The sequence below is a fragment of the Pipistrellus hanaki genome (assembly GCF_964339955.1).
Source record: "Pipistrellus hanaki genome assembly, chromosome: 4".
Classification (NCBI taxonomy): domain Eukaryota; kingdom Metazoa; phylum Chordata; class Mammalia; order Chiroptera; family Vespertilionidae; genus Pipistrellus; species Pipistrellus hanaki.
Genome location: NC_140506.1, coordinates 96,220,766 through 96,354,786, shown reverse-complemented (window position 1 = coordinate 96,354,786; position 134,021 = coordinate 96,220,766). Strand labels below are relative to the sequence as shown.

General features: G+C 55.8%; 10 protein-coding genes across 29 annotated transcripts; 4 read left to right on the top strand and 6 right to left on the bottom strand.

Moving 5' to 3' along the window:
- The first annotated feature begins 2,318 nt into the window (after positions 1–2,318).
- Positions 2,319–4,689, top strand: VKORC1 (vitamin K epoxide reductase complex subunit 1). 2 transcript variants are annotated; one of them, XM_084883097.1, is made up of 3 exons: positions 2,355–2,704; positions 3,722–3,831; positions 4,241–4,689. In XM_084883097.1, the coding sequence occupies exons 1-3, from the start codon at positions 2,532–2,534 to the stop codon at positions 4,447–4,449; spliced, it is 492 nt and encodes a 163-aa protein (XP_084739223.1). In that variant the 5' UTR covers positions 2,355–2,531; the 3' UTR covers positions 4,450–4,689. The 2 variants fall into 2 exon arrangements, with proteins under 2 accessions (XP_084739224.1, XP_084739223.1); XM_084883098.1 differs by lacking the exon at positions 3,722–3,831 and having other exon boundaries at positions 2,319–2,704.
- Positions 4,690–4,798: 109 nt separating this feature from the next.
- Positions 4,799–10,850, top strand: PRSS53 (serine protease 53). 3 transcript variants are annotated; one of them, XM_084883036.1, is made up of 11 exons: positions 4,799–6,317; positions 7,172–7,192; positions 7,294–7,456; positions 7,754–8,019; positions 8,175–8,329; positions 8,481–8,700; positions 9,406–9,556; positions 9,632–9,876; positions 9,960–10,105; positions 10,265–10,481; positions 10,740–10,850. In XM_084883036.1, exons 1-11 carry the CDS (start codon positions 6,260–6,262, stop codon positions 10,757–10,759), a joined length of 1,662 nt encoding a protein of 553 aa, XP_084739162.1. In that variant the 5' UTR covers positions 4,799–6,259; the 3' UTR covers positions 10,760–10,850. The 3 variants fall into 3 exon arrangements, with proteins under 3 accessions (XP_084739162.1, XP_084739161.1, XP_084739160.1); XM_084883035.1 differs by having other exon boundaries at positions 8,130–8,329; XM_084883034.1 differs by lacking the exon at positions 10,740–10,850 and having other exon boundaries at positions 10,265–10,620.
- ZNF646 (zinc finger protein 646) lies at positions 10,808–22,320 on the bottom strand. Of its 7 annotated transcripts, none has more exons than XM_084883001.1 (3): positions 22,116–22,320; positions 12,799–18,162; positions 10,808–11,603 (listed from the first exon to the last, which is right to left on the bottom strand). In XM_084883001.1, the coding sequence occupies exons 2-3, from the start codon at positions 18,080–18,082 to the stop codon at positions 11,491–11,493; spliced, it is 5,397 nt and encodes a 1,798-aa protein (XP_084739127.1). In that variant the 5' UTR covers positions 18,083–18,162; positions 22,116–22,320; the 3' UTR covers positions 10,808–11,490. The 7 variants fall into 7 exon arrangements, with proteins under 7 accessions (XP_084739127.1, XP_084739125.1, XP_084739124.1 ...); XM_084882999.1 differs by lacking the exon at positions 22,116–22,320 and adding an exon at positions 20,433–20,519; XM_084882998.1 differs by lacking the exon at positions 22,116–22,320 and adding an exon at positions 19,701–19,722.
- Positions 19,830–32,623, top strand: ZNF668 (zinc finger protein 668). Of its 3 annotated transcripts, none has more exons than XM_084883024.1 (3): positions 19,830–20,363; positions 25,268–25,933; positions 26,476–32,623. In XM_084883024.1, the coding sequence occupies exons 2-3, from the start codon at positions 25,287–25,289 to the stop codon at positions 27,674–27,676; spliced, it is 1,848 nt and encodes a 615-aa protein (XP_084739150.1). In that variant the 5' UTR covers positions 19,830–20,363; positions 25,268–25,286; the 3' UTR covers positions 27,677–32,623. The 3 variants fall into 3 exon arrangements, with proteins under 3 accessions (XP_084739150.1, XP_084739151.1, XP_084739149.1); XM_084883025.1 differs by lacking the exon at positions 19,830–20,363 and adding an exon at positions 20,689–20,794; XM_084883023.1 differs by lacking the exon at positions 19,830–20,363 and adding an exon at positions 24,264–25,107.
- Positions 32,624–41,430: 8,807 nt separating this feature from the next.
- On the bottom strand, positions 41,431–46,605 carry STX4 (syntaxin 4). Of its 2 annotated transcripts, none has more exons than XM_084883090.1 (11): positions 46,256–46,605; positions 45,968–46,069; positions 45,756–45,855; positions 45,562–45,636; positions 44,948–45,018; positions 43,443–43,551; positions 43,296–43,372; positions 42,925–43,062; positions 41,909–42,019; positions 41,745–41,843; positions 41,431–41,656 (listed from the first exon to the last, which is right to left on the bottom strand). In XM_084883090.1, the coding sequence occupies exons 1-10, from the start codon at positions 46,283–46,285 to the stop codon at positions 41,763–41,765; spliced, it is 894 nt and encodes a 297-aa protein (XP_084739216.1). In that variant the 5' UTR covers positions 46,286–46,605; the 3' UTR covers positions 41,431–41,656; positions 41,745–41,762. The 2 variants fall into 2 exon arrangements, with proteins under 2 accessions (XP_084739216.1, XP_084739215.1); XM_084883089.1 differs by having other exon boundaries at positions 45,968–46,072; positions 46,256–46,524.
- Positions 46,606–58,889: 12,284 nt separating this feature from the next.
- Positions 58,890–76,565, top strand: STX1B (syntaxin 1B). Its single transcript, XM_084883077.1, has 10 exons — positions 58,890–59,145; positions 69,578–69,652; positions 69,835–69,934; positions 70,005–70,079; positions 72,352–72,425; positions 72,812–72,920; positions 73,102–73,175; positions 75,559–75,696; positions 75,787–75,897; positions 76,146–76,565. The coding sequence occupies exons 1-10, from the start codon at positions 59,116–59,118 to the stop codon at positions 76,224–76,226; spliced, it is 867 nt and encodes a 288-aa protein (XP_084739203.1). The 5' UTR covers positions 58,890–59,115; the 3' UTR covers positions 76,227–76,565.
- Positions 76,566–79,559: 2,994 nt separating this feature from the next.
- Positions 79,560–82,585, bottom strand: HSD3B7 (hydroxy-delta-5-steroid dehydrogenase, 3 beta- and steroid delta-isomerase 7). Of its 3 annotated transcripts, none has more exons than XM_084883075.1 (7): positions 82,482–82,585; positions 81,967–82,150; positions 81,601–81,756; positions 81,215–81,323; positions 81,043–81,142; positions 80,751–80,913; positions 79,560–80,493 (listed from the first exon to the last, which is right to left on the bottom strand). In XM_084883075.1, the coding sequence occupies exons 2-7, from the start codon at positions 82,130–82,132 to the stop codon at positions 80,078–80,080; spliced, it is 1,110 nt and encodes a 369-aa protein (XP_084739201.1). In that variant the 5' UTR covers positions 82,133–82,150; positions 82,482–82,585; the 3' UTR covers positions 79,560–80,077. The 3 variants fall into 3 exon arrangements, with proteins under 3 accessions (XP_084739201.1, XP_084739202.1, XP_084739200.1); XM_084883076.1 differs by having other exon boundaries at positions 81,967–82,135; positions 82,482–82,582; XM_084883074.1 differs by having other exon boundaries at positions 81,967–82,138; positions 82,482–82,563.
- Positions 82,586–82,843: 258 nt separating this feature from the next.
- On the bottom strand, positions 82,844–103,536 carry SETD1A (SET domain containing 1A, histone lysine methyltransferase). Of its 4 annotated transcripts, none has more exons than XM_084883002.1 (19): positions 103,387–103,536; positions 102,649–102,813; positions 102,345–102,440; positions 100,364–100,634; positions 98,981–99,102; positions 98,522–98,751; positions 97,443–98,280; positions 96,511–97,293; positions 95,859–96,035; positions 95,674–95,761; positions 94,274–94,431; positions 94,062–94,149; positions 91,917–92,249; positions 86,634–87,659; positions 86,060–86,232; positions 85,869–85,979; positions 85,578–85,697; positions 83,986–84,123; positions 82,844–83,907 (listed from the first exon to the last, which is right to left on the bottom strand). In XM_084883002.1, exons 2-19 carry the CDS (start codon positions 102,796–102,798, stop codon positions 83,734–83,736), a joined length of 5,076 nt encoding a protein of 1,691 aa, XP_084739128.1. In that variant the 5' UTR covers positions 102,799–102,813; positions 103,387–103,536; the 3' UTR covers positions 82,844–83,733. The 4 variants fall into 4 exon arrangements, with proteins under 4 accessions (XP_084739128.1, XP_084739130.1, XP_084739129.1 ...); XM_084883004.1 differs by having other exon boundaries at positions 91,917–92,195; XM_084883003.1 differs by having other exon boundaries at positions 94,062–94,146.
- A 2,379-nt stretch (positions 103,537–105,915) lies between these two features.
- ORAI3 (ORAI calcium release-activated calcium modulator 3) lies at positions 105,916–111,509 on the bottom strand. The gene is made up of 2 exons (XM_084883091.1): positions 110,912–111,509; positions 105,916–107,673 (listed from the first exon to the last, which is right to left on the bottom strand). The coding sequence occupies exons 1-2, from the start codon at positions 111,137–111,139 to the stop codon at positions 107,014–107,016; spliced, it is 888 nt and encodes a 295-aa protein (XP_084739217.1). The 5' UTR covers positions 111,140–111,509; the 3' UTR covers positions 105,916–107,013.
- Positions 111,510–111,751: 242 nt separating this feature from the next.
- On the bottom strand, positions 111,752–131,725 carry FBXL19 (F-box and leucine rich repeat protein 19). 3 transcript variants are annotated; one of them, XM_084883020.1, is made up of 11 exons: positions 131,590–131,725; positions 130,181–130,381; positions 128,687–128,830; positions 128,483–128,569; positions 128,179–128,397; positions 127,532–127,693; positions 125,963–126,474; positions 118,468–118,631; positions 118,217–118,378; positions 113,512–113,730; positions 111,752–113,406 (listed from the first exon to the last, which is right to left on the bottom strand). In XM_084883020.1, exons 2-11 carry the CDS (start codon positions 130,355–130,357, stop codon positions 113,228–113,230), a joined length of 2,025 nt encoding a protein of 674 aa, XP_084739146.1. In that variant the 5' UTR covers positions 130,358–130,381; positions 131,590–131,725; the 3' UTR covers positions 111,752–113,227. The 3 variants fall into 3 exon arrangements, with proteins under 3 accessions (XP_084739146.1, XP_084739147.1, XP_084739148.1); XM_084883021.1 differs by having other exon boundaries at positions 127,661–127,693; XM_084883022.1 differs by lacking the exon at positions 127,532–127,693.
- Between the last annotated feature and the right edge of the window lie 2,296 nt (positions 131,726–134,021).

The following is a 134,021-nucleotide window of genomic DNA, read 5'->3' as shown; positions in this document are numbered from 1 at the left end:
GGTTTAAGGTTAAGCCTCAGACTGACCTGCTGGCAAAGCCACAAACAAGTCACAGCTTAGAAGGCACAGCCCTCTTAGCATAAGTAAGCTTGATCTTGTGACTGCTCCCTAGATCTTCCTGGGTAGCTAATGGGCTGTGGGAGGTGCAGCAAATGCTGCCAGAACAAGTGAAACTCACAAGAACATTGTAACTATGGTGACCACTACCTTGTTTACCTCTGACTATAAAATAAAGTCTCAGCCAGGCACAGAAAATCCACCTAGACTCAGCTTATTCTCTTTGTCTTTTCTTCATCCTTCTCCGGCCCTCCCTCAGGCTCCCGGAACCCTTGGCTGTGCTGGCTATTGGCTGAGCCGCAAAATTATTCATTGTGGACCATAGGTGGCCCCAGGGGCTGCAAGTTTGACATGCTTGCTTTACACCATTATTATTATTTTTTAAAATATATTTTATTGATTTTGTACAGAGAGGAAGGGAGAGAGTTAGAGAGTTAGAAACATCGATGAGAGAGAGTCATTGATCAGCTGCCTCTTGCACATCCCCCACTGGGTATATGCCCGCAACCAAGGTACATGCCCTTGACCGGAATAGAACCTGGGACCCTTCAGTCCCCAACCCAACGCTCTATCCATTGAGCCAAACCGGTCTCGGCTACACCATTATTTTTGTAGTGACTTGTTGAACAGCAATAAGTCCTCTGTGGTCCCCTCATCCTGGTATTCATTACACTCTATAGTCTCTTCTCACACTGAGTAGGGCTGACCTGACCCGAGGGGCTAAGGTAGAAATGACAGTGTCACTTTTGAGGCTAAGTGATAAAGACGTTGTGGTTTCCATCTTGCTCCCGCCTGGAGCACTTATCCTGGAGGAAACCAGCCAAAGATGACAGTCCTCTGTACTAGTTTCCTATTGCTGCTGTAACAAGTTACCACAAGCTTGGTGACTTAAAATAGCATGAACTTACTATTTTACAGCTTTAAGTTCAGAAGTCTGACAGGGGTCTCACTGGGCTAAGACCAAGATGTCAAGAGTTCCTTTCTGGAGAATTGAGGGGAGAATTCATTTCTTTGCCATTTCCTGCTTCTGGAAGTCACCCGTATTCCTCAGCCCATTATCCCATTCCTCCATCTTCAAAGCCAGCAGCATTGCATCTCACTGTGCCTTTCTTCCATAGTCACACCTCCCTCTGACTCTTGTTCTGCATCCCTTTTCACTTTAAAGAACCCTTGTGATTACATGGGACCCCAGGATAATCTCTTTGTTTTAAAATCAGCATTTTAGTGACCTTAATTCCATCTTTCACCTTCATTCCCATTTACTATGTAACCTACATATTCACAGGTCCCAGGGATCAGGACATGGGTGTTTGTGGTGGCTGTCCCTCTGCCGACCATGCTGTCTGGAAGCAGAGGCGTGGGCCTGAAGAGCAGCAGCCAGGAAAAGGAGGAGGGCCAGCAGGAGAGGGACATGTCACAGAAGCCAAAGGAAGAGAGCGTTTCCCAGAAGGAGTGCACTACAGTGACTAATGCTGTTGGGAGGTCAAGCCTGAAAGAACTGAAAAAAATTATCCATTGGATTTAGTGTCCTGATGACACCAGCTGGGAGTTGGGGTAGTTCTGGGGTCAAGAGCTAGTTTATGGTGTCCTGGGCAGCAAGGAAGGAGTGAATAAGTCGAGGCTGAGAGTGTAAAATCCTCCCAAAAACTTGATTGTAAAAGAAAATTTGCTGCTGTTTCTAAAATAGGAAAGAGAAGCACAGTTCAGTGCAGATGAGAAGGAAGGAGAGGGATGGCAGCGATGGGTATAAATGCGGCATCTGTGAAGGGGAGTTCCGCTAGCCCACCGACAACCTCGAAAGGAGGGACTGTTGGATTGACCTGAGCTCAGGGTTAGCCAGGCGGGCGTCACTACACCGTAAAACAGAGGTTAGTTTACCTTCAAGGGTGTGGTGAGGTGATAACTGGGAATTTAAGGAGAGAAAAAGAGAGAACCGGCCGGCAGGCGGCGCTGGTGAGGCAGGGAGGGATTGCTGAGCAAACTAAGGATATTACTGTCTTAACAGTATCTGAAATAATTTTAGGGAAAATGCTTGGTTCTTGATCGGATCGCATTACTCGCTGGATTTCCTGGTCCGCTGGTCTCTAGGTCCTGGATGTTCCAATGCTTAGAACAGGGCTTGTCACAGAGTAACCGCTAGAGACCGTTAACTGTAATTGATGTACGTGTGCACTTTTTAAAACTCCAGGACTACATTTCCCTTGAGGCGTTGCGGCCCCTTGGACTACAACTCCTAGAATGCCCGGCGGGCCGTCTAGTCCATAAGGACCTTTCCTCTGGTTTTCCAGTCCCAGCATTCCTTGTGTTTTCCTAACTCGCCAGCAAGCCTATCCGGTCCTTGGAAGATCCAATTGGATCCGGGAGTGCGCGCCCGGCCGGCCCCGCGCGGGCGGGCGGGAGGTGTGGCCGCAGCGCGCCCCGCCCCTGCTCCGTGGCGGTTGTTTTCCGCGGGCGCCGGAGCGGGACCCGGAGACATGGACTCTACCTGGCGCCGCCCCGGGTGGGCGCGGCTGGCGCTCTGCCTCGCGGGCCTGGCGCTCTCCCTCTACGCGCTGCACGTGAAGGCTGCGCGCGCCCGGGACCGGGACTACCGCGCGCTCTGCGACGTGGGCACCGCCATCAGCTGCTCGCGCGTCTTCTCCTCCAGGTGCGCGTGGGAGCCGGAGGCTCGGGGCGCCGGGCTGTTCGTGGGAGCGGTGCATGGGGGCCAGATATGCATGGCGGCCAGGTTGCCAGATGGCTCTGGAGTCTGGGATTGTCGTGCCAGGAAGCAGATGCTTGGGGACCGGCTGCTCCAGGGGACACTGCCCAGCGAATCGGGTGTGTCCGAGATAGGGATGAGGGGCGGGATGGGGGTGGGGAAGGGGGGAGATATTGCTGGGGACTATGGTTATTCCTGGAGTAGTGGATCTGGATCCCAAGGAATAACGGTGACCCGGGAGGAGGGGGAGGTAATGTGTAGGGACCCGTGCTGGTCATGAGGATGGCCGTGGCTGGGGGTAAAGTGGCAGGTCTGGCTATGCTTGAGGACCTGGGGTTAGTGGGATGACCGAATACAGAGGGGACCATGGGCGGCCAGGGCGCTGGAGAATTAGGGTCCAGGCCAGAGAGATCCTATCCCGGATTCCCAGTCTCTGGTAACTCTGTAAAGCAGGTTAACTGTCTATCCCACCATGCCATCTTAAGAACTATTGAAGGTCTAGGATGAAAGAGGGGCCTAAGGGGAACCTAGCCAGGCCTGGCCTGGGAATGGGGGAAGATAGGAGCAAACACGGACTCCTGACGTGGCCTAGGGAAGCTTCCCCAGGAGGTCATCGACCTTTGGCCTCAAGCTGGGAAGGGGGATGGGGACGTAGGGAAAAGAGGACAGCGCAGGTGGCTTCTATTTTTTTTTTTAAGTATATATATTTATTTAAATTAGTTTCGGAGAGGAAGGGATGGAGACAGATACAGAAACATGAACGATGAGAGAGAATCTTGGATCGGCTGCATGCTGGGGGTGAGCTCACAATCTGGGAAGTGCCCAGACCAGGAATCATGGGTCTGAGCTCAGCCACTGAGCCACACCAGCCGGGTCGGTGGCTTCTCGGAAATCACCCCTCCAGGACGGGGCCCAGGGCGCTGGGTTGACGACACTCCTCACCAGGGCCTTCCCCTCCACCAGGTGGGGCCGGGGCTTCGGGCTGGTGGAACAAGTGCTGGGTGCAGACAGCGTCTTCAATCAATCCAACAGCATTTTCGGGTGCATCTTCTACTTGCTCCAGCTGTTGCTAGGTAACCGGCCCTGCCCGTCATGACAGCCCTTCCTGCGACCCCATTCCTTGCCATCTCGGGGGCTCGTAGAGCTGACGGTGGAGGAACTAATAAGAGCCGTTCACTCGGCCTTGGGAGTGTCAGAGCCAGAAGGACCCTTAACCACTTCCTAGGGCACCAGTTTTGTTGGAAAGACGGAGTTCTTTTCGGAGGGAATCTAAGGGCTGTGTGTCTTTCCTCTGTAGGTGAGATTTCAGTAGGACAATTCGCTATTTGTGTCCCAGGGATCACTGAATGGAGAGGAAAACCAAGGGGCCTCTTATTTTAGAGGTTTCCCCAGCAGCCCCTGCTGTCTGGTGGTGCCGAAGTCATGGCAGTTTCTAGAGGCGGCTTGTCCCCGAAGCCCATGTTTGACTTTTCTTCCTTGCAGGTTGCCTCCGGGGCCGCTGGGCATCCCTCCTGCTGTTGCTGAGTTCCCTGTTGTCTCTCGCTGGTTCTGTCTACCTGGCCTGGATCCTGTTCTTTGTGCTCTATGATTTCTGCATTGTTTGCATCACCACCTATGCCATCAACGTGGGCCTGATGGTGCTCAACTTCCGGGAGGTCCAGAGACCCCAGGGCAAGGTCAAGGGGCACTGAGCCCTCACTGACCTCATGCTCTGCTTTGTGCGTCAGCCTTGCCAAAGGGGAGCACGTCTGGGTCCTGGAGGAGTCTGCAGCCCACCTCCACCGTCCTCCCAGCACTGGACATGGACCGAGTGCGCCAAACTCTTCCTCCACCTAGTGCCTCTGGCTCTGCCCCCAGGATTGGTTTCCAAAGCTCCTGCCTTTGCCCAAGGAAGGAGGGTTCTGAGCAATAAAATTTCTTAAATTGGTTAAGTCTGAGCCACCTATCTGCCACGGGCCCTCGTTCTTGCCTCCTCCGGGACCAGGAGGATATGAGTTGGAGGGAGAGAGGAGGGTCTGCTTGGGAAGGGTGGCTAGTTCCTTCTCCAGCTTGTGGAGTCAGCAAGACTCCAAGAAACAGGCTGGTAGCCGCTGCTGCCCTCGGGAGCCAGCGGTCCTCCTGTGAGGGCCGGGCATGCACTTGCGGGAACAAGCTGCCCTCTGGTTCTGTGCATGTGTGCTGGGAAGTCCTTCTCAGTGCAGCCCTAACCCTCTGGCTGCCCTGTCTACCCGCCAAGATAGTCTTGGCAGCTCGGAAGGGCCAGGGCCAGGTGTTTTTGGTTTCTTTTTCCTAGTATCACTGAGCACTTAGCTGCATGCCACCCCCTAAGAACATGACATGTGTTAACTCATTTAATCCTTATAGCAATTTGTATGAGGTAGGTACTAATATTGTCCCAGTCTTGATGAGGAAACTGGATGTACAGAGAAGCTAAGGAATGTGCCTGAGATGGCACAGCCAGTGTCTGGAGGGGGGTGGGAAGCCCTCGGGGTTTTAATCCACCAGGGCCAGCTGGCTGCAGCGTCTGAGTTGGGGTCAGGGTTCCTGAACCGTCTGGGCTGGCAGGAGTTAGATGCAGGAACAGGAAAAGAATGCACCCGAAATGTCCTTCCCTCCTGATGGAGTCTCCGACGCCTGCGAGAACGGTGCGCACGCCCGCCCGCCCTGCCTGCCGGGCCGTGGGGGCCCAGAGGGGTGTGAGATTTGCCAGGTCTCGGCTAGCAAGTAGCAGAGCCCTGGCCCCTGGACTGCCAGCTCCGAACTCACTGTATCCGAAGCAAGATGGGAGAAGGATGAGAAATCCACTTGGAAATGAAAAGTGAGAATGGGGAGGGCCTGTAGTTCCCGGAGAGAGCTTCTGTGCCGGGAGAGGCTGCATCTGTGCCAGGCTTTGGCCTAAGTGGTTTTTTTGTTTTGTTTTTAAAGTATTTTATTATTGGTGTGTTTTTTTTGCATTATTTTTTAATATATTTTATTGATTTTTTTACAGAGAGGAAGAGAAAGGGATAAAGAGTTAGAAACATTGATGAGAGAGAATCATCGATCAGCTGCCTCTTGCACAACCCCCACTGGGGATGTGCCTGCAACTAAGGTACATGCCCCTGACCGGAATCGAACCCGGGACCTTTCAGTCCTCAGGCTGACGCTCTATCCACTGAACCAAACCGGTTTCGGCAGGCCTAAGTGTTTTTAAATGAAAATTTTCTGCGTTTTTCAGACAAGGCACAGACCAGCTAAATGTCAAAGGTCACTCAAGTAGTCAGTGGGGTAACTGGCATTTGAACTCAGCGTGTGAGTTCATGGCCACGGCCCAGAGAGGGGTGGTGAACAGCCCAGGGTCACACAGCCACAGCCCCAGGACCAGGAGCTCCTGGCCTCCTTCCAGCCCAGGAAAGCAGTGACACCTGTCTCCCAGCCAACGGGGCGGAGCAGAGGTGGAGCTAGTGAGACCCAGGTGCTTCTCCGAACTGCAGCACAGACGGCAGAGTAGCCCGGAGCAGCATGAAGCAGAGCTGGGGACCAGGGCTGCTCATCCTGGGAGCCGTGGTCCTCATGGAGGGTGAGCCACCTGTGCTGGAGTGGGTGGGGGAGTGGGGTGTGGGGGCTCAGGGGCCACCCTCTGCCCAGCAGCCCTGCAGCTTGGTGTGTGTGAAGCCTGCCTGTGGGTGACAGTCCGCCTGTGGTGATACACCATGTCTGGCTGTGTGTGGGGACATCTGTGTGGCTGTCTGTGTCCAAACGGTGTGATATTCTTGGGCTGGAGCAGTCTGTCTGCGGGGCTGTCAGCGCCTGTGTGTGCCCCGTGCCCTGCCTGCTCCTCTACTCCCAGCAAAGCCCCTTAGCCTCAGCCCCAGCCTTTCCTCCTGTCCCCTCTCTCCTGGCTCCGATGCGCAGTGGGTGTGTCTGTGTGAGCCCATTATGGGAAGAGGCAGGGCCGGAGCCTCTTTGGTTGAGTCTGGCAGTTCCTGGGAAGGTGGGGGAGTCTGAGTCGACAAAATGGGTGGACAGGACGCAGCCTCTAATCCTTCCTCCTCGGCCTCCGTGGCTAATGCAATTAAGCTAATGCTCTCCACACATACGGCTGCCTCCTGACTCAGTGGCGGGGGCAGGGGCTGGGGAGCTGAAGCGTGGAGGGCTGGCCTGGTCCCAAACTGAACCCCAGGCCCTGCTGCTTAGGCCGGAGTGCTGAGCACAGCTGAAGGAGAGCTAATTACTCAGCAGATGCTCTGAGTAGGTTCTAATAAAAGCTGTTCCCGGACCACATATAAATATTTTCATTCTGGGAGGGGCTGGTGAGGTGGCCACCGAGTCATAGGCAAGGGCCCAGGGCCTACCCCCAACCTGTGCCCTCCACCAAAGCTGGGCCAGGCAGGTAAGGCCCCCCGAGTCTCACCTGTGTCTCTCTCTTCCCAGGTCTCCAAGCAGCTCAGCGTGGTAAGCCTTGGGGACCGGGGGCTTGGGCCTTACCTGGGTCTGGATGGACCTTGGGTGAGGACAGGATTGGGCCTGCTCTCCTGACCCACCTCTCTCCACAGCCTGTGGGCAGCGAGGCCCTGGCCCCCCTGACCCTCAGGAGGGCAACACAGGTCCTGGCGAGTGGCCGTGGCAGGCCAGCGTGAGGAGGCAGGGGGTCCACGTGTGCAGTGGCTCCCTGGTGGCGGACAGCTGGGTCCTCACTGCTGCCCACTGCTTTGAAAAGTGAGTTGTGGCTGGGGTCCACAGGGCTTCTGACTTCGGGGGTGGGTGATGTGTCCCCAGACTCACAGTGCTGATCCCTGCCCTTAGAAAAGCAAAGGACCGTTTACTGAGACTATGCTACGTGCCAGGTACTTAGCACATTGCTCTTAACAGCCTTCATGGAGGAAGCCTTAAAAAAGAGAGTCAGGTTGGGAGAAGGAAAGACCTTGCTTAAAGCCACGATGCTATTTGTCCGTTCACCTACCTTGTTGTCTTCCATGGGCGCTGTGCCCCCTGGGCCTTGTCCTCTCTCTCCAGAGCGGCAGTGACAGAGCTGAGCTCCTGGTCCGTTGTTCTGGGCTCTCTGCAGCGTGAGGGGCTGAGCCCCGGGGCTGAGGAGGTCGGGGTGACGTCTCTGCAGCTTCCCAGGGCCTACAACCACTACAGCCAGGGCTCAGACCTGGCCCTGCTCCGGCTCGCCCACCCCACCGCCCACACACCCCTCTGCCTGCCCGGCCCGGCCCATCGCTTCCCCTTTGGGGCGTCTTGCTGGGCCACAGGCTGGGATCAGGACGTTAATGACGGTAAGTCTACCCCAGGCTGAAGTCCAAAGAGGCAGTCCACTTGCCCAAGGTCACACAGCCTCAGCTGCCAACTGTCTGCTTCTGCTCTTCTGACCCACCTCTCTCCACAGAGCCCAGACTCCAACCCCAACCTCAACTCCAACCCCTTCTTCCAGCTCCCAGGACCCTACGGAACCTGCGCCTGCGTCTAATCAGCCGCCCCACGTGTAACTGTCTCTACAACAGGCTGCACCAGCGGCTGCTGGCCAGCCCAGCCCGGCCTGGGATGCTGTGTGGGGGTGCCCAGCCCGGGGTGCAGGGGCCCTGCCAGGTCTGAAGGGGGTGCGAGGGGAGGAAGCAGAGGGCAGGGGCCTGGCTTTGGGCTGGGTGCTCGATCCGCAGGGAGGAGTGGAAGGGCTGCAGAGGATGTCTGTCCTGGGCTGGGCTCAGGTGTCTGTCCTTGGCCCCATTGCCTGCTTCAGGGAGATTCTGGGGGCCCCGTGCTGTGCCGTGAGCCCGATGGACACTGGGTTCAGGCTGGGATCATCAGCTTCACATCCAGCTGTGCCCAGGAAGACACTCCTGTGCTGCTGACGGACATGGCCGCCCACAGCTCCTGGCTGCAGGCTCACGCCGGGGGTGCAGCCTTCCTGGCCCAGGACCTGGAGGCCCAGCCGATCAGTGACGCGGACAGCTGTGTAGGTATGCGCGGAGGCTGAGTGTGGTGTGGGCACAGCCAGGCCTGCGTGAGGACTCCTGGGCAGCAGGTGGAAGCCACAGCGAGACAAATTTCAGCTCGCAATAGAGAACTGGCTCAGGGCATCCACTAACTGCCATATGCTAATTAGGGGGCTTTTAAGGGGTACCCTGAGTCCCTAGGATGGGAACAGCCCCCTGTAGGGCTGCGATGTTTCAGAATGTTATGGGTTTGGAGTTTAGGTAAGAAGAGGGGCCTGGGGTCCAGCTGAAGGTTTGGGGCCTTGCTGCAAGTTTCCAAGCAAGGACCCAGTGAGATTGGACAGGGCGGGGCTCCCTCTCAGAATTCTGGCTTAAATGATTAACAAGCAAATTGCATGCAAAATAATTCCTGGGAAGGAAGCTATGTCTTAATGGTAAGAGAAGCCCTGGTGAGCCAGGAATTCTGGAGCCAGCCCAAGCCCGGAGGGTGCAGACAGGTGGGGCTGAGGGACCATTAGCAGGCCACTCCCTTGAGGCCAAATCGTTGGTTAGGCCCTGGCTTTGGAATATCCGATCTGCTACTTCCCTGCAGTCACTGAGCTAGAAAGTCACTTCACCTCTTGGGAACTTTGGTTACAGGGGTAACAGAATTCTACCTAAAAGGCTGTTGAGGATTGATGGTATGTGGGGAGCACTTTTCCAGAAGGCAGATGGGAATCCATGTTTCAGCTTGCGGATCCTTGAGGGGAGAAGGCCCCGGGGCAGAGGCCCCCTCCGCATGGCCCTGGGATGCCCGGCTGAAGCACCAGGGGAAGCTGGCCTGTGGCGGAGCCCTGGTGTCGGAGGAAGTGGTGCTGACGGCTGCCCACTGCTTCATTGGGTGAGCCCCGTCTCCCTCCCTCTGTACCCGCTGCCCACCCCGCCGCCCAGTGCTGTCAGTGCCGTCTCTGCACAGGCGGCAGAGCCCAGAGGAGTGGAGCGTAAGGCTGGCAGCCGGACCAGAGGAGCACAGCCTAAAGCAGCTCATCCTGCATGGGGCTTACACCCACCCCGAGGGGGGCTACGATGTGGCCCTCCTGCTGCTGGCCCAGCCTGTGACATTAGGCCCCAGCCTGCGGCCCCTCTGCCTGCCCTACGCGGACCACCGCCTGCCTGAAGGGGGACGCGGCTGGGTCTTGGGGCTGGCCCACCGAGGAGCAGGTATGTAGGATCGGGCCGCCAGCAGCTACCCATCCAGCCTAGAGGCCACTGGGGCAGTCGGGTCTCTCCCTCCCCCACCACAGGCACCAGCTCCCCTCAGACAGTGCCCGTCACCCTCCTGGGGCCTAGGGCCTGCGGCCGGCTGCACAGAGCCCTTGGGAGTGATGGCACCCCCATTCTGCCAGGGATGGTGTGTACCAGTGTTGTGGGTGAGCCGCCCCGCTGTGAGGTAAGCGCGTCCCCTGGCATCCTCAGCCTGTAGCTCCAGTACATGGCCTGCTCTCTCCTCAAGTTCAGCCTTTCTGCCAACTGGCACCCTAACCCCTTCTGCCCCTCACAACTGCTTAGGGGTAAGAGGAAGTCACCCAGTGTCACCTGACCCTGGCAGGGCCTGTCGGGGGCACCACTGGTGTACGAGGTGAGGGGCACATGGTTCCTGGCTGGGCTGCACAGCTTTGGAGATGCCTGCCGAGGCCCTGCTCGGCCTGCAGCCTTCACAGCGCTCCCCACCTACGAGAGCTGGGTCAGCAGTCTGGACTGGCAGGTCTACTTCGCCGAGGAGCCCGAGCCCGAGCCCGAGCCAGAAAGCTGCCCGGCCAACATGAGTATGTGGCCCTGGGGCCTTCTGCCGCCTCTCCCCTCTCGACCCCTCTGTCTAGAAAGATCTGCTCTGAGTCACCCCTAGAGGCCTGAGTGGGTGGAGCAGGACAGACCATCTGGATCAGATTGTCTGTCATCGTGGGCTTGACACAGGCCTCTCAACCTCTTGAACCTGTTCCTCCTCCATCCCGGGGGCTGTCGGCACCTCCCTCCTCCTCCTCCAGGAGATGTGAGGCCTCCACCCACCTCTTCCTCTCCCACAGGCCAACCAGCCGACTGGTGACAGGTGGCTCTGAGATGCTGCACACACATCACTGCCTCTGGCCCCCCCCCCCCCCCCCACACACACACAGTTCCAGGCGCTGGGCAGGCCCAAAAGCCCAGTGGGCTCTGGGAAGGAGCCTGCCTGGATTGGCAGCTGCCCCGCCCCCCTGCATGACAGGGAGATGTCACCTGCAGACGCTCCCCACGCTCGGCTCTGCTCTCCGATGCAGGCATCCGTTTTCCCTCTTCTGCATCCCCTCACAGAGAATCACACCAGCCACATACTTGGAAAATTTTCTTTTTTGGCGGGAAGAGGGGATGGTGATGCATTTTTCCTTTTTTTAAACTTAAATAAATTGTTACAAAATAGACTTTAGAAAATAAGTTACAAATTGTAGCAAAAGCCCTCCCCCACCCCTCCCTCCACAGGCGACATTCTATCCCTGGCTCTCTGAACCTGCCTCCCTGGAGGTGGGTCTGGTTGGTGAGGGTGGCCGGCCCCCGGCAGACCCGTTACCAGGTTTCTTGTAGGGAACTGCATGGTGACAGAGGTGGGGGAAGGAGGCCCTTCAAGGACAGGGACAGAGGAGCACCTCACCCCTGCTCGGGAAAGAAGCCAGAGCTGGGTCTTCTTCGCAGGGGAGAGGAGAAGAGATGGGGGTGCCCAAACTACTCCTGAGTAGAACATGGAGGCCAAACCTTGCCCTGCAACCTCACTCCTGCCCTGTAGTGATCTTTGGAGAGTGAAGCTCAGAGGGAGAAGCTGAGCTCTGCAGGCCACTGGGGTGAAGGGTCCAGAAGTGGGGTCGTGGGGGTGGGTGGAGGGAGCAATGACAGGCCCGCTGCTGGTGCCTCTGACGCTCCTGGGGAGAGAGAAGTTACTGAGGGGGCACACTCCACACAGCTGGCACTCCCCTCCCCAGCCCTGCCCATGGCCCAGGGAACCTGGAGGAGAGCCCTACAGCCTCAGACTCCCATTGAGTTTCCAGACTTGGCTAACTGGCTCCTCACTCATTCCCTAAGGTTACAAGACATCTTTTATCTTGAACGCCATCTCATCATCTCTCTTAGGGGAACCTCAGCCACCATCCCCTCCTTCCCTGACAATTTCTGGTCAGGGGCCCGCCATCCCAGGACACCCACCCTCCTTGGTGGCCACCAAATGGAATGGCTCTGGGAGATCTCTCGAGGTGAAGCGAGCAAGCCCCGCGCTTGCTGAGGGAATAGGCAGTCCCAGCCTCATCTTCCTGCTCGGCTGGGTGTGGGCGACTCTGAGATTCCCCGATAGAGAAGGGTGATAGGGGCTAATGACTGTTGTTGCTACAGCTGGGCCTGGCTTCAAAGAAACCATCACCTGTGACTCAGCTTCCAGTTAGGGTGCTGGCAGTAGGGGGTGTGCAGGCAGAAAGGGTGGTTTGGTTGGATCCTGAATAGGACGTAACAGGTTGAATAAAGAGAAGAGGCATGAGGCAACACTGATAGGAAAGGACCAAAGGTCTAGTTTGCAAGAAAAGCAGAGGGGGAGCAGAGACCAGATGCAGGGAGCTGGGGGCCATGCACTGGCCTAACTTCTCTGGCCGAGTCAGCACAGAAGCCACAACGTCCAGTCTGGGGTGCCTCCCTCAACCCATTCCTCATTCTCCGACTCCCTGCCTACTCCAGGAAAGAGCTGAACCTAGATAACCTTTTCCTCTGGGAGTCATTACTGGCTGGGTCAGGAGGGTTTCCAGATGTCGTAGCCAGATGGTACCCAGCTGCCTTCCCTCCCAAACCAGACTCCTCTTTGGCTCAGGCACAGCAGAGGAGCCCACTCCTTATCCAACCCCATCAGCTATCTGTTTACCTGACCCAGGGGTTCAGATCTAGGCCACACAAAGGTCAGCATCTTCAAACTAGCTTTCTCATTCCATACCCACGCTCCTGGTCACCTCTTGGAACCCAAGGACCCTTTCCTCTCACTCCTTGCTTCCCCACTACCTCGGGGCCAGATTTTGCCCTCCACTGTATGCCCACCCCCTGTGGGATCCTTCACTCCTCTGCCCGTTCATATCCCCGTACCGGAGCTGGCCACTGTCCGCTCCTCCGGGTGCTGCTGCTGGTGCTGCAGAAAGCTGATGCGGCGGCGGAAGTGGCGGGGACAGTGGGGGCAGGAGAAGGGCCCCTCCTGGGGTGCATGGACCCGCCTGTGGCCCTCCAGCCGGGCAGCTGTCCGGAAGGCCTTGCCACAGATGCCGCAGCGGTGGCGTTTGGGGTCCGTGTGGGTCCTGCCATGGTTCTTAAGGGAAAGCAGGTTGGGCAGAAGTTTGGGGCAGAGGGAGCAAGGATAGAGTCCGGTGGTGTGGGCCTTCTGGTGGTTCAACAAGCTGCCAGCATGGCGGTACGAACGCCCACACTGGGCACAGCGGAAGGGCCGTTCCTCATCTCCAGCCACTGTGGACTTGACGCCCTGCCCTGCGTTAGCTCTCTCAGCACTCTCTCCGGGGGCCCTGGGGGCATCTGTTGGGGCCTTCTGGGCTTTGCCTTGACCAGCGAGATCTGCCTCATCCTCCACAGTCCCAGCTTTGGGGCCTCTGGTGGCCTCTCTCAGGGGCGGTACCTGACTAAGGCCCTTGGCATGAGTTTGCAGGTGGCTGGCTAGTTCATGTTGGAACTGAAAGGTTTGGCCGCAGTCGGGGCAGGCAAAGGTCTGGGAAGGTATGTGGTTGTGGCTGTGACTCTCAGTGGCCAAAGGATTCAAGAACTTGGAGCAGAGCAGGCAGTAGTGGCAGTCTGCCTCATGGGTGTGGTGGTTCAAGGGGCCTTCCGACTGGCAGGTCTTACCACAACGGCAGCAGGAAAAGGGGCGGCCCTCTGGCTGGAGCGGAGGGGTGCTGTCTCTATTGTCCCAGCTGTCCACATGACTAGGTCCATTGGGCTGGCTGTTGCCAAGGTGGCAGGAACTTATGGGGACACTGTCTGCTGACTCGTCTTCCGGCCTGGTCAGTACATGACCCCGAGGAACCCAGTCTCCATCATGATTCACCGGTCCCCCGTCTCCTTGCCATCCATCCATTCGCCCCATGCCCCAGGAGACTGGCCCCGTGGCATCTGAACCTGCTGACCTGATGGGGCTATGACTCTGCTCCCCTGGCCTCACGGCTCCAAACTGCCGCTGGGGACCTGACTCAGTGTCACCAGATCTGTCCTCTAGTCCCTCATCATCAGCGAGGTTCCCCTTGCCGCCCTCTGGGCCAGCAGGGCCGCCCTGAGCGCTCTTGGCCGCCGCCTCGTGCTCTCGCAAGTGCCGCTCCAGCAAACCCCGGCCGGGGAAGCCCTGGCCGCAGAGGGCGCAGCGGACCGCTGCCCGCCGGGACCAGCCTGCTCGCCGCCGCCGGCCCTCCGAGTGTAGCTTCTGGTGGTCCTTCAAGGCCACGAGGTTGGAGTAGGTCTTGGGACAGGTGGGGCAGCGGTACTGGCCCGTCTCAGGGCTGCACCGGTGGTTCAGGAGGCTGCTGGCGTGGCGGTAGTTCCGCCCACACTGCCCACACCGGAAGGGCCAATCTTCCCGAGCCAGTTTTCGGGTGCCCCCACCCCCACCCCGCTCGAGGTGGATGCGCTGGTGGTTAGCCAGCTGTTTCCGCAGGCGGAACGCCTTCCCACAGTCCCCACAGCGGAAACGCCGGGGATCTGCATGGATGCGCCGGTGGTTCTTGAGGGACATGAGGTTTGAGAAGCCTTTGGAGCAGGCCTGGCAGCCAAAGTGGCCGGTCTGGTGGCTCTGCCGGTGATTGATGAGGCTGCCGGCGTGCTTGTACGACCGGCCACATATCTCGCAGCTGAAGGGCCGCTCGGAACTGGCCTCGGTCTGGCAGCCCTTCTCCACGGTCTCGAACCTCAGCTCCATCTCCTCCCCCTTCAGAGTGGTCTCCTTCCATGTCTCTTCTTTCACCCTCGCCACCTCCTCTGGGGGCTCTATCTTAAATTCCTCTTGGAGCGTCTCCACTTCTGCCTGCTCCAGCCCCTCCTCGGCCACATTCTGGGGCTCACTGCTGCTTCCGGCCTCGGGGACGGGCCCCACCTGGGGTTCGGAGCCTTTGCAGCGAGGGTGGTTCCGCAGGTGATTGCGGTAGGCAGCCAGGTTGGGGTAGCAGCGGGAGCAGACGGGGCAGGTGTAGTCTCCAGTCTGGTGGATCTTGCGATGGTTCACTAGGCTGCCCCCATGGCGATAGGTTTTGCCACACTGATTGCAGCGGAAGGGGCGGGGCTGATCCTCCTGAGAGCTTTCCCCACCCTGCACGCAGAGGCTGCCTGCAGCCGGGACACCCACTCCCTCTCCAGACTCTGTGTCTCCACCGTCTGCAGGGAGAGAAGCCCCTGTGCCCTCAAAGACACCATCTGCAACAGTTTCCGAGGTGTCACCTGACTCTCCCACGTGGTTGGGAGCCTTGTCTGTGGTGTTCCCAGAATTCTGACTTTGGTGGTGACGCTCCAGGCTCCCCAGGTCATCATAGGTTTGACCACAGCAGCCACAGATGTGCCCATAACCGGCTCCATCCAGTGCCTCCACCTCCCGCTGCAGCTGGTTCAACAGCTCTGTTTCCGAGAGCTGTAGTGGGGTACTGTGGGTGGAGGCTGCCGCTGCGGCTGCTTCGTCTTCCCCCTCCTCCTCCTCCGAGCCCTCAGCCATGCCAGAGGAGTCATGAGCCTGGCGCCGGTGAAGCCTGTAGCCAGCCCGCCCAGGGAAGATCATGCCGCAGAGGCAGCAGAGGAAAGGCTGGGCCGGGGCTGCCTCCCCGGGCCTGTGGTTCTGGAAGTGGCTGCGCAGGGCAGGCAGAGAGTCGAACTCCTTCGGGCAGAGGGAGCACTGATAGATGTCTGGTGGGCGGCAGGGCCTGTGGCTCAGCAGGTCAGCGGCATGGGGGAACACGTGCCCACAGTCAGAACACGTGTGGGAGACCTCAGCCTGCCAGCCAGTGACAGCTTCCACAGAGTGGGGAGAGCTGGGCTGGCCGGGGGCCGGTTTCTGGTCTTCGTCCGCCCCAGGGAGGCCATCGCAGAAGCGCGTCCCGTTGCTTTCCTCCTCACCTGGCATTTCCAAGTTGTCAAGAAAGCAGGCTTCCTTCCTTTCCAGTCCTTCCTCAGGACCTCTGCTGTCTCCATCACCCTGGAAACGGGCCTCATCCCTTCCAGGCCCACTTTTGTCTCTTTCAGCATGGGCCTGCGAAGAGCCCGCAGCACTTGCCAAGCTGCTTTCGGCTCCACCAGGACTCTCCTCTGAAGGGCCCTGGGGACAGTCCAGGCCCTCACTGTCTTCTCCCAACTCCCGGGCCCAGTTCCCACCTGAAGGGAGTTGGGCTTCTCCCCCACCCCCAGCACTGCCAGTCCGCCTCCAGTGCCGCCTGCTCCGCCGCCGACTGTGGCGTCGTAAATGGTTCTTCATGGCAGCCATGGTGTGGAAGTGTTTGGTGCAGGCGCCGCAGCTGAAGTCCCCCGTCTGGTGGGTCTGCCTGTGGTTGATAAGGCTGCCCGAGTGGCGATAGCTCTTTCCACAGTCTCGGCAGGCAAATGCCCGAGGAGGCGACACCCTGGCCTCGGTCTTGCCATTCCCCCCTTCTCCCTGGGTCCCGCTGTGATGCTCAAGGCTCTCAGGATCTTCAAAGAGCGTCCCACACATGTTGTGTGTCTGCGGTGCTGTCGTATCTGCTGCTGGGGGGACCTCAGGGGCCGCCTCTTCGTGTTTGCACCCAGGCTCCTGATCCGTACACGGGGCTGCCTTTGATCCCGCTGAGTCAGACTCCGCCTTGCGGTGGCTGGGGGGACCTTCAGCCCCTGGGCCTGTGCTGCGACGAGCAGACTTGCAATGGACCCGCACGTGGTTGCGCAGGGCCATGAGGTTGGGGTACTTGCGGGGACAGAGCGAGCACTGGTACTCTCCCGTCTGATGGCTGTGGCGGTGGTTCACTAAGCTCCCCCGGTGGCGGTAAGCCCGGCCACATTCATTGCACTTATAGGGGCGGTGGTCCGGGGGGGTGGCGGGAACCTCTCTTTCTTTGAGGGTGGTCTCCGTCAGAGGCAAAGGAGGTGGCAGCTTGGATGGCTGCCCATCCTCTGCAGCTCCTTGCCGGGGCCTGTGATGAGCCCGCACGTGGTTTTTGAGAGCAGCTGCGTTGTACAGCTGCTTGGAGCAGATGGAGCAAGGATAGACACCCGTCTGGTGGCTCTTTCGATGGTTGATAAGGCTCCCAGCGTGGCGGTAAGTACGGCCACAGTCCCCACAGCGGAAAGGTCGGTACTCCTCCGGCCCACTGTCCTCCAGCTCCCCAGAGCCATTCAGCGTCGGTGTACTGGGGAGCTGATCCCAGCTGCTCTCGTCTGTGTGCCCATTGGTGGTGGGCATCCCTTTTTCTTCCCACAGCTGCTTCTGTCTTTCTCCCTCATGAGATTGCTGGTGTTCCAGCAGCTCTTGGGGGAGCCGAAAGGCACGGGGACAGCGGGGACACTGGTGAGGCCGGTATTGGGCATGGAGTCGGGAGTGGTTCTTCAGAGCCATGAGGTTAGAGAACTCCTTAAAGCAAATGGTACAAGGGTAGATGCCCACGGTGTGGCTCTGACGGTGGTTGGTGAGGCTCCCTGCATGCTTGTAGGTCTTGCCGCATTGACTACACTTGTACCGCCGCTCCTCCTCAGCAGGAGAGGACTGGGTGGGCTCCTGACCGCCTGTGAAATTCACCACGGATTCAGCCAAATACTGTTCCAAATTGCTCAGGAGGCTGCTGGCTGGAGTGGAGAGCAGTGGGGCTCTGCCTGAGCTGGTGATGGGTCCCCAGCCCTCTGCACCCTCCTCAGGGTTTGGCTGGCTTTCCCAGTCTTCTCTTTGTCTGATGGGTGGATCTTCCCAGGTGTCCAGAGCTGCCCTGGGGTCAGGCCCAGATTCATGGCCAGGTGTCTCTTCGGCATGTTGTCTCTGATTCCCCCAGCTTTCCCCATGGCCAAACCTCTGGCCCCAAGAGCCAGTAGACACCGTCTCCCTCTGGAGGCGTGGAGTGGCCTCCTTGGGGCTTCCCTCAAGAGCATGAGTCCTCATGTGGCTCTTGAGGGCCATGGGATTGATGAAGTCCTTGCCACAGGTGGTGCAGGGGAAGAGGCCAGTTTCATGGGTACAGTGGTGGTTGACCAAGCTTCCGGGGTGACGGTAGCCCCGCCCACACTGCTGACAGCGGTAGGGCTGAGGGGTGCTATCAGCCTCCTCACTGTCCTGGTTGGAGGATGGATGGAGCAGTTCACGGTGCTTTGACAGTTCCAGGACACTAGAAAAGAGGTGCTGACAGTCACAGCAGCTGAGTGAGGTGGGCACATCCTCCATGGGGCAGTGTGGCAGAAACCGGGAGGTTCAGGAAGAGCAGGCAGGTGGCAGAGGCATCTTCTTCTCGTGGTGCCCAAAGCCTAGGAAGAGAGGGCAGTGGTCAGAAGGAAGGCCTGAATTATCTTTATCTCTTGGCTGTATGAGCAACAAGTTTACCAGAGGTCACAGAGCGGCTCCCCAAGCAGCAATGCTGAGGGCCCTGCTTTCCACTGAATCTAATCTGGAAGCACCATCACTTAAGGCAACTCTGTACACAAGCTCCCCAGGTACGGGAGCTTCCCTGGGCCTAGCTCACCCCTAGAGGTATGGGGAAGGAAAGTCTAGAGGGATGTGACTGACTTCTGATCAGAGACCTGTTAACCTACTCTTCAGACCAAATCCAAAAAGTCTTACTGCCCCTAACCTTCTCTCTATAATTCTGAAACAAACAACGTATCTCCTGTGACATCTTAAAAGGAAACCTGAACCTTTTCTAGGGCTCTGAATAAGAGAGGTCCAGTCCTTACCCCTCAGCTAAGCAGAGTACCCGGAGGCACTGAAAAAGCAGTCTGTCCAGGTGACTGATGATGAGGGCCTGAGAGATGTAGTTAGGGCCGCCCTTCAGAGAAGGGGCTGGCTTGTCCCCCACGTCCCCTATTCCTCTCATGGTCACAACGTCTTCTTCCTAAAAGACTTTCTCGGCCACTTCTTTCACCTACTTCCCCTGAACACAATCTCCCATCATGGAAATTCCACCCCATTTCTGGTTGTTCTTCACCCTCTCTACCTTCTTCTTTCCGACACCTCCTCACTACAGCCTCGCTGCTGCCCTTCTGCTTTTCTTCTACCTCCTCTCAGAATACTGATGACAGCAATGCATGCTAATTGAGCATTACCGCATACCAAACACTGTGCTAAATAAAGAATATTCATTGTGTCACTTAATCCCCACAACACACGGCAATGCCTGTTGTCCCAGTATACACACGAGCAAACCCGCGGATTCAGGCAACCTTCTTTCCAAGGCTCTTGCACGCTCCATTGCAGGAGCCCGTACCTTCTACATCACCTTGGCTTTCCGACGGATTCTCTACTTCCACTGGACCCCGGTACAACTATCCCCGACTAAACCCCCTCACTGAATCTGCGCCCCGAACTCTCACTTCTCAAAGCCCCTTCGCTCAAGAGTGAATCCCCTTTCTTGGCCGTTTGATCTCCTGACCAGACGTGTCCTCTCGCCTCACTGATCTCGGCCGGTTTCCTCTTAAGACCCCTACCTCACACGGGCGGCCCCTTCTCGTTCCCGCCGCGGGTGCGTCCGTTGGGGACCGCGAACGGGAGCGCGCCTGCGCACTGGGACCCTCACCCTAACTGCAGCGTGCGCCCCCAGGGGTGGCTGTGGGGGGCTCTCGCGCTCCCACACACGCACACTCCGCCAGGGATCCCAGGGGTGGGCGGGGAGGGGGAGAGGGAAAGGAGAAGGTGGAGAAGGAAGGAGGTAGAGTAAAAAGGGCGCAGCTGACACGAGCCGGGAGCACCCCCGGCTCCGCGGACACTTCCTATTGTTACTAGGAAACAGGAAGTGTTCTAGCCGCAAAAGCTTCCCCGCGAAACCTCCCCCCGGAGAACACTTCCTGACCCGCCTCCGAGCACCCGGTCTGCGCAGACACACTTCCGGTGCTAAGAGAAAAGTAGCCGAAATGCTCCTCAGGCCCCACCCAGGCAGGTCAAAGCGCGGGTCGTTTCTGTAACCTCCGCCACACTTCCGGCAGGAGCAGCGAGCGTGGGTCTGGTCTATTTTGGCTGAGCGTGGATGAGGGAAAAGGGTTCTGCAGACATAACCTCAGTACTTTGGTGACACTTTGCGAGGGGCTCCCTGAAAAACCCAAGACAGATGGAGGGAGCTTTATGCACTCCTCGCTGTGAAGGGAAATGTTGTAGAATATGAGGACTTGGGCACTACAAGCTTGAACGTGGCCTATCTGTCCTCCCAGCTTATAGTTATTGGTGGTCTGGCTCTGAACTAACAGGGTCCCGGTGTGCATAGTAAGCCTGTCCGGCATCCCCTGTCTTTAACCCCCACAGAGCCCCCCCTGCGATTTATTCCTCTGCCACCCTCCATAAACTGTTGTCTTCCCTGTCGGTGAAGCTCCCTTCCACTTCCGCCCGCCGGTCCCGCCTCTCCGTCCTCCCCCCACCCCCGCTCCGCTGGGTCCTAGCGCCGGCCCCTCCCTGCAGCGTCTGGGCTCCGTTGGTGAGCGGAGCTGTAGCTGACGCCACGGAGCCAGCCCAAGTCCGTCAGGTAGGAAACGTCGGCGGGAAGCCGCGGGGACCCCCTGGCGTCCCCAGCGCGGACAAAATCCGAACGGACCTGTTTCCCTGTGGGTGCCGAGGGCGGATGGGGTTGGCCCGGCGCGAGCGGCGCGGGCGGGGCGGGAGGAGTGCGGCCCCGGGAGGGCGCGGGCGCGCTGCGGGCCCAGCGGGTCCTAGAACCCGCCGGCTGGCCTCGCGGGCCGGCTGTCCTCGCGGGCCGGCTGCTGCGGACGCCCGGGCTCCGCCGGCGCAGCCGCCTGCCTCGCGCGGCGCGGGCCCGGGGGTCCTAGAGCCCGCCACGTTGCGGGCTTTTGTCCCTGGCGCGCAGCCCGCCTAGCGAGAGCCACGGCGCCCGCGGCCCCCTCCCTGGCCGAGGTCCTGGCCACCCCGCCCGCGGTCCTAGAGAACGCCATTTTGCAGGTCTTTGTCCGGCCCCTGCTCTCGGTCCCATTCATTTGTTCATTCTGTCATCCTTTGTCACCCCGGGCCACGTTCTCCAAGGCCACGCTTCCCGGGGCTCATTCCTAGACGAGGCCGCTCAGGGCCGAGGCCGCTCAGGGCCCCGGCCCGCGCGGCGGTCCGGGGGGCGCAGACCCCTAGGCGGTTGCAGGGGTGAGAAGCGCAGCGTTTCTGCAGCTCTCGGCTCCTCGGCGGATCTGCTAGGCCTAACGCTCTTCAAACTCCCGCCTCCTTCAGAGAAAACGGGGGCCTAGGGCCGGGGCGCCCCTACTTCCACCGCCTGTTCCTGAGGGCTCTGGGGCACCGGTATTGATTGGAAGGTTGCAGAAGAGTTTTCCCATGAGAGAAGGCAAACCGAGGCAGAGGGCAAAGTCAGGTGGGGAGGTTTGAAAATTGTGGCCGGAGCTTAGGTTGCTGTAGGGAGGGGCAAACACGCTGAGCCGAGGCTGGGAAAGTGGGTTGGGGTTCGGTTGTGAACTGACCAGATTGGAGGCCTAGGAGATCATTAATTTTCACCTCTGCACGCACTGTTCATACTTACACGTCTGCCATCTCACCGAGGGTGTGAGGCCTGTGGGTGACTATTTGCTTAGATATGAGAGACTGAGGTGCAGAGACTATAAAAAGCGGCTCTTTTCTCGCCTCACCCAGCTCCCAGGGTCCTCGCCCAGACTCCCCGGGAATTAAGTCTCTGCACCCCTTCAGGCAGCAGGACCTCATCCCTCTCCTAAGCCAGTAGAGAAGCCAGACAAGCCTTCCTCACTTCAGCAGTGAAGCCAGTTCGGGAAAGAGGCGCGATGCTGTTTGGACTCGGGAACACGGACGCAGAGACATTCGGTTAATAAGTAGTAGTTGATGGCCAGTCTCACACATGCTGCTGTGGGGAAGGCAGAGGCTAGAGGCCTGGGTCTGAGTTGTGTCTCAGAGGTTGATTCTTTCCGTTTGTTTTGGGGCACTCGTCACCGTTCTAGGTGTAGTGGGTACAGAATAAGGAAGGTTCCCGGCACTTTGCCAGCCTAGATTCTTGTGCTGGAGACAGAATTAACAACTAAGCCATAAAATGTGTAAGTGCTATCAAAGTAATAATCAGGGGACAGAGAGCAAAGTTTGGGAGGCAGGCCTTCTAGCTTTGAATACTGGCTGTGACTATCACTACTTCATTTCCGTGTGCCTCAGTACCCTTGTCTGTGATGTGGGGGACATCACTGTCTCGCTTAGCCTGTTCAGACTGCCAGAGCAAAAAACAGGCTGGGAGCTTAAACAACAGGAATTTGTCTCTCACCATCCGGGAGGCTGGGAAGTCCAAGATCAAGGTGCTGGCCAGCTCCTGGAGGGGACTCTTCCTGGCTTGCAGGCATGCACACGTCCAGTCTGTCACCAACTTCTAGGCAGCTGTGAGACAGCTTGAGTGGGACACATAGAATTCTGAGAATGACACCTGGCCGGTGCTGAGCTTGCGAGAAGGAACGCTCTCCGTGTGAGCACCATAAGGAGATGAAAGTGGGGGGACAGAGGGAGCAGCAGGGGTGCCGGAAGCTGTAAGAAAGATGGTCTGGAAAGCCCTCTGAGAAAGTGACAGGGACCCGAGACCCAACTAAAACCAGAGATGTCCCACAAAGAGCCTTGGGGGCAGTGGTCCTGGCAGAGGGGACTGTGTGCCAAGGCCCTGAGGGAAGAAGGAATCTGGCTCTCTGAGGAAAAGAGAGGAGCCTGTGTGGGTGGAGCTTAGTGAGACCGGAAGAGGAATGGACGTTGAGGTAGGCAGGAGTTAGATGGTTCAAGGCCTCGCTGGCCACGACAGAGAAACTGGTCTTTGTCCTGGGGACAGTGGAAAGCCTTACGATTTGGCTAATAAGCCTCAAGGAAATGAAGACAGCTAGAGAGCGAGCCCAGCCCAGAGACCTAAGGACTTGGGTTTGAGTCAGGGCTCCTTGCCTAGCTGTGTGTTCTTGGCAAGTTTGTCCCTCGTGGGGCTTCATACACATCTGGAAACCAGGGGAAGACCCAAGGATGGGTCTTCGGTTCCTGAATGTTGCGTGTTAACTGGAATGACCCAGAAAGTGTGTTCACGGTGAAGATTTCTGTCCTAACCCCCCCTCCCGGCATGGGCATTCTCGGCCAGGGGTTCCCACTCCTGACGGGGAGACACCACTGCAGGGAGCGGCAGGGGAAGAGGCCTCACTGAGCTGAAGCGAGGAGGTGATTTTAGGCAGAGGCCTCGCCTGGCCTCGCTCTTCATGGCGCTGGGCGCCTGCTGGGACCAACCTGGTGCTCCCCAGCTTGTCCCCTGGGACGTACCTTAGGGGGATTTACCCACCCAGCTCTGGTTTCCGGTTCACCCACAGGAAGACAGGTCCAGCCCTCTGAGAGGGGAGCGGACATACAGGATTCCGGCTCTGGTCTCAGGGCGGTTCTGCAGGGATGGGAGAAGGCAGAGGTGCAGCCTGAGCTCAGAGTCCGGTCTGTGGGGCGGGCCCACGTGGCAGACAAGACTGAGGGCCCAGGTAACCGGGAAAGGACCCAACAACTCAGGCAAGTTGAACAGCCAGGTTCACCTCCCCTCTGCGAGTTACCAGGCGTGGCCATGGGCTAGTTGTTAAGTGCTGGCCGTATTGTTTCTCTGGGCCTCGGTTCTCTTACCTGTGAAAAGGGAATAATAATAGTACTTTCCATAAAAAAATAATAATAATAATAGTACTTTCCTCATGGTGTGGGCAGGAAGTTTAAGTGAGTTAAAACATGTAAAGAGCTTCGGTTACTGCCTATTATTTAGCAAGTGCTTTGTAAATGTGAGCTATCATTTTTTTATTAAAGAGAAACTTGATCCGTCGGGCTGTCCAGAGATGGCCTGGAAAGGAGGGAGTGAGTGCCTCATCCGGAGATAGGGAGAGATCCCCTGGAAAGTTGGTTCTCCAGCCCTTTAGCTCACTTTCCAGCCCCAGAACTTAGTGGGAAAAGTAAAACAGAAACAACAACAACAACAAGGTGCTGGTGGACAGCGTTGTGTGGGATTGGGGCCAAAACCAAAGCGGAGACGCGGGAGCTTCTGGGTGAAGGGCTCGCAGGGAGGGCTGACGGGGCTGGCAGCAGCAGGAAGGACCTGGGAGCTTGCCTGGTGTGGAGGAAGCCATGGAGCGTCGCCTAGTGCTTTAGGGCGGAGACACCAGCTGTGGGAAGCCGTGTTCCGTGGGGCCTGTGTCCACTGGATTGTGTGTGTGGTGGGGGCTGAGGCAGGCTCAGCAGGCAGAAGGGCGCTGGCTCTAAAGATGCAGCCCTTGCCGCTCCCTCTGGGGGCTCCAGTGCCCTCCCTGGACCATCGCTTAGAAGCCACCGAGCCCTGAGGTGAACAGATAGGGGAACAGGCTTAGAAAGGAGCAGAGGAAGAACCCGGCCGCCTACCCCTGGGTTCACCGGGCTCCCTTTCCCATTGCAGGTCCTTACCCACTGGGCCGCCCCAGCAGCTCTGCCGAGCACTCCCTAAGTGGATCTGCCCTAATCCTCTCCCTTATCCCCCGGGAGGATGAGCTGGTGTTAGGGCTAATGCAGCTGCTAATCCTATTCCCGCCAGCCTGAGCCGCAGGAACAGCTGTGCAGACGGCATCTGGCTCTGATGCCGCCCGCCCTCCGGTTTCCGGTTCACAGATGGGAAGACTGAGCAGGAAGGGTCCTCAGCTGGAGTGGGTGCCCAGGAGCCAGATCAGATACATCCGTTACGGCTCAGAGGCTTCTAACCGCCAGCGCTGGTTCACGCTGCCTGGAGAGTGACAGCTTCCTGTGACCAGAGCCAGGGGAGCGGGAGCCACAGCGATTCCAGGGCCGGGGTGGGCCAGGATTCCTGTATGGGGTGGAGTCCCTTAGAGCCCTGCGAGGCCGAGTTCTGTGTGGCCGTTGCTGCCTCTGAAAGCTAACCAGCCAGAGTGGAGAAACGAAATGCATACGCTGGGCCTATCACTTCCAGACAGATCCCAATCACCACAGCGAGCCCACTGGCTTCGCCCGCTCTGGGGCCTCCCTCTGCCCTCCCTGGGCACTCGGAGACCACATCTGGGCAGGCTCTGTGTCTGCAGCCTTGCCTAGGACCTGCGTCCTGGCACAGGCCGTGGACGCCGAGCTGAAGAAGGATGGTGAGGATGGAACCAGGGTGTTCTGGGAAAACTCGCCGGGAATGAAGCGCAGGCAGACATGGGGATGAAGCCAGCCTCCTTCCCTAGTCATCCTGAAGTCCCCAGTCCGACTCCTCTCCTCAGTGAGCAGACCCGAGAGGAAACGGGCAGGTCAGAGCCAGGGATGTTGGGAAGGAAGGATGTGGCTCTCCGGGGGGGAAAGTGCAGATAAGTTGGGTTCCAACTGAGGCCCCATGGGGCTTTGGTGCCGGAGAGGCCTTGGAGAGTGGCAGAGGGCTGTGGCTTCTGTCTGACTTGGCTTCTCTCACAGAGCTCTGCCCGTCGAGGCCATGGAGGGGGAGACGGCGGAGGCCCGGGTCCCGGGCCCCGGCTACAAGCGCTCGGGCCGCCGCTACAAGTGCCTGTCCTGCGCTAAGACGTTTCCAAACGCGCCCCGGGCGGCCCGCCACGCCGCCACCCACGGGCCCGCGGACGGCGCGGAGGAGGCGGCAGAGGCGAGGCTGAAGCCAGAGGCGGAGTCCGCAGCGGAGGACGCCGGCGGGGACAAGGCGGCGGGGGCAGCCGCCAAGCCCCGGCCGTTCGCCTGCCCGCTGTGCCCCAAGGCCTACAAGACGGCGCCCGAGCTGCGCAGCCACGGGCGCAGCCACACGGGCGAGAAGCCCTTCCCGTGCCCCGAGTGCGGCCGCCGCTTCATGCAGCCCGTGTGCCTGCGCGTGCACCTGGCCTCGCACGCCGGCGAGCTGCCCTTCCGCTGCCCGCACTGCCCCAAGGCCTACGGCGCGCTCTCCAAGCTCAAGATCCACCAGCGCGGGCACACGGGCGAGCGGCCCTACACCTGCGCCGACTGCGGCAAGAGCTTCGCCGACCCCTCGGTGTTCCGCAAGCACCGGCGCACGCACGCCGGCCTGCGGCCCTACGGCTGCGAGCGCTGCGGCAAGGCCTACGCCGAGCTCAAGGACCTGCGCAACCACGAGCGGTGAGGCCGGGGGCGCTGGGGGAGCGGGCTGGGGTGGTGGGACAGCGGGGCTGCTCTGGGCCAGAGTGGCCTGGGCCTGGGTCTGGGAGCAGAATGAGCGGTGGGAAGGTGAGTGGGTGGAGCTGTGGGCAATGGTGGGCAGGGGGTGGGGCTAGTGCTCCCGGGTCGGTTAGGTTGGTGGGTGGGTGGACAGGACATGGGGGGCAGGCTGATCTGGGATGGGGCTCTGGAGGAGGCAGGTGGGTCTGATAGGCATGGGTTCCCGGACATCGGGAAAGGGGCCGGGCTTGAAGTTGGGTCTCTGCTAGAGCCCAGGATGGGTGCATGGGGCCTGGAAAGCCTAGGTCTCTGGAGGGCAGAAAGGGGTGTTTTCTGGAATCTAGATACGCGAACTGAAGGTTTCTTACTCTGGGGTACAGCTCTGGATCTTAGGGGGTTGGGCCAAGCTCCCCAGGACAGGAGGGCCTCCCACGTTCACCGTGCAGACGGCAAAGGGTCAGGCGCCGGGCCTGCGCCTTCATCCGCTTCCCCGACTCCCACAGGTCCCACACGGGGGAGCGCCCCTTCCTCTGCTCCGAGTGCGGGAAAAGCTTCTCCCGCTCGTCCTCGCTCACCTGCCACCAGCGCATCCACGCCGCGCAGAAGCCCTATCGCTGCCCCGCCTGCGGCAAGGGCTTCACGCAGCTCAGCTCCTACCAGAGCCACGAGCGCACCCACTCGGGCGAGAAGCCCTTCCTGTGCCCGCGCTGCGGCCGCATGTTCTCCGACCCCTCCAGCTTCCGGCGCCACCAGCGGGCGCACGAGGGCGTGAAGCCCTACCGCTGCGAGAAGTGCGGCAAGGACTTCCGGCAGCCCGCCGACCTGGCCATGCACCGGCGGGTGCACACCGGCGACCGGCCCTTCAAGTGCCCGCAGTGCGACAAGACCTTCGTGGCCTCCTGGGACCTGAAGCGCCACGCGCTGGTGCACTCGGGCCAGCGGCCCTTCCACTGCGAGGAGTGCGGGCGGTCCTTCGCCGAGCGGGCCAGCCTCACCAAGCACAGCCGCGTGCACTCGGGCGAGCGCCCCTTCCACTGCGGCGCCTGCGGCAAGTCCTTCGTGGTGTCCTCCAGCCTGCGGAAGCACGAACGGACGCACCGGAGCAGCGAGGCCCCGGGCGCCGCCCCGCAGCAGGAGCTGGTGGTGGGCCTGGCGCTGCCCGTCAGCGTGGCGGGCGAGGGCTCGGCGGCCCCCGCGGCGGGGCCGGGGCTGGGGGACCCTCCGGCCGGGCTGCTGGGGCTGCCCCCGGAATCGGGCGGCGTGATGGCCACCCAGTGGCAGGTGGTGGGCATGACGGTGGAGCATGTGGAGTGCCAGGATGCCGGGGTCGGGGAGGCGCCTGGTCCCCTGGCGGGGCCGGGCGAGGAGGCGGACGAGAAGCCTCCGCAGTTCGTGTGCCGGGAGTGCAAGGAGACGTTCTCCACGCTGACTCTGCTGCGCAGGCACGAGCGCTCACACCCGGAGCTCCGGCCCTTCCCCTGCACCCAGTGCGGCAAGAGCTTTTCAGACCGGGCCGGGCTGCGCAAGCACAGCCGCACGCACAGCGCGGTGCGCCCCTACGCCTGCCCCCACTGCCCCAAGGCCTTCTTGAGCGCCAGCGACCTGCGCAAGCACGAGCGCACCCACCCGGCGCCCATGGAGACCCCCGCGCCTCTGGAGCCCCTGGTGGCCCTGCTGGGAATGCCTGAGGAGGGGCCGGCCTGAGCCGTGGCCTCCCCGGGGTTCAGCCCCATGGGGTGCCTCCCGAGCCGCCCTTTGCCCAGCTCACTCTCCAGACGCCAGGCCCCTGCCCCCAGGCGGCAGCTCACCTTCCCGGCAAAGAGCCCGGCGCCTGCTCCTGACGGGCTCTGTGAGGAGCAGTAAAGCATTCCCTTGGACCCCGGTTGGCTCCTGTGTTCTAGTTGGGGGTTCGGGAGGGAGTTTGGGCATTAGACAGGGTTCGCTGCAGATTCCTAGGCTGGCAGATTAGAAACTAGAGGGTCTAAAGTGTTTTAGAATGCCTGTGACAAAGGGTTTCATGGTCAAGCAAGTGCAGGAAATTCCCTGTGCCTTTCTTGGGGGTTCTTGATTAAAAGTGTGTTAAAGTCATTCATAAGTCCCGCAATGAACAAATCTATTTAGCTCTGTTTATCCCATACTTATGTAACCATGGAAACCTTTTACTGAGTAGTTTTCCTTCTCTCCTTTTTACAGAGAATAAACTGAAGCCCACAATTAGTATATTCCTTATGCACTGCAGTAACTAATTGGAAGATATACTTGAAAAAGAAGGGGCCCTTTCACAGTTACAAACCCATAAACTACAAAGTAGCATGCAAAACCTATAGGAAGAAAATGCTCTCTCCGGAAGGAGATAAGACATACACCATGTACCTACATGGGAAGACATTAAAAGATGTTGGCCTGCAGAAACCGGTTTGGCTCAATGGGTAGAGCGTCGGCCTGTGGATTGTAGGGTCCCAGGTTTGATTCGGGTCAGGGGCATGTGCCTTGGTTTCAGGCACATCCCCGGGGGGGTGGGGCGGGGCGGTGCAGGAGGCAGCTGATTGATGTTTCTAGCTCTCTATCTCTCTCCCTCTCTGTAAAAAAATTAATGAAATATATTAAAAAAAGAAAAAAAGATGTTGGCCTTGGCCAGTTTGGCTCAGTTTGAGCATCAGCCTGTGGACTAAAGGGTCCCTCGTTCAATTCTGGTTAAGGGCACATACCTCGGTTGCAGGCTCCTTTCTGACTCGGGCCCTGTGTTTCTCTCACATTGATATTTCTCTCTGCTTTTCCCTCTCTTCCACTCTCTCAAAAAGAAAAAAATAATATATATATAAAGATATCTTTGGGTGAGGATTAAAAAAAAAAAAAAGATGTTGGATTCTCCCCAGCTTAATGCTTAAATTCATTGCTACTCAAAAAAGGTTTTAACAAAACTTGAAAATCCGAAGTTCCTATGCAATACATTTTTTAAAAACAGTGGAGGTAATGTGTTTACATACTAGATAATCAAACACCAAAGCACAGGAGTAAAAACAGTATTGGCACAAGAATAAATTAGAGGAGTGGGGGAGAGGGTTCAGAAACAGCCCTAACTATTTCTGGGAATTCAGTTTGTGATAAAAATGATTATTCAAATTGGTGGGGAAAGATAGGCTGTTAATGGCTTTACAGTTATATCTATACGCTGAAAGGTTACACATCTTTCTAAGCAATTTTTCAAAGACCAAAATGAATAAAAATGAGGCTTCACTTTTAGTGTAACTTGGTACAGCCTGTTGGGAAGATGATTTGATTACATTTCTAAAAAAGTTAAATGGATATACCCTTTGGCTTGGCAAGTACACCTAAAGAATTTACACCTTAAATTTCCTTGTCCACTTAAGTGGCAAAATTGAGGGTAATGTTTAATACAGCAGAACTTGTGATACTGGGAACGCCTTAAATGTCCATTAGCAAAGGACTAAGGCCAGCCACTGTAACTACATTGTGCAGCTGTTTAAAAAATAAGACTTATCGATCTGTTTTTAACAATATCAAAAAAATATGTCAAATGAAAAGTGCAAAGCAGCATGGTTAGTATGGGCCAAATTACACATAAGTGCTCATTTCTATAGAATATTTCATAAATTTCAGCCACTAAGGCTTTCCCCATTTGTAAACCAAAACAGATCCTCTTCCATGCTTTTGTCATTTCTAGACTTGGGCCACCGAGTTGGCAACTTCAGGAAATGTGTGCAGTCTAACTCCAGGCCCATGTGCCAGTCAGCAGCTGGCTCCAGCCTAGGACTGGCATGCCAGGTAGCACCAGGAATAGAAGTGGTGGGTAATCCCTCGATGTCAGGGGACAGACAGCATTGCCATGCCCAAGCTTTGGAAAAGGCCCTCATTCCTGTTCTTCATGATGCAGAAAGAATCATTGATCAGCTGCCTACACTGGGCATGTGCCCTTGACGAATCATCCGGGACCCTTCAGTCCACAGGCTGATGCTCTAGCCATTGAGCCAAACCAGCTAGGACCTCATTCCTGTTCTTCATAGCCTAAGAAGGGGGCATGTAGCAACAGCAGGGGCCAAGGTGTCATGACTGCAGAAAGAGGGTACTAGTTTGACCAAGGGCACTCACTGCCCATCCACATCCCAAGCAAGACAAGCACTGACCCCAGATCTCCTGCCTGTTCTGGGGCCAGAGTCTGAAAGAAGGGGTCAAGAAGAAACAAACTAAATGGGGTTGGAACAGGGTGACTTTGGTTACTACTGACGTGATTTGTGACCTTGAGCAAGATGATTTATCCTGGGAGTTGGGGATGCATCTTTTAGAATTTGGTATAAAGACACCATATATTGGGCATTTATCCACAATGAAAAAAAGTGGGTCTGGGCCTAGACACTCACTGACCCCTTGGTTCCCCTCTGACGCTCCAGGCATCCCTTAGCCAGGCCTGCTTCCTGGGGACTTAAACAAGCTGCCGTAAAAAAATTAACAGCTATGTTAAGATGTAATTCATGTGCATACAGTTAACCCATCTGAAGTGTATAATTTGATGGTCTTTAGTACTTTCACAGGGTTATGCAACCATCACAATCTAATTTTAGAATACTTTTATCCCCCTAAAAGGAACTTTATGTCCATTAGCTGTCACTGCCTATTGATCTGTTCTCCCCTCACCCCACACCCACCCGCACCCAATTCCTCAGCCTGAGTCAACCACTAATCTTATGTCTGTCTCTATGGACTTATCTATTGTGGACATTTCATGTAGGGATCATGGAATATTTGGTGTTTTGTTACTGGCTTCTTAGCATAATGTTCTCAAGGTTCTTTCATATGGTTTTTCCTTTTTATTGTCTAATATTCCATTTTATGGATATACCACTTTTATTTATCCATCATCAGTGATTGGCAATGGGCTTCCATTTTTTTCAGTTGTGAATAATGCTGCTCATGAACATTCACAAGTTTTGTGTAGACATGTTTTTCAGTTCTCTGGGTATATAGATAGAAGTGGAATCGCTGGGTCATACAGTTACTGTTGTTTAACCATTTGAGGAACTGTCAGACTGTTTCCTAAAGTGGCTGCACCATTTTACATTCCCACCAACAGGGTATGAATGTTCAAATTTTCCTACATCTTCATCAACAGTGTTATTATCTGTCTTTTTTATTATAGCCATTCTACTGGATGTGAATTTCTGTTTTGATTTGCATTTCCCTAATGGCTAATGATGGTGAACATCTTTTCATGTATTTATTGGTTATTGTATATCACCTTTGGATAATGTCTATTCAAATCCTTTGCCCATTTCTTTGGTTGCTATTGTTAAGCCTCACCTAAGGATATATTTTTTTCCATTGATTTTTCAAAGAGAGAGAAAATGGAAGGGAGGAAGAGAGAGGGGAGAGAAAGAGAAACATCCAACACATTGGTTGGTTGCCTCCTGCACATGTCCCACCCACGTGTGGGAGTGAACCCACAACCCAGGTACATGCTCTTGTCTGGGAATTGAACCTGTGACCCTTTGGTGCCTGAGCCGACGCTCTAACCACAGAGCCACACTGGCAAGGGCCTTTGCCCATTTTTTAATTGGGTTGTTTGACTTGCTATTAGTGTTAAGAGTTCTAGATATAAGTTCCTTATGATTTGCAAAAGTTCTCTCCCATTGTGTGGGTTGTCCTTTTACTTTCTTGTTGGTGTCTTTTGAAGCGCAAGTTTTACATGTTGGTGTCTTTTAAAGCGCAAGTTTTACATTTTGATGTCCAATTTATTTATTTATTTTTTTGTTGCTTGTGCTTTGATAGCCATATATAAGAAATCATTTCCTAATCCCGGTCATGAAGATTTATGCCTGTGTTTTCATCTAAGAGTTTTATAAGTGTTTATAATCCACTTATAAACTTACAAGTTTAAAAATGATAAACTATAAATGTTTTATAGCTAAGAGTGCTTATATTTAGGTCTTTGATCCATTTTTAATTAATTTTTGTATATGATTTGAGGTAGGAAGTCCAACTTCATTCTTTTATATGTGGATATTCAACTATCCCAGAACCAATTATTGAAAAATCTTTTCTTTGTCCATTGAATTATCTTGACACCATTGTTGGAAATAAACTAACTGTAAATATGAGGGTTTATTTCTGAGCTCTCAGTTTTGTTCCCTGAACATGCCTGATATCTTTATTTATGCCAGCACCACACTGTTCTGCTTGCTGTAGCTTTGTAGTACATTTTAAAGTCAGGACCCGCGAGTCCTCCAACCTGTTCTTCTATTTCAAGATTACTTTTGTTTTTCTGGAACCCTGGCATTTCCATATGAATTTTAGAATGAGCTTATCAATATTTGCAAAAAAGAAACAAAAGAGAAAAGGAAAAGAAGATAGCTGGAATTTTTATAGGGATTGCATTGAATCTATAGATCAGTTGGAGTATTGCCATCATAATAATATTAAATATTCTGACCCAGGAGCATGGGATATTTAAAATTTTTAGATGTTTAGTTTCAACAGTGTGTTCTAGTTTTCAGTGTATAAATGTTATAGTTCTTTTGTTAAATATATAATTATTTTATTATTTTTGTTGCTATTATAAATGTAATTGTTTTCTTTGTATCATTTGTGGATTATTCCTTGCTGGTCATGAGAAATACAATAGATTTTTGTACATTATTCTTATATCTGCAACCTTATTGAACTAGTTTATTAGCTTTAATAAACTAGTTTGTGTGTGTGTATTGCTAAGGGATTTCTATTTACCGGGTCATGTCATTGGTAAATAGAGATAATTTGCTTCTTTTCTAGTCTGATACCTTTTATTTCTTTTTCTTGCATATTACCCAGGCTAGAACTTTCAGTACAGCAGTGTTTCCCAAAGTGTGGTATGCATACTCCCAGGGATACGGGAAGAGTTTGGTGGGGGTACGCATTGCACCGGAGTTTGGTGGGGATATGCACTGAACCGTGCTTAGCTGCGCCTAATTCTACGTTCTCATGAGTACGAGGGGTTCTCAGCGTTACGAAAATTATAGAAGGGGTACGTCAAAAGTTTGGGAAACACTGCAGTACAGTATTAAATATAAGGGTGGGAGCAGACATCCTAATTTCAGGGGCAAGACAGCCAATTTTTCACCATTTAAGTATGATGTTAGTAGTGAATTTTTATATATACTTTTTGATCATCGGCAAGTGAAGGATGTTCCCCTTTATTCCTAGTTTCTTAAGCTTTTAAAAATTATTATGAAAGTGTTGGATTTTGTCAAATGTATTTTTTGTTTCTATTGAGATAATCATATTTTTTGTTCTTTAGTCTATTAATACTAGAGGTCTGATGCACAAAATTTATGCAAGGGTAGGCCTTCCTTCCCCCAGCTGCTGACACCAGCTTCCCTCTGGCACCTGGGGCCCAGGCTTCCCTCACAGCCCTGGCTCTGTCTGGAAGGATGTCCAGAAGGACATCTGGCCTAATTAGCATATTACACTTTTATTCTTATAGATTCTGTATTACATTAGTTGATTTTGGATGTCAAACCAACCTTGCATTCCTCAGATAAATCCTACTTGGTCATACTGTATAATCATTTTTATATATTGCTACACTTGGTTTGCTAAGAAAAACAAAATTTTGTTGAGGATCTTCATATCTATATTTATATGAAATATTGATCCATAGTTTTTTATTTTGTTTGATTTTAGAGAGAGAGAGGAGGAAAGAAGAGAGAGAGAAACATTGATTGGCTGTCCACTTATTTATGCATTCATTAGTTGCTTCTTGTATGTGTCCTGGCTGGTGCAATGCTCTAACCAATTGAGCTACCCAGCCAGAGCCTGTAGTGTTTCTTTGCCCAGTTTTGTTATCTGGATAATGCTCAGATAGTCTGACTTCTGACCCTCAGTTTTCTTCTGCTCCAACTTCCTTTACCTCCCTGGCTCTCTACCAGAACTGTCCCAGGTGGTGAATGCATCTTGGGAGTGTGAAACCATAGGCTCTGCTGCTGGCACAATAGCTGGCATCATCCCTCAGTCTGTACTGTGGACTGGAATCTTCATCCTCTCCCCAGCCCAGTGGCTAGATAAACTAAGTTCCTCACAGGAGAATGTCCCAGGATTAAGGCTGAGGCAGAGGTAGGGCAAAGCAGCAGGCCTTGTAGGTTGGGGCAGTTGTTCTGGATTCAAATGGGGAATTTTGGAGACTCATTCTCAACTACTAGTACATACACACAGCCCACTCTCAACAGAAATTCCTGCCCTTACAGCCTGCCTTTCTTACAGTCCCTACCCCAGCTCTGACCTCATCTCTTATCTACTTCTTCCACTCAGCATGCTGGCCTTCTGTTTATTTGTCCCAAGCCTTTGCACTTGCCCTTCCCTGGAGCTGGAGCCCATTGCCCTAAATTTTCCCATGATGCTCATTCTCTTCAGTCAAGTCTCAGCTCAAAGCTTACTGTATTGGGTTCCTATTGCTGCATCTTTAAAAAAATTTTAATTGATTTTTATTTTTAAAAATATATATTTTATTGATTTTTTACAGAGAGGAAGAGAGAGGGATAGAGAGTTAGAAACATCGATGAGAGAGAATCATTGATCAGTTGCCTCTTGCACACCCCCTACTGGGGATGTACCCGCAACCAAGGTATGTGCCCTTGACCGGAATCGAACCTGGGACCCTTCAGTCCGCTCTATCCACTGAGCCAAACCAGTTTCGGCTTTAATTGATTTTTAGAGAGAAATACAAAGGGAGAGAGGAAAAAAAACATCAATTTTTTATTCCACTTATTGATGCATTCACTGGTTGATTTTTAAAAAAATATATTTTATTGATTTTATACAGAGAGGAAGGGAGAGAGATAGAGAGTTAGAAACATTGATGAGAGAGAGTCATCGATCAGCTGCCTCTTGCACACCCCCCACCGGGGATATGCCCGCAACCAAGGCACATGCCCTTGACTGGAACCGAACCCAGGACCATTCAGTCCCCAAGCCGAAGCTCTATCCATTGAGCCAAACCGGTCCCGGCACTGGTTGATTCTTATATGTGCCCTTACCTGGGATCAACCCACAATCTTGGTATATTGGGGTAACACTCAAAAAACTATTTGTTACCTATAAAGGAGGTCCCATAAGGCTGTCACTTATTTTTCATCAGAAACTCTACAGGCCAGAAGGGAATGGATAAATGAAATGGATATAAGAAATTTATCAGCTATTGCCAAAACCGGTTTGGCTCAATGGATAGAGCGTCAGCTTGGGAACTGAAAGGTCCCAGGTTCGATTCCGGTCAAGGGCATGTACCTTGGTTGCGGGCACATCCCCAGTAGGGAATGTGCAAGAGGCAGCTGATCGATGACTCTCTCTCATCGATGTTTCTAACTCTCTATCTCTCTCCCTTCCTTTCTGTACAAAATCAATAAAATATAAAATGGTTCATTTAAAAAAAGAAAAAAGAAATTTATCAGCTATAGAAATCAGAATATTGTTTACAAGAATGCTCAATAGTATGCAAAAAGATACAGAAACTATGAAAAGTGACTGGTCAGAAATGAAAAATGATATACCAAAAATAAATAACACATAGGAATGAATAAGCAGTAAATTAGGGGAAGCTGTAGATTAGATCAGTTAATTATAAGACAGGCTAGAAGAAAAATCACTTGGAGAACCAAAAAGAAAAAAACAATTAGAAAACAGGACAACTGCCCTAACCGGTTTGGCTCAGTGGATAGAGCATTGGCCTGCAGACTAAAGGGTCCCGGGTTCGATTCCTGTCAAGGGCATGTACCCTGGTTGTGGGCACATCCTCAGTAGGGGGTGTGCAGGAGGCAGCTGATCGATGTTTCTCCTCAATGTTTCCAACTCTCTATCCCTCTCCCTTCCTCTCTGTAAAAAATCAATAAAATATATATTTTTTAAAAAAACACAGGACAACTTAAAGGACCTGTGGTACAACATATAATGTAATAATACTCACATAATAGGAGTACCAGAAGGTGAAGAAACTGAGCAAGGGCTAGAAAACCTGTTTGAAGAAATGATGGCAGAAAAGTTACCTAACCTAGTGAAGGAAAAAGTCACCCAAAGTTCAGGAGGCACAGAGAGTCTCGAGCAAGAAGAACCCACACCTAGACACATCATAATTAAAATCCCAAAAATTAACATCAAAGAGAATCTTAAAGGCAGCAAAAAAACAACAAAAACAATTTGTTACCTACAAAGGAGGTTCCATAAGGCTGTCACTTATTTTTCATCAGAAACTTTACAGGCCAGAAGGGAATGGCATGAAGTATTCAAAGAAATGAAAACCAAGAATCTGAAACTAAGACTACAAGGCTATGATTCAAAATAGAAAGGGGAAAAAAAAAAAAAAAAAAAAAAGCTAAAGGAGTTTATCACCACCAAACCAGCATAGCAAGAAATGTTAAAGGGACTGTTGTAACAAGAAAAATTATATATAGAGAAAGATGGGAATAAAGAATTAAAATGCTTGCTTTTGTCACCATGCCCAGCTAGGGGTAGAGCATCAGCCTATTGACTGAAGGGTCCTGGGTTTGATTCTGACCAGGGGCATATGCCCAGGTTGTGGGCTCAAGATTAAATGCTCCAATCAAAAGACATAGGGTGGAAAAAAGACATAGGGTAGGGGATTTAAAATGGTGGCAGAGTAAGTGGATGCTACACACACATGCAACCAGGACCAAACTGGAATTACAATACAACTAAAACACATAAAAAAATAAAAATAAACACACACACACACACACACACACACACACTAAACCCTGAATAATCAATTGAAGACTAACTGGAGAGAATCCTGATCACCAAGGATGGAATGTGGAGACCACATAAAGACTTGTAGAAAGGGCAGAGGTGTGAGAGGGCTGGACAAGCTACCACAAAGAGAAGCTGAACTTCTGAGAGATATCACAATTGTGTGTGGTTGCTACTGAGAACTCTTGTATCTAATACCCAAGGTAGCGGCCCCCCCCCCAACCCCACCAGTAGAGACCACCAGAACTGAGAAAGGTGCCCACATAACATCTGATTGTGAAAAGCAGCAGAGTTGTGGTCTGCCAGGGAAAAACAGCTGGAAAGGGCCAATGCACAAAATTCCATGTGCAGCCACTTGTGCTCTGGCAGAGGGAGGGCAGAGTGAGCAGAGGAGCTGTGTGAGCAGAAGCTAGGATTGGGGGCTTTGGGTGAAAGTTCAGAAGGCAAACACTCTGGTTTCCTCTGCTGAGTTATTCCCTCACTCTCTTTGCTGCAGAGGTTACCTTTCTCAGGCAGACATTTGCTATCCTGGAGGTTTTGCCTGGTGGGAAGACAGTTGACTGACCCTATTGGAAAATACATTGCCCTATAATGTGGGGTTTCTGAGGCCCATTAAGACACTGAGAATAACAATTAGCTTCCAAGCAGAAGCAATTGCCCCACCCTATTGGGAAAACTCTCACCACACTTGTGGACAATTGCCTGAGGGCTACTCAAGACTGAATCCAGCCGGGACCGGTTTGGCTCAATGGATAGAGCGTCGGCTTGGGGACTGAAGGGTCCCGGGTTCGATTCCAGTCAAGGGCATGTACCTTGGTTGTGGGCATATCCCCAGTAGGGGGTGTGCAAGAGGCAGCTGATCGATGACTCTCTCTCATCGATGTTTCTAACTCTGTATCCCTCTTCCTTCCTCTCTGTACAAAATAAAATATATTTAAAAAAAAAAAAAAAAAGACTGAATCCAATCAGTCTGCAGGTAGAGGCAGTCTATGGAGACTTTGAGTCTTTGCCTGATCTAATCAGAAATAACATTTGACACTATCCTGCACTAGAGATTGAGAGGCATAGCAGAACTACCTAATACATACTCACAAACCTAACAGGTACCCAAAATGAGGAGATAAAGAATCAACCCCCAAATGAAAGAACAAGATAATTCTCCAGAAGAAGAGATCAATGAAATGGAGATTAGACATTTATTTGATATAGAGTTCAGAAAGATGCTAAACAGAATGAGAAAAGGTACAGTGACATGAAAAAAATAAGTCAGAAGTAAAGAATGACATAACACAAAAATAACACATTTGATGGAATACACAGCAGATTAGGTGAAGCTGAGGATCAGATCAATGAATTAGAAAATAGGATAGAAAACATCACTCAATCAGAGGACCAAAAGGAAAAAGCAACTAAAAAACAGAAATACAGTTTAAGGGAGCAGTGGGACAACATGAAACATAACAATATTCACATAGTAGGTGTACCAGAAGAGGCAAAAGGGGAGAAAAGGATAGAGGACATGTTTGAAAAAATAATGGCAGAAAACTTTCCTAATCTGGTGAAGGAAAAAATCATACAAGTTCAGGAGGCACAGAGTCCCATGCAAGAAGAACCCAAACAGCCCACACTCAGACACATCATAGTTAAAATGCCCAAAGTTCACAACAAAGAGAGAATCTTAAAGGCAGCAAGAGAAAAACAAACTGTTACCTACAAAGAAGCTCCCATAAGGCTATCACTGATTTTCCATCAGAAACTCTACAGGTTAGAAGGGAATGGCATGAATTACTCAATGTAATGGAAAGCAAGGATCTGAAACCAAGATTACTATATCCAGCAGGGCTATCATTCAACATAGACAGTGAAATAAAGAGCTTCACAGATGAAGAAAAAAAATGGTTAAAGGAGTACATCACCACCAAGCCAACATTACAAGAAATGCTGAAGGACTGCTGTAATGAGAAGAGAAAATAGAGAAACCTCTATTTATAGAATTAAAATGGCAATAAATAAGTACCTATCAATAATAACCTTAAATGCAAATGGATTAAATGCTCCAATCAGAGACATAGAGTAGCTGAATGGATACAAAAACATGATCCAACCATATGCTATCTACAAGAGACCCAGCTCATCTTCATGGTACCTTAATTCTGCAGAGGGAAAAGAGAAGGGAAGCTACTGACTACTCACTGGTGCTTAAAGCTTCATTTATATTTCTAATCACACCCCATTGGCCAAACCAAACCAGAGAGCCACGCCTATAACAAGTGGGGCATGAATGTCAAGTTCTGTAGTGAGGGCCCCACAGGAATGACAGTATGTATCTGGAATAATGCACTCCACCACAGGGTTGAACCAGGCATGTCAGTCATTGAGTTCATCTACTCCTTCTTACACCCTCTGCTATAGCATTTTGTATCACATAGCCTCACATATATCTTAGTCAAGGGTGAAATCTTGATTCATTATAGAAACAAATTATAGGCAGGCCAATGCAGCCTGACCTAGACCATCAGGTTCCTTTGCTTAGGCACTGAACCATAAACACTGAATGAACGAGGCAGTGAGTAGAGAAAGATGCAGCTGGAAGCTCGTGATGAGAGATGGATTTGGAGAAACCACACCTAATAGAGACCCTGGCTTCTGAAAGGTGGGCTGACAGCAGCAGAGCCAGGATTTCAGTGCACACTGCTCTGAGCGTCCCCCAGGGAGGAGGAACACACAGGGAGCCTGTGAAACCTCCAGGCATGTGTCCCTTCGTCTGCTGGGTCTGCTCAGGCTTGCTGCTACCTGTTCCAAACCTCCCATGGGTCCCCTAGCCCCCAGGAGAAGCCCAAGCTAATGAGCCTGGCATCCAAGACCTCAACCTAGCCATCCAGCCACCTCTTCCAGGAGGTGCTAGACAGCCTCCTGATTGAGACCGGTAAGCAGCCTTTTCGGTTGGCGCTGCCCAGCACGGCCAGACAGAAGTCAGATAGCACACGGACATGCGGCTGCACAGATGTGCATAAACTCTGGTGGGCCTGACAGTCTCTAGCAGATCCCAGTCGATGTCCCAGGCAGAGCGTTTTGTCTGAAGGCAGAGCGGTGCGGGAGTAGATGAACAGGACAGGATTCTGCTGAGCATCAGGCTGCCGGGAAGAGATGGAGGATCAGGGAGGCCCAGAGGGGGCACAAGTGGGCAGAAGCGGGCGGCCGGCAGCTTCCCCGTGGGGTGGACGGCGATTGCTTGCACACGCTGAGAACGCGCTCTTTCCCGCGGAGTCTGGGATGTCATCTGCACACAGGGTGCGCCGTCTCAGGCAGGACGAAGGCGTGGGTCCCCTCCGGACTCGTGCAGCTGCGGGCTCAGCAGCCAGGGAGCGGAACCCTCGGGGTCTTCTCCGTGAGTCCCTTCCCTGCCGGTCTCCCCTAAGCTCACCATCTTCTTCCCGCCTCTTTCGCGGGTTTGATCACGCCCCTTGCGCTCTGTGAACCAATCACTTTTGGGTGCTCTGAGGCCCCACCCTATCAACTTTCTCCATCCAAAAAGCTGTTTAATACTGGGGTGCTCGGTCCGCCAGGACGACCTACAGGCCAATCCCATGCTTCTTGGGAACAGCATTTGGGTCCAGTAGCCAATGTTTTCCAGTCGTCGCAGCCACATCTCAGCGTCTGCATACACTCAGGGCCAAGTATCCACACTAGCACCTTGCCCAGGCCACCGCCGCTCCAGGGCCCCCCAAGGCATCACAGCCACGGATGGAGGCAGTGACAGCAGGGTTGTGTATCTGAGGTCCCATCCCACCCTCGGGTCCCTCCCCCAGCCCAGGCCAAAGAGGCCTGGGACCACACCACGGACATCACATCCAGCCTTCCACAACTGGGGTCACCACAGCTTCCACGTGTGTCCCCCACTCCGCGGCAGAAGCAAGAGATAGTGCGGCTGCATGGGGGGCAGGGGGGGGGCGGCAGCCAAGAGCAGCCTGAGGACCCAAAGTGGGTGGGACAGGGCGGCCAAACCCACCCTGAGACCTTGGGTAGTCAGGTGCTGCCTGAGCCCTAAAGCCGGGTGCCACGCCCCGCTCCAGAATGGAGGCACCTGCACTGGGAACAGGTGGGCCTGGAGCTCACCTGCCTCATGAAAACCAGGCTCCTTGCCTCTGCCGCCCACAGAGGCCACATGACCCCTTAGAAATAGCGTGTGCTGGTCCGGAGTGGCCGGCTCTCCAGCTGAACTCTTACGTAAACACAATGCCTTTCTCTGGGCCCGGGTCTGGCCTGTGGGACTGCCTGGCCACCTCCCCCTGAACTGGCTCCTCGTTTAACTCCACACAAACGGCAAAGCTTCTGAGACAGCCCTTCCCGCTCCACTGCATCCCAAGTAACAGCTGCTACTCCCAGTGCCTCTTCTTGTTGCCAGTGCCCACCGGTGGCCTCCCCGCCCGCCGCCCCGCCTGCCCATACATCTCACCTGGGTCCCGGCCTGGTCTGCCCGCTGCTCAGGGTTAGGCACCACACTGGCCTTTCCCCAGCCACAGTACTGAGCCAGATGGGGTGTCAGCCCCTGGCCCACCTGTTCCTGGGGGAGGGGGAGGCAGCCTGCGCAGCCACAGGGCCTGGGACAGCCTGACTGACACCAGCTGGCCTGGCCCGGCAGCACGGCCGGGAGGGGGGAAGCTGGACACGCGGAGGCCCCGGGCCAGCCTTTCCAGGAACACACGTGCACAGGGGAGTCTCAACATTGTTTAATTTCTTACAAAACCACGTGTCCCATCCAAACAGGACAGTGCAGGTCCTCGCCAGCCATTGCGGCCCAAGGCGGGAGGCCCCCAGGAAGGGCCATCTGCCCCCTGCATAGGGCCAGCGTGAGGAGGGGTCCGGCCGCAGGGTCTGTGCTGCCCTGCCCCGGCTGCTGGCAGAGAAGGCACACCGGGTCCCTGGCGCTCTCCGTGCCTGCAGGGACGGAGGGAGAGGAGGGTCTGAGGGGCACAGAGGCTGGGCCCGGGCGGGGCGGGCCAGGGCCAGGCCCACGGCATCTCACCGAGAACGCACGATGCCGTCAGGTCGTCACGGTGACGGCGATGATGATCACCAGGATGAGGACGAAGACGGACAGGCAGATGGCGATCAGCACCTTCTTCTGCGGGAGAGGAAGGGGTCAGGGCCAGGCACCCGGGGGCGGGGGGGCACCCCGAGGGGCCTCACCTTCCGCGCCTTCCTCTGGTTCTCCAGCGCCTTCTTGACGTGCTCCTGCCCGCGCTCCACGTAGTCTGCGGAGCTCAGGATGTTCTTCTCGATCCGGTTGATCATCTCCCCCTGTCCGAGGAGGTGCAGGTCAGCGGGGGGGGGGGGGGGGGGGGGGGGGAGGGGGGGGCCAGGGGGCGGGAGGACCCAGGCAGACCAAAGGGCTTCCCTGCAGAAAGCACCGCACCGACAACGACACGGGGGGACCCCCGGCACAGCTCACATCCGAGGGGGCTGCCAGGCCCCTTCGTCACGTGGTGCCTCCTGCTCTGCCCCCTGACCCACACAGCCCGGGTCCGCTCGGTGTCTACGAGCCAAGGCCTCAAACAGTTCACGGCTTTGCACAGAGCAGGAACTTCTGTCCCCCAAAAACTGGCCATTCTTCCAGGCCTTTCTCCCAACAGCCCTGACGCTCCTGCTGTCCGGCTTCCCCGTGCCTCCCAGCTCCAGGGGCCGCGCTCCTGAGCGGAGCCCCTTCCCCACTCCCAGCAGCAAAGGAGTGGCCGCCGCGCCAGTGGGTCCGTCCTCAGGACGAGGCTGGACGCTCGCCTCACCAGCAACCAGGCCCACAGCAAGAACAGCGCCTCCTGCCCCGACCCCGAACAGATTCTAGGAGACAGGCCCTGGGCGGGGTGTGTGTGTGTGTGTGAGTGTGTGGACACGATGACTTTGGCTCCAGCTCTTAAAGGTAGAAGGGTGTCTTCGATGGGCGGAGGAGCCAGGGCGGGGCCATACTGGGGGGGATGTTATATACAGAAAAGTGGCCGTCTGGGTGGCTGTGGAGGTGGTTGCCACACGGGGGCACAGCTGAGGATGGCGTGAGGGCCAGCCTGGAGGCCACGGCCCAGCGGGAGGGGGACAGAGGCCTGGGGGGGAGAGGCCAAGCGTGGAGTGGGCGGGCGGTTTCGGCGGGAGGTCCGGTGAACATGGCCTCCTCTCCGGGCCCGGGTCAAGCCCAGCGGCTCCGGGCGGCCCACCTGCATCTCCACCTCGGTGGCGAGGAAGGTGAAGATCTCGTGAAGCTCCCGGATGCTGCGCTCCAGCTGCTGGATCTCGCTGTGCCGGGTGGAGATCTCGTTCAGGGCCTGCCGCGTCACCTGCGTGTCCTTCAGGATCTGGGGAGCAGACGGGAGGGAGGGCCAGGTGGCAGGGAAGCCAGCAGCAGGTCCGGAGTTCGTGTTGATGTTTACGGCAGCCCTTGGGTCTAGCACTGGGCCAGGGCCCTGCTGCCTGACTCCAGGCCTGCAAACCCACTCCCTCCTGGGCCTCAGTTTCCCCTCCACCAAAAAGGACCAGAGCTTGGAGAGGGAGGGAGGCCCGCAGAGGGAGGCCGGCTGTGGCCACTCACATTGGACACGAACACCTCGCTCTGCCCGCTATCCAGCATCTGCTCCAGCTCCTCGTCAGACACCATCCCGGCATTTGCTGTGAGGGAGAGGGCAGGGTGAGAGCGGGGTCAGGCGAGCCCTCCCCGGGGGCCAGGCACACCACTCACTGATTTTGAGCTGCCTCCGGATCCGCTCCACGTTCTTCTCCCGGTACTCGGACTGCGTGGAGTTGCACCTGTTGATGAGCTCCACGAATTGCTGGGACAGGACCCCGTGCTACAGGGAGAACACAGGCTGTGCCTCTCGGAGGACCCTGGCCCAGTCTGGGACGCAGGATCCCGCTGGGACAGTGCGCAGACGGCAGGAGCTGCCTTACCAACCTGAAAGGCCCCCCTAGTCCCTCAAAGTACAAGCCAAGGTCCTCACCGGGGCCTGCATGGCCTGCCTCTCCCGTTTCCCCTCTGACCTCACCTCCTCCCACTGTCCCCCCCTTACTTCCTCCAACCACAGCGGGCTCCTTCCTCCTCCCCGAGCAAAGCACACCCCTGCCGTGGCCTGTGCCGTGGCCTGTGCCGTGGCCCCTGCTGTGGCCCCTGCGCTCTGTTCCTGCAGCCTGACCGCTCCTGCCCCGAGAAGGCCTTGAGGTCTTTGCTCCTGTGTTCCTTTCAGAATGCAGTTTTCCCCGACTGACTGAAATGCAACCTACCTCTGCCAGCGCTTTCAATCCCTCTTGTCCTGCACCTTCTTCCTTAATACATAACAATGTTCTAAAGTAACGCACTTCTTTATTAAGGTGATTGTCTGTCCCCACGGAATGTAAGCTCCGTGAGGAGAGGGTTCTTTGGGTGCTGCAGCCCGAACAGCTAGCACTCGGTATACACTTGCTGAACACCGAAAGCCTGGAGTTCAGCCTGTTGCCCAGGTTTACGGGTCCAGCTGGGCCCTCAGCCTCTCACACGATGGCCACCCAGGCTCCCCGTGAAATGCCCTCTCCCCTGTCCATTCCGATGCCTCAGTCCTTGGAGGACCTTCCTTAGAGACACAGCCACGCTCCCGGCCTCAGTGCACCCTTTCAAGATGCCCAAACTGCCCCCCCTTCCATCTCAGCTCTGCTGAGCTCTGGGCCCACTCACGCCAGCTCTGACCTCTAAGAACTCCAAACCACTCCTCACTGGGTACCCAGGAGGGGCCAGTCAGATCCCCTTCCATCTTCCTCAGATGTTAAGTGACCTTCCCTCCAGGGAAGTTCCACTTCCTGAATTCTGCCCACAGAGCAGAGCTGTCCCGGCATCAGGGCAGGAACCCTCCCAGTTGTTTATGACGCCCCTTTTTCTTCCTTAGACAGAGCCCTTAGCTAGCAAGTCCTACATCAGCAATGTCTTCCTCACCTCTTCAAGCTCAACTTCCCATTGTGGCTCCTAGAAAGTGCGTCCCCATAGCTGAGCCCAGGTCATATCTGGGGACTCAGCAGCTTCTCATTGAACGGAGAAAAAGGCAGGGTGTCATAATGAATTGGAAATTACTGATGGTGGGTGAGTCCTTTCTCTCTCTGAGCCTCAGTTTCCCCATTTGGAAAATCATTAGGTTGGACTTGATGATCTCCAGGTCCCTCCCCTCTTACTTCTATAAAACTCTGGCTGGAATGTTCTAGTTCTGGGAATAACAAACCCACCTGCGTTTTCCTCATTCTTGTGTTGACGGAATTATAATTCTCATCAGCTTCTTCCTTCTGGGGCTCGATGGCTGTGGGAAGACACAGGGCATTGTGGGGGCTGGAGGGTGACCTGTGGCTTCTGAAAACTGTTTGGGGATCAGGGCAGGGGGCCAGTGTCACACCCAAGTCACACAGCAGAGAGATGCTTTTCTCCATACGATTTGGGGGGAAATATAGTTTATCATTAAATGACTAATTCTAAGTCTCTGACAGGGGAAAGCATATTTTTTTCTTTGCAATACATCAGCTGATTCCAGAAGGATGCAGAGGCCTCCTAACAAAACCCCAAATGCCTGCCCAAAGAATGCACACTGGGCAGCAAGAATTTCAGGAATAAATGGTTTCATAGGCAGCAAGAATTTCAGGAATAAATGGTTTCATAGTCAATGAAAGAACCCAAGAGGCAGGCGTGTGCTGTGGAAAGTGCTATGGGCTGGAGCACAGAGACGGAGATTCTAGGCTGCTCTGTAACCTGGATAGACCACTGGCCTCTCAGGGCCACAAACGCCCCAGAGAGGTCAGGAGCTGGGCAGGACCAGAGGGCAGGATCTGTCTCAGGTCCCAGAGCTCACCCTTTAGCTGCCCGCGGATCTCCCTCCCCAGCTGTTTGATCTCCTCGCGCAGGTTCTGCAGGTCCTGCTTCATGCCTGAGAAAAGAAAGCAGTTCCTACCTCAACAAATCTCCTTTGCCACCACCTGCGTGGAACTACAATACCCAAAATGCGTCTGGTGGAGCATGCGTTTTTGCCCCCAGGTTTTCACTCACTATCCTCAGGAAGGGGCGTGGCCAGGATGGTGACCTGCTGTTTCTCCAGCTCCCGGACTTTATTCTCCAGTTTGACAATAGTCTGCCGAATTGTCCGGACCTGGGGAGGGAGACCGGGAGGGCTGGAGGAGATACGAAGGTCCTCCAGCCCGCGCTGCTCCCCGAGTCCTCCAGCCCCCTCGTGAACTCAGGCAGGGATCCCAGCCTCATACCTTCTGGAAGAACTCCTCGTCCGGGTTCCCCAGCCGTGCCGTGCCCGTGCCTCCCACCAGCGCGACCCGCTCCCTGTCCTCATCGTCCGAGCTGTCACCCCCCTGCTAGGGCAGAGGGGTCATTGGCATCACTTCCTTGCTTTGGTTCTCTCCCCGCAGGACTCACGGGCTTCCGGGTCTTTCCTTCCCAGCCCTCAGCCACCCCTCCCTGCCCCGAAGACCAGGAATCCTCCATCCCGGCCAGACCCCACCCGTCCCCCGTCCCCACCCTGCTGCCCCACTTCTCACCTGCCTCAGCTCTTGGGTCCTGTCCCGCATGGCGGCCCGAGCTCCCTCTCCCTCCCCGGCACCTGAGCCCTCAGGGCCTCAAGATTCTAAGTTTGGAACTCCCGTACTGCCCTCACACCCTGACACTCCCCTCCGCCCTCACCCTGCGGACCCCCAGCCCCCCACCCGCCGCCAGAGGCTCTGTCCCTGACACCATCCACAGTCAATGGGATGGTGCTCCCCTAGGGGACCTCCAGGGCTCCACAGGTTGGAATTCCCTTTTCTTTCCCCCCCTCCCGCTCCCGCAGCCTAGGCCCCACCCTCTTTTGGATGACTCGGAGCATGCGCACGGGGTTGCGTCTCCTTCCCGTGGGTGGGAAAGGAAGAGGTCGGAAGCTGCAGTGCCCCGACCGGAAGCAGAGTTGCCAGGATGTGAGAGTCCACCCCTTTTACCGGAACGGTCTTCTTGAGGCAATCTTGTTGCCAAAAGGGATGGAAATGCCTCATTTATACGTAATCTGAGCGGCCCTGCATCTCACATCACCCCACGGTGCACCCCCGCGTCACGTGACTGGCCGGGTCCCAGTCTCCCAGACCACAGAACGTGACGTTTTGACTGTCACGTGCCCCGGCTCCTGTCAACCCTTCTCTGGAACACCCATGTCCCCACGACGTCCCTGGGCGCTCGAGCTGCGTCCCTCCAGCTCCCACGAGGCGGGAAGGGGGCGCTAACTAACTCCAGAGACCTTTGGAAGCAGTAGGGCGTAGCACCCTTGATGAATTCGGCTCTATTTCTTTTGGGTCCAGAGGCGTGGGCAGACTGAAGACTTAGACTTTGGAGCTGTCAGCATCATGGGACCTTGAAATTCAGGAAATAATAAGATCCAGCGTCAGGATTGCAGGATTTTGAAGGCAGAGAATCTGGGGGTGGGAAGTGACCTCACCCAAGCAGAAATCTCTTTCCCCCCCCCGCATCGTCCTGGCGCAGCCTCTGGTGACAGGTGGGCGGCTGGCGCCCTGCTTGAGCGCTGCAGTCCCACCGCACCCACCAGCTTGTGAGCAGCCAGACCGTTTCGGGTTGGCTCAGGCTGAGAAAAGTGTCTGTGTTATATTGAGCAGTTTGTCTTGCACCTGGGTTACCCTCCAGAGACCCCACATATAAAAAATCTGCACATATATTCCTCATTGATTACAGTTGACCGTGAGCTCTTGAAATCAGGGTTTGACTGTCTTGTTTTACCTGAGCCCCAGCACCTGGTTCCGTACCTAATGGGCCCTCAGTAAATACCTGTGGGCAGAATTACAGCCTTTCACGTGTTTGAAGATAAAGCTCATATTCCTTGGTTTTCTCTTTTAGGCTTCAGACTCTCACAGTTACACTTCTCTAACCCTGGCCCTCTAGGTGTTCATTCAATAGTTATTTATTGGACTCTGACCCGTTTGGCTCAGTGGATAGAGTGTTGGCCTGCAGACTGAAGAGTCCCAGGTTCGATTCCGGTCAGGGGCATGTTGGAGGTGTGCAAGAGGCAGTGGGGTGATGTTTCTCATCATCGATGTTCCTGACTCTCTTTCCCTCTCCCTTCCTCTCTGTAAAAAAATCAATAAAATATATTTATTATTTTTTTATATTTTAATTGATTTTTTACAGAGAGGAAGAGATAGAGATAGAAACATCAATGAGTCATCGGTCAGCTGCCTCTTGCACGCCCCCTACTGGGGAACTTACTCAATAGGAAGAGTCCTATAGTCTCAGCACACCTGGAATGACTATCAAGTCTGCAGGGCAATGCTCTAACCACTGAGCCTACCAGCGAGGGCTGCTTCTCAGCCTTTAGCCGACTCACCTTCTTGGTCCTCAGCTGTGATTTGGAATTGTTGCTGCCTTTGTTAAATGGCCCAGGATGATGATATTCACCATTTTACTTGTGGTCTCTGGGTAGGATTGGGAGCTTTGGGGTGGTGACTTACGGCCCCAGGAGGCTGGCTCAGAGGCAGGAGGAGTGGTGTGTGGAGGATGGGGAGCAGGGCTGTCTAGAGAGGATGGTTCTGCGGAGGGGGCTTTCCAGAGCTGCCCCTTGCCTTTGTTTCCTGGTCCTTTTCCACTCAGGCCCTTGAGCAGCCTGGAAGTGGGTAGTAAGCACATTGGATCTTGGATGGGTGGGTGTTGTAAGCATATTTTCCTTTCAGTCTGTATACAGGTCAGGCCCTATCCTGACCCCTAAGCTTGGTAGCCTGTCCTGTCCCTTCCCCCTGTAGGTCCATCCTGCAAACACTGGAACTAGATGACCTGGCTTAGAATCCCAACTCGTTCACCTCTGTGTACTTCTATAAGGCAAGGAACTTAACCTTTCTATGCCTCAGTTTACTCATTTGAAAATGGGAACAATAATAGTTCCAACCTCATAGGGCTGCTGTAAGGATTAAATAAAGGGTCATAAGTAAAGTGAATAGAACAGTGCCTGGTACTGTGCTATGTGTTTGCTGCTGTCATATTTTTTCATTTTTTTATTAAGGTATTATATGTGTACATACCTTACCAATCCCCACCACCACTCCCATACATGCCCTCCCTCCCCAGAGTTTTGTATCCATTGGTTATGCTTATATGCATGTATACAAGTCCTTCGGTTGATCTCTTATCTCCCCCATATCTCCCTACCCTTCCCACTGTAATTTGACAGTCTGTTTGTTTCTTTACTGTCTCTGTGTCTATCTTTTTACTCATCAGTTTATAATGTTCCTTATTATCCATAAATGAGTGAGATCATGTGGTGTTTCTCTTTCATTGACTGGCTTATTTCACTCAGCATAATGCTGCTGTTATATGACGGTATGATGATGATAGTTACTCTGAGGGTGTCAGCAGCCCCAGTGTCTTTGCAGCCCCAGGGATCCCACTCTGCTGCTTGTCCAGGGTCCCCCCCTTTCCATCTCCTAAACCCCACTGTGCACCAGGTACTAGGTTAGTGGCCTTGCTAACTCCTGCGAATCTCTCATGCCTCCACTTGGCTCTGACACAACATATATTTGGCTTATTTATTGTTTGTCTGCACCCTCCTCTCCACCTACCAGAATGTAACTCCGTGAGGACAGGAATTCTCACCTGCATTAGTCACTGCCGTGTCCCAAGCACTACACCCAGGCCCGGCACATAGCAGCTGATCAATAACTATTCATAAGTGAATGAGATGGTCCCTTTTAAATGTTTTATTTATTGATTTGAGAGAGAGAAACATTGATTTGTTGTCCCATTTATTTATGCATTCACTGGTTGGTTCTTGTACATGCCCTGCCTAGAGAATGAACCCACAACCTTGGCGTATCAGGATGATGTTCTAAGCAACTAAGCTACCCAGCCAGAGCCAAATTATTTCTTTTACATATAAAATTTATATAGCATTTACTATGTACCAGGCGCCAAATAAGCACTTCATAAATATTTACTTATTTAATCTCATACCAGTCCAGTGAGATAGATAGAAACTGAAGCACAGAGATATTAAGTAACTTGCCCAAAGTGAGAGAGCTCGGGTTTGAACCCAGAGAGGAAGCTCCAGAGTCTATGCTCTTAACTACTAGGATCAAATGGTAAAACCCATCAGAGGTGGCTCCCGGGGCTCCATCCGCCTTTGGGGACTTGCTGCCACCTATTGATGCCCTGCTTTGGATCATCTGGGGTGGGAGGGCAGACTGCCTGTGGGTCTGAGCCTTCTTCCTTCCCACACCTGTGTTGGGGCTGCCAGCTGGGGGAGTTGTGGGTCGCTTTCTCTCTCATGGTTAGCTGTGTCCCAGGAGACAAAGATATTCATGCACGCCGCAGGTTAAAGGGCCTCCGTTCACCCACACATGTCTATGAGGCTGTTTCTGTGCCAAGCCCCAAAGGCCACAGGGAGGAAGCCCCCACAGTCTTTCCTCATGATGTGCTTTGGGCCTGACCTTGGTCACTTCCTAGAGCTTCACTGAGAACCTCTCCTCTTCACACTCTACACCCACTCACACGGCTCCTCCGGCATCTATGTGCTTGCTCCCGAACCCACGTCTCCAACTCAGGATGTTCTCTTGAGTTCCAGACCCTGGAACCTACTGGCCCCCTAGACATTCTAGAAGTCCCATAGGCACCTTAAACTCAACGTGTCCAAACAGGATGCATCCCGACCCCCCACCCCCAGACTTTCCTAAACCAGCTTCTGATTTTCCTGTTTCTTCACTATATGGGTGACATAAGGTTACCAATGCCATAACTTGGTCTTAAACTTCACTCTAAAGGTGATGGATCAGCCTGGCCGGCATGGCTCCGTGGTGGAACATCAACCTATGAACCAGGAGGTCACAGTTTGATTCCTGGTCAGGGCACATGCCCGGATTGAGGACTTGATCCCCAGTGTGGGGCGTGCAGAAGGCAGCCAATCAATGATTCTTTCTCATCATTGATGTTTCTATCTCTCCCTCTCCCTTCTTCTCTGAAATCAATAAAAATTTATTTTAAAGAAGTAAAGATGATAGATTACACAGTTGTCAGGATAAACTTTAAAAAATTCTAGAAGAAAATATGGGCAAAATCCTTCATAACTCTCAGAGTGAAGTAAAATTCAGAAGCTATAAATAACAGAGTAATGCATTTGTCTATATGAAAAAAGTCTGCATGGTAAAAACATCAAAGCAAGATTGAAAGACAAACAACAAACTGGAAAAATATATGCAATTCCTATTATAATATATCCCTACTAATTCAAGAGCTTCCACATATTGATAAGAAAGACCAATAGTTAAATAAAAATGTGGAAAACAGATCACAAAAAAAAGTAAATGGTAAGGATTTTAACACATATGTGGATGTTCAACTTCATCTATAATAAGAGAAATGAAAATTAAGACAATATGAAATAACATTTTTTTTATTTCGTTAGCAAAAATCTATGTTTGGTAAAACACTCTTTTGTTAAGACTGTGGCAGAAACAGTGACTTTTACCCATTGTTGGTAGAAATGCAAAGTGATACAACCCAGATAATATTTATCAACATTATAAATGCATATACACTTTGAGCCAGCAGTCCCATTTCTGAATCTATCTGAAAGGTTTTCCTGCTGTATCTGTGAGCTGCTGTTTCATAAGAAACCATCTCAGTACTCACTGGCATAGAACAGTGATGTATTTTCCAGGTCCTAGGGTGGCCGGTGGTTTGTCTGCGGGTCTTATCTGAGAGGACAAGTGGTGATGGGGGGAGAGGAGGCTGGCCCCTCTGCCGGCGCTGGATGGCCAGGACCGTCTCTCACACGCCCACGTCTGGGATCGTAGCTCTGGTGGCCAGGTGGGACAGGATGGTGAGCCACTCTCTCTGTGAGCTATTTCATCTGGGTTTCTTCATAGCACAGTGGCCTCAGGATTTCAAGGTGAGAATAGAAGCAGGGTCTCTTGAGACACTACTCAAAAGTTACACATTACTTCTGCCATATTCTCTCTTTTTTTAATTAAATTTTTTTTTAATTCATTGACTTGAAAGAGAGAGATATTTGTGGTTCCACCCACCCATGCATTCATTGGTTGATTCTTATTTGTGCCCTGACCAGGGATCAAACTTGCAACGCTGGCATATCAGGGGGATGCTCTAAGCAACTGAGCTACCTGGCCAGGGCACTTCTGCCAATCCTATTAGTCAAAGCAAGTTGCAAGCCCACACCAGCTGCACAGGGCGGGTAAATAGAATTTTTATTCACATTATGAAAGGACATATATATCAATGTTCTGCAACGAATATTATCCACAACAGGTCAGAAATTGTCCATCAGCAGGTAAGCAGCTCTCAAAAAGGACGAGGTGTTCATTATGTATAAATATGAAAGAGCATCAACATATATTGTTAGCTAAATATAGAGTGTAGAGTGAGTATACCATGTTACTGTTTTATAATTAGTGTGTGTGTGTGTGTGTGTGTGTGTGTGTTTGCTTGTATTGTTATAAAGAAATCCTGGAAAGTACCTAAGAAACTAATAAAAGTGGTTCTCAACCTAACCGGTTTGGCTCAGTGGATAGAGCATCGGCCTGTGGACTGGGGAGTCCGGGTTCGATTCTGGTCAGGGGCATGTATCTGGGTTGCAGGCATGTCCCCAGTGGGAGGTGTGCAGGAGGCAGCTGATCGATGTTTCTAAATCACTATCCCTCTCTGCAAAATCAATAATACATATTTTAAGAAACAAATAAATAAATAAAAGTGGTTCTCTATGGGTGATTTGTGAGAATAAGGTGGCGAGTACAGAGTAAGAATTTTTACTGTACAGTAATATTTGATACTATTTAGATTAAAAAATTTTTTTTATTGATTTCAGGGAGGTAGGGAGAGGGAGAAAGAGATAGAAACATCTTTGATGAGTGAGAATCATTGATCAGCTGCCTCCTGCATGCCTCCTACTGGGGATCGAGCCCAAAGCCTGGGCATGTGCCCTTCACTGGAATTGAACCCGGGACTCTTCAGTCCGCAGGCCAATACTCTATCCACTGAGCCAAACCAGCCAGGGCTTATTTAGCTTTTTGAATCGTGTTAAAGTATTGCCTATTTTTTAAAATATATTTTATTGATTTTTAACAGAGAGGAAGGGAGAGGGATAGAGACGTAGAAACATCGGTCAGCTGCCTCCTGCACACCTCCCACTGGGGATGTGCCCGCAACCAACGTACGTGCCCTTGACTGCAATCGAACCTGGGACCTTTCGGTACGCAGGCTGACGCTCGATCCACTGAGCCAAACCGGTTTTGGCAAGTATTGACTATTTTAAGTAATTAAATCAAGGAAAGGATTTTAGAGATGTACCTTTGAATAACTTTAAGCAAAGAAATGTGTCTTGCCGAAGCCGGTTTGGCTCAGTGGATAGAGCGTCGGCCTGCGGACTGAAAGGTCCCGGGTTCGATTCCAGTCAAGGGCATGTACCTTGGTTGCGGGCACATCCTCAGTAGGGGGTGTGCAAGAAGCAGCTGGTCGATGTTTCTCTCTCATCAATGTTTCTAGCTCTCTATCCCTCTACCTTCCTCTCTGTAAAAAAAATCAATAAAATATATTAAATAAAAAAAAAAAAGAATATGTCTTAATCAGCTGCTATAACAAAATACCGTAGACGTGGAGGCCTAAACAACAAACATTTATTGCTCACAGTTTTGGAGGCTGAGAAGTCCAAGGTCAAGGTGCCTGCAGATTCAGTTCTTGGTCAGGGCTTCTTCCTGGCTTGCAGGTGGCGTCCTCTCCAGGTGGCAGAGAGAAAGGGTTTGGTCTCTCTTCCTTTGCTCAGAAGGGCACTAATTCAATAAGGGGCTCCACCCTAATGTCCTCAGCCAGACCTAATTATCTCCCCAAGGCCCTTCCTCCTGGTACCATTGCTTTGGGGGTGAGGGCTTTGACATAGGCATTGGGGGTGGGGGTGGGGGACATCACAGAATGCTATGATCAGACTTTCATTTTGTAAAGATCCCTCTGTGGCCGCGTACAGGGCCACCACCGATGCTGTGCCCAAGGCAGACACAGGAGGGGCACCAATTACCTTACAGACACCCTCTATGTGAATATTCATTGCAGCAATTACCTGACAGAGGGAGGGAGAGCGTATGAGGAAGGAACTCCTTTTTCTATTTGCACAAGGATACAGTTAGGGTCGGCAGCCGTCCTGCCACGTGTGAAGGTTGATTTGGCAGATTAGTTGGAAATCACCTCAGGCCAAAAATAATGAGGCCTGCACTGAGGCCTGGAGGTGGATGGAATTCCCCTGAAGAGAGGGAGTCTGTCAGACACAGCTGCAGGCTGGAGGCGCTGGGAGGGAGTGGGAGGGGCCTACGTCACTCCCGGGTCTCTGGCTGAACGTGGGGGCAAGTTTGTTGGAATAAGAGAAATCTCTTAAAATAAATTGCCTTTTAAAAAATCACAGCAACAGACTGTTAGAACATGTAAAAACATCATTTACAAAAGTATATAGTACCGAAGTAAGTCTTTTAAAGATATGTTAATATCCTTTAGGTGAAAAAATTTTAATTTTATAGAAAGACTTTAAAGAGGTCCTAAACAAATGGGTAGATATACCATGTAAATGGATAGGAGGCTCGATATTGTAATGACTCAGTTCTCCCAAAATATCGATATGTACAGAGCCAGTGACACGTGTCTCTGCTGCCAGATGCTGACTGTTTTGGAATGAGCCTCCTGGGAGGCAGATAACCAGTTCACCTGGAGAATGAGTCAACAGCCCACGCTTCTGCCTGGAGTGGATCCCAGCGCCTGGAGAGAGCAACTTGAACTCTTTGTGCTGGAGTTTCCTTGTTTGTAAACGGAGATAATATTATAGTAGTATCCTCAGATGGCCGTTATGAGTATTAAATGAATTAATAGAAATAAAACATTTAAAACAGAGCTTGGTACATGCTATGTACTATATAAGGCTTCGCGATTGCCCTTGCTGGTGCCTCAGTTGGTGAGAGCATGGTCCAATTCGCCGAGGTTGCAGGTTTGATTCCCGATCAGGGCACATAAGAAACAACTAATGCATGCATAAATAAGTGGAACAACAAATTTATCTCTCTCTCTCTCTCTCTCTCTCTCTCTCCTTGCTCTCTAAAAAATAAAAAAGAGAGATTATTATCACTATTATTAATATTATGTCCATGCTACAGGTTTATGATGACTGAAAGGAAGTGGGAACAGCAGGGGGCTGTGCCACTGCCTTGCAGGGGCCTGAGGAATGAAGCCTGGAACAGGCTGTGAGGCTGGAGGAGCAGAGGGCACACAGCACAGTAACAGCCCATGGCGTCTGCTGCGATTGGGATTTTCAGGTTGCAAATGGCTTCCACGCTCATCTTCTCAGTAACCGCTCTCCCACGGCGCCCGCAGGGTGAGCCACGTGGCCCATTTCACAGGCTGTAGCTCGGGGCTCAGAGAAGCTAGGTGACCGGCTCCACGGAGTAGGTTGAGGTTTCTTTGCTCATCGCTGTGTCCCCAATATCGAGCATAATCCTGGTGCAAAGAGTCGTCTCCTTAAACACTAGTTAATGAATGGACAGGTCAAAGGGGTCTTCGTTCTCTGCTCCTGAGCACTGCAGGTGTGGTCGGGCCTGTGCCAGGGACCACGGGAGGCAGAGCTGAATGAAGTGCGGTCCTGGAAGCGGGGGCTCTCAGGGTCCAGCATGCTGCTGAGCTGTGTATGCATGTCCCCGCCCACAGCCCTGAGATGCTCTGCGGGGCAGCTGCTCTGGGAAGCAGCCCGAAGCTCTGCAGAAACAGAGCTTTGCGGAGTGGCACCCCTGAGATTTGGGGTGTTTCTTACCCAGCACAGCCCAGCCTTAGCCTGGCCACCGGGTAAACCCAGACTCCACTGAGAATAAGACTGGCCAGAGGTGGTTGTGGAACCCGGGGTTTCTGGGCTCCATCCCGATTCCTGAATCAGAATTCCCGGGGGGGGGGGGGGGGGGCGGCCTGGCAGCCTGTCTATCAGCCTGCGTTCCCTCCGGCTCCGGGAGGCCCAGGGAAACCCCGCAGCTGGGCTCTGAGAGAAGAGGAGGTGGTGGTGGAGATGAGAGGACAGGTGCTCCGGGATCAGGAACACCACGAGGAAGCTCATGGAAATGGGAAAATGCAGGGACTGGAGTCGGGGAACGTGGGGATGGCGGTGTGCCCCAAAGTGGGGACTCAGGTCAGAAAATCTGAGCCCTGGGGAACCGGGGAGGCTCGGAGCAGCGGCCGGCTTGGCTATGCTGAGCTTCAGAACGGCCACGCAGGCAGGAGGCTGGACGGCAGGTGGGTGTGTGGTCCCGGCATCCCACCTCGCAGGGTGCTTGGATAGACTACAAGCGATCATGGATGCACTTAGTTCAAAACCACTGGACAACGAGATTCCCATCGTCGTCACACGGCGTCTCTGTGTCCATCGTTAGAACGGTGGTCAGATTTGAATTGGCACCTTTCACTCACACATTAACAAACACGTGTTTATTGAGCATCTACTATGTGCCAGGTGCTACAGAGCCACTGGAGAACCAGCGATGAACAAAACCAAGAGGATGCCTGTCTTCATGGAGCCGTTTTCCTTGTCTTCATGCCTGGGTGAAGGTGTGAGGGCACATGGCATTCACTCACTCGGTCACTCAGAGGGTTAGTGGACATCTCCTTTGAGCCTGACCTTGTGCTGGTTGCTGGGGAGAAGCAGGCAGAGTCAGGCCCAGGCTGGTGGAGTGGGGCAGCAGGCACAGCCCCCGCCTCACCACGCTGTCTGCCTGACGCCGGGAGGGGCTCGGACTGGGCTTTGAAAGGGCCATCAGAGAAGGGACAGAACAATACCAGGCGGAGGGGATGGCACAGTGACAGGCTCTGGTATTGGGATCTGTGACTGTGTGGTGGAGGCCTTGGGTCCGAGGCACAGGGAAGGAGGTAGGAGGAGAGATGAGGCGATGGTGCTGTGATTTCAAACGCCAGAGCAGCTACTGAGAGCAGTCAGGGGGGCAGGGGCACGGAGTTGGTGCAGGGGTTGGTCTGATCACGTTGGTTTGGGGACGGTCACGCTAGCCGCTGGGAGGAAACATGGGTGTGAGGGAAAGAGTCCGCAGGCGGGAAGACCAGCAGGAGGCTCTCCCTCGGCCCAGGGGAAAGCAATGAGGGCCCGGACTGACCTCGGTGGTTGCAATGGAGAGAGAGGACATAGGAGGAGGCTCTGGATTTGGTCACTGAGGTGAAGTGTGACATTGTGGTTTCACAAGAACGGACTTCGTTGTCAAAGAATGCGAGTGAGACACAGCCGAGAGCCCTGCACGGCCCTCCACGCGGTCAGTCCGAGAAGTGCTGGGGAAGGCGCGGCCAGCACGGGGGCGGCAGTTCCATCGGAACCGTGGCCGCGCACTGGCGCCGGGGATGTCTCTGTCCTCGGTGCCAGCCCGGGCTCAGCCCGCCACAGGCGCTGCCCTGAGGAGAGGACCTGGCTTGCGTACAGACGTCAGTATTGTAGACCTGCAGACACAGCTGAGCCTGGGAGGTGAGAGGTAAAGAAGATGAGGTGGGGCCTGGGGACCCCGCTGTTGAGGGGTTGTGGAAGAATGGAGGCGTCTGTAGAAGGCTGAGAAACATCATCCAGAAGTGTGTGCGCGTGCGTGTGCGTGTGTGTGCGTTTGTGTGCATGTGTGTGTGTGTGTGTTTTTGTGTGTGTGTGTGTGTGTGTTTTTGTGTGTGTGTGTGTGTGTGTTGGGAGGGGCGGGGGGGCAGAGGCAGGAGACAGGCTGGGAACCAAGGAGAAGAAGGTTTAAACAAGAGCCCTGGCTGGTTTGGCTCAGTGGATAGAGCATCGGCCTGCGGATTGAAGGGTCCAGGGTTTGATTCAGGTCAAGGGCACATGCCAGGGTTGCGGGCTTGGTGCCCCCAATAGGGGGTGTGCAGGAGGCAGTCAACCTATGATTCTCTCTCATCGATGTTTCTGTCTCTCTCTCCCTCTCCTTTCCTCTCTGAAATCAATAAAAATATATTTTAAGAAATAAGGATGCTAAAACCGGTTTGGCTTAGTGGATAGAGCATGTGAACTGAAAAGGTCCTAGGTTTGATTCCGGTCAAGGGCATGTGCCTTGGTGGTGGGCACATCCTCAGTTGAGGGTGTGCAGGAGGCAGCTGATCAATTATTCTCTCTCATCAATGTTTCTAACTCTCTATCCCTCTCTTTTCCTCTCTGTAAAAAAATCAATAAAATAAAATAAAAAAGAAAGAAGGGAGAAGTCATTAGGGTCATATTCCCTGAAAGATCATGGAGAATAAGGCCTGCCAGGTAGTCGATGGGTTTGCTATCAAAGAGGTCACTGGTACTTGGCAAAAACAGGTTCGAGGCCTGTTGGGGGCCAAAGCCCCATTACAGGCGTAGGGGGTGAGGTCACGCTGAGACAGGGACATAGGAGAGGAGAGGTGGACACTGAGGAGAGGGATGCAGGTACCTGGGTGGCCAGGGGTGTCAGAATCCCCCTCCCAGTGTGAATGAATTTCCGTTTTAAAAGGCAGGTCTGTCTAAAGACAGGCCAGGAGGTCTGGTGAGGGCGTGAGCATCCTGTCCCTGGAGGCAGACAAGCGGAGCTCAGGGCCGCCCTGCTGCCAGGCCTCCCTGGGAGTGGGAAAGGCTGTGCACACAAAACCCCCCTGTCCTTCTCAGCTGGGCTGGGCGACTCCTCAGCCACAGAAGCCTCCTAGAGGGTCAGGCTTGCTGTTCCTAGTGTCCCGAGAGCCTCCCGCAGGGACACACATACACACACACTCTCATGCACACACACACACACACACACACACACGCACACACGCACACACAGAGGTGGTCTTACACAGGCTCACACACACTCGCAGACACAAACCTAAAGCCTGTCCCCAGCGCCTCTCCCCGATATTCACTCTCTCGCCCCTCCGCGCGGCCTCCACCCCCGCCCGGTGCCCCGCAGCATCCCCGCCTCGCGCACATCCCGATCCTCCCGCATCCCCGGTCCCCGCCCCGCTCCCCCTCCCTCCCTCCTCCAGGGCTCCCCTGCCCTGGCCCCCTCCCCGGACTACAACCCCCAGGCGCCCCCAGACCCGGAGCTGCGCATGCCCCCTGCTCCCGCCCCCTCCCGCTCCCCCTCCCTCCCGCTCCTCACCTCCCTCCCCCTCCCCCGCCTCGGCGCCCGCATCCCTCCATCCGAGCCGGTGCCGCAGCCGCATCGCCACCGCAGCCGGCAGAGCCCGCGGCCAGGCCCGGCCCCCGCCGCCCCCGCCCCGCCCGGCCGCCCCGGGCTCCGCTCCCCCCGGACCGGACCCCGGACCCGGACCCGGACCCGGACCGGACCCTGCCCCCGGCCCAGCCCGAGGCCGGAGCAGCCGCGGCGGGAGGACGAGGAGGAGGAGGCGCCGTCGCAGGATGAAGGACCGGACGCAGGAGCTGCGGAGTGTGAGCCTGGGGGTGGGGAAGGGGGGGAGGGACCCCAGTATTTGGGGAGCGGTGGGGGCGGAGTGGGCAGGTGCCGGGCTGTGGGGGCAAATTGTGGGGCCGGCGTTGGCGGCAGGGGCCCCACGGTTTCTGGAGGCGCCGATGCTCTCCGTGAACCTGCATTTTGGGGACAGCGGCCGGGAGGTGTGGGAAGCCGGAGAGGTCTCAGGGCCTCGGACACCCCACATCCCGGAGGCCCTGGCCCTGATGGGGGTGGGAGAGTGGGTGCCAGGAGGAGCCGGAGGGTGCTGTCAGCCCGGCCGGATTTTCGGGGTTAGGAGGAGGGGCTGTTCGCGGGCCGGCTGCGCCCAGAGGACCCGCCGGGGAGGCTCCGGGAAGGACACAGGTTGGGTCTGAGATGCCAACACCTGGCACTGAATGAAGTGCGAGTGTGCGTGTGCCTGTGCGTGTGTGTGTGTGTGTGTGTGTGTGTGCGCGCGCACGCACGTGTGTGCTGCTCTCCCGGGAAGGGGCACCTCAGCAGACTCCGGAGGCCGGGGCCTGAGATGGGGTGACCCAGAGGCTGGAGGTGGGGATGCGGAGGAGGAGGGAGGAGGCTCCAGGCACAGGGCCGTGGAACTGGGTTGTCTGACAGGGACTGTGCTCTGCGGGGGAGCTGCCCCCAACAGCCAGGCAGGCCCCGTGGGCCCCGTCTGCCGTGGCCCGTCTGCCGTGGCCCGTCTGCCGTGGCCCGTCTGCAGGCCTGAGGAGGCCGGGCTCCGGGCTGGCCCGGCAGGGAGTTGTGCTTGGGGACTGGTGTCTGTGGTGCAGGCTGCGCAGAGGGGCTGGGGTGGGGATGGTGTCTCGGGGGAGGAGGCTGGGGATTTGGAGAGTGACGGGGCTCCAGGGGCAGTGCTGACACCGCCGTGGGCGCCGGCCTGGGGTGTCGGTCCAGAGCACTGGCCCAGCGGCCGCTCCATTGACAGGCCAGGGAAGCGCTCGGAGATGGGCAGGGACTTGCCCAAGGTCACCAAGCAGGTGGATGGGAGGACCAGGCTGGAGTGAGGGTTTCCTGTTTGCCAAGCTGACACGCGACTCTGCTTTTGTGGCCTTTGAAACAGTCTGAACGTGAGCTGGGGGGGGGAGGGAGGTAAGACTCTTTGGAGAGCCCCTGGGTTTGGGGCGGGAACCAGTTTGCTAAGAGGAGAGGACGGGGTTCTGAGGCAGTGCTGGCTGTCTCTGGGAGCGATGGGCTGGCGAGTGGAAGGGAGGGAATGTGAAGGTTTGTTCTTTATTAAACTAACTGAATCGGCGTCAGGAAAAAACAGTAATAGAAAACAACCAACACTTACGTGCCAGACCCCGTCCCGAGTTTTTTATACACATTAACTCATCGTGATTGTCACAGCGACTCTAGGGGGCTGGAGCTAGAGTTAGCCCGTCTGAAAGGTAAGGAAACTGAGGCCCAGAGAGGTTAAGTGACTTACCCGAAGTCACGCAGCTAGTAAAAGGCGGCCAGGCAGGCCGGCTCCATCGGGCTCTAACCCTCCCTTCTCTCGGGAAGTCATTGCCATCCATACGTTTTAGACCCTCACCCGCCTCCTGGACAGGGAGGCAGACCGAGAGACTCCCTCAGTTTTTTTTGTTTTATTTGTTTGTTTGTTTTTTTAAAATATATTTTATTGATTTCTTACAGAGAGGAAGAGAGAGGGACAGAGAGTTAGAAACATCGATGAGAGAGAATCATCGATCAGCTGCCTCTTGCACACCCCCCACTGGGGATGTGTCCGCAACCAAGGTACATGCCCTTGACCGGAATCGAACCCGGGACCTTTCAGTCTGCAGGCCGACGCGCTGCCCACTGAGCCAAACCGGTTTCGGCGAGACTCCCTCATTTTATAGCTGAGGAAACCAAAGCCCAGAGTGGTCACCTAGCTCGCCCAAGGTCACACAGCCAGCAAGTGAGGAGTTCGGGTTTGAACCCAGAGCCCCTGCTGCTAAGACTCTCTGTGACTCCAAAACCCAGAGAAATGGAAGGTGGATTGGGCCGAGGGTGGAACTGTGGTGGAATTGGAGAGCGGGGAGGGAGGGGAAGGGTGGAGGAGAGGCAGGGGATGGAGTCTTCCTCTGAGTGGGTCGGGACCCTGCCCAGGGGTGAGGGGTGAGGGGTCTGTCCGCTCGGGCTGCTGGGGCAGCGAGGTGGGAGGTGGGAGGTGGGAGGTGGGAGGTGGGCTGGAGGGCTGGTGCCTGCTGGTGGCTCTGTGTTAGTCATAGCTCTGGAAACTGGAGATTTGGGAGGGGGCGGGTGGAGAGGGAAGAAGCTGCCAGATGCAAGCAGTGCTGAGGGTCTCCCTGCCAGCGTGAAGAGCAAGGAGCCGGGAAGCGGAGAAGCTAGAGGGCGTGGGAGGCCTGGGAGAGGCTCTCTGAGCGGCTGAGAGGGACGGGCCGTGGTGGGCGGGAGTCAGCGAGCAGGTGACTGTCTAGTACCTTAGAGTCCCCAAGGAGTTGTCAGACACGTTTATCACTGAGCAGCTGAGGGCACAGATTTGGGAGTCAGACTGTCTGGGTTCGAATCCTGGCTTTGCTACTTCCTGTGTGACCTTGGGTAAGTTGCTTAACCTCTCTGGTAGTCATCTCTTCCATGTGTGAAATCAGAGTAACGACAATTTGCAGCGTTATCTATCCTAAGGGTTGAAATTAGTTACTGTGTACAGAGTACCCAGCAGGACCCTGTGAATGTTTGTTATCCCACAGCCGACTTGTTTATTTCTCTTGAACCCTTGGGATGGGCAGGATGTGACCCTCATCTGTTTTAGAGTAAATTGAGGACATACAGGTAACCTGACTTGCTCAAGGTCACACAGCTGTTGATGGCAGAGCCAGGGTCAAACCAGGGTTTGCTGTCTCCAGGGACCAAACCCCTTTGGCTGGGAGCTAGGAGGCGCTTGGCTGGAATGGAGGCTGCAGTCGGGGTTGATTAGCTGGATTGGTGTCCCAAGATCCAAACACTGGGGCCAGGGGTGGGGCTCAAGAGGAGGGGAGGGAGAGCGAGAGAGACAGAGAAGAAGGTTGGTGGCGAGAGGGAGCACTAGAAGACGCGTGCGGAGTGTGGAAGGGGAAGGCGGAGACAGGGAACCGGGAGACTGGGAAATGGAGGAGGGTGGGGCCTGCGCTGAGGGGGCTTGACTCTGAGGCCTCGTGGGAAGGGGGCTGTTATAGGACAAGTCCTGTTCCCGAGGGCCAGCCCGGACTCCGGTGAGCACCAGGTGTGGACCAGGTGTGGACAGGCCCGGCAGGCGCTTTAGAACGGCAGACCTGCAAGAAAGGAGAGAAGCTGGTGTGCACAGAGGGTCAGGGGCCCGGCGTGCACAGAGGGTCAGGGGCCCGGCGTGCACGGAGGCACAGGGGCCCGGCGTGCACGGAGGCACAGGGGCCCGGCGTGCACAGAGGGTCAGGGGCCCGGCATGCACAGAGGGTCAGGGGCCCGGCGTGCACAGAGGCTCAGGGGCCCGGCGTGCACGGAGGCTCAGGGGCCCGGCGTGCACGGAGGCTCAGGGGCCCGGCGTGCACGGAGGCTCAGGGGCCCGGCGTGCACGGAGGCACAGGGGCCCGGCGTGCACGGAGGCACAGGGGCCCGGCGTGCACGGAGGGACAGGGGCCCGGCGTGCACGGAGGGACAGGGGCCCGGCGTGCACAGAGGGACAGGGGCCCGGCGTGCACAGAGGCACAGAGGCCCGGCGTGCACAGAGGCTCAGGGGCCCGGCGTGCACAGAGGCTCAGGGGCCCGGCGTGCACAGAGGCTCAGGGGCCCGGCGTGCACAGAGGGACAGGGGCCCGGCGTGCACGGAGGCACAGGGGCCCGGCGTGCACGGAGGCACAGGGGCCCGGCGCACGGAGGCACAGGGGCCCGGCGTGCACGGAGGCACAGGGGCCCGGCGTGCACGGAGGCACAGGGGCCCGGCGTGCACGGAGGCACAGGGGCCCGGCGTGCACGGAGGCACAGGGGCCAGGCGTGCACGGAGGCACAGGGGCCAGGCGTGCACGGAGGCACAGGGGCCCGGCGTGCACGGAGGCACAGGGGCCCGGCGTGCACGGAGGCACAGGGGCCCGGCGTGCACGGAGGGACAGAGGCCCGGCGTGCACAGAGGCTCAGGGGCCCGGCGTGCACGGAGGGACAGAGGCCCGGTGTGCACGGAGGGACAGAGGCCGGGAGAGCGGGGTGACGGCCAGGCCAGCCAGCTGCACTCGGTGTGTTCCTGCTCCTCAGACAGCAAGCTCCCTGCTTTGGGGGCCTTTGCCCTTGTTGTTCCCTCGGCCCGGAGTGCGGGTCCCTCCGTGTTGATGCCCCCCTCTGCCTGGAGCGCCCTGCCTCTGCCTGAGCGGTTCCCAGGTGGGGGCACAGTGACGCCTTCGGGACTGGGCTGAGGGGTCAGCTCCCGGGAAGGCCGCCCTGGCTCATGTCTCTCCGTCACGTCCCTGGCTCCTCTCCCTCCCGCTCTCAGCGCAGCCGACACCGTCCTGCTCGTTTGTCACTGTCTGCCTCCCTCCCCGCACGTCCGCTCGGGGGCAGGACCTCCTTCCCGGCCTGCTCCCCCTCCCGGGCCCCCGAGCGAGCCGCCCGGTCAGCCGGTACATCCTGGTGGACGCATAGGGCTCAGTGGGCAGAGGAGGGTGGAGGGAGTGACGGGAAGGCAGGGGAGGCAGAGGGAGGTGGGGGGGGGGCTAGCCTAGATGCTGGTAGGAGGAGAGGCCAGGTCGGGGCACAGATGGGCAGAAGGGGGGTACAGGGAGACTCGCTGCTGCCTCCAGATCAAGCGATGCTTGCACCCCTGAGGGGCACGTGTGAGCACACGTGTGTGTACATGGACCCATGTGTATTCACACACACACGCTCTGTGACTTTCCTGTCACCCGATTCCAGTCTCTTTCCATCGCTGTTTCAGTCACCGTCTCAGCATCGGTCGCCTTGGCCAGTGACGTGCTGGCTCACATTGTCCCTCTCCTCCTTCCCCTGCCCACCTGTCTGCTGTCTCCGCTGCTGACACCCACAGGGCCCTGGTGTCCGATGGGAGGGCTGCAGCTAGAGGCTTGGGTCTGATCTGATCACCCCTGTTCCCAGGCAGCTCCCGGGGCGCCCGGGATCTCTCTCTCTCCTCCCATCCTCAAGCGCTTGAGGGGCTGTCGAGCCAAAAGAGCAAAGAGTCTGGCTTCAAGCTAGGCATCGCCCTATCAGCACCCTCAGCTGTATAATCTTGGGCAGGTTACTTAATCTCCCATGCCTCAGTTTCCTCATCTGTCCAATGGGAATATGGATAGTATATACTTCATGGAGTGGCTGTAAGGATTAAACAAGAAATTCAAAGCACTTGTAACAGGGCCCAGCGCTTGGTAGTCAGTACGTATGTGTTAGATTATATAATTCTTTTTTAAAATATATTTTTATTGATTTCATAGAGGAAGGGAAAGAGAGAAACATCAGTGAGGAGAATCATGGGTTGGCAGCCTCCTGCACACCCCACACTGGGGATTGAGCCACAACTGGAATTGAACCGTGACCTCCAGGTTTGTAGGTCAACTGAGCCACACCGGCTGGGGCTAATTCTTTTTTCTTTTAAAAAAGTTTTAGGTAATTGATTGATTTTAAGTATGTTTTATTGATTTCAGAGAGGAAGGGAGAGGAAGATAGAGATAGAAACATCAATGATGAGAGGGAATCATTGATTGGCTGCCTCCTGCACGTTGGACTGAGCCCACAACCCAGGTATGTGTCCTTGACCAGAAATCAAACCCAGACCCTTCAGTTCAGGGCCTGACACTCAAACCGCTGAGCCACACCAGCCAGGGCTAGGTGCACGCAATTCTTGCCTTCATTTTGCTCATGAGGAAACGGAGGCTTGAATTGTCCAGTAAAGAGGATCGGCCGCATTTGGCCCTCTTTCCCCAGGTAGTCAGTCTCCTTAGCCCTCAGCCTCTCTCTGTCAGGCTGGCAGCGCCAGCAGTGGAGACCGAGCTCGTTATTAAACCGTACACCCAGAGCAGGGGCTGAGCCATGCTCCAGCCCGCCCATTGCACAGCTGAGCGGGCAGAGCGGGGCTGGGCGCTCCGAGGCTCCCACAGCCGTGGTGGCGGTGAGCGCCTGGCCGCCTGTGGGAGCCTTCCTGCCGCCAGGCCCCTCAGGTGCGTTCTGTCCTGGCCTCGGAGGTCAGCAGGACGGACTCTCTGAGGCCAGGAAGGAAGGGAAGGATGGCGGGCAGTTCAGGCCTTATTTGCTGCAAAGCCTTAGACAGGTAGGAACTTCTCTGAGCCTGTCTCGTCGTCTGTAACATGGGAGGGGAAGGGTAATAGCCTGTCCCCACTTAGCATCCGTTTTCTCTCTGGCAGCACGGGGCACGTCCCTGCCTGGTTTCGTTGCCCTCCTGCCCACCGTTTGGGGTAGACATGATTGCCACCAGCAAAGGCAGCGCTGAGGCTCCGAGGGGAGCCGTCATGCGGCCGTCTAGCCGCTGGCTTGGGCACAGCTTAGCCTCTCTCTGTCTCGGTTTGCCCACCTACAAAGGGGAGCTGTGATGTCTCTCCGGGGGGCGGGGGTAAGAATAGATGGGAGCCCTGGCCAGTGCGGCTTGGTTGGTCGGAGCGTCGCCCGTGCACGGAAGGGGTGCAGGTTTGATTCCAGGTCAGGGCACTGCCGAGGCTGCAGGTCAGCGCCCCGTCAGGGTGCATATAAGCCGCTTGATGTTTCTCTCCCCCGTCGATATTTCTCTCTCTCTCCCTCCTCCCTCTAAAATCAATAAAACACATTTTTAAAAATAATCAAATGGATAAATACATGCAGAGTGCATAGAATGGTACCCATAGCGTGCTGTGTAAATGTTTGCCATGATTATATCATTGGTCAATGGTCCTCATAGAGTTTTTTTGTGTGTTTTTTTTTTTAATATATTTTATTGATTTTTCACAGAGAGGAAGAAAGAGGGATAGAGAGTTAGAAACATCGATCAGCTGCCTCTTGCACAATCCCTATTGGGGATGTGCCTGCAACCTAGGCACATGCCCTTGACCCAAATCGAACCTGGGACCTTTCAGTCGCAGGCTGACACTCTATCCATGAGCCAAACCGGTTTTGGCATCCTCTTAGAGTTTTTGTTTTATTTTTATATATTTTATTGATTTTTTACAGAGAGAAAGGGAGAGGGATAGAGAGTTAGAAACATAGATGAGAGAGAAACATCAATCAGCTGCTTCTTGCACACACCCCCTGGGGATATGCCCACAACCAAGGTACATGCCCTTGACCGGAATCGAACCTGGGTTCTGTAAGTCGGCAGGCTGACACTCTATCCACTGAGCCAAACCGGTTTTGGCTCTCATAGAGTTTTAGTGAAGATTAGAGGAGATAACAGGAAGGTAAGGTCTGTGCAGAGGTGCTGTCCATGGACAACATTCTGCCAGGACTTCAGGGCACAGAGCCTCCCCAGGTAGCTGGGGCAGAGGTGCTGGAAGGAGGTGGCTGACGGGGTGCCGGCTGCAGGAGTCTCCCGCTGTGGAGGGGCTTGGGGGAGGCCTGTCTTATATGCCTACCGTCTCCCCACTCCCCTCCACCTGGCACCACTTTCCTTTATCCCCTCTGACCGCCTGCCCCCTCACCTGTGAAATGGGGACAGTGGTGTTTGCTCTCCCTTTCCCGGTGAGGATCAGCAGGATTATGGATGCGGAGGTGCTTGTGAACATAGAGGACTGTTTGTGAACTGTAGCGGACTGTTAGCGCTCAGCGCTCTGTAATTATGGCACCAAATAGGTCATATTGGGTCCTCGGTCCGTTTTCCTGTCTCAAGGGCAGAGATAGGCAGGTAGCGTGCCTCAGGGCAGAAGCTAAGGAACTGGCTCTGGGAACAATAGAAGAGACAGAAATCAGACTTCAGGAAGTCTAAGTCAGCACGAGGAAGGGAAAGAGACAGAGAATAGGAAGGCGAGGCCTCACGACCCGAGGCAGCTGGGCGGTGGAGTGCTGGGAGGCAGAGGGGCAGAGGCTGGCTTAGGGCCAGGAAGGAGTCCTCAGGGGCAGCGGGCTTTCCGAGGACAGAGCACCGTGGGAGGCTGGTGGGGCTCAGAGATGAGCCAGGATCCCCAAGCCTCTAAGGCCAGGGTCTAAGGGGGCGTCCGGGGTCAGGGGCCTACCTGGGGCCACCCTTCTCCGGGAGGAGCCTCCCTCTCCTGGCGGATACTGGGGTTCTCTGGAAATCAGATGTGCGTGCCGCACCCTTTCTGACGTGGTGTGGGCCGTCTGCGGAGAATCCCTGCGTTTCCGGGCAGGCGGCCGGCGGCTTCTGAGTCCGGCAGGGTCTTCTCCAGGCTGGCGGCTCCTTCCTGTGCTCTCGGTCTCTGCGATCCCGCTTCCCCGGGTTGCTAGATTGTATCTCAGTCCCATCTGGCTGTCTAGGTTCGATCTGCGCTGTCTGGCACGTGTCTGTGCGGAGTCTGGTTCGGTCGGAGCCGTCTGGTTCTGCCAGGCTCTGCCTGCGATCGGCTTGGACCCGTGAGGTTCCCTGTGAGCCCTTCTCTTTAGCTCCCCCGGCCCTGCCGGCCAGACGCTTTGTGGATCCCGCCTTGATTCCATTCAGGCTCCGGACTGAGATCTGAGTGGTGGTTGGTTCCTCCTGGGACTCAGGGTGAACGCTAAGTTCCCCGTGGGGCTACTCGGCTCCAGATGTCACTTCGCTTGGAGGGCTCAGCTTTGTCCCGACGTCTGCCCCCGCAGAGACTCTTGAGGCAGGAGTGTGGCACCAGTGAGCCTCCCTGCCTCCCCCCTTTCCCCGCTCCCGCGAGTGTGCAGCCCAGGCTCGGGCCTCCCCAGTGTGTCCACACGCACTGCACGCCGCTCTGCATGGGTCTGCGTGTGGGTGGACGTCAGCATGTTAGCGTCTCCGTGTGGGTGTCAGTGGGTCTGTCTGCCTGTGTGTGTCACCGCTCTCGGTGGAGGTGTGGGTGTGTACATCCCTTTGTGTCTCTGAGCCCTGGGGGTGGAGGCTGAGCAGCTGCAGGTTGCAACTAGGAAATCCAAGCCAGTGAGAGTAGGTGGGTGTGAGGTTGGGAGAGGATGGATGAAAGCAAGTGACTACACGGAGGAGAGCCGGGGAGCAGCGGGCAGCGGGGGCAGAGCAGCTGAGGGGTGCGGGTGGGCGGGAGGAGGAAGACACAGAAGGGAGGGGTGCTGCTGCGTCTCCCCAGCCCTCCCGGCTGACTGCTTGCTGGCAGTGAACTGACCTTGTAGAGGGGACGTGGCTGGAAGAAGCGGGGAGCAAAGTGAGGCCCCAGTGGCTGAGGGGTGGCGGAGAGATCAGGTACCCGGAACTCCATCCCAGACCCCTTCTCAGCGCCCAGGGCCAGTGCCTGCCAGGCTGACAGTGAGCTGCTGGTACAATACCCAGATACCTCTGTCCTGGTTGGCTAACAGCAGGTGTCCTGTGGCCCCTGCCTCCAGGTGACTGCCTTCCCAGGGCCACATCCTCCCCTGAGAGGCGCCTGTTGCTAATTCCCCATCGGCCACCTGGCCCCGGGTTTGCTGTTCCACCCACAGCCCCGTTCATCCTGACTGCGGGGGGGGGGGGGGGGGGGGGCTGGCGCTGCCCCCACATCCGGCCCCTCCCAGCCTCCTGCTGAGCCCGGCGCTGGCAGCGGGACGACCGCGACTCCGGCTGGGGAGGACCGGGGCGCCGGCTGGGGAGGAGCGGGGCGCCGGCGGGGGAGGACCGGGGCGCCGGCTGGGGAGGAGCGGGGCGCCGGCTGGGGAGGAGCGGGGCGCTGGCGGGGGAGGACCGGGGCGCTGGCGGGGGAGGACCGGGGCGCTGGCGGGGGAGGAGCGGGGCGCTGGCGGGGGAGGACCGGGGCGCCGGCGGGGGAGGACCGGGGCGCCGGCTGGGGAGGACCGGGGCGCCGGCTGGGGAGGAGCGGGGCGCCGGCGGGGGAGGACCGGGGCGCTGGCGGGGGAGGACCGGGGCGCCGGCTGGGGAGGAGCGGGGCGCCGGCTGGGGAGGAGCGGGGCGCCGGCGGGGGAGGACCGGGGCGCCGGCGGGGGAGGACCGGGGCGCCGGCGGGGGAGGACCGGGGCGCCGGCTGGGGAGGAGCGGGGCGCCGGCGGGGGAGGACCGGGGCGCCGGCGGGGGAGGACCGGGGCGCCGGCGGGGGAGGACCGGGGCGCCGGGGGGGGGGGGGGGGGAGGACTGGGGGGGTGGGGGAGGACCGGGGCGCTGGCGGGGGAGGACCAGGGCCCTGGCAGGGGAGGACAGGGGCGCTGGCGGCGGCGGGAGGACCGCGGCTCTGGGGGGGAGAGGACTGGGGCGCTGGGGGGTGGGGGAGGGGCGGGGGAGGAGCGGGGCGCTGGCGGGGGAGGACCGGGGCGCTGGCGGGGGAGGACCAGGCGGGCTGCTCATGGCCTCCATCTTCCTCTGTCTCGCAGGCGAAAGACAGTGACGATGAGGAGGAGGTGGTCCACGTGGATCGGGACCACTTCATGGATGAGTTCTTTGAGCAGGTAACTGAGTCTCCAGTACCCCAGACCCAGAACCCGGCCCCCAGCCAACAACCCCTCCCTCTAGTCCTACACCCTGGGCCTTTACCAGTCCCTCTGGGTCTGGCCATTTCCCTGAACCCCGAGTGAGCCCTGCGGGTCCCTGTCTGGCTGAAGACTCGGCCTGGGCCGCCGGTTTGCCCCAGGTGGAGGAGATCCGGGGCTGCATCGAGAAGCTGTCGGAGGACGTGGAGCAGGTGAAGAAGCAGCACAGCGCCATCCTGGCCGCCCCCAACCCGGACGAGAGTGAGTGCTGCGCCGAGTGCGGGGGCTGGGCCGGGTCCACCCAGACTTCTCACTCCCCGCCCCTCCTCAGAGACCAAGCAGGAGCTGGAGGACCTCACTGCAGACATCAAGAAGACGGCCAACAAGGTCCGGTCCAAATTGAAAGGTGAGGGTTGCAACCCCCCGGCTCAGGAGCCAAGAGCTCTGCCTCCCAGCCTTTCTCTCAGGAATGTCCACACCCTCCCAGGAGCCAGGCTCTCGCCGGGAGAAAGCCACAGCCCAGTTTCCCTCCTTGCTCCAGATTCTTTGAGGAAAGAGACACGACGGGAATGAGGGAGGGGGCGGGCTGGCCAGATTGTATGTGAGCTCTGCTGATTCCATCAGCGTGAAGGTCCATCAGAAACACAGCCTCCCAAATGGCTCCAGCTCCACCGAGGACTCATTTCCCCGGAGCAGGTGGGCATGGTCCGCGGCGCCCAGTGGGTGGGTCCAGCAAATGCCTCTGAATTGGTACCCTCGGCTCAGGACAGATTGGACGGGGCGGCTGACATCAGGGGCTGGCAGGCTCTCAGGAGGGCCTTGCCAAATGCTCACGGATTCGCTCTAATTTAAGGACCTGGGTGCCGGTAATAACCACCTCCCCCCGAGGCATTGTGGGCTGGGAACCTCCCTGCCCGCGGTGCCAGGGGAACGGCAGTGCTGTCCTGATGCCACCTTGTATGCTCACGGTAATTCAGCGGCAGGAAACGTTTGCCAAGCCCCTGCTCCGCCCGGGCCACACGCTGGGCTCCGGGGGAAGGGAGCCGTGCCAGCTGCCCGGCCTGCGTGCTGTGACCTTGGTCCGGGAGGCGAGGACGGAGGCTTGACGCCCCCCCGGGCTCGACAGGAGGCCGTGCGTTGGCTCGTGCTGATCTGAGAGAACAAGCCGCGTGCACCCGGGAGCGTGTGCTGGCAAGGAACACGACCCACACGGGGCGCGCATGGAGTCCAGCTGCAGGCAGAGGGAGCCCCGCACATCCTCACCCACTGGACCAGACCCTGCCCTCAGCAAGAAAAATGGGAGCCATTTCAAAGCTGGCTTTTTTTTTTTTCTGGTAGCAAAATCCTTTCTTTCCAAATGGAATCTTATAAAGAACCCCAATATATATACAGCACATAAAAGTCAGGCTGCTCTGGCTGAGCTGGGGCTGAAACACTCCGGTCAAGTTCCTTCTCAAAACCAGGGTTCCACGGAACCCAGCTTAGAGATCCCTGGGCTTGGTGACTTCCTGGGGCCCCTCAAGCTCTGACCTTACTGTCTCTCTTTGGATCATGAGGAGGGCTCCATGGCTTAGGGGTTCAGGAAAAGATCGAGAGACGAGGAAAAGTGGCAGAAGCTTCTGGAAGCTGACCTTCCAGACCCCAGAAAGAGGAGACCCTCTTCTTCATCTCCAGCTGTGTGGTGGCACGAGCTCAGGTTTTGTGTGTGACTTCGAGTTGTCTTACCCATTTGGACCTCAGTTTCTAGTCTGACAGTGGACTGGGATCACCGACCTCCCGGGATTTTTGTAAGAAGTCAGTGAGACTGCAAAGTAAAGGACCCCTTCGCCCAGGGGTAAGCTCCAGTCCCACGCCTGACAATAGGATCCGAGTCTGGACCAGAGATTCTGACATCCCTGGGGCAAGGGGGGCCCTTCCTGCAGCAGCTGGGCCTAAGCTGCCCCTCGGTCACTGCTCCTCGTTGCTGGCAGGCAGCCGGGTGCCATCCAGCCCCATAGCTCCCTGCTGCCAGCAGAACAGAACAGGAACAGGCCTGGTGGTGACTTCCCCGCTGCGTCTCCGAGCTCAGGACACCTAGCTGCAAGCTGTTTGAGAAAATCCGGATAAGCGTCAGGAGTGCATGATCCAGAAGCAGAAACCCCAGTTAATCTGTGTGCTTTTCCAGAATCCTTTAGAAGCGGGAATTCCGGGACAGGGCTGCCTTGTAGGGCGCGGGGAGAGGGGCGGGAAGGGGGACGCTATTTTCCCTATGGAACGTGCATCACTCGCCTAGAATTTGCAGGAAATGGTGGCCTCTGACCCACCCGGAAGAGCTCGCCTTCCGCGGAACCCCCCTGAGCATGGCGAGCGGGGTTCCCTGCACACAGGCCGCTCGCAGGGGCCCGGGCCCCACTCCCTCCGGGAATGGCTTCCCAAGACCCGAGCCAACGACGGAGCAAACGGTGCCTTCTGGCCCTCAGCCTCCCCCACCTGCTCTCCCGACCCCCTCAAACGTCTGTCCCTTTACTTTCCGGCCTCCTGCCCCTCACACGGGACCTTTACTGTCTGCCTTCGCCACGGGTGTGACATCTCTCCACAGGCCTGGGGCCTGCCTCGGGGTGTCGGCCCTTCCTCTGCCCCGGACCCCCGCCCCGCACGCCCCGGGTCTGCGGCCCGTCACTGCACCCTCTCTCCCGCAGCGATCGAGCAGAGCATCGAGCAGGAGGAGGGCCTGAACCGTTCCTCCGCGGACCTGCGCATCCGCAAGACTCAGGTGGGAGGCTGCCGGGGGGCGTGTCCTGGACGGAGCGGGGGCGGGGCCTTGCTGGTGGGGGCGTGGCTACAGTGGAGGGCGGGGCGGAGGCGGAGGGAGGGGCATGTGGGCGGAGTTACGGTGGAGGGCGGTTTGTGGTGGGGCTACAGCTGGGGGCGGGGCCGGTGGGCGGGGTTACGGCGGGGGCGGAGTTATAACGGGAGTGGGTACCGGTCACATCCTAATGCCCAGGCCCGGGCCGCCGCTGGTCTGGGCGTTAGATGGGAAGACAAGCAGAAGGGGACTGTACTCTTGTGGGGGATTGGGGTGGGGCGTGGTCACCCCTCCTCTCCACTCCACGTGTGCACTGACGGCTCCCCTTGGTCTCTGCCCTGCCCCCACCCCAGCATTCTACACTCTCCCGGAAGTTCGTGGAAGTAATGACCGAATATAACGCGACCCAGTCCAAGTACCGGGACCGCTGCAAGGACAGGATCCAGCGGCAGCTGGAGATCAGTGCGTGTGCCTACCCTGCAGACTCCCGGGCCTGCCCGGCCTCCTGCCAGGCCCTCCCTCTGGGTGGAAGGGCGCCTGGCCTAGAGCCCCATGGAAGGGTGGTGTCCCGGGTCCCTGCCCCATCCCACCACCCCGGCGCAGGCTCACCCAGCCCTGAGCATCGAGTCCTTCCTCCCCACAGCCGGAAGGACCACAACCAACGAGGAACTGGAAGACATGCTGGAGAGCGGGAAGTTGGCCATCTTCACGGATGATGTGAGCGCGGGCAGGGGCTGGCCTGTTTTGGAAAGCAGCTGCATCTCCTCCCCAAACTTGGTTAAGCTGAAGGTCCTAAGTCCACCTGCAGTAGCTGGCAGGGGAAGCCTGGCCCTGGAACTGGGGAATTCCATGGGAGCAGAACAGGAAGGCACCCCCATAAAAGTGGCAGACAGTAGTGTGCCAGGCCTGTTTTAAGCACTTTATATACTCACATTTACCTACTAACCTCGTTTCACCCCCACCACAACCCCCCGAGGGAGCACATTTCACGGTGAGGAACGGTGCCCAAAGGGGTTAGGTAACTGGCTGAGGTCACAGCTGGGGGAGAGCCAGTGCTGGAATCCACACGGAGGTGGTGATCCGGACTCTTCGGGACTAAGATACGGAATGCCCTACTGATGCAGGCTATCTCACCCAATGACTAATCTGCCAACCTTTTGAAAATTTTTTAAAATCCCTGTTTTAGTTTTGCATGCTGTCCTGCCTTGTCATCATGCATGTGAATGGATGGGCTTCCCCAGCTGCGGTTCTTCTTTCTCTTTTGAGTTTTACCCTGGCCTGTCAGGTCGGTCTGCCTGTGCTTCTGGTGGTGGAATGGCTCTATGTAAGGTCTAGACCAGGCTGAAGTATGTTCAGGGACTTTCTAGCCTGTTGTCCCTTAGATAATTGGCCTTTGTTAGATTAGCTTTGAGCAAATTGATTGTGGGCATCTAGCCTGGAGCTCTGCAGACAGCTCTTGGTCTCAGGCTGTTTGTCTGAGGACGGAGGGAAGCTGGGGAGTGGTTCTAAGGAGGCAGAGCTGATCCCTGCCAGCTAACCAGCCCGTGCAGGTGGCTGGCCCCTTGCTTGAGGGCTGTGCAAGACGCAGGCGGGCGCTGTGGTAGTTGACTCACACAGCCAGGGAAGGCTCCCTCGGACGTGGCATTAAGCTGAGCCTGAAGAGACGAGGAGCGTGTGGACTGGGAGATGGGCAAAGGCCACTATGGGTGGAGGAACAGACTGGACAGAGACAGGGAGAGTGGACCACTTGCCAGACAGCCATTGGACAATTTTGGCTCCTGCTGGAGAGCAGGAGATGAGGGTGGAAGAGGAGCCTGCACCTTGACTGCTAAGATGAAGGTGTGGCCCTAGCCGGTTTGGCTCAGTGGATAGAGCATCCGCCTGCAGACTGAAGGGTCCTGGGTTCGATTCCGGTCAAGGGCATATGCCCCGGTTTCAGGCTCAGTCCCCAGTAGGAGGTGTGCAGGAGGCAGCCGATCAATGATTCTCTCTCATTGATGTTTCTCTCTCTCTCCTTCTCCCTTCCTCTCTGAAATCAATAAAAATATATTTTTTAAAAAGATAAGGTGTGTAGCCGAGACCGGTTTGGCTCAATGGATAGAGCGTCGGCTTGGGGACTGAAGGGTCCCGGGTTTGATTCCGGTCAAGGGCATGTACCTTGGTTACGGACATATCCCCAGTAGGGGGTGTGCAAGAGGCAGCTGATCGATGACTCTCTCTCATCTCATCGATATTTCTAACTCTCTATCTCTCTCCCTTCCTCTCTGTACAAAATCAATAAAATATATTAAAAAAAAAAAAAAAAGATAAGGTGTGTACCCTGTGGATAGGGGAGCCCTGGCAGGTCTTAGAGCAGAGGAGGGGCTTGACGTGGCCTAAACAGCGAACGCTCTGAGGAGTGAGCGGCTGGCTCAGGCCAGGCATCGTGGGAAGGAGGTGCAGCTAAGTCTGGGTTGGAGTCTCTCTTCCACCGACTCTCAGGCTTCAGTGCACTCCTTTATTTCTCCCCATCTCCTGTCATGGTGTCCAGGGGAGTGGTGGGCACCCTGCCTTCTCACCTGGGCCTCCTTCTCTGCTTGCTATTCTCTCTCTTCCTCTCTCCCTCTCTCTCTCTCCCTCTCCTTCTCCCTCTTTCTCTCCCCTTTTCTCCTTCCCGCACTCCTTTCTCTCTGCTGTGTCTTCTTCCATTTCTCTGTGACTAGACAGGGGCCGGAGTACTGGTGGGGCCTCGGACCTCTGTCTGTCTTCCCGGGGCTTCTGTGGTGTGACAGAGGCAGCCCTGGCTCAGGTGGAGGGCTGGGACAGTTATTTCCCGTAATTTAGCAAACTTGTCCTTGGTGCTTCCTGTATGCCAGGCACTATTCTGATCAGTGTACACATACTAACAGCTCCTTAATCTTCACAGCGGCATGAGGTGGGCACTATTATCACCCACGTTTTCCGGGGGGGAAACTGGGCCCAGAGAGGCGAGATCATTTGCCCAGGGTTGCAGCTAGTGAGTGACAGCGAGGTTGGACCCAGGTGCTCTGGCTGCAGGCTCTGAGCTCTAATGGGAGTGAAGGGTGGTCTTCAGCAGCCGCCCCCCCCCCCATCGTCCTAGATCAAAATGGACTCCCAGATGACGAAGCAGGCGCTGAACGAGATCGAGACGAGGCACAACGAGATCATCAAACTGGAAACCAGCATCCGCGAGCTGCACGACATGTTTGTGGACATGGCCATGCTGGTGGAGAGCCAGGTACCCCTCTGCCCGCCACCCCGCCTGGAAGCCCCCCAGCCCCCCCACCCCTTCCAGCCCAGCCACGCCTCCCTCACATCCCCTCTGCAGGGCGAGATGATTGACCGAATTGAATACAACGTGGAACATTCCGTGGACTACGTGGAGCGAGCTGTGTCTGACACGAAGAAAGCCGTGAGATATCAGAGCAAGGCCCGGAGGGTGAGCTGAGCCGGCGGGAGAGGGCGGGGGCGGGCGGCCCAGCTGGGGGCGGGCGGGGCGGGGCGGGCTCTGGCCTGGGCTGAGGCGAGTGATGAAATTCCCCAAGGCCTTATCTCTGGCTCTGACCTCTGCGTTTTTCTGTTTTCTCTCCCTCTTCTTTTTCCTCACACCCTCCCCCCTCTCTATGTCTGTCTCTCTCTCTCAAACCGCCCCTCTCCCCTCTGTCCCGTGGCCCTCTCCGCCCGCAGAAGAAAATCATGATCATCATTTGCTGTGTGGTGCTGGGGGTGGTCTTGGCGTCATCCATTGGGGGGACGCTGGGCTTGTAGGCCCACCACCCCTGTCTCCCCCAGACCCTTCCCCACCACATCGGGAGCAATACCCCCACGACTCCTGTCACTCCATCCCTGCTCCAGGCTCACCCCAAGACAGACCCAGGCAGCCCACCCTTACCCCCCACCCACCTCCCGCCATCAGACCCTGGAGTCCCTGGACCTCACTGCACCGTGGACCCTCCCCCCACATACATAGCAGCAGGCGTGATTACACATGCACACCAACATGCATGCCGCCGGCACGTGCTCGAGACGAGTGGACACCCCAGCGTGTGTGTGTGTGTGTGTGTGTGTGTGTTCACAGATGTGTGTAGAAGCACCACGTCACCCTCCTTGCCCCCACCGGTCTGTGTGTTGTCTTAGCTTTCCCCTTCGCTCAGTGGTTGTGTAGATGGTGGCTGGGATCACACAGCAGCCTACCGAGCCCTGCTCTGTCTTCTGTGAACAGGTGTGTGTGTGTGTGTGTGTGTGTGTGTGTCCGCAGGTCTGTGGGCACATATCTGTGTACATGGACTTTGGTGTTGGAGTGTTTGAATCCGATGCAATAGCACTTCTTCCACTGACACCCTCCCCCACATCTGCTATGAACGGGCAGGCTGTGGGTGTACAGAGCTCACTCCCAGGTAGGCCCCAGTTCACAGGCCACGGCGGGCACCCCACGGAGAGAGATGTGAGCCAATCTTCCTGGCTGAGTCACCCCAGGCATGGGTCCTGGGGGAGTGTGTGCGTGTGTGTGTGTGTGTGTGTGCGTGTGTGTGTGTGTGTGTGTGTGTGGTGAGCTGTGGAGTTGAGCCAACATAAGAGGAAGCACACACGTATAAATAGCCTGGCTTGGCTTGTACGTACACATACATTTCCCCAGCAGGTGATGTGAGAAGCACGTGTGTGTCAGATCTGCTGAGTGCTGGTAGTCTCCTCACACAGAGCCGTCCCTGCGCGCACTGGGCACGCTCGGGTGGGCACAGGAGGCCATACTTCGATGCTGTTCGGATGGTCCATGTGAGCATGCGTGTGCACTGCACAGAGGCTCCTCCACAGTGCTCTGTCCCATTGACTGTGTGCACATGTTTCTCTTTAAGGTCCCGTGCCCCATCCAGGTTTGTCTATGCAGATTGACTTGCCCCTCCCTCTCTCCCCGGAGCCGCTGCCAGTATCTGGTGATGGCCACACACTGCAATATCAACATTGTGCAATGGCGCCTCCTGCCCTGGCAGGTGTCAGAGCCCCTGACACAGCCCACAGGCCTCTCTTCCCGTGTCCCTGCCAGAGGACCGGCTGCGCCCATGAGGGCCGGGACACCGTGTGCTCACTCATGCCAAGACTCAGGAGGCCTGGTGCAGGGGACCGCGCCCCGGAACACTGGGGCCCACACAGGCCTGCCCCCGTCCGCACAGGAATGCCTCCTAGAAGGGCTAGTATGAGAACATGACTGACGAGGCCAATGTGGAGGGCGACCCCAGACAGCGAGGGATGAGAGATCCTGCCTCCCGCACACTTACCTCAGAGCATTTGTCTCCCTCGCCCCACCGGATGCTCTGGGCTCCGTCTCAGGGACCTCGGTCTGGGGAGCTGTGTGTTGCAAGCGCACTGGAGTGGCCAGCGTGGCAGCAGCCGCTCAGGATGGGCCAAGTCCTAGGGTCCAGCCCCTGGACACATCTGCCGAAATGTCTGCAATCACTGCTCCCCACCCAGGTGGGCACAGGCCTGGGTTTCTGACGGTGAGGAAAGGGCTAGCTCCTGCTGATGAAGGCAGCACATGCACAGGCGGGTTTGTGCGTTTGGTGGCTGATGGGGGTGCATGAGCAAAGGACAATGTTAGAAGCCCCTGTGCTCCGTGGCTGAGGAACATGGATCCACACGAACAGGATTGAACACAGTGTGGGCATCCATGTGCACTGGGTAAAGGACTCAGGGTGTGTGCAGATCATTTCCCAGGGTTCCGCTTTATGTGAAGCATGTGTGTGTGTGTGTGTGTGTGTGCGAGAGAGAGAGAGAGAGAGAGAGAAAGAGAGAGAGAGAGAGGGAGGGAGAGAGAGAGAGAGAAAGGTGGGGGGGGGGACAGATGTGACCTGGGACACAGTATCCTCCCCAGCCCCACACCAGCTCTTCCCCACCTGGCTGTTTGGGCTCTACTTGTGTGTGGCCAATATGTGTAAACCCCAAGGTGTGCTGTCCTGAAGAAGGGCCCTGACTGCATTCCCAGAATGCCCTTCTGCAGGACAGGAAGTGGCCCTGTGTCTGCCTGCTCCCTTCTCACTTCTTAGGGGCGTCAGAGAAGACCCCGGCACTTCCCCCCCCTCCCTTTTTCCTTCCGGTGCCCAGCCAGGACTCCTTTCCGCCAGGTGTTTCCTGAGTTCGCTCGGCCTTGGGACCACGGAGGCTGGAGCCAGGCTGCTGCCTCCCTGAGTGGTGTCAGGCCCATAGCTGCCATCTCAGTGTCAGGCCAGAGGACCCCAAGGTCTGCTGCGCCCCAGCTTCCCTGAGTCCCAGCCTCATATGACGTGCTTGCTTGTTGGCTGCTGTCCCATGTGCTCTGGAGTGTTGTCTGGGGATGGAGTCTTTTACGTGGTCTTGGAGGTGTGTGTGCTCCCACCCGCCCACACCGACAGCCATTGTGCTCCGGGTGGTCCTGGGCCTGGCCAGGGCTCACTGCTTCCCTGCCCTTCCCCTTTAACCCCAGCTCTGCCTCTCACAAAGCACACTGCGCGTGTCCATCCCATGTGCCTGTGGGTCGATGCACGCTCATGCCACGCCTTGAGCGTGTGTACATGATGTGTTCTATGCATTCACCCTGCCCCCCAGCCCGCCCCGCAAAGGACAAGATGGTGGCCCCCGGCTCCCTTCCCACCTGCCCCCTGCCCGCTGTGCAGCCGTGTGCGTTGGCGTGTGTTTCCGTGTCGCTGGCGTGTCACGTGATGTAGCTGTGTTTGCTGACTTGAGCCCCTGCCCCCTCTGTTTCCCCTTTGGTTTCTAGAGCTTTCCCTCGCCTCTCCAGAGGGGACAGGACTCTTGGGGCCTGGCTGGGGCCCAGAGCCAGGCCACCCTCTCCTGTTAGCCCTCAGAGACCCATTTCTCTCTATTGGTGACCAAGTTGCAAATGGATAAAACACAGGAAAATTCTGCCCTCTCTCCCCAGCCCTGCATGTCCTGTCCCCAGAGCCCCCCACCCCCCTGGGCCGGGTTGGGCCCCGTGGAACGGGAGAAATAGCAACCAATCCAACAGCGGGCGTGCTGCGTGCTCACTTCCTTCTGTCCGCACAGGGGCGGCGTGCGGGGAGGGCCGCGCGGGGAGGCAGGCCGGGGCTGGGCAGGCGCCGGACACAGATGTAGATAAAGGAGTTTTAATCCAGGGCATGGCAGGTACAGTTTCTGGGGCACCCTCAGCAGAGACCTCACAATATGGCAGGAACTACATGTGGGCACAGGGGTGGGAAGAAGTGAAAATAGAGATTTCCTCAGCTTTCACTGGGGAGAATTAAAAGGTGATGTTTTAAAATAATGGGGATGTGACGCTCCCCGAGGGACAAAGGGGGTAGAGGAGCCAGAAAGCCGCCTCATTCTGAGCCCGGGCCTGCGGGTCCGGCAGGGCTGGCGGAAGGCCAGAGGAGGCCTGTGGAGTGTGTCCTCGCTTCCTGCTTGGAAAGCCAATGGACGGCAGTGAGAACACGAGGAAACCAGAGCCCGCCAACCGGACAGCAGGCGGTGGGCGCGGAGGCATCCCGCCCCAGAACGGGAGCAGCGGGACGGACTGAGGCTCCAGGACCAGACCCTCCGGCTCCAGAGCGCAGCCTCCCGCGTCGGGGCCTGGATGGATGTGTCCGCTGGGCTCCAGCCCAGCTCCACCGTCACGGGGCCGAGCTGTCCACGGTCTGCATCCAGCGAACCGTGCGGGCCCGGCTCTCCTCCCACGAGAACAGGGGCTCGTAGCCGAAATGGCGCCGAGCCTTGTCGGTGCTGACGGTGAAGGTGGTGTTGGCCATGGCCAGGGTGTACGGGTTGAGCAGGGGCGCATAGAGCAGCAGCGGCCGCAGTAGCCACTGCAGCAGGGCGTTGAGGAAGGCCAGAAGCATCAGTAGCCAGTAGGGCAACAGCGGGCGGGTGCCCACCAGCCGGAGTCCACAGGGGCCCAGGAACTCCATGTTGAAGTCCTCGTAGCTCTTGTAGGGTGACTTGTCATAGCAGAAGTACACCTGGCCGCCCATCAAGGCCGCTCGCTCCTGCAGCTCCCGGGCCACCAGCACGTGCATCCAGGCCACGTTGCCTGCCAGAGGGAAGGGGTGGACATGCCCCTGAGTGTCCCTGTGATCATGCAGCTGCTGCTCTCCCAGGCCACCTGCCCCTCTCCTCTCCCTCAGCCTAGGACGTTTTTGTCTGCCATCCCAACCTGCAAGAATGCCGTTTCCCTGAGGCCCACATCTGGTCTGCCCCAGCCCATGTACGGGCCACTCTCTTCCATGCAGGGTACACACTGCACCCCTTCCAGACCCATGCAGCCTCCCCCGCCTCCCCGGGCCTCACCAACATAGACCCGTCCGTGCTCCACAGAGGCTGGGATGGCCCGGAAGAGCCGGCCTCCCAGGCGCAGGCCCTGGTGATAGAGGTCCCTCATGATCTGGTGGCCTTCGCCATAGATGCCGGTGGGACGCAGAGCGCATGTCACCAAGGGCAGTCCCCCACGGACCTGGCAACAAAAGGTAGGCACTGCTCAGACCTAGGAGCCGGTGGCCTGCCTCTTCCGGCTGGGAATGGAGGGGAGGTGCCAGGGCAGGACACAAGCCGGCTGGCGTGGCTCTGCGTCTCCTCGTCTCACCTTCCTTCCATTGGCTTCCAGCACCAGCTGCTCAGCTAGGGCCTTGCTGCGAGGATAGGGATGTCTGTGCACCGCTTCGTACGGGGTGTCCTCATTGCCCCTAGTGGGGGAGAGAAGACTCAGTGCTGAGGGGAGATGGGCTCTTAGAGCATCGGGGGGAACCCCAGCTCACCTGTAGAAGGGGTGGCCTTTGATGTTGGGCCCCACAACTTCCATGCTGCTCGTGTAGACCAGGAACTGTGTTCCAGTCTGCACACAAGCCTCAATCACATTCTTCGTGCCTGGGGAGGCGGGGTGTGTCCGAACTGAACCTCTCTCCCTTTCCATATCTTCCCCTTCCCATCCCAAATATGGATGAAGGCATATGGCTTCCTCCCCCACGTCCAGGGAAAACCACGCAAGTTGGTGAGGGCCGGCCTTCTATTACAGGGACAGGAGTGCACACAGGACTGACTGACGCAGGAGAATCACAGAGGTCAAGGTCTGAGCGGGGGGGAGGGACACACAGTCCAGATCAGGCCATGGGCCAGTCTTAAGAACGGTGGGGGAATACCTCACCCTGCACGTTGACCGCATGGATGGTCTCAGGACTGGCCCTCCCAAACACGTCCACCAGCCCGGCCGTGTGGATGACCACGTGGGCTCCAGCCATAGCCGCTGCCACCTCGTGGGCCTGGGTCACATCCCCCTGGATGGCAGTCACCTGCACTGGCCCTGGTAGGGATGGGCAGCCAGATGCAATGTCAGAGCTGAGCCCATGTCAGCTGTTTGGTTCAGCCTACACCCCTGGGAGCCACATGTTTCCAGTGTGACTCACTCGCCCCATTCCTGCGCAACCGAGAACACAAACAGGCATCACCCTTTCCACCAGTGAAGCCAGTCCACGCCCCCACCCCCACCCCCCCAGCTCCCCTCCACCATCACCTGTCTTCAGCTCCTCCAGCCAGGGGCCCAGGTGCAGGTCAAAGATCCGCAGCTCCCGGAGCCGGGGTTCCTGCTGCAGCAGCATTCGGACCACATGCTCCCCCAGGAAGCCACAGCCCCCTGTGACCAGGTAGACCAGCTCCTGGGCCTGTGCGGAGTCTGCCATGTCCTGCTGGGAGAGACCCTGCTTCCCCTGAGCTCCTGCGGTGTGTGCCTGCCCAGTACCAGCAGCCCAGCCCACCTGTTGTTCCGTGAAGGGGCCTCTGGCCTAGGGGACTGGAGCGGTGACCGGGGGCTACAACTGTCCCTAGTGGTGCAGCAGCCAGGCCACCTGCCCTCTGACCCTACTAACTGGTTACTGAGAAGTGGTTCGGGCTTGCAGGAAGGACTCCGTGTTTGAGGTGGAAGGGAGGTTCTGGGATAAAAAGTGGGGGAGGGAAGGAAGGAGGGAGGGTAGAGGGAGGTGGGCAGGGCTGGGGCTAGGGAAGGGGACCTCAGATATCAGCTCTGCCTACCTGCAGCCACAGTCCCAGGTGCCCACACTAGCCACCAGAGCTGGTCTTCTCTCGTTTCCGGCCAGGGCCAGCGATAAATGGTTGTCCCCTTCCGCTCGCTCCTCCCTCCTGGCCATTCCAGGAACAGCCTCCACCCCTCCTCTCCTACTCTTGCCACAGGGCCCCCCCTGGTGGCCACTGGGCTCCACTGGCATCTGGTTCCAGCAAGGAACTTGGGGAAGGGGGTCGGGAAAGCCCAAACCTGCTGCATGGGCACTGCGGCGCTTGGGGGAAGGGGTGGGATGGGAAGGGCAGAGTGACCTCACTCCTGCATGATGTCAGTCCTTGCCTCTCGCTGGATTTCCCAGGAGGGAGAAGCCCAGCAGCGGCTGTGGTTCTGGGAAGGGCTGACCTTGGCCGGTGTGGCTGGCCTTGCTGGGGGATTTCTAGTGGCTGTTCCAGCCCATCAGGCGGCCCAGAGCAATGGTGGCTGTCTGCGGGTCCGGGTTCTTGCCCCTGAGCCCCTCTACCCGCCCCAACTCCAGGCCCCCCACTTCCCCCTCTTCACTTCCCCACCCTGACCTCAGCCCCCACCCCACCCCGCTCTTTCCCAAAGGTACTGACCAAGCACTTTTTGTACAATAAAGTTTAATCACAATTATAAAAATGTGGCATTGGGTTTGCACTATTAACATATGTACAATCCAGCCCAACAGGAAGGGCCCGCTCCCCCCACCATCCTGGCCTGGCCCAACCAGAGCTGACAGACACCAGGGCGGAAGGGTGACCCACAGGGTCTGGCAGGAACAGAAGACGAGGCAGGGTTCCAGGCACGGAGTCCCCAGGACTGGGAGGCACAGGGCCCCCCTCCCCAGGGGGAGAACATGGCCACTGCCCCTAGAGACCCCTAAACTGGGGAGGGGTGCACACAGGGCACACAAGGGAAGTCCCCATTAACACAAAGCAAGAGGGCTGTGCGGCCCCCAAGAACAGGATCTATACAGGCTGGCACCCCGGTTTCCACAGGAAACAGCTGCTGGCAGCTACAAAACATTTACAGCTTCTTCTCCGCAAAGAAAAAAATTAGGGGTGGGGGGCAGGGGTGACAGGGGAGGCAGACACTGCCTTAGGGACTGAGGCTCCCTTGCGGGGCTCAGGGGCCCAACTCCTTACTCAGAGATGGGGCACGTGGGCCCTCCTGAGCCCATAAGGCTGGGTGCTGGGAGCTCAGGGCACCAGGGGAATAAATAGGGGTGTGGGCGCCCTGCCCACCTCAGTTGAGGGAGCCCCGGCAGCTCTCGGTGCCGCACAGACACGGGATCTTGTTGTCCTCCAGCGGGAACTTGTAGTCGTAGGTGATCTCCTCGTCCACGCCGATGGGCTGCTTGGAGTAGATCACGATCTTCTTCTGGGACTCGATGGTGATCACCTTGGCGTAGCAGTTGGGCTGCAGGAGGGAGGAGAGTGAGCGGTGTCCACCGGCGTGCCCCCCCCCCCCCCCCGCCCCGGCCAGGCCCCAGCGCACCGTGCAGCAGTGGTTGATGAACCTCGCTAGGTTGCCACACTTGGTGGCGTCGATGATGGTGTCGTGGTCCACCCGGAACAGGTAGCTGCTGCCAATGCCCTCCTGCACATAGCGCTTCTCCCGCATGTCGGCCACCATCTGGGAGGAGGAGTGCGGTCAGGGAGCTGCCCCTCAGAGGCAGCCCCTGTGACTGGGGGTCCGCACAGTCTCCCAGCCGCCATCCTGGGGCCACAATGACCTGTCCTGGGTCTGTAGCTCTCTGGCTCCCACTGACCCCACCTGTGGACACTCCTGACTACTTCCAGGAGCCCGCCCCCTAATGGCCAGCCCCTACGCCTCCACTGCCACTGTAAGCCCCCCAAAGAGGACCCCAGGGACATTGGCACTGGCTGCTCCTGGAGTGTCTGCCTGACTCCCCGTCTACTGTGGGGCTGTGGCCGTTCCCAAGATGACAGTGGTCTCTCGGCGGGCTGAATTCTACGCCTCTCTTCTCCCAGGACCCTCCCTCCAAACAGGCCCCCCTGGCTGCTCTGGTTGTCCACATTAGGACCCAGGTTCCTGCATGAGGAGCAACTGCTGTTTCCTAGAAAACGGGCACTAAAGCCTCTGGCTCTCCCCATGGACGCGCTCTCCTAGCCTGGGCGGCCGGCTCAGTGCTGGTCTCCCAAACCTCCATCTGCTGCCAGATCCACCTCAGGAGCCGTTGGGTGTCCTCCTCTAGAGGTTCCGACTGGAACTCATCCGATCGCACATCTGCTCCCCCTCCTCACTCCCCTCATTGGCAGCCTCACTCCCAGCTGTTAGAGGCAGCGCCCTGAGAAATGGCCTCAAACCCCCCCCCCCCCCGCCCCCGTGCCCTCCCTCTGCAGAGCCTGTCTTGCCAGCTACCTTGGACCACAGACTGTTGTGACCTTGGCTGCCCCTGCCTCGCCCAGGAACCCTCCTTTGGGGTCTCTGCAGCAGCCCCCTCCCACCGCACTGCTGTCTCTATTCTCTCCTCACACTGCCGCCAGAGGGAGCCTGCAACCTCCCAAGCCCTCTCCTGTTTGACCCTACAGCAACTGTCCTCTCCGCCGGCCCAACTTACTCCTGAGGCTCCTCACTTCTGGGGAGCCTGGCCTGGCCTGCCCCTCCGGCCGCAGGTCCCTCCTGACCCGTTTCTCCTGTTAGCACAGGGCCCTCCTTGCACCTCCCTCACCCGAGACTGGGGAGCTCGACAGCCTTTAGGTCCTGGTGTAAACACCGGTGTTCCAGCCCCCGGTCTCTGAGCTCCCCTTTGTAACAAGCAAACACCTCTCACTGTAGTTACTGCTCAATGCCTGTCTCCCCGCTAAACGGAGGTCCTTAAAGGGAGAGGTACTAGCCTTGTTTCTTGCTGCATCATTAACATCCAGTTTACTGCTCTACTAGAACCCATTACTAACAAGGAAGGGAGGAGAAAGGGAGGGAAGGAGAGGGAGGGAGGAAGAAGTGGCTCCATGGCTGAGCCTTGGAGGCAGGCGGCATGTGGGGCTTTGTCCAGAGGGTTGGATGGGTCTCATGTCAGCATCCCAGGTGCCACTGCGCTGGGAGCTGGGTGTGGGACCCCTCACCTGGCGGATGTTCTGACCCACATATTCGATGACCATCTCATCGGCTGCGATGGGCTCCATGGCAAACAGACCCCACTCGTGGATCCGGCTCCGGCCGAATCGCAGCTTCTTCTTCCGGAACTAGAGGGCAGAAGGTAGACTGCTGCTGGATGCTCCCCTACCTGTCTCCGGCTCTTCCTGCACATCCCAGGGCAGGAGGGCGCTCCAGTCACTCACCCCTCCGCACCCCTAGGGACCCCACGATGCTGCCCTTCCACTGGCCCCTCTCCTCCTGGAGTCCCCGCTCCTCACCTTGAGCTGGTTTAGCTTCAGCAGATCGCTGTCCATGATGGCCGAGGTGCCGATGGCGCTCAGCAGCCGCCGCTGCTCAGATCGGCGCTCCGACAGCACACGGTTAGTCCCCTGGAGAACAGGACGGAAGCACGTGACGGAGAAGCAATGGGAAGAGGATGCCGGTGGCACAGACCAGGGCAGGGCCTCACCTGAGTGTCCGCCCCTTCCAGCTGCCGGGCTGAGACAGGGCACACGTCCAGGTACCTGTCCTTCTCCTTCTTGCTGATGGGGTAATAGCCTTCGCTGCGGGCAGAGCCCGTCTGGTGCTCCCGGGGCCCATCCGGGGGCCGCCGCTTGCGTTTGGGAGTGCTCAGGTTGGTGAGTGCAGGGGGTGTTAAGGAAGAGAACGGGTCCCACGCTGGCCAGGTCCCTGGGCCCCACTCCCCCGTCCCCGAGTCCCAGCCCACGGAAAGGGTAACTGGCCCTGAGCATAGTTGGTACAAGGAGTACAGAAAGATGAGAGAAGTCAGTCTTAGGCCACCTTTTCTGCCAGGAACACTTTGGGAGGCAGAAAAGAGGCCGGAGGCAGAGAGAAGATACCCCGGTAGCCAGAGGAGAAAGACCCAGGCTGAAGGGCGGGGGCAGAAAGAAGTGGAGAGGGAGGAAGAGAAACGCAGACACGAGTTGTCTGAAGAGAACACTGCCCAGCTGCGACCTCAGGAAAGCCCGCCCCCCTCCCGGGCCCGTCCTGCTGTCCCGGAGGCCGCCGCGGGGTCAGGATATTGGTGTGATGGACCCAGTGGGTGTCGTTAAGCCAGTCGGCCCCGCTTGTCTGCTGCAGCAGCTGCTCGTACATGAGCCGCAGGTAGCCCATGTCCTCCAGGTCCAGGCCTGAGTTCCAAATGTCATACAGGATGGTCATCTGCTCAAACTCACTGCGGGGCTCAAAGGTGGGAGGCGGTGGGGGAGGGGGTGGCGGGGGCGGCCTCCGGCGCCGAGTGTGGGAGCGGAGGCTGCGCCGCCGGATGGCCCCCTCCCCGGTGCTGCTGCTGCTGCTGCTGCTCTCAGACGACTCGGACTCCTCCTCTTCCTCCTCCTCCTCCCTCTCCTCCTGCTGCTTTGGTTCCTCTGCCTCAGCCACCACCACCTCGGGGGCCTCCAGGACCTCGTCTGCCGGGGAGCTGAAGAGGGCTGCAGGGGCAGGAACGGGCTCCGGCGGCCGAGGGGACGGCGGGAAGGGCTGAGGCTTGATGGCCAGGGCATAGTTGTGCTCCAGTAGGATGTGGCTGAGCAGAGGGCCCGGGCGGTCTGCCTCGTCCGATGTCTCTGTGGCCTCTGGGTCATCGCCAATAGGCAAGGCAGCCAACCCACGTCGGGCGGGGGTCAGGGCCAGGTTGGCCAGCACCGCCAGGTCCACTTCTGTCCCCGGCTCAGCCTCCTCTTCCTCGGCAGAGCGGCCTCGGCCTGCGGCCCGGCCCCGACCTCCTCGGGACACCTCCTCGGGCCAACTCTTGACCAGAGACGCGTGGTCCAGGGGCAAATTGCGAATGGTCCGCTCCACGCCCCGGGGGGCTTTGCGGGAGGCGGGGCCAGGAGCCTTGACCTGCTGGGGGGCCGCTGGGGAAGGTTCTGGGGCCGGTGCTTCGTCCACAGCAGAGAAGGAGACGGTTTTCCGGCGTTTCTTGGGTGGGGGCAAGAGGGGGATCGGAGAGGAGGGGCGCTCGTCAGGGCAGGCGGCAGAGGCTGGAGGGCCGGCCAGGGGCTCCGGGGGAGGCTGGGGCGCACTGGGTGCTGGCTCCTCGGTGGAACCTAGGGAAGGAAGCACAGGGAAGGGAGAGGCTCAGCTTCGTGGCCCAGCACATGAGACTTGCAGCTGGCCAGCCTCACCACGGAGTCCACACCCCGCCGCCTTTCAGCAGGCTGCGCTCAGCCTCCGCTGCCAGCGGACACCGCGCAGGGAACACGCCGCCTGCCTCGCCCGCACGGCCGCAGCGCCCGGGCTCCCGACAGGACATGGGACGGCTTCTACCCTGTCCGTTCACACTCCCGTCCCCCGCGCACACAGCAGACACCTGCGCTCAGCTCCCAGTGCGATGGACACAATGACAGGAGACAATTCACAGCCAAACTCAGATCCAGCCTTTTAACCAAGCCCGGTGGTGACAGAACTGCCTCCGACCAGCAGGCACACAGACCGAGACCATTTTTGCCAGCGGCATGTGTGAGGTTACAGTGAGCCAGGTCTGAGTTAAAGCACCCATCATTTCCACCACAAACAGTAATCCCTCTGTAGTGAGGTGAAACAGATACAATATAAGCTGAATCTTTGTGATAAAATACTTTATAAAACGTGCCTTCCTCCACACTCCCCCCAAACATCACTGGGGGTTTAGCCAAGTGAGGAGGGGTCCAGAAGTCCCCCCTAAAGAAGCTGAAGGTGAAGCTAAGATCCAAGGACGAGGGTACCTGAGGGAGGGGAACTGTCTTTGAACAGGCCATGCTGTCTCTCCCCTAATAACCGCCCCAGAGGAAGCACACCCTCACTGCTGGGATCCCGCCCCGCCACCCCCCCCCCCCAATCTGCTGCAGACGCAGGGGTCTCAACACTGCTCAGTGCACGACAGCCCGTTCCCCGGGCAGCCCGCCTTGCAGAGCTGACCCATCAGACAATCCTCATGAGGCCAGTTCACGCTCTGCCCTCTCGTCCTAGGTGTCAGCCACCTAAGCCGGCCTTTCAGACCTCCGGCCCTTTGCTGACAGTTGCCTCGGTTCGGAATGCCTCTCCCCTTGCCTGCTGGGAAAGCTGGCATCAGCTTTTAGGCTCAGCTCAATGCCACCTCCTTTCTGAAGGCTCCCCGCCTTCCTCAAACACCGGTAACACCTTCCTCTCAGGACCAGAGACTGGTGGCTCTCCATTGTCTGTCTTCAGGTTGGCTGCACCGACTAATAGCTGATGTTTTATGCCAAGCACTAATCCAAGCCCTTTACATATAGAAACTCATTTAATTCTCACAACGACCCTAGGAAATGGGTATGTTGTCAGCTCCGTTTGACGGAAAAGGACACTGAGGCAGGGAGAGGGAAATAACATGCCAAGGCCACACAGCTAGCAAATGTGAGTAAGATCCACACCGGCAGCCAGAGCTGTTTGTACTCTCCCCACTGCCCCACGCTGAGCTGGACGCTCTGCACTGGACCTCATATCTAGCTCTGCCACTCACAGAGCGCCAGGCCGGGCAGAGCAGGCAGTGACCACATGTGTCCAATGCCGTAACAGATGTTCCCCGATCTGGCAACCTCAGGAAGCTCCGCCTGCATTTCCTAAGGCTCCTGGCTCCACCTGGTGTCCACTCTGAGCCAGCAAGGCCTGTGGTGCTCGTCCCAGGTGCTCCAGTTCGAGCCCTCTCATCACTCTCCCCAACGTTCTGGGACAGCCCCCCCCCCCCATCCTCTCAGCCTGACCCACTCTGCCCTCCAGAAGCCTGGCTCAGCTTCCTCACACACTCCCCTCCGTGCCTTTCACCTAGGGAGGCAGCCTTTGGCACCTTCCTGGTTTACCGCCTCCCAGAGCCAGCTTCTACTGTATGACTGACCCCGCTAACGGATGGCTGCCGCCCCAGCCAGCCCGGCCAGGAACTCCCTGGAGAAGGCTCTGGGGCAGGAGGGGCTCTCTGTGGCAGAGGAAATCCATCTGCAGGAGGAACCAGACTGGAAGTCAGAAGAAAAGCAAGTGCTAACGGCGGCAGGTCTGTCTGTGGGGTCCCTTTGGGCCACACGGTCCTCTGGTCAGTGTGTCCATGGTAACTTGCATTTCCCTATCATTTCCTAAAAACTAAGGGATCTGCGTAGCGGTCTTGCCCTCTCCCACCCTTGCCATCTATTTCAGGAACTCTGATGTCCCACCGACTTACCCCATTTCACATCTCCAGTGGCCGCCTCCCTCCTCAGCTACCTCCGCAGCCACACCTGACTGTCACCTTCCGGACTAGCTCCACCCGAAACTTCCCTCTGACTCCGTACCCTGACCACAATCCGTCCGAACCTTTTCTTTCTTTTTTTGTTAATCCTCACCACTGAAGGTGTTTTTTCCATTGCTCTTCAGAGAGAGAGAGGGAGGTGTGGGGGAGAGTGACAGAGGGGAAATATCGGTTGAGAGAGACTACAATTGCCTCCCGCAGGTGCCCTGATCCTGAGCAAGGATCAAATCTGCAACCCAGGTCCGTGCCATTGACCAGGAATCAAACCCGAGACCCTTCGGTGTGGGGTGACACTGTAACCACTGAGTCACACTGGCCCGGGCCACTGCACCTTTTCAATTTCCCATCCTTCTATCTCACTCCAGCCTATCACCCTCCTGCTAAGTTAACGTCTTTCTTTCTCATGCCCAAATTGCAGGGGCTCTCACTTTGTCCTCTTCGTTCACAGAACTTCCTACATCCACATCCTTCTACCGCCTCTCTCCTGTAGACCCCCAACCCGAAATCTACCCCACCCTGACCCATGACCCCAGCCTCAGCAGAGCTTCTGAGTTGTGGCAAATCCAGTCAGCTTTCATCCTCACTCCCACTACCTTCTCTTCCCGAGGCTCCTACTCCACCCAGCCACCTCCGCCTCAGAAGATGTCCCACTTTCCTACTGCAAAGTGAAAAAAGGGGCCTTCAGGTATGAACCCCACACCTCCTTACCTCCTACTTACAGACAGATTAGCATCGGACCCAGAGGACACCCTTTCCCCCATGCTAACACATGCTATCTCCTGGCTCCTCTCCCCCTGTTCCCTTCAGGTATGAACATGCTCAAGTCTCACCTAACCCGCCACAACCCTGCTTCTTGCTGTCTCTCCAATCCCAGTTGGGTGACCTTGGGTATCTCACTAAACCTCGAAGTCCTCATCTGTAAAATGGGAATAAGAATGTTGTGAGGATTGCCCTAGCCGATTTGGCTCAGTGGATAGAGCGTCGGCCTGCAAACTGAAAGGTCCCAGGTTCGATTCTGGTCAAGGGCATGTACCTTGGTTGCAGGCACATCCCCAGTAGGGGGTGTGCAGGAGGCAGCTGATCAATGTTTCTCTCTCATCAATGTTTCTAACTCTCTCTCCCTTCCTCTCTGTAAAAAAATATATTAAAAATAATAATTAAAAAAAACACACAAAAAAAACAACAACCCTAGCTGTTTTGCTCAGTGGGTAGAGCGTGGGCCTGCGGACTGAAGGGTCCCGGGTTCAATTCTGTTCACGGGCACACTCCTGGGTTTCGGGCTCAATCCCCAGTACAGGGCATGTACTGGGGCATAAATGCTAACATAATTACAACCCTCAACTCTTTCCTTTCACAAGACTAGTCTACCTCCCAGAAGATTGGTTATCTCTATTGCCTGTCCTCACTCCCATAACTTGGCTCCAGTCCGATCCACTCTGTGAAATTGATAAGGTCACCAGTGACCTAACCGCCAAATCCAACAGACACTTTTCCTATCTTACAACCTCTCTGGTGGTCTGCTGACACAAGCCACTGCCTCCTTCACAAACTCCAAGCTTCCCACTTTCCTTCCCGCCTACCCGATCCCTCCTTTCAGCCTCTGCTGGCTCCCCTTTGCCCACCTGTCTCTTATAAGACTATAAGCTCGCCGAAACCGGTTTGGCTGAGTGGAATGAGCGCCGGCCTGAGGACTGAAAGGTCCCAGGTTCGATTCCGGTCAAGGGCATGTACCTTGGTTATGGGCACATCCTCAGTAGCAAGAGGCAGCTGATTGATGTTTCTCTCTCATCAATGTTTCTAACTCTCTATCCCTCTCTCTTCCTCTCTGTGAAAAATCAATAAAATATTTTTTTTTTTTAAAAAAGGACTATAAGCTCTGGCCCCTCTCATCCCAGACATCCTTCTAGGGCAGCGGTCGCCAACCGGTGTTGGTGCGTGAGGTCCGAAAGGTTGGCGACCGCTGTTCTAGGGTCCACATAGTTCACATCCAAACTCTCACTACTCTCAAATACCTACCTCATTCCAGCCTACTGCTCTTTCTCCGACCTACTGGCCCACCACCTGTGGAAGGGTCACTCACACCACGCACCTGCAGGCCGTGCTGGAGACTTCTCCTGCTCAGGGAGCGGGGTGACGGGGGAGCCCGCGGTCCGCTCTGGCTTCGGTTCCTCCACAGGTGCTGCCAGGGGCACAGGGACGTCTCCAGGTGGGGACACCGAGGAGGTGGTTGCTGGCTGCTCTTCTTCCTCTTCTTCTTCAGAGGACTCAGATGAGGATGACGATGACGACGATGAGGAGGAAGATGAGGAAGATGAGGAGCTGGACGAGCTGCCACTCTCTGAGTCCGAGGTGCTATCATTTTCACCATCTGAGTCAGCATACAGAGAACATTTGGAGGACGAATCGCTTCCCTCGTCCTCGCCTGGAAATCCAGAAGGGGCAATCAGGCGAGGTGGGAAGCCCCTCACTTGGCTCCGTCACTGGCTCACACTGTGGATGCGGTGGGCTCTGTGCGAGGCGCTGCCCGCCTCGAGGAGCTGGGTAGGCACACAATGCACTCCCACTGTGTAAGCCTCAGCGGGAAGGGCTGGGGAGCCTGGCAAAGGGAAACCCTGACTTCTGCCTGGAGGGTCACGTCAAGGAAGGCACCCCTGTGAAGGAGATGGCGAATCAAGACAGACAAGTAGGAGTTCAGCAGCCAGACATGGGCTGAGCAGGGATGTCAAAGGTTAAGAGAAGATGAGGCGCTGAGAGACTGGTGAGAGTCCTCTGAACTACCGAAGCTTTCCCCACAGCGGTTCTTAGAGACACTCGCTGGACTCCAGGTGGAATAAGCTTAGGGCTGTTACATGCTCTGTATTTCTAGGACATGGTAATACATTGTAAGGGCCCTAAGAATGAAGAATTTTGCAGTCTTTGAGGAACATAATTGGGTAAACTAGAATAGAAGGTACTGGTGGCCAGGGAGGGTCTGGAAGATGACAAGATGATCCCAAACAGATAAGCAAGAGCGGGATTATGAATGACCTGAAGTGTCAGGCTGAGGAGTCACCTTGTGGAAAACAGGGAGCCAGGAAAAGACTTTACAGAGAATCCACTGTGCATTTTAGGGACGACAATTTCCATCAATAGGCTGGAAAAAGGCTGGGAATGGAGGGAAGAATGGAAATGGAGACAGGAAAACCATTCAGAACATAGCTGTAGCCCCTAAGTGAGAGGGCAGGACAGCAGGATCTCAGGCGACAATTCAGGAAACTGGAAGATGTCCAGCCAAGCGGATGTGCAGGGCCGCGCACCCCGCTCCCGGCCGGGAACTGCCCGCACTTCACTGAACAGAGGCCTCAGACCACCAGTCTCCCATTCTGGCTTCTGCAGAAATGGCACCATCAGACATAAACAGTCCATCTTCCCCCCGTTCTCCCACCCGCTACTCTCTGCCTCATTCACCTATTCTATCTCCTTCAAAACACACATCTGTATCTCAAAAGCTATCTGTTCACTTGTTTGTCACCAACTGATCATGAGCACCTCGAAAGCAGAAATCCCATCTGTCCTGGTCACTGGGGTGTCCCTAGCACCTACAACAGTGCCTGGCAGAACAGGGGCTCAATATACAGGGTGGAGCAAAAGTAGGTTTACAAGTTGCGAGAACGTGAAACAGTTTATTCTTTTATTATTCTTTTGCATTACTTTCTGTACAAACAACTGTAAACCTGACTTTTCCCCTACCCTATATATTTCTAAACAAAGGAACGAAAAGAAAGACTAACCATGTACCCACGCTTCAATAAATGTGGAGGAACGAACAAGTATTCAACCAAAGAGCACAACGGCGCCTGGTAATGGCAGCGGCAGGGGAAGAGGGAGACCCGCTCAGAGCGGGGCCTTACAGGAAGAGCAGCGCTCAGAGACGGAAAGGCTGGCTCTGGTAGCACCAAAGGGCAGCCAGAGAGCGCACTCTTATTTCCAGGGCCTGGGGGAGAGGCTCTGCGGGCTGTCTTCAGGGGAAGCCCTGTTTCGGCAGCGGAGTAAGCAGGAGGGAACACTCTGGGTATTGGGGTCGTTGTTTACATGAGCTAAGGGTGCCAAAGGGGAGAGCTAAAAGAGTTGTTTTGGGGGAGGACAACGGTGGCCAACAAATCCAGCAGCAACACGTGGGTTCAGAATTGGATGAGGCAGGTGGCCGAACCCCTTTCTCCCCAAGCCAGAATTCTACTGTACTGTCTGTGCTTACCATCTGATGCCTCTGCCTCCTTCTTCGCAGTATCCATGGCTTCCTCATGATCGTCATCTTCCTCATCTTCCTCCTCCTCCTCGTCCTCCTCAAGGAAAGGGATAAATAGGGACTCACAGGAAAGGGCATCTGGTCCCCTAGAAGGCACACTGCCTGGGCACAGCACCACAGGAAGCAGGCTCCGGGCGGGGACCGGCGCCCTGGCTGCTCACCTTCTCCGAGGAGGACTCCTGGGACGCCTCCTCCCCCTCGCTGTCCAGAGCAAAGGCCTTGCGGTGCTTGCCCTGGGTCTTGCTTCGCTCTTCATCGCGCTTTTGGGGCTTGGTCCCTGGACGTCCTGCCTCTCCAGCCTCCTTCTCTCGCTCAGGGTCTAGGCGGGTGAGTAGTTAGGACAAGTTACCATCAGCAGGAAGTTACCATTTCTCGACCCCGTGAAGAGCTGTGCACACACTGTCGCTGATCTTCCTCCCAGCCCCACGGACAGACCTCGTTTTATAGACAAGAAGCCGAAGCTCAACGCAAAGCCCTCAGCAATACCTTCTATTTTCCAGTTTAAACATATCACTCATTTATCTCTCACTGTTCTCTGGGCGGCATGGAAGAGGCAGATGCCTGGCCCAAGAAACACTGCTAAGGCCAATGGGTTCCAGGGAAGCAGATCGGACTCGATAAGGAAGTTTTCTAGACACAAGCTGTCAACCAACACTTAAACTTAGACAAACTGGTAGAAGGCATAGAGCTTACCCTATTTAACCTTGAAATTCTGTGATCTTTAGAGGTGAATGTTATTATTTCCATTTTATAAAAGGAAAATTAAAATACAGAAAATGTAAATCGGCAATGTTAAAATATGTAAAAAAATAAAATAAAATAAAATAAAAAATAAAAGCTGAAAAAAAAAGAAGAAAAAAAGAAAAGAAAATGTAAATCAACATACCAGTGTAAAAACCATAACTAAAATCCAGCATGGTCGCATCTGAAGCTTTTCACCACTCTCAAAACTGCTTTAATTACTTTTATTTTTAAAAAATCTATTTTATTGCCGAAACCGGTTTGGCTCAATGGATAGAGTGTCGGCTTGGGGACTGAAGGGCCCCAGGTTCGATTCCGGTCAAGGGCATGTACCTTGGTTGCGGGCATATCCCCAGTAGGGGATTTGCAAGAGGCAGCTGATCAATGACTCTCTCTCATCGATGTTTCTAACTCTCTATCCCTCTCCCTTCCTCTCTGTACAAAATCAATAAAATATATTTTTTTAAAAATCTATTTTATTGATTTTTTACAGAGAGGAAAGGAGAGGGATAGAGAATTAGAAACATTGATGAGAGAGAAACATCAATCAGCTGCCTCCTGCAACACCCCCTACTGGGAATGTGCATGCAACCAAGGTACATGCCCTTGACCGGAATCGAACCTGGGACCTTTCAGTCCGCAGGCCGATTTTCCATCCATCTAGCCAAACCGGTTAGGGCAAAACCACTTTCTTTTAACCCTCTACCAAAATCTCCACTTGGCTCTTTGCCTTTAAGACACCGTTAACCCTACCTCCAGCTTTCCTGTCAGAATCTAATAACCTTTCCCCTTTCTCCTTCTACCCAATCTTCCCACTCACCATCTTCATCTTCCTCAGCTGGAGTGGAAGGCCGGGGCCTCTTTTCCTCGCTGGCCTCTGAAATTTCTGAAGGCTCTTTTCGTTTTACCTGGGGGTGGGAAGAGACAGAGTCCATTTACACCTCAAACCCAAGGAGGGGGGATGCCCTGTCCCCTCCTACTAGGCAAGACCCCAGTGCTGGGTACCTTGAAAGAAGGCAGCCGCAGGGCCCCTCGCAGTCCTGACCCAAAGGCGAAGGCCTCGATGCCTGTGGTGCCCCCGCTCTTCGCCCAGTCTACGAGGGACAGCAGGCCGGGCTCTTTGAGCTTTGTCTTCTCTTTGTCTTCCTCCTTGGCTTGCTGTTTGGCTGCGTTCTGGAATGGCTGCGGACAGAAGGGGACCGAGCCTCACAACCCAGGTGCTCCCTCCTGTCTCCTGCCTGGAACTACTCCCGGGCCCCAGGAAAACAGACTGCTTCTACTCTCTCCTCCGTCCGATCACACTAGGCCATACCCGCTGACCAGCCCCGGTGGAGTGCTGCCCAGAAGCCTGCTCACTCAGCCCCGTCAATCTCACCATCCTTCACCCTTCACAGTGCGGGACACTGAAGACTCAAGTCCAGACACTGAAGGGCCTTGTCCACTGCAAGTCAGCAGTGGAGCCAGGACAGCTCCTCAGACTCTCAGGCTCAGGCTTTCCTACTGCTCCCCCGGCCCAAGTCCCTGTCGGACCAGTGTCCCAGGACAGTCCACGTGCCTCGATCACCCTCCTATTTTGAGCTGGGTAGCTTGGAGAAGCAAGAGGTTTACTCCCCACAAGGAGCCCCAAGTTCCCCCAGGCCCAGGCCCTGGCCCTCACCTTGGCCTTCTCTTCCTTGCTCTCCCACCACTGGTCAAAGGCTCCAAAGGCCACGTTTTCCACCATCTTGCGGTTGAGGTCTCGCTGCATGATGCTCTTCATCTCCTGGACGAGGGTGGCCAGCACGCGGCCCACAGTGCCCGCTGACGGCAGGGCCTTGCCCTCCGCCAGCTCTGCTTCCTCCCTTGGAGGTAATCGGGCCTCCTCTCCCGAGACTGAAGAGGAGGGCAGGGGCTCAGCGGCCACGGGCAGAGGCAGGTGGTAGGCCTCCCGGGAGTACGCCCCTCGGCCGTCCTGCCCTTGTGTGTACAGAGCGTAGGGCAGGCCGTAGGCCGCCTCCTGAGGGGGCGGGAACGGGAGGAAGGCCTCCCCGAAGGCCCCGCCGTGGGGACCTGCCGAGGCAGCGGTCAAGCCCTTGCCCTGCCGCAGCTGGTGGAGCCGAGTTAACATCTGGGTCTGCATCTGGAAGGACATGGGCATTCCTCCCCACTGAGCCCCGAGTCGATCCATGAGCTCTAGGGAGTTCACAAAGTCGTAGATGTGGGGGGGTGGCGGAGGAGGTGGGGGGTACTCGGGGGGCGGTGGCCCATCAGGTCGGGGTGGGAGGAGGTAGGCAGGCTGGTGGGGATAGCCAAGGGGAAGGGAAGCCAGGTAGGGAGGAGGAGGAGGGGGCGGTGGGGGAGGAGGGGGAGGCTGTTGGGGGGGCGTTGGGGCCGGAGGGGGTGAGCCGCCCCTGTCGTCATCGGAGATCTCCATGTCCTCTCCAGAAGAGCACGGAGAAGCCTGTAGGGGTGCAGAGGAGGGTCACAGAAAGCTTCTGCTGTTCCCTGGGCTGCTTCTCAAATCTGTCCTCATCTAGTTCCCTTCCCTCCCCCTCTGGGCTCACCCCTGCCCCCTGACCCAGGTACCTCCGCTGGCCGAGCCCAACTCACCTGGTTCTGTCCGTTGGCCTTGGGAGACTCCCGGGTGGCCCCTGGGTCCCCGCTCCCTGCAGGCGCCACGTCCTCAAAATTAGCGGGGGCTGGAGGCGGCGTGCAGGGCCCGTGACCCGAACCAGAAGGCACCTCAATCCCTGTGTCCCTTGCCCCGGGGCCTGCGGCGGCGTTCTCTTCCTCCTCCTCTGTGTCAGAGGCCAGGAAGGAAAACTTGGAGCGCTGCTCCTTCAGCAGCATCTCAATGCGGGAGTCCAGGCTGCTGTGCTGAGCAAAGGGCACGCTCTCATTGGTGGTCTCTGGGGCTGGGGAGCCGGAGCGGGCGGGCGAAGCTGGGCGGGGGGAGGTCCGAGCTTCTTCTCTCTCAGGGCTGGGCCCCCCGGCACCCCCCCCTCCACCAGGTTCTGGGGGCTCCGGGGGCGGAGCCTCTGAGGCAGGAGGCCGGTAGTCCTGGTCGGCGGGGCGGCTGGGTTCAGGGGGCAAATAGGAGGTGTAGGAAGGTGGGAAGCGCTCAGCTGTGTTTTCAGCAAAAGGCGCCCCGGGAGGCTCCTCCCGAGTGGCCCGGCGGGGTGGGTAGGAAGAATGGCGTTGGTAGCGATTCCAGCTTTCATAATATGCCGGGTAGTTTGAGTCAGAACCACGGAAATGGGAGGAGGAGGACGAGGAGGACGAGGACAAAGAGGAGGAAGAGGTGGAGGATATGGCGGTGGCTGCAGTGGTGGCAGAGATGGCTGCAGCGGTGGTCGTGGGGGCTGAAGAGGCAGAGAAGTGGCGGCGGGAAAAGGAGTCCTGGTAGCTGTTCTCTGACCGCCGGGGCTTGAAGGAGGTGGAAGTGGTGCTGGAGAGAAGATGCAGGAGTGAGCTGGGTTAGCTCCGCATGACCAAACCCGAGGGTCCCAATTCCCAGTCCCAAGCCCCTCTACGCTGTCCCAGAGGAAGATGGAAATGCTGCTGGGTTCCCGGCTGGAGTGAGTTCCCTGAACACAGGGACAAATTCTTCCCAGCTCCCTTTTCTACTGGTCTCTTCTTTCCAGAGGCAGCTCCCAGATCTGGGGACCCAGAGGGTGTTTACCCTGTACCTGCTGGAGTAGGCAGAGTCCTGAGAGTAGGGGGTGCTGCCCCGAGAGGTGTAGGGGGTTCCTTGGGAGGACTGAGGGGTGAACTGGCCGAAGGAAGATGGGGTGTCTTGCCGGCTGCCGGAGAAGCTTGTGTCCTGGGAGCAGGGGGTGCCATTGCCAGGAGTGCCCACCACAGCAGTGCCTGCTGGGTAGGCAGCCGTGTCAGAGGAGGAGCGGCGGCGGGATTCAGTCTGGAAGGGGAGAGTGGAGTAGGGAGAAAGGAAAAAAGATCAATTACCATTTAACAATTCACCCTTCCCCAAACTTTGAATCCCAGTTCCCTGTCATTGGAAAGCATCGAGGCATCTTTTCTTGGCTCTTCCTATACTTAACGTGAAGCCCAGAGCCTTCCAAAGACTGGTCCTGGCACTCAAGGGCTGTGCCCGCATGGCCAGGGCTATGGCAACCACAGCTTCTCACCGTCTCAGTGGCTGCACCAGGGCCCTGGAACTTCTCGCTCAGGGCCTTGCCCCCAGTGGGCACTGTCTGAGGGGTGTAGGAGCCATTGACAATCAGTTCATAGTACTTCATTCGCTGTTGTCCTAGGAAGAGAAAAATGGGAACCAGCAGTCAGACAGAGAAAACAGCTCCTTCCTAACATGGTTTTCCCACTTATTCCTCAGGCCTCAAGCTGATCCTGGGTTTGGGACTTCAATTCTTCTTCCCTCTCTCTGCATCTGGGACCTTCTACTTCATCTCCAGGTAACAACTACTACAAATGACAGAGAGTACAACACGGCGCAGTTTCTTCTACGTGAATTACCGCACTGAATGACCAGCAGAAGGAAGAGCATCAGGACGCCTACTGAAGACCGGCCTGCACAGAGTCAGTGAGGAGAACTCTAATTCAGACCCAGGTCATCGAATGCTAGAACCTATCATATTCTTCATCCTATAAACTCAGCGTTACAAAAACAAAATTTTATTGGCCTTACATAATCACTTAAATTTTTTGGGGGTAGAGGGATGTAAAATTTTTAAATCATGGGATCTGATTTAAAAAAAACACCTTGATTTCTTGCTTCAAAAAAACAAAAAACACACAAACAGATTATTTGGCAATATTAGTCCTCTATCCCACTTGCAAATTGGCTAATGCCACAGCTGCCTCCTTTAGATGGCACTGTGCTACAGTACGCCACAGCCCTACCCTTCCCTGTGATCCCTGACACAGACTGCTCCTCCACTCACCTGTCAGCAAACACAGGTCTCTAACCTAGTATTTTGGGGAATTTAGTGTCAAAACCTGAGCTGAAGCTATTTACTCTAGTTTGTTTTTTAATCCTCACCTGAGGATATTTTTGCCACTGATTTCTTCAAAGATAGTGAAAGGGGGGGAGGTAGAAAGAGAGAAAGAAAGATGAAGAGAAGAGAAGAGAAGAGAAGAGAAGAGAAGAGAAGAGAAGAGAAGAGAGATGAGAGAGAGATATGTCAACTGGTTGCCTCGCACACATGCCCTGAGGTACATGCCACTGACCGGTAATCAAACCTGAGACCCCTGCACTGAGCTGAGCCAGCCAGGGCTATTTACTTTTGTTTTTATTTATCCAACCTAGTGTGACCTTCATACACTTTCTTATAAAAAAAAAAAGCCATAAGCTAGTATAGCCCCAATGATGCTGAATACATACACAAAACATGAGTCCCATAATCCCTTTGTAAAATTCTGACTTCAGAAACCCATCTGGCCCCACGAGTTTCAGATGCGGAGTCATGAACCTGCTCACATGCCTGACTCCAACCGGCATCCACAGGTACAATCTCTGCCGGAGCCCAGCCTGGGCCGCAGGCAGGGCACCTTACCTTTGATGTCGAGCTGGGCGTGGATGATGTTGCCCATGACGGAGGTAAGGTGGAGGTTTTTGACCGTTTCCTTGGCTCCTCGAGTGCTGGTGAAGAGCACTCGGGCCAGGCCCAGGTGCTTGCGAGTCCGGGGGTGAAGAAGGATCTCCACCTCTTCCACCTCGCCATACTTCCGGCACATATCCTTCAGGAAGGTCTCCCGCACGTTGTCATTCAGTCTTGCAAAAGTCACTTCCTTCAGAGGGATCTGTCCAATATAGAACTCATCCAGCTGTGGAGAGGACAAGCGCTAAGTCTGGGGTGGTAAGACTTTTTCCTTGGGGAACTTTAGAGAGATCCATGAGATGAAGAGAGATAGGACTGGGAAATAAGAGGAAAGGGCAAGGCACCCCAACAAGGGACAACAGAAGAGAGACCCCTCTCTCTCTCGGATTCTTTTCATCATGGAATAATGGCAAGAACCAGGAAAAGAAAGGTATGAACTGAGAAATAAACACACATGGAAGAAACTAGGTGTAAAGAAATCTCACTAACTCAGCTTTTACTAAGTAATTACCATGGATAGACTGGGCACTAGGAATATAGAGATGAGAAAAAGGAGATTACTGGTCAGAAAAACAGACAAGACGGAGACACATACAGTTATGACATAGCAGTAAGTGTCGGCAGAGGTGTACAGAGGTGTTTGGGAATCCAGAAAAAGAAACTTTGTTCAGCGACAAGGCAGGGAAGCATTCATACAGATGGTGTCATTCATATTGGGCTTTTGGGATACATAGGAGTTCACCAAAATTACAAGGACTTACTGTAATTACGTGACATTATGAAATAACAGCATTTCCCAGAAACTGAGTGTATAGAGGATGGAACACAGGTGAGCAGTATCAATCAGGAGATGAGGCTTGACCAGCTCAACAATCTTAAATGTCAATGCACAAAAACATGGACTTGGCAACAAAAGTAAAATAAGAGTAAAATTAAAGCGACAATGACAGCAGGGTGGAACATTAAATGAAGAGAATAGAAGCAAGGAAACCAGGTGAAATGAATACAAGAGTATGTATTAAAGAGATGGCAATGGGAATAGAATAATTAACATAAAATGGCTTAGGAAGAAGGGTCAGCAGAACTTTGCAACAGATTATGCGATGAAGGAAAGGAGAATCATAGGATGCCTTCCGGGTTTCCAGCTTGGGCAGCTAAGTAAATGGGGGGAGAGCAGGATTAAAGGGGTAAAGATCATTTGTTTTGGATGTCTTGAATCTGAGATGTTTGTGGGGCATCCAGATGGAGCTTCCCACTATCAGGCATACACGTTTGAAGTTCGAGACTGATCTTGGCTAGAAACAGAGATTTAGAAGTCATGAACATTTTGGCAATAGTCAAAGTAACGGATGTGAAAGAGATTGTCCAGGGAAAGTGTACAAAGTGAAAAAAGGGGCCAGGGCACCCCACAAATGATTTCTTTAAAAGTGAATAAAGAATTAGTGAGAGAAACCAAGAACCACCAGTTTTCTAGGCCCAGCCCAAGGCCTGTTGAGTACCCTGCCTGGAAAGAGACAGGGGCCTCCTCTGGCATAAAATGGAGGATCAAACGGCCCAAGGAGAGGCGAGGAACGGAGGATATCAGGGATGGAGTTCCTGGCCTTATCACTCCCTTATTTGTCGGGAAACTGGGGTATCAGAACAGAGCACTGCCAAGGAACACACAGACTGTCTAGGAATAGAGTGGGAAGTAAAGCAGCAAAACACGTCTTTATATCATTCAAGGAGTCAACACCCCTGTTTGGGACACCTCATCCATGCCTTTCTAGAAGACAGAGTTCCTGTCCAGAACAACTCGGCTTCACAGCCTGTTAGATGTGGCTGTGATCCTTGCATTGGAAAACTGTCTTATTCAGCGACATTAAGACTGGACTGCCAGGATGGAGCCTCCACACCCTCCAACGGCCACCCCTCCAAGATATCAGCAGACACATACCTTAAACTTCGGGACTGGGAGGGAGAAGTCTCTGTTTTTGGACCTGACATGGCAACGGGGGTCTTGGAGGTCTTCGACTGGGATATACTTTGAGTCCTAGGAAGGAAAGCAGGAACAGAAAGACAGCTCAAGGTGAAACCACGCTCTAAGCCCATTTGGAGACCCATATGCAAAAGAGTTGGGTGCTGGTTAACCACTTTTTAAGAAGGCAGGCTCTGCACAGGGAAGGTCTGGGTGCTGAACAGAGCCACCAGGAGAATGGGCCTGGAGGTTCCTAGATGGCAAGGAGCAGCCTGGCACTCACGTTGACACTGAAGTGGACTCCGTCGTAGCGGTACACCTTTTGAGAAGGCCTGCGCAGGGCAGGGTCCAAGGCAGGGTCCACGATGAGCTTGTAGTTTCGCCACTGGAAGCTCGGGGTCTTCTGCCCATCTCCCCCACCTTCCTGATCCATCTTTGCTCATTTACACTGCTACAAGAGAGGAATACACAAGGGGGTTCAGATCTTAGGCCTGACTGCCTTGCTGCCCCTCACCGACTAGCCCAGGCTCCAGGGTCTCTCATCACCCCCGTTTCCACACCTCACCATGACCCGCAGCTCCCCCAGATTTTCCAAGTACACTCTATCACCGTAACAACACATTCTCTCCACCTCTCAACTCTTGCCCTCAGACCACCAGGCCCATCTCGTGCCCCCAGCTCTACCCAGCGCGCGCCCCACTTGCCCTCAGAGCAAGACCCCTCCCCCGCCCCCTGGCAGGCCCCGCCCCCTCCCGCCTCCTCACCGGCCAGCGGCCCGGGCCAAGCCCGGCTCCCGCTCCCACACACCCGCTCGGGTCCCCGCGCCCCGATCCTCTCGCCAAGAGGTGGCACCTATTCGGGGCGTTGGAAACACCGCGAGACCGAGCCCGAGACCCGGCTTCGGCCCCGAATCTGGGCGGGGGGGTGAGGGGTAGGGGAACGCGCACCGCTGCCCTCTCCTCCCGCCCCGGTGCGTTCTGCCCCCCCCATCTCCGCGCACGCGCGGCGCGGCCCCACTCACCCGCTCGTGTCGAGCGGCTCCCCCTCCCCCCACCCCGCGCGGCACCTCAGTGGCGCGAGGCGGCGGCGGCGGCGGCGGCGGCGGCAGAGCGAGACCCGGCCCCGCAGCGGTGGCGGCGGCGGCGCCCCCCCACCACCACCTCCCCGGCGCGCGCACCAAACACCACGGCCACCTGCGAGAGGCCCAGCAGGCACAGCGTCGACATTCGCACTTTCGCCACGGGCGCCACTGGGAGACCAACGGGGCCTAGGATAGCGGTTTCGCCTCGGCCGGCGTCCTAGGAGGCTTGAGAATTGCAGCCTAGGGAGCCTGGAGATTGGCCGCATCCCCCGCAGAGTGGGCTTCACCACGGCTATCCAGCTGCTCTGGCCTGGAGCCGTTGACGAATCGGTGGCGACGAAAGCAGCGACTAATCCCGGAGGAAAAGGGGGCGGGGCGAAGGGAGGAGGCCAGCCAGAGCTGGGGAGATTTGAGTGGCGCGTTGAACGGGCGCAGATTCGTCAGGCGGGCGGGGCGAATGGGTGGACGAGACGCGGGCTTCTCTGCTCCTCTTGCCTGCCCCTTTCTTGCGCGGCCAAACGTCCAGGAGGCTGCAGATTCGCCACAGGTCCTGGCCCCAGCTCTTGCCTCCCTTTGCCAGCTTTGGTGAAGTCAAGAAAGTGGTGCCTGTTTAGGCAAGCCCTGTAGGCAAGTCAGCCACTTCCCTGGACTTTCTTCCTAGTACAATTCAGGGGGCTGTCCAATTCCGACCCGAGGCAAGTGGCTATGGCTCAAAGCTCCGATGAGACTTTCCGGCTGAGCATCGGGGCCTGAGTAATCCTGGGGAGCCGGACTCACGAATCTGCGAGCCTGTGGGCGGGGCCGCGGCGCCTGCGCAGAGGGCGGGGCCTGCGTGCGGCCCGGCGTCGCGGGGCTCTTCCTGTAGGACCCACCGAAACCGGGCAGCCTGGGAGGGGCGCCCGTGAGATGGAAAATACAACCATCAGTGGTGACTCAGGCTGTTTGGCGACGCACGTACCCTAATGCAGGGAGCGTTTTCCTTTCGCGATCCCCCTTGGGTCACTGGCTGCTCAAGATGCCCACTTGGCGGATGTGGAGACTGAGACCTGCAGAGGTTTCCGCATTCTGCCTGTATTCGGCCACTACTGGTCTTAAAGTTTTATGATAAACGTGGTGGAGCTTAAAGACCCTAGAGTGGGTCCTGCAAAAAGTAAACTCGATTTATAGTAACTAGGTGAGCTGGTCGCACCATGGTCCCAGTGCCCGTCGTTTTCAACGGGATAGGGTGGAGGCTATCCTTACGCGGTCTCGCCGCTCGAGGGCAGCACCGTTCCAGGCTTACACTGGGACCCTGGGCCTAAGGTCGCCTGAGGCTGAGCATCCTTTATTTCTATCTTGGCCGCAGGGTATTCTGGTCTCCAGGCGATGGCATACCCCCGAGGCCCCTCTGCCTGAGCTGAGGATGCGTTAGGTTTCAGACATCTCTGTCTACATCCCTCGCTGTATTACCTTGGGCAAATCATTGACCTCTCACAGCTTCAGATTCTTACTCTGAAATGGATATTGATGTCCCGCAGGATTAATGTAGGCATAAAAAACAAACAAACAAACAAAAAAAACATAGGAAAGGCCCTTGAAGCCTTGTCCATGCAAACTTATCATTTAAGTAACAGGAAAAGAGAAAAGGGGTACTTGTTCAAGATGTCACACCATAAGAATAGGAGAGAGAGGATTGGGATTTTTTTAATTTTTTAGAAAAACGAGGCTGAAAAAATGAATTTACGTGGAAGCATGTGTGATGAGATCATATTTCTTTCTTGTCCAAGTTGAAAGGTATTGGGTCCTTTTCTCAAGTCAAACAGAAAGAAATTCCCCGAGGGGTGGTAAAGGTAACCCAAGTTCTCACTGACTAGCTGTGTGGTTCTGAGCGAGATCCTCAGCCTTCTTGGACCCCAGGTCCCTTACCTCTGAAATGGAAATAAAGACTTATCTCTTTAGATGGTTATGAGGGTTCAATGAGATAACATATGAAAAACCCCTACTTTGTAATTGTCGCTCAAAGAAAAAAAAACTTAAAAGAAACATACTAGCCGAAACCGGTTTGGCTCAGTGGATAGAGCGTTGGCCTGCGGACTGAAAGGTTCCAGGTTCGATTCCAGTCAGGGGTATGTATCTTGGTTGTGGGCACATCCCCAGTAGGGGGTGTGCAGGAGGCAGCTGATAAATGATTCTCTCTCATCAATGTTTCTAACTATCCCTCTCTCTTCCTCTCTGTAAAAAATCAATAAAATATTTTTTTTTTTTAAAGAAGAAAGAAATATACTAAGTCCTCAGTGGAAGAGAGACCCTAGGCTCAGGAACAAGAGTGCAAAACGCCTTTTGCCTGGAAAAACTCAGGCTCCACATTCAGAAGCTACTGGCCAGAAGGGGGCACCCTTGCCCGGCACCCAGTCTCTACTGGTCTCTTAGGAACAAGGCGCCTGATCCTAAGAAGACCTCCCCTTCACTCCATTCACGGGCACAGACACATCTGTGAAACACAATTTATTATACAAACAAGGTGCATCAAAAACTCAGTGTCAGAACAGCTCTGTATTCCCAGGGTTAGGGACTGGACCTCCCTTAAAACCTCACCCCATCCCTTGCCAGGGAGTCCAGCTGGGAACACAGGCCCTCAGTCTCCAAAGACTCCCAAGACTGGCACAGAAGAGTGAGAAGCAGGTAAAGTAGCATTAATCGTGGGTCTGGGGAGTTGGACAGGCACTTGAACCTCCAAAAATAGGGAGGCTCCTTCTAGAAAAGGCTGGGCCTATGCCTGGGCAGAAACACCAAATGCCTCTCTATAACAACTAAAGCAAGAGTGTGAACCCATCCACACTGACAGGTCTGGCCAGAATGGCTCAGCAGTTGAGCATCAGCCTATGAACCAGGAGGTCATGGGTGTGCAGGAGGCAGCCGATCAATGATCCTCTCTTATCATTGGTGTTTCTATCTCTCTCTCCCTCTCCCTTCCTCTCTGAAATCAAAAGGAAAAGAAGAAGAAAAAAAGTAGCATGTACCGGTTGCAGGTTCATCCCCAGCTAGTTGGGGCAAGTGTGGGAGGCAAGCAGCTAATGTGTCTGTCTCACATGGATGTCTCTCTCTCGCCCTCCCTCCCTTCCTTTCATTCTCTCTAAAAAGCAATGAAAAAATATCCTCAGGTGAGGATTTTAAAAAACAAAAATAAGGGAAGGGTTGGCTGCCTTCTAGGGCAGTTGGTGGGTATGTAATCTGACCTCCACATCCTGTACAGGGGCAAGCCGCTAGGGGTCAGCACCAAAGGTCTGACCAGGGTCTCCCTGCCTTTCTCCCACCTGGTGTATGACCCTTAGACTGAACACCTTCCGCTTTCTCCCCCGCTCCTCCCAGGTGTAGAACACTCATGGGCCAGGCTAACAAGGGGAATCCCAGGGAATGTGGGAGCTGCCCAAGGCCCAGCCCAAAGGACCCTGAGGTCAGGAATCTGGCCTCGACTAAGAGTGGCCGCAAGAGGTGCCTCCAGGCAGTCAGGGAACAGTGGTGTGGACCAGGGGCCTCTGGCTGACCCCCGAAGAAGGCAGTGCTCGTAACAGGTGGCTAACACACGGGTCACACGGCCTGCAGCTCCCCCTGCAGGCGACTCAGCTCCTCTAACTCCTGCTTGTGGCGGTCTGTTTTGTGCGCCACCAAGGAGCGGTAAAAATGCAGGGCAAAGGCCACAAACACAAGCCCCACAGGTACCATGATGGCCGTGGAGGCCATGGCTGCTTGCCATCCCGGTCCATGGACCCCACCACCACCACATGCTTGCTGGGGTGGGCAGGCCTCAGATGGCGCAGCCTGTGGAGGGGCCACTGACGCAGAGGGTGGCTTAGACGCTGGACTCAGGGACGTGGCCACTGGTGGCAGAGTCCCAGGCACCTGGGAGGCAGGTACCACAGGTGCTGGCTTGCCCACGGGGGCCCCAATGGGCACAAACTTGACCCAGCCAACAAGGACAACTTCAGCGAGGAAGAGAAAGGTGCCTAAGGCAGTGGAGAAGCCCCAGGCCAGCTCCACATAGCGGTGGAGTCGCTGGTGTGGAGACTGGTGGACAGAGTTGAGGTTGTGGATGTTGCTAACAGCTTCGATGTGGGGCAGCAGACACGTGGAGACCATGAGTGCGAAGAGGTGCACGGCCACTAGGACGGTGGTGCAGGCACTGAAGGCCACCAGCAGGCCTGGTGGGTACTCGTAGTTGTTCTCCAGTTGTACCTCCACCATGGCTACCTGTGGGGACAAGAGGGATGGACTGAGTGTCTATAACTTCCTGAACAGCAGCAAGGCTGTACCCTTAGGACAGTGCCTGGCAGAAAGACTCTCAGTCTTGCCCTGGCCAGTGTAGCTCAGTTGGTTAGAGTGCCGTCTCATACACCAAAAGGTTGCAGGTTTGATTCCTGGTCAGGGCACATACCTAGGTTTGGGTTTGACTCCTGGTTGGGGAGCATACGGCAGGCAACCAATAGCAGTTTCTCCTCTCTCTCTCTCTCTCTCTCTCTCTCTCTCTCTCTCTCTCTCTCTCTCATCTTCCTCCCATCCAAGTACTAACCAGGCCCAACCCTGCTTAGTTTCCAAGATTAGATGAGATCTGACCCATTCAGGGTGGGATGGCCATACACTTCTCTCTAAAAATCCAGAAAAACATATCCTTGGGTGAAAATTGAAAAAAACAACAACAAAACAAAAAAAAAACTCTCAGTCTTTGTTGAATGCATGAATGGGCAGCCTTGGGCAGGCTCTGGCCTGTCTGGGCCTCAGTTTCCCCACCTAGCTATTAAAACAGCTAGATGACATTTCCCTGACAACCTTAGCTTGCTATAAACATAGGGGTTAAAAAGCAGATTCTGGAGCTGGGCTGCCTGGGTTCATTCTCAGACCTACAAGCTGTGTAGTCTTGAGCAAGTGACTTAGTCTCTCTGTGCCTCAATCGCATCCTCTGGAAAATGGGGATTGATAATAGCACCTATATGTTTTATAAAATTGTGAAAATTGAATGAAATAATATACATCAAGTGATAATAATAGTGCAAGGCACATAGTAAGCACTGTTTGCTGTTCTTATTTGCGTTAACACTAAAATCCAAGGTCACAGTTTGCAAATTGGCACACCATGAACCCAAGAATTAAGTTGCCAGTTTTTAAAACTCAAGAGATTTTTTCCCTGGCCAGGTGTTCAGTGGTTAGAGCATCAGCTCAGAGACCCAAGGTCGCAGGTTCCATTCCCAATTCTTGGTCAAGGGTCAAGGGCACATACCTCAGTTGCAGGTTCCATCCCCTGGGACCAGAAAGGGACCTCATCCAGGAGGAAGGCGACCAATCAATGTGTCATTCTCAGGTCAATATTTCTTTCTCTCCCTCTCCCTTATCTCTTCCTTCACTCTCTCTAAAAATCAGTGGGGGAAAAATCCTCAGATGAGGATAAAAAAATAAATAAAACTCAAGAAATTTCATAGAAATATCCCAATTTGCAGATCCTTTAAAAATTCAGAGGATCTGGTTACACCCGGTCCACATTCTTGCATGACAGCTATCAGCTAGAGTTGAGTCATGGCTGCTGCCTTTGAACCGGGCAGGGTCTCCCCACAAAACCAACTTGGCTCCCACATTACCTGCCTGGATCGTGTTCAAGGTGTGTATAAATTTGGACTCTAAACTAGACTGCCAAAGTTCAAATCCTGCCACTTGCTTGCTGTGGGACTCCTGGCTGGTGATATAACATCTCTGATCCTGTTTTTTCATCTGCAAAATCGCCATTAATAGTGGTACCTACTTCATAAGATAGTAGATAACATACGTAAAAGCCCTAAGCACAGTGCCTGGTACCTAATGACAGTTTAATACTATCTGTATGTTATTTTCACGCAGGCCACCTGAATTCCAGGATCTGGATCTTTCCCCAATAGTTCTTGCAGGACCCATTAGATTGCTCTGGTGCTGAGGGAAGGAGGAAGGCGAAGAGCCTGGAGAATGGTGGTAGAAAGACAAGGACGAGTGTTTTGGGAAAGTGGGCCACGAAGGGTATTAGCAGGTGTTTCCCACAGACGGGCATCTGGGCCAGGCCTCCTCCTGCTTTCTCCCAGAGCCTGATCCAGGCTCGTTTTCCCCGGGGAAGGCCGGAGCCAGGCCTGCCCCCAGAACCTACTCATCTGGCCTCTGCATCCTGCAGAGAAGATCCTGGCCTTTAAGCTGTCACCCCAGCAACATGCGAGTCCAGCAGCAGGCCAGACTGAACCATGGGGTGGATGGGGGTGGGTCCATGAGGCTGTTTCCTTTCCTCTCCAGTCTGTAGGGGAAGGAGAGCCAACTCCCAGATGACTCCACACTAGGAAGGGTGGACTGGCCGTGGACCCTGGGCTCCACATAAAAATAACCATAGGCCTAGAATGACCCTTGAGGATAGAAACTTCCCCTCTGATCGTTTTAAATAGAGGCTGCGGCACTGAGAAGGGCAGGGATTAACCCAAATCACCCAGTGCTCTGACCCTTTTATCCCCATCTCAATTTGCCCCACAAAACAGGTTCCTATAAGGATGCATCTGCCACCACCCCCCCCACACACACACACACACCTCGCTCCTCCAGCCAATTAGCAGGTAGTCTAAGCCATCTTTGATGTGTATCTTGCTCCAACACGCTTAGATCTAGGGTTTGAGGACAAGAATCGGCTCATCCTAGGGCAGGCACTTGGCAGACCACAGAGGGCACGCCCTCCACCATCTCACCATCTCCCACTGACCTGCCCAGGGTCTCCGCCACAGCAGGAGGAAGCGGACTCCTCACCCTGGGACCTCCCTCAGCCCCACTCCCCAGGCTCCTCTGGGCCCGTTAGCTGACATCATCTTCCCACACCACCAGTTTATCAGCTCGGGAATCATGTAATCAGTTTCCTAATCAGCTTCCTCCCCACAGACTTCCTCAGGGGCACCCTCTCCTCACAGCTTCCGGGGCTGCACCAGGCACCTGGGTACCTGCTGGGACCAGATGCCTTTCTTGGGATGGGCCCCCCTTTCAGCTGGGTGACCACCCATCTGTTTGTTTTCTCTAACCCCACCTCCAGCTGTTCGCACAGCCGCACCCAGCTCTGATCTGCCTTTGAACCTCTCCTGGCAGGGTGGGGTGATGTCTAGCAATCCCCTCGGCCTGGACTGTTTTTGGACCTCTGTCCCACCCATGCCTATGCACCCCCTGGTGGTTTACCTATCCCCAGGACAGGACTTGTATCCATGCCATCTTTAGCACTTGTTTATCCTCTCTGTGGCCCAGTTTATGCCGGGGGTCTGTTCACACCCCCCCCCCGCCCCCCAATTAAAAAGGGATTTGTCATCCCTTGGGAAGTTGTTTGTTTCTCTCTTTTACCTCTTAAAACCCAGTCATTCCTTTTCCTTTGCCCGGCCCCCCTTGCGTACCCGTTTCCTTTGCCTATGGCCCCTTCCTCACCCCCACCCCGTGCCCCCTCCCCTCCCCTCACCATGGCGAAGCCCGAGAGCAGGGCAGACGTGCGGCTGGAGGCTTTGAGCTTGGCCCGGCTGAGGTAGAGGCGGCGCCAGCTGAGCGCCCGCAGCGAGTGCTGGCTGGCCCCCATGAGGTCCAAGTAGCCGCGGTGCACGAACTCCCGGTACGTGGCCGAGCCCGAGGGGCACTCGGCCTCCGGGTTCAGGGGGGCCTGCTCGCCCGCGTCCCCCTGGCCGCCCTTCATCCTGGGGGCCGCGGCACCGGGGGGCCTGGCAGTCAGGGCGGGGTCGAGTAGCCTCGGGGTGTCCAGGAGGGTCGGTGCAGGCCGGGAAGAGACCCCATGCCCCGCGGGGTGAGCCGATGTGGCGGCAGGTGCCCAGGGAGAGGCGGTGGACTGGGCAGAAAGAGGAGGCGTCTGCGGGAGCCCCAGGGGCCGGAGCGGGACAGCAGAGGCCGAAACAGGAACTGGGGCAGAGGCGGAGCCGGCGGCCACATGATGGGGTGGAGTCGGGGGCGTCCGCAGAGATCCCCGGGGACCCCTGTGAGAGTCCCGCTACAATGTCAGGAGGCGCCCCGCTCCGCTGAGGCCCACTCCCGGACCCTGACCACTCACTCCAAGCTCCTCGGGACATCCGGGTCCAGAGCCCAATCCTCTACCCAAACTGTAAACTGGGGAAAGGTGAGCCCGTCCGCTGGAGGGTCCTTGTAAACTCAGTGCCCGGGAGCCAGGGGTGCCCACGGCTCCGAGAGCCCCAGAGGGTCAGCACTCAGGTCCTCCCTGCCCTACCCCCACCCTGACCCCCCCCCCCAGACCCCAACCCCCCCGCGCCGCAGACACAGGAACTCAGGCACCCCATTTGGAAGATTTTGAGTTTTATAGCAAACCGTATAGTACAGACCCGGGGCCCAGCCCCGGCTGGGTCCCCCACGTGCCCCCGCCGGGCTGCCTCTTTCCCTTCCCCCAAGCGGCCCCAACCTCAAGCCTCCGCCACCCCCAGGACCCCTCCCGTCGACCTCTGGTCCGCCCAGACCCTCCCCCCACCCCGCACCTCCCTGTTACCTGAGGTATGTGGATAAACCCCCCCTCCCCTACATGGTACAACCCAGCCACCCCGAGGCCTGGGCTGAGGGGCGGGCCCTGGCTCCCCAAGCCCCGCCCCCAACTGGAGGGAAGGGCAGGGGTGGGCCAAGACTGTTACTAAGTTCCCACGGCAACCAAGAGGGGCCATTACCAGCCTTAGCCCTGGCTTTGGGACGAGTCCATTGGCTGCTATTTCCATGGCAACCAGGAGTGGCAGTTCCCTGGGCAAATGGGATACAAGTTTCCATGACGACCAGTGGGAAGAACCAAACTGAAGGAGTCTCATCTTCCCCATCGCTGGATGGCACCCCACTCCACGGCAGGTCAGGAGGGGTGGAACTGCTCAATACAGTAAAGCAAGAAAGAGCCTGGTGGTGGCAGCGCCCACCGGTCCAGTCTCAGTCCAAGCGCTCCGGCCCTCACACTCCAGCTCCCCCAAGTCCGAGATTCCCCAGGTTCAAGTAACACTTCAGTACAGATGAATGTTCAAGTATTGAACGGGGAGGCAGGTAGGGGGCTGGGGTACCCCTCACCACTCCCCTGGGCCACGCTGAACAGCAGACAGGCCAGCTGGCCCCCACTCCTCGCAATAGCTGCCATTGTCAGTGACTTTCAAGGAGTCAGGGTTGGGGGGAGGAACTAAAACTGGGGAGTAAGAGGAGGAGTAACCCCCTGAGGGAGTGCTACTGCCCCCACACCTGCTCCCCCCCCTCAGTTAGCCCTGGCTTTCCCTGGTTTCCCGAGTCTCCCCACCTCTGACACCTGGACTCCAATGCTCCTCTGGTTTCCCTTTTGGCCCCTCCCTCCCAACTCCAAGAATCTGGCCTGTTCCCTGCACCCCTGGTGGTCTGCTTTCTGCCCCCCACCCAGCCCATCCTCCACCTCCCCAGCCCCTGGCTCCCAGTATCCTGTATGCAGATGTGTTTCCCCATTCTCCCTCCCTCAAGCTTGCACCTTACCCCCCCACCCACCATCCCTTTGGCTCAGCAACCCCCAGTACCTCTGACCCACTCCCCCCAGGGGATGGACAATGAAGCAGGTGGAAGGGGGAGGGGAGGGGAAAGAGACCCCCAGAAATATCAGTGCAGGGGGCAGAGTGGGGGGCTGGCTCAAGTCCCTGGGCAGGAATCCCAAGTCGGAACACTCAGGAATCCCAAGTCATGAGGTGGGTAACCTGGCCTCCTGGCAGGAGTGAAATGAAGGCCGGAGGTCCAGGCTCCTGAAGAGTCGGGGGCAGTGGGGGGCACCCAACTAGCTGTCCTTGAGAAGCAGCTTCTCCTCCGGGCAGCGGAAGGGGCCAGGGGGCCCAGCAGCTGCCAGCCGGGCACAAGCTTCAGGTGAGAGCTGGCGGCAGGAACGCAGGTCGAGGCGGCGTAGGCGAGGACAGCGGCGGAACAGCGGAAGGCAATGGTCAGTGAGGCGGTGGCAACCTGGGGATGGGTAAAGGTAACAACACCAGGAAGGTGAGTAGGGCGTAGGCACTGGTCCTGGGGATCAACAGGCTAGCGGATGGACAGACAGGGGACCATGCTTACCAGCAAGATTGAGGTGTACCAGGGTCTCTCGAAGTGGGGAGGTGGGGGCCGTGAGGAGATGAACACTGGGATCCCCGACATGGGCGCAGTGGCTGAGGTCCAGGGCGCTCAGCTGGGGCGCGTGGCGCAGCAGGAGTCGCAGGGAGGCGTCTGTCAGCTCCAGGCCTGCCAAGCGCAGCTCTGCCACCCCCTGCAGCCGCCCACGGCTCTCCGTTTGCCCTGGGCAGGCAGGCCAAAGGTCAGCACACCCCTCTGCTTCTATTCCTGCACCCAGGCCCCAGACCAGCTATGTTTACATCCCTGTATTCCTCACCCCCAAATCTGCTCCCACTGTTTCCATGGCAACCAGGGAGACAAATCTGCTCCCATTATAGGTGAGCTTCGGCTGGGGCTTGCTCTTGTCCTCATCTCATCTGGTCATCGCTCATACTGCCTCCTCAGTGAGGCCTGCCATGATTACTCCACTTGAAACTGTAATATTCCACAATATTATTTTCTCCCACTTTGCCACCATCTGGCATATTTTTTTTTTCTCTCTCCTCCCATGAAGGCAAACATTTTTGTTTGTCTTGTTCTTGCTTTAACCCCAACAATTGGGACATAGGTGCTCAATGTATAGTCACTCATCTAACCAATGACATCCCTACCAGGACTGCCATTCCAGGCTGCTCTCCCACTGCAAGTGGGCCAATATCCCTTCTGTGCTAAAAGCTCCCCGAGAGCACCCCAAAGAAGTTCAGTCTCCTTGGTGGAACCCTGCAGTTCCTACAGGTCTATCACTCTCTCAGCTCCTCACTCCTCTCCCTCACCCCCAGACACTCAGACCAAACTCCACAGGCGGCCCTGCCTGAGACTCTCCGTGGCCACTGTGCCGTCCTCTGCCTGGCCATGTCACTGGCTTTCAGGTCTGAACTCAGCCTCTCCCTTTATCTTCGGAGTACGTGAGCTTACGCTGCTCAACTTTGCACCCAAAGCGCATGCTCTGCTTCCCTTTTATTGAATTTACCATGTTCCTGGCATTACAGTTTGTTTTTGAAAAAACTAAACGCCTATGGTGCACCAGCAGCCACTGATTGAGCACTCACTGTGCGCCAGACACAGGCTAAACGGCTGCCTGCCCTTAGGCCAGTGGCTCTCAAACTCTGCCCCGTGGAAGGCTGGTTAACATGGATTGCTGGCCTACCCCTAGAGTGTAGGTGCTCCAGGTTGGGGCCTCAGAGTTTATTTTTCTAGCAAGCGATGTTGAAGCTGCTGCTCTGGAGACCCTGCTTTAAGAAGCACAGCCTTGGGAGACAAGCTCTCTGATGATCATCTGTTTCCCAATGAGAAAATGGAGGCTCAAACCATTAAGCAATCTGTCCAAAGTCACATGACTATGAAGTAACAAAGCCTGGTGGCTCCAAGTCCAAACACCTACCACCATGCCATGTACCTCCCGGCACCAGCCGAGCCCTTAGGTAACCTAGACCAGATGCCACAAACTCATGAACCTAGCCTACACGAGTGTTTTAAGGAATCTGCATATGCTAAAAGTTTTCTAAGCGACTAAGCCTACCAAAGGGACATTTAAAAATACATATTTTTTCTTGTTGATTTCAGAGAGGAAGTGAGAGGGAGAGACAGAAACATCAATGAGGGAGAATCATTGATGAGCTGCACGCCCCCCGCACTGGGGATCCAGCCCACAACCCGGGCATGTGCCAACTGGGAATCAAACCATGACCTCCTGCTTCACAGGTCAATGCTCAACCACTGAGCCACATGGGCTGGGCCTAAAGGACATTTTTATTTACTTATTTATTACAAATTTGGTGTGTTATTTTTTTTAAATTGATTTCAGAGAGGAAGGGAGAGGGAGAGAGATAGAAACATCAATGATGAGAGAGAATTACCGATTGGCTGCCTCCTGCACACCCCCTACTGGAGATTGAGCCTGCAACCTGGGCACGTACCCTTGACCAGAATCAAACCCAGGACCCTTCAGTCCAGAGGCCAATGCTCTATCCACTGAGCCAGACCAGCTAGGGCAAAGGACATTTTTATAAAGAAACTAGAGGCCCGGTGCTCGAATTTGTGCACAGATGGAGTCCAGCAGTGTCCCATGGGAGCTCAATCAGGCCAGGCTGGTGGGGCGGGGAGGAGGGAAGAGAAAGGTGGAGAAGGAGATGTGTGAGGTTGGCCAGCCTGCCCTGTCCCTGATGGGGGTAGGGGAGCAATCAGAGAAGGCCTGCCCCCCTCCCCCTTCCCCCCAATTGGGCTGGTTGGCTGGCCGCAGTGCCAGTTGTTCTGGTTGCATGGCTGTTATATATATAGATTCAGATATTGAACTTTTCCTTGAAAATGGTAGATGTGACATCACTGGGCTACCCTTTCACCTGACAATTAGCTGGGAATGAGCCTACTTTCTAATGTCCTGCACCAGTCTCATCACTCGCTGCCTCTGTGAGGACTTGACTTGGCAAGCTCTGAATTCCAGCCGCTCCTTTTTTTCACTGAGGAGCTGAGAGCTTAGAGAGGAAATACATTACAGATGCCATCAACCTTGCGCCACAGCTGAAGCCACTAGAGGAAAGCAGAGGAGAGTGGGCACCTGGCTTAGACAGGGAAAAGAAGGCAGCACTGAGGTGGCAGCATTTAAGCTGGGCCTTCAAGGACTAACCCTGTGGAGAGGTGGGAGAAGAATATGCCCGACAGAAAACAGCAGGGGCAAAAGCAAGAAGTAGAATTTTAAATTCTGCTCCAGGAACGCAGTACAAACCAGGCAGCCAAGATCAGAAGAGCAGGTGTAGAGTTCCAACATGCACAATAGGCCTGAGGGCCTGAAAGGCTCATCCATCTTTGCAAGCTCCTGATAAAGGCGCTGAAACTGACGTCAGTTCAGGCAGGAGATGGAGTCAGTCTGCCCGCCAGCCAGCACTTCCTCAGCTCATGGAATGCACTGCTCCCAAGGCCCACCCTTACACGAGCCCAAATCTCCCCGGCTCACCCAGTTCTGGTAAGAGCGGGCAGTGGGTGAATGCTCTGGTTTGGCACTGCCTGTGTGACTTGCAGCACTCAACCCCTCTGGCCCTCTGGTACCTTATCCAGAAAACGCAAAGAATCCTAGCTGCTCCTCTACTCCTTTTCCAAGGCTGCTGTGAAGGGGTGCGGTGAGGAGGGTGGGAAGATGGGAGCCATGAAAGAGCTGTGAAAGCAAGATAGTCCTTGCCCGCAAAGAGCTTAAGAACCTAGTGAGAGGAGAGGTTTTAATCAAATAATTTCACAGCAGTACCCTCTAAACTGGAAGGGAACTCTCTTAAAGTTGAAGAGGGACCCTGATTTCAATGGGGAAGAGAATCATGGAGGGCTTCTAGGAAGCAGTGGCATTTACGTGGCGGCCTCAAAGGGGATCAGGAGTTAATCCGGTGAAGGAAGATAGAGCATCCCAGGCAAAGAAGAGCAGGCAAAGGCCCGGGCTGGAGGGAACCTGGCAAGGAGGCTGAGGTGGCTAACATGCAGGACCCAGACCATGGCAGGCCTAGTGAGGACAGTAAAACATCGATCTTTATCCAGAGAACACCAGGAAGCAAAAAAAGAGTCTACAGCACAGGAGTGAAATGGATACATTTGTCTTTCTGGATGGCTCCCCTGACTTTGGTGAAGAACAGACTAGTGTGGACCAGAGAAGAAGCTATTGTAAGCTCTCTTGGCTAGACAAGGAGGCCCCACCCCACACCTTGTAGGACCCCCAAGGTGACCAGACTTCTGCTCACCTGACCAGCACCCCCCTCAGCCTCACAAAACTACTTATTCTGCCTCAACTTCCCTGGAAAAACCCGGTGCCTTTCAGGACTCAGTTTAGCTCCTTTTAAGGAGGGCTTCTTCCTTTGCTCCTTCCCTTCCCCCAAACCCCCCAAACAGCCCTTAGCCTACCACATCATGCTCTAGAACCTTCTATTTCTGAGTCAGACTCTCTGACTGTGGTTCCACCAGGGTGGGGAATGAGGCTGATTCAGGATGAGGTCTCCAGGGTCCTATCCAGGCCCAGGCCCAGGCCCAGAATGTGTTCAATAATAAAAGCTGACTTGGCTTGGCAGGTACCAGGGTCTGCCCCACAGTGAAGAGGTGGCTGGCCTGACTGGGGAGATGATACTTCCACTCCACGCGAACTTCCATGTCAATCGGCTCCCTCTTTCTGCTCTTTCCCTTAGGGAAATCCGTGTCTTTTGACTGTAGGGCAAGGGAGTCTAGGGACTAAATCTAGATCCACACTAGTGAATCTTAAAAGAATCTGAATTAATTTCCATCATTTAAAAACCAGGATACGCCACAGAAAACACATACTCCTGACTCCTCCCGACAAACAGAAGTGACGGGCCACAGAACCCACATTCTCCCACAGCAACAGCCACTGGAGCCCACCACACCCACGGCTTCACGTAGATCCCGTGGCTTTTCCCAGAATCCAGCGTCACCCTCCTGTCCTCTACTGTGCTCCATCCCATAATTACCTCCCCTGGCGGCCAGGGACCACCTCCTCTTCATCCTATTCCCCCCACTCCCATCCCCGGGCCCAGCACACAGCAGGTGGGTGAATGAACCAACCGTGGCCACGCAGGGCCTTCCTTTTCAAACTCAAGTGTTCTGTCCTTTCTTCCAACCCGTTACACCTCGCACGGGCCCCACCTCGCCCAACCCGTTCTACAGACGAGCCAACGAGCTGCACCTGGTTTGGTGTCTGGCGGGGGCAGCAGCAGCTCTCGCAGCTGGGAGTCTTTAACATCCTCAATCCAGCGCAGGTCCAGGAGCCGCAGGGCTGGCAGTGGGGCTGAGCCCAGGGCAGAGACAGAGAGCCAGGAGCAGCCAGACAGCACCAGTTCCTGCAGGCCTGGGGGAAGTTAGGAAGCTGGTGCTAGGAGGCTCGGTGCCAGGCTTATCCCACACGCCATTCTCTCCAACCTCACCACCTTGCCATACCTTGCAGTCGGTTCAGAAGCCACATGAGTTGCTTCTTGGAGACACCTGTCCAGCTGAGGTCCAGGGCTCGGGGCTGGCGACGAACCACACCACTAAGCATGGGGGGAGTGAGTGACTTCCGCCGGCTCAGGTCCATTCGAGGCCACAGACGCTTGTCATAGCACCTGGCAGCCACAAGAGGGTAGACAGCCCTCAGCTCTCAGGGAGCCACAGCCCGTCCCACACTCCATGGCACACCCCAGCTTTCTCCGATCCACACAGAAGGTGGGAGGAGGGGGCTGCAGGGAGCTCCAGGACCCAGGCCAAGAGGGTGGAGTTTTGGCTCAAACCCATTACTAAACTAGATGCAAGTTTAATATATATATTTTATTGATTTTTTTTTACAGAGAGAAGAGAGAGGGATAGAGAATCAGAAACATCGATAAGAGAGAATCATCAATCAGCTGCCTCTTGCACACCCCCTACTGGGGATGTGCCCGCAACCAAGGTACGTGCCCTTGACCGGAATCGAACCCAGGACCTTTCAGTCTGCAGACCGACGCTCTAACCACTGAGCCAAACCGGTCTCGGCTAGATGCAAGTTTAGTTAAAAACTATTTTAGTTAAGAATCTTCAAATAGTCTTCCTGCTGGGAAAGTCCATTCTCCTTGCGCTCAGAGGCCTAGTTTAGAAAATGAAGATAATATCCCTGTTGGCCTGCCCATAGGGCTACTGTGAGAGCAAACGAGGTCATTCTGGTGTCCGTACCTTACCGCTTAAGACGCACACACATCCTATGTACTACAGCTGCTGTAACACCAAAGGGAGCTTCAGTGTTCCCAGCCCCCACCTGGGACTGCTCACCAAGTTACGTTGTTGGCCTGTGGTCACATCTCCTCTACCAATTTCTGCTCTTGATCCACATCTGCCCCATCCTGATGGCCAGCTGCCCAACGTTTGACTGACAGCCCTTTTGCTCTCTGGATTTGACTATTGTGTCCCATGAACTACAATGTGGGCTCCACAAGGCACATCTGGCCTTTCCCTTCGGTTCCCCAGTGCCCAGCACTGTGCCATGGGCACAGCAGCTTATCTGTTGGAACGAATGGGGCCAAGCTTCCATGGGCACTGCTCACAACACACTTCACTCACAGCTTCTCATTCACCGGCAATGCTTATGGAGGAGCGGGCAGGTCCAAGGTGTGGAAGCTACAAAAATGAATGTGGTCTGAACAAAGGTAAAGCAGGTTTCCTGATCCCAGCGTTTCTGACAGCCTGAAAAGGGCTTCCCAAACTTATTTTATCAGGGAACCCTTCCCCACAAGGTTATCTATTAATACTTTGTAATGCACTAAGAGTTCCTTGAGACTCCATTTGAAAACTCTTTTTAAAAATATATTTTTATTGATTTCAGAGAGGAAGGGAGAGGGAGAAAGAGATAGAAACATCAATGATGAGAGAGAATTATTAAACGGCTGCCTCCTGCACGCCCCTTAATGGGGATCGAGCCCACAATCCAGGCACGTGCCCTTGACCAGAATCCAACCTGGGACCCTTTAGTCTGCAGGCCAATGCTCTATCCACTGAGCCAAACCGGCTAGGGCTGAAAACTCTTCTTAATGCAGTTCTTGAGGGCATGTCAGGAATTCCCCACTGGGTTAGACGAACTGTGTCAGAGCAGCAGGGGTGGAGAGGGCCCCGTAAGCTGTATCTCCCCCGAATCCAATTCTGAAGGGCCTTTTCTCCAACCCCAGTCATTTGCTATTCACTTATCTGCAGAATATGAATTTATCGTTAAATTGATCCCCTCTATGCACTTAAAACCAACACTGTTTCAAATAAATGTGTTAACCACAGAAATAAATACAATAAACACAGACCAGGGTTATTAAATTCGCTGTAGCTTTGGGCTACCACCTAAAGCCTTTTTTGTTAAACAGGGAGATGAGTGTAAGAAAGGTACTAAAGATGCAATAGCACACAACGGAGAGACATCCTTTTCAAAACTAATAAAAGAATGAAGCCTTTTTGTGCCACTTAAAACTGCCAGGCAGACCTCAGAGCCGCTGGGGAACAGGTTAGGAAACCTGGAGGCCCAGACACTGAGGCTTCAATCCCAACAGCCCCACCTCCCCGCCCTACCTACCACCTCCTACCCCTCCTCCCTCTGGCATTCCAGCCTCTCCCGCTCCAGGTTCCATCCCTCAACCACTAACATTTGCAAATCTCTCCAATTCTAAAAAGGAAAAGAACAAAACAAAAACCCCACCCCCAACACAACTTCCGTCCCTAGGTCCTGCCCCTTCTCTCTACTCAGTAAAGTCCTGTTCCGTCCCAAACCTCTCTGGACCCACTCTGACCCGATCCTGAGTCCCAGCTCAACTGCGACCACCACCCTGAAGCTGCTCCTGGGTCTCCCGTGGCTGGAAAGGAGGCCCTTCCCCTGGAGGTACAACAGGCTCCCAGTTGTTCTGTATCATACTCCACACCACCAGCTGCTTGCAGACACACAGGCTGTCTGGTGCCAACACATTTGGCACATATGTTGTGTGGAAATGCCAACCAACCCAGATCCTTAAAAGCTCAGCGCCAGTGCCTCCTCTTCCAGGAAGTCTCCCCTGACTTTCCTTGTCCTGGAGCTAATCGATCCCTTTGCTCTTGCTTGACCAGGAAACTGGATTAGGACCTCAGAGCGGCAGCCAACAGTCACTGAAGCCCTACTGATACTTAGTGTCCAGCCTCCAAGGCACACAAAGCAGTCAGAAAGCGGGGGAGGCAGCCAGTCCGCAGAAACTGAAGCGACAGAGACCATGATAAGAGTCGAGAACACTGAGCCGGGGAGCTGCCCAGGGAGACATGCCTGATGAGAGTCTGAGGACAGCAGCCACTGCTCAGTGAGGAGTGGGTAGGAGAGTGACATTCCAGATGGGGAAGAACTAGTCCCCAGGTCCAGGATACAGAGAGAACACACAGAGCTCAGAGTCGCTCAGGCAGCATGAACAAAGGGCAATTCATCATCTCATAATAAGAATGATGATGATGATGATGACTATAGCACTAATAACTACTATTTATCAAGGGTTTCCTATGCACCAGGTACTGTTGTACGTATTAAACATTTAACCTCACAATAGCCCTAGCAGGTAAATACTATAATATTATCATTTCCTTTTTAGAGTCAAGAGAAATGAGGCTCAGAGAGGTTAAGAAACTTATTCAAGGTATCACAGCTACTAAATGGTAGTAGAGCCAGCGCTTAAACCACGCTGGTCTGGATCGGGAGCCTGAACTCTGGTGAGTGGGAAGAGGCACAGGTTGAGGCTACAGAGGAGGCCTAGGGTGGGGGTGACATGTCAAGAAGGACTAGAATGGCTCTGGCCAGTGTTGCTCAGTTGGTTGGAGTATTATCCTATGCGCCAAAGGGTCGAGGGTTTGGTCCCTGGTTAGAGTGAATGTGGGAGGCAGCCAATCAATGTTTCTCTCTCGCGCGCGCGCTCTCTCTCTCTCTCTTTCTCCCTCTATCTTTAAAATCAATTTTAAAAATATCCTCGGGTGGAGATAAATAAGTAAATAAATAAATAGAATAAAAAAAATTTTTTTAAAGGACTAGCATGCCAAGCTAAGTTTCTGTGGCCACAGAGCTCAGAGGTGAAGGGCATGGTTATCTAAATCCCAGCTCTGCCACCTCTGTGCTTTGTGTGACCTTAGACAAGTCACTTGCCCTCTTTGGGCCATTCTCCAAACTATAAAAGGAATTAAATCAACACTTAATTCAAAGGGTTGCTGCAAAGACGAGAGAGTACAGGGAGGTGATCAGTGCAGTCACCGGGGCACTGTTCATGGCCAGTAGGACTGTGGGAGCTCGCTGGGAGGCAACAGGGAGCCAGGGATGGTTCTTTCTAAGCTGGGGAGGAACTCTCAGGCAAGAAGCAGGAAGAACTCTGCAGGGACTAAGCATGCCACCATCCAGGGGGGGCGGGGCTTGATGTTCAAGCTCTAAGCCATTCACTTTACCCTTAACTCCAGCTACCCCCTGAGGCACCCCCTACCAAGCCCACCTCCAAAATCCTAAAATGTAGTCCTAAACCTCCCTCTTGCGGAGGCCCCTTTGGGGACACAGAGATGGAGCAGCCCAAACGGCCACCTGTAAGGAGCTTCCCGGTCTCCAGCCAAAGCCAGTTCTTCCCTCCCAGCTCTCGGCTCCCTGATGCTTCCGTGGTCCTCCAATCTGTCCATCGCTAAGCCTCTGCTTCCAACCTCTGCTGACCTTGACCCTGTGTTCCAGTCCCTTCCTTGCCACTCTCTCTGCCCATGTCCTCCAAAGTCCCACCCCTCTCCCCTGAATCTCAACAATTCGACACTTCTGCCTGCCTTCTCTCCCCTCCTTTTTAAAAAATTGATTTGAGAGATCAATTTATTGTTCCACCTATTTATGCATTCATTGGTTGCTTCCTGTATGCGCCCTGGTCAGGGATCAAACCCAAACCTTGGCGTATCAGGACAACTGTAACCAGCTACCCTGCCAGGGCTCCCCTCACTCTGGACAGAGCACCTGGCCTCCCAGTTCCCAGAAAAGATAAAAGTCACAGAGAGGAAAGCCTGTAACTTCCTGCTCCCACCAGAAATTTCTCACTACCTCTTTCTACCCTCCATCCTGATTTTCTCACTGCCACTCATTCATTTAAAGAATATTTTCTTAGTACCCACTGTATGCCAGGTCCCATTTTAGAAACCAGGTGCAGCGGCAAGCAAGCAAGTCCTGGCCTTGACCCTGTGTGACCTGGCCTCCGTCTCCCCACCCCCACGTAGCACAGCCAAGGATACCAAGGCCTCCTTGTAGCAAAATCCAAATCCAAGCACCACTCTGGGCCTTGATCTTCTTCTGCCAACATCCAACACTTCACCACTCGTTCCTTCCTCAACCTCCCGCAGAGCACAGCTCCATCCTCGATCTCCTCCAAGTCTCTGGCTGCTCCTTCTCTAACTCACCAATACTGACATTCGTCTTCTGCTTTCTTCCTTGAAGCTGGTATCTATAGATTAAACACTCCCAAACTTGGATCTTTCTCTAATAAATCACTGCCTTCTAGTTCCAAGAGAAGACAGAAACAGACAAGACAACCAGCAACTGCCTGTTGTTCACTGCCGTGTCCCTCGTTTCTAACTCGGACCTTTCTCTTGAGCCTCTGGTACATCCGGCTGTTTCCCTGCTGCTCGGACTGGCCCACAACCTCCCGGACCGCACATGTCAAATCTGTGCGCTTCCCTTCCCCCCGCACTTGCTTCTCTTCCTTTGGTATTCCCCAACATGAGCACTGTTGCCCCATAGCCACTTTGTCACCAAATCCAAACTCTTCTGTTTTTGTTTTTTAAAAATATCTGTATTGATTTCAGAGAGGAAGGGAGAGGGGCGAGAAATAGAAATATCAATGATGAGAGAGAATCATTGATCGGCTGCCTCCTGCACGTCCCCTACTGGGGATGGAACCTGCAATCCCCATGGCTGGAATCGAACCCAGGACCCTTCAGTTCACAGGCCCACGCTCTACCCACTGAGGCAAACCAGCCAGGGATCTTCTGCTTCTTAAGTAAGTTCTCAACCTGAATCACTTCTCTCCATTCCCTGCCCCTGCTTCTGCTCCAGGCCTTACAGAGCCTTCTGAGTGTTCCCATTATGCCCCACGCTCCTGCTCTGCCCTACCCTCCTCCTATTTTATTGAGTATTTGGTACCCTCCAGGTACTATGCTAAGTACTTTGCAAGAACCATCTCATTTAATCCCCACAAAGTATTAACTTGAACTCCGGACAGTGGATGAGAGCACTGGGGCCTCGGTAGGTGTAACTGTCCCCCATGGCCACACATGAGTCACAGCTGATGAGGCACATAAGGACCAAACTCCAGGGCTCACGCCGGAAACCACTGTGCAGCCCAGCCTCTCTCTACCTCTGGTCACACATCTCTCCTTGAGGCCGAAACCAAGTCCTCCTCAGTCCTGAACCCCATGCACAAGCACAGGGCTGGGGGTGGGGAAGAGGCCTCGGCTATGACGTGAGGCCGGCGGTCACCTCCAGCAGCTGCCGTAACTCTCTGCTTCTGTGCTGCAGGCCGCCGTGGAGCTGTGCTCCGAGGACAGATCTGTTCTGAGGATGTGGAAGCCTGAGCTCTCAGTAATCACTTACAACTGAGTGAGTGACAATGATTATGGTTAAGGCATTGAGCTGTCTCTTTTTCCCAGGTACTGCCCTTGGCTACAACAATACTGAGGTTTACAGACAATGCAGTATGGAAGTGCACCCCTGAAACCTACATAATTTTATTAATCGATGTCAACACAATAAGTTAAAGAAATAAATAAAAACACACCGCACCAACAACTCTGCAGTAAATGTTTTGGTGCTGCTGGTCTAACAGATGAAGAAAATGAGGCCAGAAGCAGTTAAGAAACTGGCCCAACGGCAGGCAGCTCCTGAGAGGAAGGGTCAGACTGAACCACAGGCACTGACCCCCAGCGCCCAGGAGACAGGCGCCAGCACGCAGAGCCCACAGGGGAAGGATCGGAGTCTGAGTGCAGCCACGAGCTGAGCCGTGACTCCAGGAGTCCCGCATTCCCCACAGGGCGCTATCATGAGGAAACATCAGCTAACATTTGCAAAATGGCCAACAGGGTGTCTAGTCCACAGTAAGCGCTTGAGAAAGAGCCTGAATTTTCTCATGGAATAAAATATTTCTTGAGCATCTACACTGCCCTTTATCCCGTGCTGGGAACACGAAGATAAAACAGACACAGTATCTGCACTCTCCCAGAAACTGATTGGAACATGAAAATGAGTAAATGAGTGAAGGCTCGTCCCCGCTATGAGCTGGGAGGGGAACAGAGTGTTCCGGGAGTTGGATTGGGGGGAGGAAGACCAGGGTTGGGAAGTTGAGGGAGATTTCTGAACAAACAAGGCTCAGGAAGCGGTGGGGAGACGGGGAGGACAGGCAGAGGGAGCTGGGATGGGGCATGAAGACGTCACTTAGGGTCAGGAGGCCCAAGTATGGCTGCTTGTGAGAAGGCAGGGCCGCCTCAGCAAAGAGCTTCCTTCTGTGTAAAGGAAACAGGTAAGATTGTCCTCAGAAGAGGAAGTGTGAAAAGCAAACGAGATGATGCATATACAGCAGTGAGCTTGGCACGTACTGAATACTCACAAATTATACTGTTAAGAGGAAAGATTCGGGAACAAGAGGAGCTAAGTTCAGATTCCTGGTTCTATTGCTTCCTCTCCACGTGACCCTGACCTCAGCTTCATCCGTAAAGGGGAGTAACAGAACCTGCCTCATAAAGTCGTTATAAGGATTAAATGAGCTCAAAAACAGAAAGCAGCCTGCGCACAGCAAATGCAGAAGTATCACGCCGTAGTGTGCACACTACAGAAGTAACTGACCAGGGAGGAAGGAGGAGGAACAGGCGACACGTCACCCGGAAAGTGAGGAGGGTGTCAGCAATAGAACCCGGGCCCGTGCAGGCCACTCACCAGCGGCTCCAAGTCCGGCAGACTCGCATGCAGATGCACAGGTCCCGGGGCCCAAGGTGCTGGAAGACACGAAGCCAGGCAGCACGGGGCAGAGGGTGGTCGGATCCAGCAGCCAAAGGCAGTGTGTCGGGCTCAGGACTTCGAGGTGGGGGCCGTACCACATGACGCTCCAGCTGTGGGGGCCGGGGTGGTGGGGCAGGGCCCAAGGGCCAACTGAGGAGGGGCCCCCCACTGCCAGGCCGGACAGCCCGTCGCCCCCCGCGGTTCTCCTTCTCGCCTGAGCTGCCCCTGGCTGGCCGCCGCCCATTTCGGGCCTCGCCAGGGGCCTCATCCTCACTCAGGGATGTGCCTGATGAGTCGGAGTCTGAGTCTGAGTCCGAGGAGGACGAGGAGGTGTCAGGCACCCGCTCTAGCAGCTGGCACATCCGCTTGAAACGCTCTAACTTCTCCCTCTGTGGTGATGGGGATGGCACCGCTGGGCCCTCAGCAGAGGCCAAAGGTGGCTTTGGTTTCTGCAGAGACAGGAGACTGCTGTAGGGTCCGACATACACTCCCCACCCCCTGCCCGAGGAGTCACCAGGGGTTGCACAGTCCAAGGGATAGTCCTGGTCCAGCCCTGGCTCTGAGCGACGTGAGGCACCACCCAAGCCAAGCCTGAACCTCACATTCCTTATCTGTCACATGAAGGCACTGATTCAAAGAACTAAATGCCTTATGGGCTCATGAATTTCCATAAGCAGCATGCTATGAAAACATAGTCCAGATCTGATATTGGCTTGGCCATCAACTCTGTGTGACCTTGGGAAGCCCCTGTCTCACCGTCTGTAACATGGGACACTGGACTAGACAATTCCAAGTGTCCAGTCAAGGATGTGAGAATAACAAAGATCGCCTGGCCCCAGGCAGCGCATCCCACACTCGCTGACCGTCACCTCCTCAGTGCCTGAATGGCAACCTGGGTCACTCTTTTTAGGCATGAGGCAGATGGGCTCAGAGAGATTAAACGCCAAAGTGACAAATGGCAGAGGTGGCGTTGGAATGCCATCAGGCAGATTTAGTGTGTCCATGCAAAGGGACATCTGATTCCTTACTTTGCTGTATGACCTTAGGCCAGTCTTTTAACCTCTCTGGACCTTATTTTCCTCGAATCTAGGTAAGTTTTGTAATTTACAAAACCCATTTACTTTTAGTAGATTTAAATAGTGGGGTAGGTAGATAAGGAAGGTAGATTTCCCAAATAAGAAAACTGAGGCTCAGAGCAGCTGAGAAATTGCCAAGACCACACAGGGAGTCAGCAGGCAGAGATTTGGACTCAGTTCTTTCCCCTTTAAGGTTTGGAAAGATGATGCAAAAGGGTCAGATAATACCCGGAGGGTCCTTGGAAAGTCAGGGGCTCCTGTGGCCCTGACCCCAGCCCACTCTCCCCCTCCATGCTTCCCGGGGTCCAGATGCCCATCGCGGCCCAGTGGAGCAGGGGCAGGACTAGGTGAGCAGGAAAAAGATCTGTCTCCAGGGTGGAGGGTGGGGCAAGGAAAGATGGGACAGGGAGGGAGGAGGTCCCAGGCACACCTCCCAGTGTTCGGGAGGGAGCCCAGGGTGGCAAGACGAGAAAGCTTGGCTTGGATTCAGAACCCTGGGGGGCAGAAGGCCTTGGCCGCCTGGGTCCGATCCTCGGAGGAGGCAGGCGTCTCCACCCACCTTCTTCAGGTGCCTCTCACGGCCTCCTTTCACCTACCAGGGAAAGAGGGAGACGTAGGGAAAGGGAGAGACCCTTTAGCTCCTCATCGTCCACAACTGAGATCCATGCCCTCCTCTTGGACTACAATTCCCAGAAGCCCCCACCTCAAGGAGAATTCTGAGCATGCTCACCTTCTAACCAATGTCTTGGCTCAGTGAGTATGCTCTCATCTCCTCTTTCTTCCCCCTCAGGCCCTTTCCAGCCCCTCCTCCTTCCTCTGTAGCAGCTTTGAGTGTGCTCTTTCCCTAATCCCTAAAGTACTCAGGGCTCCCAATGCTTCACTGCCCAGTGCCAGCTGCCCCTCTCACCTGTACCTCTTCTGTACACTGAGTGTGCCCCATCCTCCTGCCCCCCACCCTGAGTTACATCTCCCAACAATCCCTGAGGGAACCCACGGAGGGCCCGCCCTCCCCAAAAAGGAAGACTACCACTCCCAGATTCCCTTGGCTGAACCTCGTGAGCATGCTCCCTGGCTCACCTTTTTCTTTGGGGTTGGGGGCTCGTTCCCTGACTCCCTCTCCTTTCTTTTGGGGGGCCCAGGCACGTCCTCTGGGGGAGGCCCAGCAGGCAGGGGGCCCTTGCGCCTGGGTGGGGGTGGTGGAAGTGGCGGCTCCTCCGTCAGCTTCCATCCACTCCCCAGGCTGGCACCCTCCTCTCCGTTGTCAGTCCTTCGGCGGCCTGGTCCCTCACCCGAATCCTGAGGAGATGAATGCTGGGGCTGAGACTCTGCATAGCTCCCCAGCCCACTGGGAGCCCAGCACCCAGCCCAGTCCTGCCCCTACCTTGCTGGTCCGGCCTTCCTGGGTACAGCGAGGGCACTCCCAGCAGTTAGGAATTTCCGCATTGATAACACCCTCAGCCTTCCCCATCTGTGGGCAGAGGGCAGGGAATGGATATAGGGTATCAGTCAAGTCAGAGGCAGGTTGCCCAGCCTCCTTGCCCCTGACAGTGTGCCCTCCCCGACTCCGGGTCCCCCAGGGCGTCACCTTCAGGCAGCCAGGGTGGACGATCTCGTTGCAGATTGTACACTCCATGAGGCTCAAAGCAAATTTTTCTTCCTCTCCCTCCACTGTGTCCTCCTTCCCAGCCTCCCCACACAAGAGGCACACAGCTGTGTGTGGGAGCACGGGCTGTTGGGGAGAAGGGGCATCAGGGACCCCGAAAGCAAGCAACAGGGGAGAGACCCTTCTTTCTGGGGACCTTGGCCAGCTGCTGGAGGAGGTCTAGAACCTGTGGGCCAGGCTGGATCAGATCTTGAATTTCTTTCTTTTTTGGCAGTATGACCTTGAGCAACTGATTTTATCTCATTCCCGTTTCTCCCTTTGTAAAATGGGGCTAGGAATTTTTCCTGTGCAGAACTCTTTAAGGATGAGATAATGCAAGATAGGCATTTGTTACATAGTTTGTTCACTGTTGTGAATGTTCAGCTGGATCCAGGGCCTCTCTGACCCTGGAATTGTTGCTGGCTTTGTGAGACAGAGAGACCATAAGCAAATATGACACTAGTCCTCAGAGAGGGCTGGAGGGGAGGCGACAGCAAGATGACTCTGAGGTGGCTCAGTGGGCAGCCTAAGCGTTGCTCTGGAGCTCACAATGAACCAGGTTTGGGCAAGACCCTGGGAACTCTAAAGGCTGGTCTTAAGGAAAGGGGAGCAGCTTCAGATAATATGACTTTGGGGAGGACGATTAGGGAAAAAGGTTTGAGACAGGCAGGCTCAAGGAAGAAGCAGGTGGGGGGAAGAAGGAACAAGAAAGTGGGCAAGGGCTGGGGACAAAGAGGAGAGGGGGTGGGTGAGGAGACCAAGCAGTAAAGAGTGGCTGAGGGAAAAGGAAGTGATGGTGAGGGGAGGGGACCACAGGATACTTCTGGAGGCCCATGGCTGCAGGGGAAGGGCCGCTCTCTGGAGCCTGGGAAGCGCAAGGGATGAAGACAGCTGACAAGAAACCTACTATGTTCCTCAGAAACCTACTGTGTGCTGGCCCTGTGGCAGGCACTTGCATTTCTGTGCTATTGTTTATAACTCAGCAAAAGAAACATTTTGCAGAGACAGTACCTTTGAGATTCAGTGATTTGCTCAAGGTCACACAAAGGGTAAGCTCAGCCTCAAATCCAAGGCCCCTCTGGCAGGTGAGGAAGAGGCCGAAGAAGGCTCAGTAAGACCTATCCCGGGGCTAGCTCAGGGTGGGCCCTGTGCAGACACCTCCACGCGGTGCGAGCGAGGGGCCGGGATTTCCACCGGTCTGTGCCTCGGGAAGTTGGGGCAAGTATGACGGCAGAGTCCGGTTTAGATTTTTCTGTGACCTCAGCTTGGAGCTGAGGGAGGAAAAATGGGCCCAATGCACATCTGAGCAAACCAGTGAATGAATGAGTGAGCCAACAGCAGCTCTACAGGAAGCCCTAGGAAGGAGCCCCCAGCCCCCCCCAGAAAGGCCCTGGCCAGCGGGGAAGGGCGCCCAGAGCCCAGGCGGGCGGAACTCACGGCAGTGCACTGCCGGAGCAGGCACGACTGCTTCATGCGCCCGGGCCCCCCGAACTTCTTCATGTCTCGGCAGAAGTGGCAGTCCCCGCACTCAGTGCGCACACAGGCCCGGCAGCGGCGGCAGCGGGTTCGGCGTCGGCGCGCTCCGGCCCCCGGCCCCCGGCTGCTCGACGACATTGGGGGCGTCAGCAACGCCGAGGGCTGTGGGGGAATGGAGACAGGGTCAGGTGGGCCCGCTGGAGCCCTGAGCTGGGAAACTCCTGACAGCTCCCTCCATTTCTAGGCAGCAAGAATCACCCTCCCACCCAGGAAGCCAAGGAACATGGAGGTCACCCTCCCGCAGGGCGCGGGGGACCACTCTGGAGGCCTACCTCTCCCAAGAGCTCACCTGGCGCCTGTGGGACCTGAGCACTGGCTTCCTCACCTCCCGCCTGCTCTACTGCTTCCTCACCGCCTCCTTCACTGCCCAAGGAGCGGGCCTCTCCGCTGACACCCCCACATCTAAGCTCCTGGGAAAGCCAGGCTCCTGGTCTGTGGAGTTACATTAAGAGGTCCCAACTTTCCCCGTTTCCCATACGTACTACACCCCACTCTCCCCAACCTACAATTCCCCACGTTCACCCCCAAGGCACCAGGTTCTTAGATGGGAGCGCCAGGCCTTCCTTTCCCCCTCCTCTCTCAATGACCACCCAATTCCTCTTCCCCAAACCCAGATCCAGGGGGATCCTTGCCCCCAAATCCCTAAAGGTTCACTCTGCTGCCCAACTTCCAGGGCTGAGACCCTCCCTGAAAGGCTGCTGCAGTCCCTCCTCCCCCCGAGATCTCCATTCCTCAGCTCCCAGAGATCTCCCCTGCTCTAAGACACCTCCTTTTGTACTTCCCAGGTCAGCCTGGGCAGCCTCCTGGGTTCCCGGGACTCCTGACCCAGCCTGACACCCTCCCCGAGCACAGCATGGGCGCCTGCATGTGCCCAACCCCGCTTCCCAGGCTGCCTTCCACCCTAATTGTCTGGAATCCCTCGGGCTCTCCTTCCCATGGAAACCAAATCCTCCGAGATCCCAGCAGGCCTGGAGGGTCTCTTCATGGCCCCGGCCTTACCCCAGCTTCCCCCTTTCCAGGGACTTCCAGACCCATCTATGGGGGTGGGGAAGGGGCCCTCCAGCGCTCCAGGGGAGGGGCCTAGAGGGCGGCAACTGCAGGCAGGGATGGGGGTCTGCGAGGGGAAGCAGAATCGAGGAAGGAAGGCCAGCTCCCCAGGGCAGAGAGGTAACAGGATGAAGGACTGGAGATGAGGAGTTGGGAGCGGAGAGAGGGTGAGGCTGGGGGCGGGGAAGGCAGAGAGGCCGGGCTGAGGATGAATGGGAGTGGGAGCTGCCCAGGTCTGGGGATGAGGAGCCGCACGAACCCACCTCACACGTGTCCCGGGAGCCATCTCTCCCTTCTCGGCAGCTCCCGGCGGGTCGGCGGCCATCGGCGGCGGGGGGGCCGGGCGGCGCGGGGCGCGGAACGCTCAGAACGCCGGGGTCCACGGCCCCCCGAGGGCGCTCGGCCCCTCCCTCCGGCGGAGGCCGGGACGGCGGCGAGTGGAGATGGGGGGCGCCGGGGGCGAGGCCCTCCCACGGGCTGCGGCGCGGCCCTTCCAGGGGGAGGTCCTGCTCTGGGGGGCTCAGGCCCTCAGCCCCCCCAGGCCAACGGGGGCTCCTCGGGCGCAGGGTGCTCAGCTTCTGCCCGGGCCCCACTAAGTCCGGGGTCCGAGTCTCCGTTCCCCTCCCCCTCCTCTCCCCAGCGCCCCGACCCTTTAACTGGCCCCTTCCCGGCCCCCACTGCCCAGGGGTCTAGGGCCCGGCCCGGGACCCCCCACCGTTTCCGGGGTTCAAGCCCCGCCCACCACCGGTTCCCGGGGAGGGGGGGGTCCCTGTAACCTGCCCCCCTCCCCTGGGTCCTCCCCTAGACTGCGGCCCCCTGCCCCACCACTATCTGGCGAACCGAGGGGGGTGAAGGAAGCTGCTCCGGCCCCGCCCCCCCAGCCTGCGTACGCCCCCGCCCTTTCCCCCTCCCCCAGCGCGCGACCCTCCAGAGAGAGGGATTTAAATAAAATTTGAATAAATCCCCTTCCTCAAGCAGAAGGCTGGAAGGAAAGGATGGAAGGAGGTAGGGAAACGGGGAGGGGACAATCGGGGTGCCTCAGCCCCCTTGGTCCCCCGGCCCCGCGCAGCTTCGGCCCGGGGCCCTGGCCGCCTCTCTCATCCCTCCAGAGCTCCTTCCTCCTTCCTCCTCTCTTCCCCCTCCCGTCCCTCCTCCTTCCCTCCTCCTCCTCCTCCTTACTCCCTCCTTCTCCCAGAGGAACCCCGCCCCCTGCTGCCTCCTTCCCTCACCGCTCCGCTTGCCAGGACGAGAGCGCGCAGGGAACGACGGGAGTCGTAGTCCTGCAGGCACTGGTGCTACCGCGGGAACAATGGGGCGCTGGGGTTAACGGGGACTACAAATAAGATGGCGGAGGGCGTGCCAAATTGGGAGCTGAGGATGCCGGGAGTTATAGTCCGGTGGCCCGGAGGCTCCCCGTTGCAGAGCATACAGAGGGAGTGGGGACGATGACTACAAACAAGATGGCCTTCTTCCCCGGCCCGACCTCCTTCCCAGGCACTCACACGCCCTCCTGTCCACAACCCTCCGCGTGTGTGGTACCTGACGGGAGTCGCAGTCCGTCTGCTGCCTTCCCGCTGCCATTTCTACTTCTCAGGAACAATGGAAAGGTGAAAAGGAACGAGGACTACAAACAAGATGGCTGAAGAGGGGCGTACAACCTGACTAGTAGTCGATCTCATGAGGTGCGATGGGAATAGTAGTTTCCCTAGGTTGCTAGTGTTCCTTAAGAATGACGAGCCTGGGAGGTTAAGGAGACTACCACAAAGATGGCAGGTTACCTAGCCTCTTCCCGTCGCCTCATGCTACCACCTAGAGCACCTCGCCCGCCTGTGATATCGAAACCCCCTCCCGGCGGCGCAGAGCCTGGCGGGAGTTGCAGTCTTCCGTCTCTTCTATTATCTTCGGTCGAGACAATGGAAATAAAAGGGGGCGGGGACTGTCTGCAAAAATGGCGGCCGAAGGGAAGGGGAGACAACGACCTGGGATTTGTAGTCTATGCCCTAAGGCTACTCCTTGCGGAAACCGGGAAAAGGACTACAGCAAAAATGGCGGCTTGCCGCGCTCCCTTTGTGGCAAGGCCTGCTGGGGGATGTAGTCCTTGGGCTTAAGAGAAAGGACGTGGGCAGCAGGAAAGTGCATTACCGCACCCCAGCCGAGCTGCGAGCGAACGCCAACCTGGAGTTGTCCTCTCTGCTGCCCCCTTCTCAGTGATCTGCCGGGAAATGTAGTCCCACACCTTCACTCGCTAGTGGAGGGGGAGGATTTATGTCACTAGTGGGGATCGGTGCAGGCGAGGGAGAAGGAAGTATGGGCAATCCAAGAATATATCATGTCCGCCTCCCCGTGTGGCGAGGACTTAATATTTCTGGGGCGGCTCTTAAAGGAAAGCAAATTAGTATTGTCGCGACAAGGGAGGGGTGGTTCAGGCTGAAAGCACTGTCATGCTGTTGACCCTTGGAAATCTTGTTCATCTCATATCCGATGCTTGTTCCCCCAAAGCACAAGGAAGCAATCAAGTCGTGAGGGTTCCAGGGAAAAGGTTCTGAGATCATGCACAATCCCCGCCCCTCCTTTGGAAGTCACTAAATCTCGGTTTTCACCTCTGAAAAATGGGGATAATGATACCTACCTCCGAGCAGAGTTCGGAGTGTAAAGACAATGGTCACGAAAGTTCCCAGCTCAGGGCCTGACATGG

Coding starts and splice junctions, on each gene's coding strand:
- VKORC1 (XM_084883097.1), top strand. CDS start 2,532: ATGGACTCTACCTGGCGCCGCCCCGGGTGGGCGCGGCTGGCGCTCTGC. Junction 2,705..3,721: donor TCGCGCGTCTTCTCCTCCAG/GTGCGCGTGGGA, acceptor CCCCTCCACCAG/GTGGGGCCGGGGCTTCGGGC. Junction 3,832..4,240: donor CTTGCTCCAGCTGTTGCTAG/GTAACCGGCCCT, acceptor TCTTCCTTGCAG/GTTGCCTCCGGGGCCGCTGG.
- PRSS53 (XM_084883034.1), top strand. CDS start 6,260: ATGAAGCAGAGCTGGGGACCAGGGCTGCTCATCCTGGGAGCCGTGGTC. Junction 8,330..8,480: donor GGGTGCAGGGGCCCTGCCAG/GTCTGAAGGGGG, acceptor TGCCTGCTTCAG/GGAGATTCTGGGGGCCCCGT. Junction 9,877..9,959: donor GCTGGCCCACCGAGGAGCAG/GTATGTAGGATC, acceptor CCCCCACCACAG/GCACCAGCTCCCCTCAGACA.
- ZNF646 (XM_084883001.1), bottom strand. CDS start 18,082: ATGGAGGATGTGCCCACCTCACTCAGCTGCTGTGACTGTCAGCACCTC. Junction 11,604..12,798: donor GCGGACAGTGGCCAGCTCCG/GTACGGGGATAT, acceptor CTCTCTCCCCAG/GAGCGTCAGAGGCACCAGCA.
- ZNF668 (XM_084883023.1), top strand. CDS start 25,016: ATGGGGATGAAGCCAGCCTCCTTCCCTAGTCATCCTGAAGTCCCCAGT. Junction 25,108..25,267: donor ACCCGAGAGGAAACGGGCAG/GTCAGAGCCAGG, acceptor CTTCTCTCACAG/AGCTCTGCCCGTCGAGGCCA. Junction 25,934..26,475: donor GACCTGCGCAACCACGAGCG/GTGAGGCCGGGG, acceptor CGACTCCCACAG/GTCCCACACGGGGGAGCGCC.
- STX4 (XM_084883089.1), bottom strand. CDS start 46,285: ATGCGGGACAGGACCCAAGAGCTGAGGCAG. Junction 45,019..45,561: donor GATCCGCGGGCAGCTAAAGG/GTGAGCTCTGGG, acceptor GTCTTCCCACAG/CCATCGAGCCCCAGAAGGAA. Junction 42,020..42,924: donor CCACCGAGGTGGAGATGCAG/GTGGGCCGCCCG, acceptor CTCCTCGGACAG/GGGGAGATGATCAACCGGAT.
- STX1B (XM_084883077.1), top strand. CDS start 59,116: ATGAAGGACCGGACGCAGGAGCTGCGGAGT. Junction 69,653..69,834: donor TGGATGAGTTCTTTGAGCAG/GTAACTGAGTCT, acceptor GGTTTGCCCCAG/GTGGAGGAGATCCGGGGCTG. Junction 72,426..72,811: donor TGCGCATCCGCAAGACTCAG/GTGGGAGGCTGC, acceptor CCCCCACCCCAG/CATTCTACACTCTCCCGGAA.
- HSD3B7 (XM_084883075.1), bottom strand. CDS start 82,132: ATGGCAGACTCCGCACAGGCCCAGGAGCTGGTCTACCTGGTCACAGGG. Junction 81,757..81,966: donor GCTGGAGGAGCTGAAGACAG/GTGATGGTGGAG, acceptor CATCCCTACCAG/GGCCAGTGCAGGTGACTGCC. Junction 81,143..81,214: donor AAAGGCCACCCCTTCTACAG/GTGAGCTGGGGT, acceptor CTCCCCCACTAG/GGGCAATGAGGACACCCCGT.
- SETD1A (XM_084883002.1), bottom strand. CDS start 102,798: ATGGATCAGGAAGGTGGGGGAGATGGGCAGAAGACCCCGAGCTTCCAG. Junction 99,103..100,363: donor CGCCCAGCTCGACATCAAAG/GTAAGGTGCCCT, acceptor TTCTCTTCCTAG/GACAACAGCGAATGAAGTAC. Junction 96,036..96,510: donor GCAAGGAAGAGAAGGCCAAG/GTGAGGGCCAGG, acceptor TTCTGTCCGCAG/CCATTCCAGAACGCAGCCAA.
- ORAI3 (XM_084883091.1), bottom strand. CDS start 111,139: ATGAAGGGCGGCCAGGGGGACGCGGGCGAGCAGGCCCCCCTGAACCCG. Junction 107,674..110,911: donor TGCTCTCGGGCTTCGCCATG/GTGAGGGGAGGG, acceptor TTGTCCCCACAG/GTAGCCATGGTGGAGGTACA.
- FBXL19 (XM_084883020.1), bottom strand. CDS start 130,357: ATGTCGTCGAGCAGCCGGGGGCCGGGGGCCGGAGCGCGCCGACGCCGA. Junction 128,831..130,180: donor TGCTCCGGCAGTGCACTGCC/GTGAGTTCCGCC, acceptor TCTCCCCAACAG/CCCGTGCTCCCACACACAGC. Junction 118,379..118,467: donor GCTTCTGAACCGACTGCAAG/GTATGGCAAGGT, acceptor AACTTCCCCCAG/GCCTGCAGGAACTGGTGCTG.